Source organism: Mustelus asterias, chromosome 11 (genome assembly GCF_964213995.1).
Source record: "Mustelus asterias chromosome 11, sMusAst1.hap1.1, whole genome shotgun sequence".
Taxonomy (NCBI): Eukaryota; Metazoa; Chordata; class Chondrichthyes; order Carcharhiniformes; family Triakidae; genus Mustelus; species Mustelus asterias.
Genome location: NC_135811.1, coordinates 23,570,958 through 23,673,940, shown reverse-complemented (window position 1 = coordinate 23,673,940; position 102,983 = coordinate 23,570,958). Strand labels below are relative to the sequence as shown.

At 42.3% G+C, this 102,983-nt stretch overlaps 1 protein-coding gene across 1 annotated transcript; it reads left to right on the top strand.

The window, feature by feature from the left end:
• The first annotated feature begins 302 nt into the window (after positions 1 to 302).
• fhip2a (FHF complex subunit HOOK interacting protein 2) lies at positions 303 to 67,627 on the top strand. Its single transcript, XM_078223254.1, has 17 exons — positions 303 to 673; positions 22,298 to 22,376; positions 26,618 to 26,787; positions 31,484 to 31,588; positions 32,578 to 32,700; positions 39,066 to 39,401; positions 39,981 to 40,177; positions 45,363 to 45,477; positions 48,710 to 48,786; positions 49,237 to 49,426; positions 51,022 to 51,191; positions 53,244 to 53,387; positions 54,694 to 54,784; positions 56,692 to 56,835; positions 62,222 to 62,362; positions 62,551 to 62,654; positions 65,983 to 67,627. Exons 1-17 carry the CDS (start codon positions 629 to 631, stop codon positions 66,086 to 66,088), a joined length of 2,337 nt encoding a protein of 778 aa, XP_078079380.1. The 5' UTR covers positions 303 to 628; the 3' UTR covers positions 66,089 to 67,627.
• Positions 67,628 to 102,983: the final 35,356 nt, after the last annotated feature.

Below are 102,983 nucleotides of genomic sequence, written 5' to 3'. Positions count from 1 at the left end.
GACTATGTTCTTCAGTGCCCCTAGTGATGGGAAGACCACATTATTAATCAGGTCATGTGGACAATGTTTTTCGCTGATGTGGAGACCAAGTTGTGTGGACTATGTTTTTCAGTGCCCCCTAATGTTGGGAAGACCACATGACAAATCAGATTGTGTGGATTATGTTTTTCAGTGCCCCCCAATGATGGGAAGACCACATCACCCAATCAGGCTGTTCTTCACCGCCCCCTGGCGCTGGGAGGTCTACATTGTCAGTCAGTCAGACTGTGCTCTTGTGCGCCCTCTGACGCCGGGATAAGTGCACTATGAGTCAGTCAGTGAGCCGGCGCAGGCGGTGGCGCGCCCCCTGCTGCCAGGAGGTCCCGCGCTGCCGCTTGGACCAACAGTTAGTGTCGGCGGTGCCACGGTGTCGGTTGTGTGTGTTTGGGTGTTGACTGTCCCGCGTCCCTGTCCCGTTCTCTGTGTGTGTGTTCGCTCTCTCCTCCTCGCCGCCCCGTCATTGAATCGTGTGTGAGCCGGTGTGTGGGGTGGTTGGGCCGCATGAACAGCCAGGCTGGATCGAACCAGGAAGAAGCTTGAGGAATCCAGGGAGAAGATCCGCCGGGAGATCCGCGACTCCAAGGCCAAGATGTTCACCAAATTCACCAACATCCTGCAGCAGGCGGTGGAGGCGGTGAGTACCGAAATCCCCCTGCTCCCCGAGAGAGCGGGGGGGGGGGGGGGGAGACAGCAAAACCAGGTCGGAATGCGCACCTCAGCCGCCCCTCTGCCACCCACTTTACACCGGGGATCCCTCAGAGGCCTAGATTGTGCAACCAGATAAAGCTGGGAGGGTCTTTCTGAGGTACAGATTGTTTCAAATTGAATATTTGTTGATTTATAACCATTTTTGGGGAGGGGGAAACTTCTTCAGAGGGATGGGGTTATACAGGGGTTATTGATTTTATTTTGGGAGTTGTTGCCTCCCCCTGCATCCAGGTCTCCTCATCCAGCTTGTGTGACATTCCCCAGTTACTGTGTCCCGGGGCAAGTCAGTCGCAAGGACTGCGGCTGCTGCTGCTGTTGTTGTCCTGGAAGCAGCTGTCCTTCCTGAGGCTGGGTTTGTTTCTGCCAGCCTGCCCCCTCCTCCTCCTCCTCCTCCTTCTTTCATTGTGTGCAGGAGATGCTTTTGTTCGGGTCCTGGCAAAATCCAGCAAGCACAGGAGGAATGGCAATGATTTGGGTTATAAAACTTGTCCTCCCCCCCCCCCCCCCAACACGCTGCAGAATAATCCTCATCGGTCATTTTGGTTTGTTTCGACCTGTTTTGTGTACAGCTGATAGACCTGCAGAAGGGGAATAAACCACCAGTGGAGATTTATTTGAATGTAGCGTGCCACAGTTGAGAATTTGAGGCAGACATGGTCCAATAGATTAAATGCATTATCAGATCATCAGTGTCTTCTGGAAAGCCCATATATTTATACACAGCTTGCAATGTGTTATAGCACGGTAACACATTTTGGGAAGAAATTAAATGATGTGTCACAAGATTTGAAAGTAACGCACCATCGTCAAAGATTTTAACTGTTTTGGTCTTAACAGATTCAACTCATATTTTTCTTGCACATTGTCTGCTTTCCCCCTTTGTACAGTAAGAGTAATTCCCCCTTTGTGCCATATAAACTGCTCAGATTCATATGACTCAACAATAAATAGCACAGGAAGATAATGTTTGTAGATATTTGGAGTTTGTGGAAAACCGTTTTATTCAGATGTTTTATGTTTTGTAACAGTTGCAGTCTTACTCGATGGAAATATGATTTTTAAATTATAATGTTATTGGAATATTTGAATTGCAGTAGTTTCAAGTTTTATTTTGATCTATATGTTGCGATAACTATCACCTTTAACATAGAAAAACACTCCAGATGCTTCACAGAGGCATATTGGGGAAGATGGGGAAATGGAATTAGGAAGTATATATTAGGAGGGTTGACCAAAACTGTGGTCAAAGAGACGGAGGAAAGTGGAGAGGTGGAGGATTGATGGACAGATTTCTACACTTGGAATTAAGATGGTGAGTAGGACAAGGGGATGTGAGGAACCTGGAATTGAGGGAACTGAGTTTGAGAAAAGCACGGAGATTGGTCTGGAGGTTATTGAGTTGGGAACAGATAAGGTAATATCATATGGCATAATCACACCTTCAAGCGACTATGTTTAGCTGACATAAGCGATACACTTAACTGCAAGGGCATGTTTTTAAAGATTCATTTACAGGATGTGGGCATCACTGGTTCGGCCAGCATTTATTGCCCATCCCTAGTTACCCTTGGGATTGTGGTGCCGAGCTACCGTTTGAGCTGTTGCAGTCCCTTAGATATAGGTGCTGTCAGGGAGGGAGTTGCAGGATTTTGATCCAGTGACAGAGGAATATTTCCAAGCCTGGATGGTGAGTGATTTGGTGAGGGGAACCGCCAAGTGGTAGTGTTCCCAGGCATCAGCTACCCGCTGTCCTTCTAGATGGTGGTGGTCATGGGCCTGGAAGGTGCTGCCTAAAAAGCGTTGGTGAGTTCCTGCAGGGCATCCTGCAGATAATACACACTGCTGCTCCTGTGCATCGGCGGTGGAGGGATGTTTGTGGAAGGGCTACCAATCAAGCAAGCTACTTTGTCCAGCATGGTGTCGAGCTTTTTGAGCATTGTTGGAGCTGCACTAATCCAGACAAGTGGAGAGTATTCCAATAAGTTCCTAACCTGCGCCTTTAAGATGTGGTGGACAAGCTTTGAGGAAATCATAGAAATCATAGAAACCCTACAGTGCAGAAGGAGGCCATTCGGCCCATCGAGTCTGCACCGACCACAATCCCACCCAGGCCCCACCTCCACATATTTACCCGCTAATCCCACTAACCCAAGCATCACAGTACTCTAAGGGGCAATTTTTAACCTGGCCAATCAACCTAACCCGCACATCTTTGGACTGTGGGAGGAAACCGGAGCACCCGGAGGAAACCCACGCAGACACGAGGAGAATGTGCAAACTCCACACAGACAGTGACCCGAGCCGGGAATCGAACCCGGGACCCTGGAGCTGTGAAGCAGCAGTGCTAGCCACTGTGCTACCGTGCCGCCAGGAGTCAGGAGGTGAGCAGGATTTCTAGCCTCTGACCTGCTGTTGTAGCTACAGTATTTTAATGGCTAGCCCAGTTCAGTTTCAGGTCAATGGTAACCCTCAGGATGATGATAGTGAAGGATTCAATTGTGGTAATACCACTTGAATATCAAGGAGTGATGGTTAGATCCTGTCTTGTTGAAGATGGTTATTGTCTGGCACTTGCGTGAGGTAAATAAATTTTACAGGCAAGTGTTTCAGCTTTTGAACAACATGTGTTCAGAAACATCTAATTATTCTGTCCGTCTAAGCCAAACTGGGTACTCTGGGTAAAAGTCTATACCCCTTTGTCGTCAGAACTCTGTATTTTTCTGGACATTGTTGGCTATGTTATTCCTGTTGGTGTGTGCTTGTTTTCCAAACATATTTTCTGAACAGTAGCACAGTTTTTCTTTGGGAAACTGACATTCAGAAGTCATGATGGGATGTCCTACGAGACAAGTAAGTGAGCCACACTACTATGCCTAGTCACTGGTTTTCAAATTTTTCCGTGTAATCGACACTGTGGCATTAGCATCCTAAGCCCTCATTTCTAAAAGTTAGTATTAGCTGCCAAAAGAAAAACGTTGCTGTTGCTGCATTCAATATTTTCTTATGAAAATAAAGATTTTTATAGTGCTTTCTTACAACTATCGGATATTTAAAAGCACTTTACAGCCAATTAACTACTTTTGGAGTGTAGTGTGATGATCTAGGTCGAGACCAGTAACTTTTTTCTTAACTAGAATTTTGGATTTCTCCTTTTTATTTACTAAAATATTGATGCCACGGAATTCTACAGATTAAAATGGAACAATTTTTCCTATATAAGAGTGAAAAAAGCAAACCTCCTATACTCCTATATACTCCTATATTGGGAACCTCCTATACTCTCAACCCAGAATTAATATAAGTTAAACATGAGTTAAAAGGCAAATTGCAGTTGATTATAAACTGTAAATTACACGTTAAATTACAGGTACAACCAATACAGATCTTGCGAACTGGCTCAGTAGTTGAAGCAGCATCTAGGTCATGACTAAGTCCTTCAAAATTTTGTCTTCCTCACAGAAAATTTCAGCTCCCCTCCTCGGAGCTAGCCTGATCCCCAACTGACTGCAATATGCGACCAATCCGAGTTCCAGAGACCTGGTTTTCACCAAAGGTGGCACATGTTTGCAGATCCTCCTCAACTGGATCTGGATGGTGTTAGAACCACCAATGTTATCTAGTAACAGCTGCCGGAACGATATCTTCATTTATTCTTACCTTCTAGGTCTCTGAGCCTGCCAGTACTGCATCACTAGGATTTTTATCAGCTACTGAACTCAGATATCTCAATGTCTTTTTGCATGTCTTTCTACCAGGTTCAATCTCCCTAAAAGATTTGGTTTCCACAGTATCAGTCCAAGTTTCCTTAGAAACCAGGCAGGTCAGTTTATTAGTTTCTCTTTTCAGGAAGGTCAGTCTCAAAAAATATAAGCTTATGTTCATAAAAATAAAATTTCAATACCAGATAGGTGGTTTGGAAGTAATTATGACTGATCTCTCACACACCCTTAAAATTTCGCTTACACTTGAGTGGACAAGCCCTAACCTTTTCTGGTGAATTAGTCAGTAACAGTCGTGTAAACACAACAACATGCATTTGATGTATTTCAGCTCCTCGTCTCAATAATGAACTGTTCTAACAGCTCCTGGAGGAGAAAGGCAACTCAAACAATAACTTCCTGTCTTAGGTCGTTAACCGTGCATGTTTGCTCACGCACAGTTGCTTGTGGGTGGCACAGTGGTTAGCACTGCTGCCTCACAGCGCCAGGGACCTGGGTTTGATTCCCGGCAAGGGCCACTGTGCGGAATCTGCATGTTCTCCCCGTGTCTGCATGGGTTTCCCCCAGGTGCACCGGTTTCCTCCCACAGTCTGAAAAACGTGCAGGTTAGGTGCATTGGCCATGCTAAATTCTCCCTCCGTGTACCCGAACAGGCGCCAGAGTGTGGCGACTAGGGGATTTTCACAGTAACTTCATTGCAGTGTTAATGTAAGCCTACTTGTGACATTAATAAATAAACTGAACTTTAAACTTTTCTGATATGCTGGTTCATAATGGTGTGCACTGATACCTTCACCATTTCCCTACTGCAAAATCCAGACTATTTGGGAATTGCATCAGAGATGTAGAATTTCATACAAATGGCAGCAGAATTACATTCTGTGGTAATTCCCTGGTTTCTCAACTGTTTACCTCCTGCATTTTGTCACTGTTTTTCTAACCTTTAGTCAGGTTATTGTACACATTATTCAAGACTTTGAACTACTCTCATGAGTTGAAAACTTGTAGCCTGTCAGCTGATAAAAAATAACTATAGGCAGCTGAAATGTTATTCTAAGTTTCAAGTTGCAGTGTCCTTATCACAAATAGTGACACATTGTTTATATTGATGCATCTTCCTTTGAATTTTAATGGAAGGTGATAATTTGTGCTGGAGTATGGCTTTACTGATTTCAGCAGCTGAGTCTCATTTTGCCCTCGCTCAGCACATGCACCTTTGCCTGGTTCTGTCACCTTGCCCATGGAAACTGAGACCACTTGTGACAACCACAGCACCACTTCAACTGGGATCAGCTAACTTAGCACAAGTGAACAAACCTGGAGCTTGGTCCATATGACTCAGTCCCATATCAATGTAGTGCGTGTACTGATGGTGAATCCAATTAATTTGTTTTTAAATTAGTGAAAAAATACCTTGGCATGATCTCATTCCAAATGCTTGCCTGCAAGCCGACTTGCAGCACAGAGTACTTTGAGTCAAACTGCAAAATCCATTTTGCACTTGTATGAATATAATAACTCTGCTCATGTTGCATCTTGATTTAAAAATATTATTTGCATAGGGATACGATGCCAAATTGGAGATGGCAGTTTGAATGTTGTACTTTTGGATAGCCTTTAGGTTGTAAGATTGTTCATATAAGCTGCAGCTATCACAATGATATTTTAGCTGTCAACCAATCTGCTTCTGTCGATTTATATTGCAATGGATAAATGTTTCATTTCAGTAAATGTATTTTAAGTGAAACGGTTTCAAAAGTGCTGGACGTTAAATTGCTTCAGAAAAAGATAATTATTTTTGCTCAGAGATATTGAAGTAGCTGAGCTTCTTTTGTTTTGTTTTAACATTGACTCGTACTGCAGATGCACTCTCCAAGTCTTTATGATTATTCCTTGAGAAAACTGATTAGTGTGTAAAAGATGATGTCCTTTTAACCATTGACAACAGAAATTACAAGTGAAGAGGGCACTCAGTGGAACACATACCTCTGCCATGTTGTGTTAATTCAGCACTATGACAATTATGCAGCTCTTCCTTGAGGCTATTCTCTGCTTGGGTTGATGCTCTGTAACTGCAAAGCTGAGAAAAAACTTTTTATTGAGAGCTTCCACCTCATTGAAGCTTCAGACCAATCCACATCGAATAACCTACTCTGGAAACTGCTCACATTTTGACGGCCATGACAAATTCCACCACAACAGCTGAGACAATCCACAATATTATAAATAAAACATCACACAACATTTTTTTAAAAAGGGCAGTTCGCTCGATCTATCAATATTTTTGGATCCTTTAAAACAAAAATGCCTGGATCCAAATTTGCATCCATGCCAAAATAAGAACTTAAATCAGTTCTTCCTTGGGCCATCTGTGTACCAGGTTTCATTGGACTCTGACCATTATTTTAAGATATATTGTTTACAAGCAGATAAGCAATGGGCAAAAGCATTACTTCCACCCACCTTCAGCGTGGAGGTAATTATATTTATTTCCATATCTACAATGATAGGAAATTAATTTTGATGTTTTGTATACTTGGGAACACAGGAACAGGAATAGGCCAATCAGCCCATTCAATACAATCATGGCTGATCGGACACTTCAATGCCTTTTACCCCTCCCCACCCCCATAACCCTTTTTTTGTTATTATTAATCAGATCTATCAATTTCTACCTTAAACACACACTTCGAGCTACCGCAGCCCTCTGGGGTAGAGAATTCCAAAGATTCACAATCTTCTGTGAAGAAATTTCTTCTCAACACAGTTCTAAGTTCATCATCTTTATTTTGAAATTGTATCTCCTGATTCTAGACTTCCCAACTAAGGGAAACATCTTAACTGTATCTATTCCTGTCTATTCCTTTTGTGCTATCAGAAATATTGTTGTTTTCTTGAGTGAATGAAGGCCTAAGAATTTATCATAGCTTTCACGGCATTTTCAGCTGAGTGTTTAACATTACAATATAGTACAGTGTCAGCGTTAATAAGGAATTATTACCAATACCTGGCATGTTTTACCAGTCTAACATAACCTGTAAGTTCTGTGTCAGCAAGTTTTAACAGATCCCTCGTTAAAACGTGCCTTTTTGTACCACTCCTCAAGACCGCAGAGAGAAGGCCTGCTGATTCTATCAGGAGAGCTTGTGAATAATTCGTATTAGTTGGAGAAAGAAAATTAAGAGTCAGATCATGTATGATTGGAGAGAAAAAGGTTGACAGCACTAAATCGCGTTCTAAATATGGTGCTACAAGTCAAGACTTTGTGTTTTGATAGCTGCGTGACCCATATGACAGGAGTTTGAAACAAAAGCAGTTTCCTGTTGATTGTTAGTCAACCTGACTAAACAATGCTGACTGTGTTGCAAATTCATTCCCCCAATTTAGAAAATGTATTCTAGTGCAGATAGAGGCTGCTTCCCAATCTGTAATGTCAGATACACACTGTAATGTTTATGACTGCACTTAATGCTTTTTATGCCATTTCTGTTTACTAAATCCCATGTTCTAATTTAAGTGTACTTTAATCTTTCAAATATCAAGCCTGTTCTAAACAATGTGATGTGTTTAACAGGAAGAATAGAACAGCAAGGATCTAATTTTGATTGATGACAGATATGTGTAAGGTTGTGCAAATGCAATGCCGCAGGTAAAATGCAATGGCTAAAGATTTCAATCACTTCCTGCAATTGTAGTTAATTACAATTGGTTATTTATGGAAATTAACTAGTGTTCACTGGGATGAATCTTTAGTTGTGCATCATTCTTAATTAAAGATAGCTGATGGGGACTGGCTGAAGATTAGCAATGCAATTATAATGTTTTGTTAGTTATTACTGGATGTAAATGTTGTTTTGTCTGTTTTAGATTAAATGCACATCAGTGATAATGGCATTGCTTATTTCTTCTTTAGAATATTACATCTTGGATCTGCCATCTGCAAGTACTTTTAGTAAGCAATTGAATGATATGATTCATTTTCAGAAATAAAATATTGCAGCGATATAAAATTTCCATGAATAGGAAAAGTTTGAGTCCTTCGTACCATCAGACTCTTTTTACAGGTTAATTTAATATAGGGATATCAATATACCACTTGCATGCAGGGACAATTTCATTGGGCTAGCAATCAGACTGTGAGGTAAAGTGAGCTGTATTCTGACTGACGGCACTGTCAAAGGTCACTTATTGGAATCTTGTTTAAGGTAGCGATGAATGGGACAGGGTCCTTGTTTGTTGGGTTACTAACACTTCAGAATAATCCACAACAGCACAGAGTTAAACTACTGCAATTCAAATTAAGTAGAAGTAAAGAAGTTACAATGGTGAAAAAATAGCTTGGACAGTCAGTGAAAATCAACAGATGAATGAAGTGCAATTTTAGGATTAAACTTGCTCTCTGGCTAAATTTTTATTCCAAATGATGGATATTGAATGGTGTACTTTTAAAATAACATTGAATTTTGACATTTTAAATACTTTATGTGGGAGTTAAGGGAGTATGGTCAAAAATATGGTATTGCCAATACAACATCAACTGTCATTTATATAATAAGCACATTCAACATAAACCGTACAAAGGCACATCACATGGACATTACAAAATAAAATATGACACTGAGCCACAAAAGGTCATATTAGATAGATGACAAAAAAAATTGGTTAAAGAGGTAGGTTTTTAAAGAAGGAAAGATTTCTATTTATATATCGTCCATAATCCCAGGACAACCCAAAGTGCTTTACAGCCAGTGAAGTACTTTTGGGAAATTGCTGCCCATTTCCTACATTGTAATGTGGGAAATGGGCAGCAATTTGATAATGACCAGTTATGCTTTTTATGTTGATTGAGAGATAAATATTGGCCAGGGCACTGGGGATAACTCCTTTGCTCTTCAAAATAGTGCGATGGGATTTCTTGTATGCACCTAAGCAAGCAGATTGGGCCTTTCATCCGAAAGACAGTAGCTCTAACATTGCAGCACTCCCTCAGTGCTGCACTGAGTATCGGCCTTGATTTTTGTGCTCAAAGCCAGAAGGGGACTTAAACCCATAACTTTCTGACTCAGATTCAAGAGTGCTACCAACTGAAGCATGGGTGAAGCAGTGAGATTTAAGGAGGAAATTGGAGAGATTAGAGCCCAATTAGCTGAAGACACCTTCCACCAATGATGGAACAATTAAATCAGAGGTGCTCAAGAGGCCAGAATTAAAAGAGCACAAATATCTCCGAGGGTATAGGCTGGAGAAAATTACAGTGAAAAGGAAAGGTGTGACCCTGGAAGGATTTGAAAAAGAGGATGAGAATGTTAACATCAAGACATTGCTTGACCAGGAGCTAATTTAGGTCAATGAGCACAGGGATGATAGGGAATGGGCCTTGCTGCAATTTCAGTCACGGACAAAGAGTTTTAGATTTGGCCAAACTCACAGAAGGTAGAAATGGGAAGCTGGGCAGGACTGCCTCAGAATAATCAAGTCTAGCAATAATAAAGACACAGATGACGGTTTCAGCAGAAAACTAGCTGAGGCAGTGGTGGAGTTAGGTGATTTACGGAGATAGTTACAGAGATGGAAATAGCCGGTCTTAGTAATGGTTATCTTAGATCACGTGACATCAAGTTATGAACAGTTTTTTCAGTGTCAGACAGTAGAGGAATGGGGTTGGTGGCTCAGGAATAAAGTTTGTGGCAGGGACCATGTGGAAACTAAATGTTTTGGACTTTGTTACCGATGGGTAGCATGCAAATGAGAAATATGAGGGGATCAAGTATAGATCCTTCAACAACACAGGTAATAGTTCCAGAGCTAGAAGAGAAACTATTGCATCTGATTCTCTGGGTTAGCCAAAGATACTGTTAACCCTTTCTTAAAACAAAAGCAGCAACTGATTACCAAGAACCTAAATAGAAGTCAACATTATAAAATCAGCACTTCAAATTTGTTCAGTCAAACCTGCGTTCCCTACAGTCAAGATATCCACTGTGATTGAAAGAATATTGGAAACCATGACTGTTATCATTTCAGTTTGTAATTTCCATCTTTTTGTGGCCTGAAAACAATTGTAATCAATTTATGAAATATGTTTTAAATCTAAATAATAAGTCAGCGAATTGAAGGCATTCAACATGCATTATATTTGACAAGCATGTGGCTACATAAGGGAGGGCATTTTGTACAGACAATGAATTTCTGACCGGATGTGTCTGCAAATGGTTATTGTCCCTGTAAACTGCAGAATCCTTCATTTTTACCTATGTTAAAACTGCTCGTCAGCCACCACTGTAGGAAAAACAATTATCAGTAAAGGTTTAGCTCCAAGCAGCGAAACTGTAGGGTAGAACACTTTGAACATTCTCAAGGGCCCATTGGAGACATGCTTAAGTATGTCCCAACGACAGAAAGGACAAATTCAATCCAACCAATTACCACCTCAGCAGTCCATATTCGCAATCGTCAGCAAAATGATGGAGGTGCCGTAGACAGCATTATCGAGTAGCAATAACCTGCTCACAGATATTCAGTTTGGGTTCCACTTGAGCCATTCAGTTCCAGACTGCATTACAGCAGTGCTCCAAGCATGGTAAAGAGGTGAAGGTGAGAGTGACTCAGGATAGCATTTGACCAGGACCAGCATCAAGGAACCCTATCAAAATTGAAGTTAATGGGAATCATCAGGAGGTCACTTCTGTAGGGGGTGGGGGGGTGAATGCTCTGCAATGTTTGAAATCCCACAAAGAAAGATGATTGTTGTTGGATACTGTTGTAAAGTGAGAAAGTTGGGTAAATGTACCCTGACCAACCCTGACCATTTTGCAATAACCCTTTTTAACTCGGGTGCTGACACTGTGCGAAAGACAAAGGGGACAAGAGTCTGATGAGGATCTAACGCTACTTTATTGAACATCCTATCAAGGAAAAACAATATTCAATCTCTTTGCAGGATTCTTCAGGAAACTCTTAACAATCTCAAATCTACACTAGCTATCTACATCTAACACGCACTTCCGAGGATTCGCTTCACCTATCCGCACCCTATCACTATACTTGAACTATTTGTCTGAAAAGATTGGTAGTGCCTGTTCTATAAGGCTGGTTGTTCCTCGCTTTTTGAGCATTGGTGTTTCAGGGTCTGCTTATGACTACTTGGGCTTTCCCTCTCATCTAGGGCTGATTCTGGTCTTCGATTTTTCTCACCAAGGTGGTCCTCTGGATGTGGTCGGTCTGATGATGCTTGCACGAGGAACAAGGAGCTGGAGATGCTGTGCTGCTCAGCTGCCAGTCAAAGCTCCTCTCTGGAGACCGCCGTTGAAGAAAGTGCAAAAGGCAGAGAGAGCTAGGGCTCCAGGTTGCTGGCCTCAGGTTTTTCTCCAAGAATCTGTAGGGTGTGTCCAATCCTTGTCCCATTATGCCTTTGGCCTCCTACTGCACAGCATTCTTCTAACAAAGCAGGTTCACTGGAGGTGTAAACAATGGTCCATTCTAAAACAATGTGGCCGTTAGCACTTGGCCTTCTTCAGGCCTGTCTGGGTTTGACGGGAAGTTGATTGTTCCAAACATTTGCTGCATGAAAGCAGTCTGCTTCAGCTCTGCAGTTTGCAAATTGCAGAGTCTGGCTGGGTTTAAATTTGGCTTCCACATTTTTTATCCAAGTTCATGAAAAAATATCAATATTTCTGTAACAATCCCGGGGGATTAAGGGGTCATCTGACCAGAATGCCAATTATCTGAATCTAGGGCACGACTTCAGGAGTTCCAATGTCCGAGGCCCAATCATGTTCAACTATTTCATCACTGAGTTTTCTTTCATCATAAGATTAGAAGTGGATTTTTTGGTTGGTGATTGCAGAGTGTTCAGTATCATTCACAATGCCTCAGATACTGAATCAGCCCATGCCCACATACAGCAAGATCTTGGCAGCATCAAGGCTTGGGTTATAAGTGGTAAGTAGCATTTATGCTGCACAAGTCCTAGCAATTACTGTCACCACAAGAGAGTCTGACCGTCCCTCCTTGACATTAAACAGCATTGCCACTTGCAAATTCCTTATCATCAACATTCTTGAAGTCACCATTGACCAGAAACTTAACTGAACCAGCTAAAAGACTATTGTGGCTACAATAGCAGGTCAGAGACTGGATACTCTGTGGTCCTCAACTCAACTGACTCTTCAAAGTTTGGCCACCACTTACAAACCATAGATCAGGAGTATGATGGAATACGCTGCACTCACTTGGATGATATTAGTTTGAGCAATACTCAAGAAGCTCGACACCATCCAGGACAAAGCAACTCACTTGATCAGCATCTCATTCACTACTTTAAACATTCACCGTCCTCACCACTGGTGCACCATGTATGTGCCATGTACAAGAGGCACTGTAGCGGCTTTGACAACATCTCTCAAACCCACAACCTCTACTGCCTGCAAGGACAAGGAGAATGGATTAAGCATCATGAGAACAGCCGCCCTTTCAAGTTTCAAACTACTTGGAAATGTATTACCATTCATTCATCTTCATCGCATCAAAATATTAGCATTTTGGTCTATTGAAGATTTGTTGAGTGGTTTTTAAATTGACAGTGCTCTTTCAACTCTCAATGCCCTACTTTCTCGAGGGTCAGATGCAAGGTGCTAGTATGATACAGCTTTACCATGTCGACCTCGTAACCAGCTGCTGTAGTTGAGATTGTAAAATGTAAAGAACAGCTTGTATGTGAACTAACAAAACAGATTTTGCACAGATTGTAATGCACACATTTATTTATTAAAATTTAAGTATGCTATACCCTTAAAACATGCCACTGCAAAAATCGGAAATGTAGATTCAATACAGCCGCCCCCCAATATGCAGTCTTTTAATTATATCAAATATGCACAACTTTAACCTTTCATTGTGCAAACAAAATGTGTTCGAATGCAACTCTCAACACCTGTGGCAACATTGACAGGATGCCATTTACATAATATAGATTTCTTTTCAGAGTGCTATGTCAACACCTAGATTTATCTTTTTCATATTTTGTTTTCTCGTAATTATAGTTTATAATATGTCTACATGTTCAGTGCAATCTTTCATTGTAACATGCTGAATACAGCAATTAGTCTATGACTCGCCTGCCGCCTTCTAACATTCCTGGAATAGCATGAAATTCTTGGCCTATTGTCTGAATAAATCATTAGACGTAAACAGGGATTTGTAATATATTAAAAGTCTTTGTTAAGTTCATCAACTCGATCAATTTTTAAATATGCTGGGACATAAATTAATTGGGACTAATTATTGTCCTGCACATTGAAAGGTTAAAGTTATTAAAAGATTGTGTAATGGGGGAGGGGTGCTGTATTAGAATCTACATTATTGACTTTTGCAGTGGCATGTTTTAAAGGTATAGCATACCTTAAATTTTAATTAATAAACCTGCTTTGATTCTTCTTGCAGGTGTACAATATACCAGAACTAGCTTAAGCCCATCAGTTGTGCCTTTTGTCAGTAAGAATCCAGATTTAATGTCTATTGTGATTATTCCTGCTGTGGCTGAGGTTCAAGGTACAAGTGGACAGAAATATTACAGTTTAAGTCTCTCCACTTTACCCACTCCTAAAAGTTTTTGCATTGTATAAATAAGAACTTTTGTTTTATATGATTTTGATTTATTATTGTCACGTGTTAGCATACAGTGAAAAGTATTGTTTCTTGCGCGCTATAAGACAAAGCATACCGTTCATAGTGAAGGAAACGAGAAAGTGCGGAATGTGGTGTTACAGTCATAGCTAGGGTCTAGAGAAAGATCAACTTAATGATTCAAAAGTCTTGATGACAGCAGGGAAGAAGCTGTTCTTGAATCAGTTAGTACGTGACCTCAGACTTTTGTATCTTTTTCCCAACGGAAGAAGGTGGAAGAGAGAATGTCCGGGGTGCGTGGGGTCCTTAATTATGCTGGCTGCTTTGCCGAGGCAGCGGGAAGTGTAGACAGAGTCAATGGATGGGAGGCTGGTTTGTGTGATGGATTGGGCTACATTCATGACCTTTTGTAGTTCCTTGCGCCCTTGGGCAGAGCAGGATCCATACCAAGCTGTGATACAACCAGAAAGAATGCTTTCTATGGTGCATCTGTAGAAGTTGGTGAGAGTGGTGTAGACAGCGTCAATGGATGGGAGGCTGGTTTGTGTGATGGATTGGGCTACATTCATGACCTTTTGTAGTTCCTTGCGCCTTGGGCAGAGCAGGATCCCATACCAAGCTGTGATACAAACAGAAAGAATGCTTTCTATGGTGCATCTGTAGAAGTTGGTGAGAGTGGTAGCTGACATGCCCAAATTTCTTCAGTCTTCTGAGAAAGTAGAGGCATTGGTGGGCTTTCTTAACTATAGTGTCAGCATGGGGGGGGGGGGGGAAGGAGGGAGGGGGGAAGGAGGAGGGGGGGGGAAGGAGGGGGGGGAAGGAGGGGGAGGGGGGGGGAAGGAGGGAGGGGGGGGGGAAGGAGGGGGGGGGGGAAGGAGGGGGAGGGGGGGGAAGGAGGGAGGGGGAGGGGGGGGGGGGGGAGAGGGGGGGGGGGGGAGAAGGGGGGGGGGAAGGAGGGAGGGGGGGGGAAGGAGGGAGGGGGGGGAAGGGGGAGGAGGGGGGAAGAGGGGGGGGAAGGAGGGGAGGGGGGAAGGAGGGGGAGGGGGGGAAGGAGGGGGAGGGGGAAGGAGGGGGAGGGGGGGGGAAGGAGGGGGAGGGGGGGAAGGAGGGGGAGGGGGGGAAGGAGGGGGGGGGGGGGGAAGGAGGGGGAGGGGGGGGAAGGAGGGGGGGGGGGGAAGGAGGGGGGGGGGGGAGGGAGGGGGGAGGGGGGGAAGGAGGGAGGGGGGGGGGAAGGAGGGGGGGGGAAGGGGGAAGGAGGGGGGAGGGAAGGGGGGGAAGGAGGGGGGGGGGGGAAGGAGGGGGGGGGAAGGGGGGAGGGGGGGGGGGAAGGAGGGGGGGGGGGGGAAGGATGGGGGGGGGGAAGGGGGAGGGGGGGGGAAGGAGGGGGGGGAAGGGGGGGGGGAAGGAGGGGAGGGGAGGGGGAGGGGAGGGGGGGGAGGAGGGGGAGGGGGGGGAAGGAGGGGAGGGAGGGGGAGGGGAGGGGGGGGGAAGGAGGGGGAGGGGGGGGGAGAGGGGGGAGGGGGGAGGGGGAGGGGGGGGAAGGAGGGGGGGGGGGGGGGGGGAAGGAGGGGGAGGGGGGGGGGGAAGGGAGGGGGAGGGAGGGGGGGGGGAAGGAGGGGGAGGGGGGGGGGGGAGGAGGGGGAGGGGGGGGAGGGGGAGGGGGGGGAGGAGGGGAGGGGGGGGGGGGGAGAAGGAGGGGGGGGGGGGGGGGAAGGAGGAGGAACAGGACAGAGTGTTGATGATCTGGACACCTAAAAACTTGGAGCTCTCGACCCATTTCTGCTTCGTCCCATTGATGGAGACGGGCATGTTCTCTACGCTTCCTGAAATTGATGACTATCTCCTTCATTTTGTTGACATTGAGGGAGAGATTATTGTTGCCGCACCCGTTCACCAGATTCTCTATCTCATTCCTGTATTCTGTCTCGTCATTGTTTGAGATCTGTCCCACTACGGTGGTGTCGTCAACAAACTTAAAAATCGAATTGGAGGGGAATTTGGCCACACAGTCATAGGTGTATAAGGAGCTGAGAACACAACTTTGTGGGGCACCGGTGTTGAGGATGATCATGGAGGAGGTGTTGTTGCCTATCCTCGCTAATTGTGGTCTGTGAGTTAGGAAGTTCAGGATCCAGGTGCAGAGGGAGGAGCCGAGATCCAGGCCATGGAGTTTGGAGATGAGTTTTGCTGGAATAATGGCGTTGAAGGCTGAGCTGTAGTTAATAAATAGGAGTCTGACATAGGTGTTCTTGTTATCTAGGTGTTTCAGGGTTGAGTGCAAGGCCAGGGAGATGGTGTCTGCTGTGGACCTGTTGTGGCGGTAGGCAAACTGTAGTGGATCTAGGTAGCCCGGGAGGCTGGAATTGATCTGTACCATGACTAGCCTTTTGAAGCATTCATAATGATGGATGTCAGAGCCACCGGACGATAGTCACTGAGGCACGCTGCTTGGTTTTTCTTGAGTACCGGGATGATGGTCGTCGTCTTAAAGCAGATAGGGACCGCAGATTGTTGTAAAGAGAGGTTGAAGATGTCTGCGAATACTCCCCGCAAGTTGATCTGCGCAGAATCTTAAGTGCTCATCCGGGTACCCCATCTGGGCAGTCGCGTTCCGTGAGTTGACCTTCGAGAAAACTGCTCTGAAATCTGCAATGGTGACCCAGATACAGGTTCATCCAGGGCTTCTAGGGTGAAGGGCATGCTCTCGCTGCCTCTTGCTCAAAACGGGCATAGAATACATTAAGCTCATCAGGGAGGGGTGAGTTGGATCCGGCGATTTTACATGCCTTCATCTTATAGCCTTTTATGTCATCGAGTCATAGAGGTTTACAGCATGGAAACGGGCCCTTCGGCCCAACTTGTCCATGCCGCCCTTTTTTTTTTAAAACCCCTAAGCTAATCCCAATTTCCTACATTTGGCCCATATCCCTCTATGCCCATCGTACCCATGTAACTATCTAAATGCTTTTTAAAAGACAAAATTGTACCCGCCTCCACAACTACCTCTGGCAGCTTGTTCCAGACGCTCACCACCCTGTGTGTGAAAAAATTGCCCCTCTGGGCGCTTTTGTATCTCTCCCTCTCACCTTAAACCTATGCCCTCTAGTTTTAGACTCCCCTACCTTTGGGAAAAGATATTGACTATCTAGCTGATCTATGCCCCTCAGTATTTTATAGACCTCTATAAGGTCACCCCTCAGCCTCCTATGCTCCAGAGAAAAAAGTCCCAGTCTATCGGACTCTTGCATACCTTGCACCGTCGGTGGGCGTCTGTGTAGCTAGCCAGGGACTCTTGCTTGGTCCGGTACTGTCTTTCGGCTTCTCTGATGGATCTCCTTAGATCGTATCTGGCTTTCTTGTATAGGTCAGCGTCGTCTGACTTGAACACCTCAGACCTGGACTTCAGCAACCAGTGGATATCCCTATTCACCCATGGTTTCCGGTTGGAAAACACGGGGATTTGCTTCTTTGGCACACAGTCTTCTACACACTTATTAATGAAGTCAGTTACTGTAGTAGCACACTTGTTCAGGCTGGTCGCAGAGTTTTTAAATACTGACCAGTCCACTACTCCAAGCAGTCCCGTAGGAGATTATCCGACACCTCAGACCAACATTGCATGACTTTTTCTTTGATGGATTCTCCCACGGCTTTTACTTGTAAACCGGGAGCAGGAGCACAGCCTTGTGGTTTAATTTGTCATAATGTGGGCGGACGATAGAGCGATAGGCATGTTTGATATTTGTGTAGCAGTCTAGGATGTTTGGGCCTCTGGTGGAACAGGAGACATGTTGATGGTAACTTGGTAGTACGCTCTTGAACTTGGCCTGATTGAAATCTCCGGCCACGATGAACAAGGCCTCGAGATGTTTCGTCTCAAGGCTATTCGTAGTTGTGTATATTTCGTCCAGCGCGATCTTCACATCCACATGGGGTGGGGATGTAAACTGCCGTCAGGATAATGGAGATGAACTCCCGTGGAAGGTAGTAGGGGCGGTGAAAAAATCATTTTGCTGGAGATGGGGGCTTTTATAATCAATGGAAGAAAGATATCACAACTGAGAAATTTGCCTCTCTGTACTTTGGGTACCATTGTTTGAACCAAGCACAGCCAATATCGCGTTTAAATTCATTCTTCACCTTAAGATGATTTGATAAGTATCCCTATGTCACCACTGTGACACTCTATTTCCTCACCAGTCATCTTGTATAGTCTCTTACTAAATTTGTCAATTATGTAGTGTTAAGTCTTCCCAAAATCAGTTCAATTAAGACCTTAATCTCCTGTTTGCTAAGTTTCTTCCCAGCATTGTGTGGAGTTTGCACATTCTCCTCGTGTCTGCGTGGGTTTCCTCCGGGTGCTCCAGTTTCTTCCCACAGTCCAAAGATGTGTGGGTCAGGTTGATTGGCCATGCTAAAATTGCCCCTTAGTGTCCTGAGATGCGTAGGTTCGAGGGATTAGTGGGTAAAATATGTAGGGATATGGGAGTAGGGCCTGGGTGGGATTGTGGTCGGTGCAGACTCGATGGGCCGAACGGCCTCTTTCTGTACTGTAGGGTTTCTATGATTCTATGATTGTGGAAAAGATTCAAGACCCAATTTATTATAATAAAACAGGTAGTGATGTTTATAAAAATAAGTTAATTTTAGCCTTCCTGTGATTCTTTTTACCTTTTTTCGAATCAGCTGTAACACTTTTAAAAATGCTTTCTAGTTCTTTTCCCTTCCTGCCACAACAGCAGTGACTCATTATGAAATGTTGGATTTGTATAAAGCAGAACCAATTGTTGAATTGAAACTGTTTGATTACAAACTTCAGCGCTTAAACTTTGAAAATGTCTTCACTTAACCTTCAACCTGGAGAACCTCATGATCAGTTCCCAGTCCATCCTGATTTAATCTCAGTCAGGGTGATGGTAAGAATGTTACAACTAGCTTAGCATTCCTGGGTGAAAAATCAACCATTGTTTTTGCTCCTGATGGCTGTACAATTCCTCCTGCTAGAAAGTATGGCCTGTAGCAAAGTCACATGGCTGTGACACTCCCTGTGGTTGAATAGCCACAATCTAGACGCTTGTATGAAAAAGTGACTACTTGGGGAAGATATTAAAATATTCTCATTGCTTGGCCCTGAACCAAAACAAATGGTTAGCCACTTTCAGGAGCCTGTGGACCTGTACTGATGCATGCGAGCATGTTCAGGAGAGGAAAAAGGGAGAAAGTTAGCTAATGCCTTAATGCATAAAACTGTCAGAGGAGTGATGGCAGTCATTTTTACCAAAGTACAATGTTAAGGGAGCCATTATTTCCTGTTTCGAAATAAATGATAGGGTGCTACTTTTGCACATATTAATATCATATGCAAATCATGGGAATCACTGTCTCACGTATGTGAGTAAAACACATTAAATGAGGAAAGATAGTCTCAGGCCCTCTTGAAAAATCGCTGTTTTTGAAGATACATGTACTTTGAAGTGCAACTAGTGCTACCCTCCTGCAGGTACCATTTTGCAAGTTGGTGAGTTTAGTGATCCTGACCACTAAAACTATTGGGACAGTGAAAATATAACCTATGTTTGAAAAGGACATACATTTTTAATTGTGTAAAGTTATATTCAGTTTAGAATCATAGAACCCTACAGTGCAGAAGGAGGGGGCCCATCGAGTCTGCACCGACCACAATCCCCCCCCCCCCTCCCCCACCCCCACCCCCACCCCCACCCCCAGGCCCTATCCCCATAACCCCATGCATTTATTCTAGCTGGTCCCCCTGACACTACGAGGCAATTTAGTGTGGCCAATCCACCTAACCCGCATATCTTTGGACCTAGAGCACCCGGAGGAAACCCAAGGAGAACGTGAAAACTCCACACAAGACAGTGACCCAACCCAGGAATCGAACCCGGGCCCCTGGTGCTGTGAGGCAGCAGTGCTAACCACTGTACTACCGTGCCGCCCAAGTTTAATGCCTGATACCTTTGCGGTTGTCCCTGTATTTTTGCTTGCTTGCCAGTGATATCTAAGCATGCTGTGAACAGACTTGCACAATCTAATTGGTATGGTTGTTTTCAAACATTACTTTTTAATTTGAGTAATCCAAAGTAAGTGTGCCAATCTGTAGCTTAAGGCTGCTACTCACTCGGTTGTATATGTTGCTGCACACAGAGGACAGGTCTTATAAATAGGAAATTGTGAAACACAAAGTCAGGGTTCAGTCATTTAAAAAAAAAAGTTCTGGTACCTAAACACATCCCCATTTTTAAAGCAGTCTTCTAATTGGAAATAGGGGCCAGATGTAATTGCGTCTGAACTCCTTAAGTGGTAATGTTAAGGGAGGGTGTAATGACTGAAAATGAGTGATGAACAAGGAGTGTATTGGATGTAAATGTGCAGAGTGCAAATGCAACAATGTACAATGGAAGGAAATTGTGAAACCTACATACCAACATGGAATATTTTTGGCATAGAAGATTTTTAGCACAGAAGCTGACCATTTGGCCCATTGTGTCTGTGCTGGCTGAAAAAAAGTTATATCCTGGCCTGAGGTCACAGCCAGGAAGATAACTGGATTCAAGGACAAATGTACCTATGAACTGATGGAAGCCACTAAGGATAATTTCCTGATGTTTAGCTGTGGGCAGAATTTCTAATCACCATTGTCTTAATGGTGGCTAGGCAGTTACATCCTGTTATAACAACATTTGGGTCAGTAAAAAGGCTAAAAATAGGTGCCATAGGCATATTTGTGAAATTGACCCCTTGTTCCCAGATGACGATTGCTGAAGGTTAGCAGTGAAAATTTCTTAAATAAAGCATTTCTGAAGTTGAGAAATATTATTCCAAATAGTCTTTATATTACTGTTTGCATGTGTGCAGTAGGCTGAAGTCACTGACAGTTGCATTTATGACATTCTTACTCCATAATGTTGGGATATTTCCATTCATTGATACAATGGCATCCACAAATAAATTAGTGCCAGAGTTTTCTTAAGTAAAGATTGCTGACCTTTTCACACTTTTATGACAAAGAACAATGCTATCTGGCGCATTATGCCTGCACCGGCTCTTGAAACAGTGATCCACATAATCCATTCCTCTGCCATTACCCATGCCTTGAAAACAAAATCCAATATTTATCTAGTTCCCTTTAAAACTTATTATTGATTCTGCTTCCAGGTTGTTTCCGAGAAGGCATTTGAAGTCCTAACAACCCAATGTCCAAGATAATATCTCTTAAGCTCTCCTGTTCTTTGGTATTGATTCCTCTTGTTAGAAACGTGCTAATTGGTGGAAGTTCAGCTTATCAGTGTATTTCAGAATTTTTTGAACACTATCCGGTTTTCTTTTAACCTTCTCTGACCTACTGGAAAAAACTCCAGTTTTTTTTCAATCTTCCGTCTCTGGTAATTTTAGTGAATATCCTCTGTGTTCTTTTCATAATTTCATTAAAAAAAGTGCCTCAGTGGTCTGAATTTTGCAATTCGATATGACTTGGTGTTCTCTATGGGGGTTCTGGAAACTGCATGAACAGGTCAAGCAATGGCGTATCGCTTTAACCAGACATATTGAAGAATCATCGCACGGTCACTAGGAAGGTAGAAAGCAAAATAAAGAGAGGGATAGAAATATGGGATGAAGAGAATAATAGTAGGGGGGCACAGTGATTAAGCACTGCTGCCTATCAGGGCCAGGGACCTGGGTTCGATTCCTGGCTTGGCTCACTGTGCGGAGCCTGCACGTTTTCCCTGTGTCTGCGTGGGTTTCGTCTGGGTGCTCCGGTTTCCTTCCACAATCCGAAAGATGTGTTGGTTAGGTGCATTTAGCCGTGCTAAATTCTCCCTCCGTGGACCCAAACAGGTGCCGGAGTGTGGCGACTAGGGGTTTTTCACAGTAACTTCATTGCAGTGTTAATGTAAGCATATTTGTGACACTAATAAATAAATTTAAAACTTATAAGGGATAGAAAGAAAAAGTTGTTTTTAACTCAGCTTTAATATTATAAGCCAGAGACCTGGCTTTTGGTATTATAATGTCACTGTCACCGCTAAATATTGTATAAATTTCTTCAAAAAGAATATTATTCTAAAGCTATGATAGATGATTCAGAAATGAGGCTGTCATTTAGTGAAATACTTGGAGTATTGCTCAAAGCTTTGCATCTCAATAGGTCTAACCTGCTGTTGTTATTTCCATTTTGTATTTTATAGTTGGCACCTTCCCTTCCACTGCAAGAAGACTTTGTATTTCATTGGAAGGCCATTACCCATTATTACATCGACACATCAGGTAAGGGTCTTTACATTATATTTGTTTAATTGGTTTGTTTTATCCTATGACAGCAAAATGTTGATGTATTGCAGTGCAAAAAAAAACTCCTAGCTAGATTCCCAACAGAATCAATAATTAATGAGGAAAATTAGTGGAGGCATGAAGTTCCATGGCCTTGCCGCAGAAATTTCCTGTTCAGTTTCTATTTTTAGTTTTGATCCAAAGTATTATTGAAGTACTCCTACTCTATCCACACAATGTTGAAGGGAATCTGTGATTGATTACTGCAGCAGCTAATTTCACAGGCAGCAAGTGCTCAACTCACAGGAGCTATTTAAAAGCCGAATTTGAATTCCGATGATAGTGAGTAAGAGTGTGTCGAGTCTTTAAGATCTCAACAGTTGTCAAGCAGCCAGGTCCACTTTCCCCAACAGCACTTTGGCCAATCTCTGATTTTAACCAGTGCTGGTTGAACAGTGTTATTGGATTAGTGATCCAGCGGTTCAGACGCCTATTCTGGGGGCCTGGGTTCAAATCCCCCCACAGAGGCAGGTGGAATTTAAATTCAGTTAACAAATCTGGAATAGAAAATTAGTCAGAGTAATGGTGACCATGACAACTATAAGAACATAAGAACTAGGAGCAGGAATAGGCCAACTGGCCCCTTGAGCCTGCTCTGCCATTCAATAAGATCATGGCTGACCTTTCCGTGGACTCGACTCCACTTACCCGCCGCCCACCATTACCCTTAATTCCTTTACTGTTCAAAAATGTATCTATCTTTGCCTTAAAAACATTCAATGAGGTAGCCTGAACTGCTTCATTGAGCAGGGAATTCCGCAGATTCACAACCCTTTGGGTGAAGAAGTTCCTCCTCAACTCAGTCTGCTCCCCCTTATTTTGAGGCCATGCCCTCTAGTTCTAGTTTCACCCGCCAGTGGAAACAACTTCCCTGCTTCTATCTTATCTATTCATTTCATAATCTTATATGTTTTTATAAGATCTCCCCTCATTCTTCTGAATTCCAATGAGTATAGCCCCAGTCTACTCAGTCTCTCCTCATAAGCCAACCCCCTCAACTCCGGAATCAATCGAGTGAATCTCCTCTGCACCCCTTCCAGTGCCAGTATATCCTTTCTCGAGTAAGGAGACCAAAATTGTACACAACTATCGTTGATTGCTATTAAAAAAAAACCTTATCTTGTTTACTAATATTCTTGAGAGAAGGAAATCTGTCATTCTTACCTGGTCTGGCCTACATGTGACTTGACCCACAGCAATCTGGTTAACTCTCTCTGAAATGGCCGAGGAAACTACTCAGTTCACGGGTAATTAGGGATGGGCAACAAATACAGGCCTTCCCAGCAATGACCACATCCCATGAAAGCATAAAAAGACAGTGAGCAGAGCAGGTTACTTGCTGACTGCAGGAGCAGCTAATGCAACAACCAGCTGGAAATTTCCTGTAGCATTTGTTCACTGAAGAGAGGCACAACAAAGGTAATTGAAATTCAAGTGCCGGAACAAGGGTGGCACGGTGGCACTGTGGTGAGCACTGCTGTCTCACAGCTCCAGGGACCCGGGTTCGATTCCCAGCTTGGGTCACTGTCTGTGTGGAGTTTGCACATTCTCCTCGTGTCTGCGTGAGTTTCCTCCAGGTGCTCCTCCCACAGTCCAAAGATGTGCAGGTTAGGTAAATTGGCCATGCTAAATTGCTCCTTAGTGTCTTGGGATGCATAGGTTAGAGGGTTAGCGGGGTAAATAGGTGGGATTACGGAGATAGGGCCTGGGTGGGATTGTTGTCGGTGCAGACATGATGGGCCGAATGGCCTCCTTCTGCACTGCAGGGTTTTTATGATTTCTATGAACTGACCAACACCTTGTGGAGAGGAGGCAGGTAGATTTCTTCAACTGTCCATAATTTTTACAATTTTAATCTTGCAACATGATTTTTTTTGTCATGCCAAGTCACTTGATGTAACTAACATTGTGTTCGGGTTAGCGTATTGTAACCAAAGTTTTAGCTTTTTCTTGGCTCCATTTCCATCTAGGAATTAGTTAAAATGCTGGTTAGGCCACAGCTGGAGTACCTTGTGCGGTTCTGGTCACCACATTATAAGAAGGAAGGGATTGCACTAGAGAATGTGCAGAGAAAATTCACCAGGATGTTGCCTGGGCTGGAGTGTTTCAGGTATGAAGAGAGATTGGATAGGCTGGGGTTTTTTCCCTTGGAGCAGAGAAGGCTGAAGGGGACCTGATTGAGGCGTCGAAAATCACGAGGGGAATAGCTAGGGTGGATAGTAAGGAACTTTTCCCCTTAGTAAAGGAATCAATAACCAGGTGCTTAGATTTAAAGTAAGGGGCAGGAGATTTAGAGGGAATTTGAGGAAAATGTTTTTCACCCAGAGAGTGGTGGGAATCTGGAACTCACTGCCTGTAAGGGTGGGAGAGGCAGGAACCCTCAACATTTAAGAAGTATTTAGATGAGCATTTGAAATGCCATAGCATACAAGGCTATGGGCCAAGTGCTGGAAAATGGGATTAGAATGAATAGTTGCTTGATGGCCGGCATGGATATGATGGGCTGCAGGGCTTCTTTCCGTGCTGTAGGACTTTATAACTAAATTCACCTCCTTGGCTGCAGAGTTGTTACCAACTGCTCTTACTCAGCTTTTAAACTTGTCACAGGGGTGCAAATGTCAAATGGGATAAATGGGATTTAAATGCGCCTTTAATTTATTAAATTTATTGCTTTAATTTTCTAATATGCCTTAGTTCAATTCTTTAGAGGTCCATCCTGACTAGTTTTCGAAATTGTTGGTGCTATTATTAAAGTTTATTTATTAGTCACAAGTAGGCTTACATTAACACTGCAATGAAGTTACTGTCAAAATTATGGGGAGACGGGTAAAATTATGGGCATAATGGTAATGTCATGGACCAGTAGTACAGAGGCCCAGCCAGGTCAATAACAAATCTCAACTACCATCGATTGTCATTAAAAACCCAGTTGGTTCACTAATGTCCTTTTAAGAAGAACATCTTCCATCCCTACTTGCATGTGCCTCCAGATTCACAGCAATGTGGTTGACTCTTCATTGTCCTCGGAAATAGCCTAGTAAGCCACTCCATTCAAGGGCAATTTGGAATGGGCAACAACACCCAGGTCCCATGAAAGAATATAAAAAAAATAAAAATCTAATTGTGAATTACAAAGCATTTTTGGCAATGATTTCCATTTGTTCACTGTGCTGCACTTTATACCTGGAAGTGCCCCAATATATATTTGCACTCGCCATCATGTTTTTCATGTCCTGTCCTTGGGTTTTGCCCGTGGGACTGTTGATCAAAACTATTTTTTATCTTTGCATCTTTTAGAAGTTAAATGCATGTTAAGTTGTGTGGTTGTGATTTGGAACTGTAACATTATTTCAGGTTCTGCCAAATGTTTGTTTTAATTTGGCAATTAATGTTTTAGGTGCCTGCTGCTACAAGTATCACTGGATGATTATACTTGTACTCACCATGTGTGAGAATCTAGCAAGTCAACATTTTTAAGTTCAAAGTGTCATTTTGTCCTTAAAACTAAATTTATAAAATGGCCAAATGTGACAAAATTTAATAGGTTTTACTAAATATCTTTCCCTAAGCTTGGTATTCAGAGTTAATGCAATTTTGATGCATCATTTTTTCCAGCATCAAATAATTTACACTTTGTCCCCCTTTTCTTATTTTCAGTACTATCTTGGCATAGTCGCCAGATAAACGGAGGAGGAGAATTGGATCAGTTGTTCCAGAATCCTCATTCTTTGAGTGTAGTTTGTCCTCTTGTACCAAGGGTTGTTTTTCTTTGCCATTGTGCGTAGCTCTCATTTTGAACATGTGGGCATTTGTTTAATTTTTGCTATATATAATTTTATTTGATAAGTATTTCCAATTATTAATTCATAAGAGAATGTGGATCTCATATGGAGCCATGGTTCATGCATGACACAAGAGGTAGGAGGTGATCACTGGGCTCGAGTGTCTAATAGTGACTTCAACAAGTCACTATTATTTCTGTGACTTTCCCCTATTCTCACTTCCTATCCCCTGTTGGATATAAGATTGAAGAAGTCTATATCAAAGGACGCCAAGCATTATTAAAGCTTAATTTCTCTTGTTTGAATGTGTTTGCTATTTGATTAGATGTTCATCTTGAAAAATAATCATGGGAACATGTGAACTGGAAAACATGAGCTGTTATGTTTTTTTCACAGATGATAAAGCTCCAGTAACAGATACAAGCATCCCATCACACCTGGATCAGATGCTGGATATTTTGGTTCAGGAGGAACATGAAAGGGAATCTGGGGAGACAGGGCCATGCATGGAGTACTTACTGCATCACAAGATTTTGGAGACTCTGTACACATTGGGAAAAGCTGATGTATGTTTTCAACATTGATGCCGTATTGTTCCTTTTTTTTCAATCATGCTGAATGATATGGCAGTTTTCAAAAACTTTTGGAAGACCATTGATCAAACAACTGCGTAACAACTAAAAGTGAAAATGTAGATTATGAGTAGACCTTCCCAATATCTGCGCTTCTCTTATAAATGTAACTTAAATTTCACTCAGGACGCTGTAAAGACAGATTAGTCATAGTAGTTTGTTACATAAGTTACTTTCTAAACAATTCAACATTTAATTTGCTGTTTTATTTGTCCAAGATAACACCTAAATTAAAATAGATGAGCACTTTCAGAAGCTTATGGTATCTAACCACCAGAATTGAACGCGCATTTTGGTGTTAAAAACACCCACTAAGAGGGAGGAAGTATTTGGGTGGTAACCAAGCTGGATTCCTGTTGTGGTGTAAAATATTCCATGATACTATTCTTTAAAAGGACATAGACAAGTTGGTGGAATGGGCAGATGAAGTTCAATGTGAAGAAGTGTGATGTGTTGCATTTTGGTAAGAATATAATGGGGAGACAATATAAAATAAGAGAAAAAATTCTAAAAGGGGTGCAGGAGCAGAGGGACCTGGATGTATATGTCCATAGATTAATGAAGATGGCAGGACAGATGGAGAGAGCAGAATGCCTTAACAAGCTTCAAGGCCGCGAACTGCTTAAATGCAGTCAATCCTGTAATCAAACGTTGGCAGCCAATTTGAGCATAGCAAAATTCCAAGAACATGAAATAAATGACATGTTTATTAGTTTTTAGAGACTCTGATTTGAGGGATATCTGTTGACCAGGATGCCAAAACTCCCTTGCTCTTCTACGAATACCACAGGTTTAAAGCAGCAGGTGTAGATGTATCTGTATTCAAATCTATTTAAAATCTATTTAAAATACTTTTGAGTTCATGTCTGATATTTCTTTCAACATAGTATTCATGCTGGCAGTTTTGAAAATAAATTATATCCGCAGCATAAATAAAAATATATTGACATTATGAAACAAATAAAATTTGCAAAACAACATCAGATTCCTAATGGGGAGCATTGTGAAAATAAGATGCGCAAGTATCATAAAACCAAACTCATACCAGTGATCGAAAGAACTGAAAAACAGAGCCCTTGTTTCCTTTAGTTAAAGTACATGTATTCTACACAGGAAGTCTTTGCTTAACATCATGAATGGGTTCCTGGAAAATGTAATATTATGGAGTGCATCATTTCCCATAGCTTCAATGTTATAAACAGGGATTACGGTCCTGGGGGAAAGCTTTTGGAATATACATTTCTACGTAAACATATACATTACAATTATGAAGTTAAGAAAAATAGAAAATATCAACAATAAATTTATCCTACTGTGAGAAAACAAAGTTTGGGCACTCACCAAGTTGCAAAGCTTTGTTTCATTTAGGGGAATGGATGAGTACAGATAGAGTTGGGTTTTACTAGAGGTGAGTAGGGGTTTTTTGAGGGCTATTAGTAGGACTCTTTCTTTGAAAGGTTCTTTGCACTGGGGCTTTTAAAGATTTTTTCCACTGACAACTGCACTTAGATGTTTTCTTTTCTCTGTGGAGCTCTCTATAGCTGCTTTGTTAATACTTCAGTTCACTTTGAACTATGTTCCCTGTCAGGGTCTTCATCAAGATGGCTATTGCCTCTGCAAGCTTTTTCAAGGCATTGATTTTGAGTTACTTGCATTGGCTGGCTGTTCCTGCTCAGCCCTCCTCCTCCTCCTCTGCAGCCCTCAGTTGTTCCATTTCTTTAATCAATACCTCTATGGGAGACAAGTAACTCTGAAACGTCCTTGGTGTTTAGCTCATCCAATCTGATTTGCATCCCGCCTTGTTGACAGCTTACTGTTGTAATTTAGCGGTAGAAAGCACTTCATTGTCACTGGCTTTTAATTGGTTCATCATGAATGAATTTAATGGGAAAGATTAATGAATAATGCCACAACAATTCAAGACAACCAAGATAGTATTGGGCAATAACTGCTGTTTTGCCCAGTTCACCTGATCACAATGTTGATATACAAATGGCCCCTGCACCCACTCTACCCATTTATAGAAAGCAATGGAGTGTTTACCCAATAGTCTTTAAAGAGACCATTGGACACCATTGCAACATGGGGTCTAGCACAAATAAAAGTCTTGGCTGCTCCTAGTCTGTCTGAGGCTTGGACCCACTCCCAAGATTGCCTGCTCCCCACTTCATCCGAGATGCAGCTCTTGGAAGCTCAACATGGGAGTAATGCAGGAATGTCCAGATGTATGAGTTCAGATGTACAAGTAATGTTAATGCATACAGTAGCAACGCAGTGGAAATGCAGGATATTGGAGAGCAATGTTAACATAAAACAACACTTTATGGGTTGACGTTAAGTGAGGATTTCTTTCTACTCAATTAGATTGTAAGGATTGATGAAATGACTGATCAATAAAATGACTAGTATGTAACCTTCAGATTAGTTACTTTATTAATGAGCGCAAACTATGAATCTAAAATAAAAACAATGGGTGCAATCCTCCCATTTGCACTCTTAAGTGGTCCCGCTGGCATTAGCAGCACCTGTCAGGTGGGATTCAGCCACCTTAACTAATTAAATATATGTAAGCCACAAAATATGCCCTTCAGCCTGGCCTTTTAGAGATCAGATGGCATTTGTAAATTGCGCCCTGATCTCAGTGCTGACAGCCCCCCTCCTCCATAATGGACATGGTGACACCCGCTGGCAAGGGGAGCACTCCCAACCACTCAGCACAGAAGTGCATTCCCCCTCCCCATCCAACCCTCAACAACTTAAAGAATGGGTCACCATGCACCCCCATACAGAGGTCTCAACACCACCCACGAGAGAGACACTCCCAGATGCCCCCCCAGGACCCCTAGTGCCAACCTTGTACTGCCCACTGGCACCCTAGCAGTGACACTTTGACCTAGTGCCTTGTACTCTGAGGGGGTTGGGGGCAAGGAGATAAGCGGTGTGCCCATGGGACCTCTGCCACTGCCAGGCTGCTGAGAGAGGGTTCCCCCAAGGGACTGGGGGGAGGGGGGGGATGGGGGCTTGGGTGGCCTTGGACTGGGGAAAGGGCTTGACCTTAGGACTTTGCCCCAGGATAGTGGTTGAATGGCTGCTCTTGACCTAGTTGCCCTGGGAAAGATGATGTTCAGTTTCAGGACGGTAAATTCAGACACCACTCTGGGACAAGATATTCATTATGGCCTATGTCCTCTAAAACCTTTGAAGTTTCCTGGTCACTTTGACATCCATGCCCCTAGGACACCTGGAAACCTTCAAAATCACTGCAGCACTCCATTCCACAATAGGGATTGGCCCAGGTGTTAAAAGCCCTCTTTAAAGTGTTCTTATAGAAATGACCGGTCAGAATTTCCTGGGAGATCCCCATGCTTTCTCTCATAGCCAACAACTGCTGTTAAACTCCTTTGAAGTGCTTTGCCGTTCAGTTTCACTGGGGGGAGGGAGGAGAGTACCCCTGAAAGGTTAACATCTGATGGCTGCATTCTTTGAAGTAGTTTGATTGACAGGCATGGGTTATTTACCCAGGAGCAAAGAGCCGTGTTTGTTTTTCTTTCTCTTCACAGTTAAATGTATCTTGAGCGCTTTGTAAACACTGTGGTTAGAAAAGAGGAAATTACACTTCATAAAATATTCAACTTGTCAGTAAAAGTCTCAGTGGTTTATAAGCATTGCCATGAGGTTGGATACATTGGATTCAGCAGTCAGTCAGGATTCTTGCCAGGGGCTAGCCGGCTCGGTGAACCCTGGTCAATGTTCAAGTGATGCTGCTAAAAATGTTGTATGTGCAAATGGCCTTTAAATTTCTTGTATCTGTTCATCGTTATTGCAAATTATTACTTTGTATGTTTGAATTTATGATAATATGACTAATTTAAACAGCACTGAAATGTTATTTTTACTGAGGAATGATTTTAATTTAGCCCTCAAAGTTGTTTTGTTTAATAAATGTAATATATTTTCTCCCCAAGCTATTTAATTTTCACATATACATGAGCTGGACCAGTAATCCAGAAAGCCAGGTCAAATCCCACCATAGCATATGGTGAAATTTGAATTTAATAAAAATCTGAAATGAAACGCCTAATGATGACCATGAAATCGTTGTCAATTGTCGTAAAAACCCATCTGGTTCCCCAATGTCCTTTTAGGGTCAGAAATCTGCTGTCCTACATGTAACTCCAGACCCACAGACTCTTAAATGCCCTCTGAAATGGCCCAGCAAGCAACTTAGTTCAGGGGCAATTAGGGGTGGGCAATAAATGCTGGCCCTGCCAACAACATTCACAGTCCACGAATGAATTAAAAAAATACATGCAGAATTCCAAAACTATGACTGTCAGAGAAGTCCTGAGGTTAATGAGCAGAAAGAACTAGGCTGATGTTGAGTTTTTTTCAAGAAAATGTTGGCTCAGTATTGTAAAACCATAATTATGCCATTGTCCCAAGTTTTGATGAAACAAAATCAGTGTCATTCCAGTGAACCATGTGTGTATTGTGCACCATAACCAATGTGTGTATTATATACCGTAACCAAGCAGGTGCTTATATTAAGAAATTTGAATCATTTGTTGAATTTTATTTTCTTAACCTGAGTTTAATTTTCCGTTGTTATTTTCTTCTGTGTGGTTTGTAGTGCCCACCAGGAATGAAGCAACAGGTCCTGATTTTCTATACAAAATTACTAGGAAGGATCAAACAACCTCTGCTGCCACACATAAATGTCCATAGACCCGTCCAGGTATGATCTCGCTGCAGCATCTAAAAGTGACAGGTGCAGACATTCTGCCACAGTGATGTGCTAAATATTTTTGGAATTGTACAAATGCGTGCTTTCTGTGTTGTAAACAGGTGAACTAGCAGCAGGTCTAGTTTGAGTGCAGAATATTATAAAATAAAACTTAAGGAACATTTGGCAGTTACTCCAGAACTGAAAACATGATTCTTCAAACTCCCTTATCTTGCAAAGGAGTTGCCCTTGTTGCCCTTAGCTTGGTGGGTCATTGCTTTGTCCAGTGTAGAGCTAAGCCATACAAATAAGGAAGGCCCAAGCTTGGACTTAATCTATGAAGAGCTAGGTGTTCAGTATCTGTCTAGCAATTGTATGAATTTAGTAATAGTGTTCCAGACTAGGCAGGAAAAATGGATCCTTTTTGCAATGCAGTGACCCATTCTGCAAGGTATATTTTTGAAGATGTCAGTTGCGTACTGGTCCAAAGTCTATTGTGGAATCCCCAGCAATCTAAACTTGCATGTGAAGAATATCTCCTTGGGAGGAGTACCAGAAAATGGGCAGCAGTCCACCTGGGCCTACTAAACAGTGTTAGTCTTGGCTATCACACTTATGCATGGGGACTGGTTCCTTCATCAATGCACCCAAGGCTGCTGGCACTTGAGTTGTATATCAGCATGAATTATTGGATTAAAGATTGGGCTATTGTGGAAAAAGGAGAAAAATACAGAAACAAAAGCCCATTTTCTATTACCCTGGCATAAACCAATGTTATGATAAATGAGTTAACTAGTGGCATTTTCAGTTTGGCAAACTGCTATGTTTTATACCATACTGACTGAAATTGGCTAAGAATATTTCAGAGATTGAGCCTAGGTTCTTCCTCGTCCATATGAATCAGTACCTGCTCATTTAGTGCAAATGTACAAAATATTTTTTATTTGAAACAAAGGTTTTTTTTAAGATTCCACTTTCCTGCTACATATTTCTTTTTACAGAAATTAATTCGACTCTGTGGTGAAGTTCTTGCTGCCCCAACAGAAAATGAGGAAATACAATTTCTCTGCATAGTCTGTGCAAAATTGAAACAAGATCCCTATTTGGTCAACTTTTTTCTAGAGGTTTGTATACCATGTTATAACCGTTTTCATAAACCTGTGAAACTTCTGTCTAGTTCTTGGGTGTTCCTTTTGTTACTTTTTGTGTTTCTTGAGTTTTGAATAACTGATGTGATGGCATTATTGACCAGAAAAAGACTTAAATGGAAAAATTGTGCCTGATGCCTCCTCCGTTTCTCATTAGGTTATATATTTTAATACGTATGTGAGGAAGTTGCTATTAACTATTAAAACCATCTTACTCCACCTTTCCTATTAAATATGCAGCTAGATTGTTGTTGGTTTTTTTGGGCCATCGTTTTAAATAGGATATAGTACTATATTGATGTAACAGAATTCAACCAATTTTGGTTATTTATTGGCTAACATGAAAATTATTGTTCATGAAAATCCAATTGGTTCACTGATACCTTTCCAATAGAAGAAGAATCTGCTATCCCTACCTAGTTTGTCCTACATGATCTATACCATATGCTGCACTCCTAATGCTTTCTGAAGTAGCCAAGCAAGCCAGGGAAATATAAAAACAACTCAGCAAATGATGTGTGCCATGCCTCTAACTATAATGTTTATTCAAGCTTGTCAAATTAGACAGTATACGTTAGATATAAAAGTATATGGTTGTTTAAAAACTATTTAATTTTTATTTATGACAGACGTTGAGTACTGGCCAAGCCACAGCATGATCACAACAGTAAGAGAATGCTATCTAACATTACTGCGAGAGGACTTCCTTACTGACAGAACACATCTTTGTTCTGGAAGCTGTGCTTCTTTCTGTTATGGAAAGTTTAATGTAGCTCTACATTGGCGCGCAGATTTTCTCCCTGTGTACCTTTTCTTATTATTGATATGTGTCAGTTCTGTAATTCTTTTTACTAATCAGCTTTCCAATGAACTTTATAACACTTGTCTAAAGTGATGATGCCCTTTTGAGGTCCTTGTATCCAGCACTGTTAAACATCGGTTACTTTTCACCCAGCATATTCTATCCCTGTCGGATAGCAGCTGAGATTGCGGAACCAATAGCATTTGCATGTCCTCCAATCCCAGGGTTTTTCAAAAGTATTTCCCGCACAGCAGGTACTTGGTTATAAAATATCACCAGTTTGAACATTCCCAAACATTGATTAGCTATTTCAAAATATTATGTTCCAAAGCTACGTTATGTTCAACTTTCACATAGTTACAGCACACTCAGTGTCAACACAAAGCATAAGCAAAATTCCCATCTATTTCTGCAGTTAACCTGATTCACTTCTTCCATCCTGGTTTCCTGCATTCGCCCTAATTTATCATCCAATAAGGTTTAAGATAGTTATTGATAAATCCAATAGGGAATTTAGGAGAAACTTAGAAACCCAAAGAGCGGTTAGACTGTGGAACTCGTTACCACAGGAAGTAGTTGAAGAATTTAAGGGAAATCACATAAACTACTGCCTAATAGATAGATGAGGTACTCATAGAGTCATAGAATCCTACAGTGCAGAAGGAGCCTGCACCGACCACAATCCCACCTAGGCCCTATCCCCATAACCCCATGCATTTACCCAAGCTAATCCCTCTCAGACTAAGGGGCAATTTACCATGGCCAATCCACCTAACCCGCTCATCTTTGGGCTGTGGGAGGAAACCAGAGCACCCGGAGGAAAGACATGCAGAGAATGTGTAAACTCCACACAGGCAGTGACCCAAGAGATGGGAATCGAACCCGGGTCCCTGGCGCTGTGAGACAGCAGTGCTAACCATTGTTCCCTGACCTTGCGTCACACTGCATTAGGATAGAATGGAAATAAATCATTGTGGAAGTGGGAAAAGAAAGTGAAGTTGTGAGGGATGAAGGTGTTTGACAAAGCATTCACCTAACCTGTTTTTTTTTTGTTCCCAATGTGGAGACAAAACCATAGGTGGCATATTAAGTATACAATCAGAGTGGGTGAAGTGCAGGTAAATTATTGTCCTGTGTAAGATTGGATTCTTAAGTTCATAATTGATGGCAAACTAATGCATATCTATGTAAAAATCTACTTCTCAACAACCCACATTGTAGTATTACTGTACAAATTGATTGTTGTGCAGAGGTTTTCTTGGTTGTAGGTAGAACTCCAGAGAGATGATAGGACATAAAGGTTTTTGCACCCAGTTGGTACTAATTTATATTTACATTTGATCAAACTTGCCTAAAAATCAGAGCAGTATTATTGTTTGCTGAGGAGGAAACCATGCAGATTAGATTTTATTTTTCAGAATAGAACAACATAGTTTTCCAAATACTTATTGTGTAAAATGTTTATTTTAAATTGGCCTGAAACCGAAAAGATTCTTCTTTGCAATGCCCAACTTGGTATCTGAAAATTTCATGCTTTAAACAAATTAAACATTGTGGTTTTTCCGATGACAGCTTGTGCTTAATGAACCTTTCATCCATTTATATAATCCGTGCTCTTCAGAGAGTTTTCAAACCACTGAAATCAAATTTGCAGAATTTATCGTGATTGCATTTAGAATTGGTTTCTATTTTATACATATGACATGTTACACTACAAGATCAATGTTGAGTGCAAAGTATTAGTTTCACGCGGGTGTGAATTCCCCATCGTATCTTCTGCTGATACCCACCATGTCAAATCAGGAAACCCGCTGGAGGTCCGCTTGAAATTGATTTTTCATCCCTCTAATGGGATGCAGATTAAGGCCCCACTGGAATCTTCCACCCATGCTCAATTCTCCACCACATCAGCGGGAATTCACATCGGTCCAAAGCACGTCTGGAACAAGTTGCATGCAGATGTTGGAATTCAGTTAAACAATGCCTGTGGCTGCCTCTAGAGTTCAGGATGGAGGCCACCAGCAACCCTGGATCCTGAAACACCACAGCAGTGGGTCAGGGGAGCATCTACAGGCTGATCTTTCAGATTTGTCATTGAGGAGATCCAACTTACAGTGACAGAATGTTCCTGGAGATCCATCTTTATTTGCAGGATGTACATCTTCTTCCTTCAATGGTGGATCAGTGATGCTGCCGCCTTTTCAATATGGCGCCTGGATACGATGGTGGATTATGTGTCATCAGGGCTTGCCTTGCCATGGAATATGGCCACTTGCTTAATTAGATCAAGTCAGGGCCAGAAGCTGTGGCATAGTTTCCTGCTGGTCTCTGCACTGGGGAACACCCACGTCCCTGCCCTGCCACAGGACTTCGTCCCCAGATGGGAGAATTCCACCCATAGTTTAAGTAAAACCAAAGTCACTTGCTGCAAAATGTCATGACTTTGTTTTGGGTCATAGTTTGATCCCATCTCTGATAGATGAGCTTGTATTGATTCTTCAGTACTTATTTATAACAGAACTAATATTTACTAATCCTGAAATTTACTCAACAAAATCTGTCAATCAACTGTTAAAATCAGTGAAGAATATATGTCTTTTTAAAGAATTGCTTTAAAAAATTATTTCACTATACTCTGTTCGCAAGATGTTTTGCATATAAGAGCCTTTCAAAATTAAAATATACTAAATAGTGAGGGTGATTCTCCCAGCCCGCTGCAGGCCGGGAGACTCCAGCGGAGGCCATTTCGCGGGCTCCTCATGGGGTGCCACGGCCTCCACAAGTCTCTGGCAGCCAGATTTCTGGCACTGTCAGCTCCGCGCCAGAAATCGCCGCAGAGCTGCATAATTTTGTAGATGCTGCTTTGAATATATTTTAAATTTCATTAGCGGGCCTGAGGCTGAAATCTCCAGGCCCGCCAGCATCTTCCCGCTCCCGACCAGGAGTGTTTCACTCCAGCGGGTTTACAATTGCTCCCATTAGAGGGATTATCGCTAGCTCCCTGTTGATAGCGGGGAGCTAGTGGCCCGACCTAACTGGGGTGAGGGGTGGGGAGCAATCGAGGGCCCCCAGAGGGTTGGGGGTAAGGAGGGGTGCCCCCTGGGCATTGCCACTTTGGCAGCGCCAGCCTGGCCCCCAGCAGTGCCCAAGGCCATGTGACACTGCTCACGGGGCATCAGGGAGTACCAAGGGGTGGGGCCTATTGGGGATGGAGAACGGTGGGGGGATCCCACTGCCACTCTTTATAGGGATTGTGGGCAGAGGGAGGGAGGTCAGTGATCGAGGTGGACATCGGCGGAGGGGAGGTGGGGTAGCAGGCTGTCAACTTGCCCGGGGGCTAGTCAACCTGCAATGTGGGGAAGGGGGGGTGGGGGGGTGTAAAGGCTAGCCTGGACATGTTCACGATGCCAGGTTCATCTGTTTAAACACCTGTTTAATTTTAGGATCGGGAATGTTGAAATAATTTACTTATCTAACCTAAAATGGAAGATGTGGAGACCTTTGTAGAATAATATGTCATGGTTCTAAACCTAACTGAAACTGAATTTCAAATCACAACTGGATTTGTGCTAACCAGTGTTTATTCAGCACTATATTTTGACTTTTTTGGTAAAATAATGAGATTTTTCCAACATCATTCTATTCTAAAACCAAATTGTTCTGTGAGCAAGTATCATGACCTGGACTCCAACAGAATACACATGAGCAGTCAGGTTACAATAACTGCATGACTTCCTCATCAGTATGTATGTGGACTATGGTTAGGCACAGTAAAAGAGCACAATTAACAGTTTTACTCACACGATAATTTAATTTCAGAAGGATAAACCTCCAACAGTTCCCACTGTTTAGCTGATTCGTTAACATTCCTGAATAATTTTGCTTTTGCCCAGATCGAAGCAAATACACTTTTGTGTCCTGCACCCCTATCCATCTTTAGCTGCTTCATCAAAGGTCTTCCCTCCAACAGAAGTGGGGATATTTGCTGAGGATTACACAATGTTTGGCGCCATTTGCAACTCCTCAGATAATGAAGCAGTCCTTGTTTGTAGTAGGACCGGGACAATATTCAGGCTTGGCTGCTAAGTGGCAAGTAACATTTGTGCCACACAAGTGCCAGGCAATAACCATCTCCGACAGTAGAGAATCTAACCATCCTACCTTGACATTCAATGGCATTACTATTGCTGAATCCCCCACTATCCACATCTTGAAGGGCGGGGGGGTACCATTGGTCAGAAACTTAACAAAGGGCGGCACGGTAGCACAGTGGTTAGCACTGTTGCTTCACAGCTCCAGGGTCCCGGGTTCGATTCCAGGCTCAGGTCACTGTCTGTGTGGAGTTTGCACATTCTCTTCGTGTCTGCGTGGGTTTCCTCCGGGTGCTCCGGTTTCCTCCCACAGTCCAAAGATGTGCGGGTTAGGTTGATTGGCCAGGTTACAAAATTGCCCCTTAGAGTCCTGGGATGCGTAGGTTAGAGGGATTAGCGGGTAAAATATGTGGGGGTAGGGCCTGGGTGGGATTGTGGTCGGTGCAGACTCGATGGGCCGAATGGCCTCCTTCTGCACTGTAGGGTTTCTATGAAAAAAAAAAATCAGCCAAACAAATACCATGGCAACAAGCGGAAGTCAGGGGCTGGGAATTCTGCAGTGAGTAACTCACTCTGACTCCCCAAAGCCTGTCCACTATCTGCAAGGCTCAAGTCAGGATGTGGTGAAATACTCTGCCCTTGTCTCGGAGTGTGAAGCTCTGATAACACTCAAGAAACTTGATACCATCCAGGGCAAAGCAACTTGAGTAATGCCCCATCCGCCACTTTAAATATTCCTTCCCTCTACCACTGGCACATATTGGCAACAGTGAGGACCATCTACAAGATGTTTTGTGACAGCTTGCCGGCAGCTTCCAAACTTGCAACCTCTATCACCTTGAAGGCTGTGCAACCGATGCATAGGAACACCACACCTGCAAGTCCACATCCAAGTCACACACCATCCTGACTTGAAATTATATTGCCATTCCTTCACTATCACTGAGTCAAAATCCTGAAATTCCCTAACAGCAATGTGGATATATCTATAACCACATGGACTGCAGGGGTTCAGAAAGCAGCTGACAATCAACTTAAGGGGAATTAGGAATGGACAGTGAACACTGGGCTTGCCAGTGACACACATTTTTTAAAAACCCAAAGAAATAAATCTTAACAGTTAATTGTAAATTATAATGGAAGAGTTAAGTGAAATGGTAAAGTTTTGAAGCAAGGTAACAGGTATTATTGATGAAAATAGACCAGCATACTCAAAAAGCTTTCTACATCTTCTCCTTTTAATGTGGCTGTAGGTAAGTTGATGGAAACTATAATTTCAGGCTGAGAGTGGTTCCATTAATCTTCATCCTTCTTAAGAGCTTGCTCGAACAGATCAGTGTTTTGTGCGTATATTATTAATTCAACGAACCAGAACCTTAATTACTCTCCTGGGCAGCTTAGATTTTTCTTTAGCTTTACACTATAAACCAAATGTTTTCCTTTTCTAGAACAAATCTCCGAGAGTTACAGGAGGCGCCAGCTCACAGAAAACAGAAGTAGATGTTCCAGACAAAACAGTTGTGTCTGAAGACTTATCATCAGAAACTGAACAAGCCCAACCTTCTGAAACAAACACAAGTCCAGGACTTTGCAATGCTACCTGTAGAGCTGTGATCAGCCCATTAGACAGCAGTAGCGAGTCATCTCATCACAGAACTGATCTATCTGCATCATTAGATACCATGACTCTTTCCCCACAAGCAGTCACTGCAAAGTCCTCTGATCTCTGTCAAAACCAAGATTACAACCTGGTGAATTCATTAATAAACCTCAGTAAAAGTCCGGTAGGTGTACTTGTAAATGTGCATGCAGACCACTTTCATTTGATGCTGCAATTGTATAATTTATTGACTCGTTCAGGATCAGATTTTTATGGTGGTACTTTTGGAACAAATTGAGACACATATCTAAATACAGTATACGAAACAGCAGCACCCGTCTTGGTATTCTAATGAGAAAAATGAACAATTAATTTACGATCAGGTGGAAGACAGTTTTAGTTTAGAAAAATAACAATAGTTATTTTCATATTTACTTCCTTAAACATTCAAGTTTAATGTTTTATAAACATGTTAATTTGCATTCACCTGTTTTCAAAAATCTACTAAAATCCACTTAGAAGGCTGACGCTGGAAGGAACCTTTTACTTAACCTTGTAACTAGTGTAGTTTTTGCTGCATTCTTGAAAGCATGCAATAAAAATATTTGATGCAAATGTGGAAAGTGTTCAGAACAGTTTGATGTAAGGTTTGGTTTACTTTAGAGATGCATGAATGACCCATTTCAGAAAATGAACTGAATTATGCTATGAACTTGTATTCTCTTTATCTGTAGAACCAACCAGTTTTCTGTCTGTATTTCAGGATGGTCGAATTGTTGTTAAAGCATCTGAAGGTCTAATGCTGCTGGTTAGTTTACCAGAGCCAGCAGCTGCAAAGTGCCTGACTGACAACACTTCTCTATGCCAATTGCTTACAGAAAGACTGGGCACGCTTTATAGAGCGCTCCCACAGTCGATAGATCCTATGGATATCGAATCTTTGGAGTCAGTTAACTGGGGGTAAGTAAAAAATTATTATATCTTGAATGTTTTTTTTAAGGGACATATTTACAAAGAAGCTTGTATTGGTGAGTGCAAGCAGTACTGAACAAATATATTCAGACAGTTTGCAATAATTATCCTTAAAAGTAGGTTTGTCTGCTAAATGGAAATGTGGCTATGTTTCTTTAACTATTTAAAATCTGCTACAATTATAGGGAGGCTATGCGCGAGACAAGAAGTGACCCTCGTTCTCTCACTGTATTGTACTTGTGAATCAAATAGTGGTATATGGCAATTTGATTACACTAGAGAGGGTACTGATGTCCTCCAGTAATTAAAATTATGAAATATTTGGGGCCGGTAGGCTGCTGGTGAGGAAAGAAGCATTAATTTCCATTAATCAAATTTTGACATGGTTTCTCTGTAAATATAATTTTTAAAACGTTTCCTTACCTTCGAGCTAAATGTATGATTGAAGTAAAACTAAATGTGATCAAATGGGTTTTTAAAAAATATATGTTGAATGTTGTTTCACACTTAAAGATTAGCAATTGCAATTCTGGCTACAGTACAAGGTATTAATACCCAGCCAATGCTGCATCCACTCAGTGAGAAGGACATGTTATTTTGAACCGTTGTCCCATATCTCCTGCTAATCACTTGTAGCCAAAAGCATGTTTATATGACAAGATCATTGCCATTAGAGGGCAGTTTTTACCTTGTGCTGCTAAAGTTGTAGTTTACTGAACAATGCTTAGAATCTGACTGGAGAGAAGCAGTGCAGTAGGTAGTATCAAATTGCATGGAGTATCAGTCATGTTGTAACAAGCTGGCACAGACAGAATTTGTCTGTTTCAGTATTGTCCATGATCGAAATCTTTTAATGTGTGAGGTGAGTATGTTTTCTTAGCCTCAGAGTGGTTTATCTCAGTTTAAATGTTTCCAGGAGCAAGCTTTTGTGAAGTTAAAAATAAAGATTATTAGTACATACGTGCCATCTCTCACACAGAAAGGTTGGATACCGATGTAGAAAAAACAATATAATTACAATCTAAAATTATTACAGTTTTTGTAACAGGCCTGTTTTTACATTAATTTATGCTCCAGCTGGAGTGGCAATCTTGTAAATGCAGAGGATTCTCAGTAAGATGCGAGGCTGCTTGTAGTTGAACTGTCGGGGGGGTGGATAAGTTGGGGAAAAGAGTCCGTCTCCCACTTTCAGGGTATGCCACTTGGATGGCATCTATCCTCGACTGCTCAGGGAGACGAGAGATGAAATTGCTGGGCCTCTGACGGAAATATTTGTCACTTCTTTGGACACGAGTGAGGTCCCTGAGGATTGGAGGATAGCGAATGTGGTCCCGTTGTTTAAGAAGGGTAGCAGGGATAACCCAGGAAATTATAGGCCGGTGAGCTTGACATCCGTGGTAGGGAAGTTGTTGGAGAGGATTCTTAGAGACAGGATGTATGTGCATTTAGAACGGAACAATCTCATTAGTGACAGACAGCATGGTTTTGTAAGAGGGAGGTCGTGCCTTACAAATTTGGTGGAGTTTTTTGAGGAAACAACAAAAAAGGTTGATGAAGGAAGGGCCGTGGATGTTGCCTATGGATTTCAGTAAGGCATTTGACAAAGTCCCACATGGCAGGTTGGTTAAGAAGGTTAAGGCTCATGGGATACAAGGAGAAGTGGCTAGATGGGTGGAGAACTGGCTTGGCCATAGGAGACAGAGGGTAGTGGTCGAAGGGTCTTTTTCCGGCTGGAGGTCTGTGACCAGTGGTGTTCCGCAGGGCTCTGTACTGGGACCTCTGCTATTTGTGATATATATAAATGATTTGGAAGAAGGTGTAACTGGTGTAATCAGCAAGTTTGCAGATGACACGAAGATGGCTGGACTTGCGGATAGCGAAGAGCATTGTCGGGCAATACAGCAGGATATAGATAGGCTGGAAAATTGGGCGGAGAGGTGGCAGATGGAGTTTAATCCGGATAAATGCGAAGTGATGCATTTTGGAAGAAATAATGTAGGGAGGAGTTATACAATAAATGGCAGAGTCATCAGGAGTATAGAAACACAGAGGGACCTAGGTGTGCAAGTCCACAAATCCTTGAAGGTGGCAACACAGGTGGAGAAGGTGGTGAAGAAGGCATATGGTATGCTTGCCTTTATAGGACGGGGTATAGAGTATAAAAGCTGGAGTCTGATGATGCAGCTGTATAGAACGCTGGTTAGGCCACATTTGGAGTACTGCGTCCAGTTCTGGTCGCCGCACTACCAGAAGGACGTGGAGGCGTTAGAGAGAGTGCAGAGAAGGTTTACCAGGATGTTGCCTGGTATGGAGGGTCTTAGCTATGAGGAGAGATTGGGTAAACTGGGGTTGTTCTCCCTGGAAAGACAGAGAATGAGGGGAGATCTAATAGAGGTGTACAAGATTATGAAGGGGATAGATAGGGTGAACGGTGGGAAGCTTTTTCCCAGATCAGAAGTGACGTTCACGAGGGGTCACGGGCTCAAGGTGAGAAGGGCGAAGTATAACTCAGATATTAGAGGGATGTTTTTGACACAGAGGATGGTGGGGGCCTGGAATGCGCTGCCAAGTAGGTTGGTGGAGGCAGGCACGCTGACATCGTTTAAGACTTACCTGGATAGTCACATGAGCAGCCTGGGAATGGAGGGATACAAACGATTGGTCTAGTTGGACCAAGGAGCGGCACAGGCTTGGAGGGCCAAAGGGCCTGTTTCCTGTGCTGTACTGTTCTTTGTTCTTTAGCTGTATATTATCTTGGCTGCATAGATGTCTTGTTGCTGGTTTGATGGCTTAGATGGTGCTTCTGATGGTATCTATGTCAGAAAAGCTTCTTGTTGTCATATTTTAAAAGCAGGTGACGAGTATGGCTGTCTTACCATGTGACTTGTTACAAGTGCAAAGTTCTTTTCCAATAAGTTGCTGTGTTAGGTCAGTAAACATTCCATTTTGTGGCTTTTTGACCCTGCGAGTTTCAGACAGCCAAAGTATGTGTATTTGGGATGAGGAGCCATCACAATACAATGAAACATCTATGAGATCTGTGTCGTATTCGTCTAATACCCATTGATTTTTGATGTCTCTATTGCCCATAGGGAAGCAGAAGGACAAGCCAGGTGTTATGTTATAGTCTTTTCTGTTGACAGTGCATCCTTAACAAAAGGATATGTCAATTTTGCAAGTCGCTGTGATTGTCCATATTTTAATTAGATATTTGTTTTGAGTTTCGGGGCTGTCTGGAGATGAATACTGCCAAGTCAAATGAGTCATCATACACAGCTTTCGGAGACTACTTTTGAAAATATAGCTTTAAAGTTTGTATTTTCTTTTTGTCTGTACTGGGATGACAAAGTGCTTAGGAATACCTTCAATCACTTCAGTTATAAGAGTTGTTTGTTTTCTGTCAATACTGCTGACTGGAACCTCCTAAACACTTGAATTTAAACTTCAAGAAGAGTAGCTGTATGGATATGTGTAACCAACAAGTGTAGAGTTATCACCGAGGTAGCTGAATTGCAACTTGAGCCTGGCACTGCAATGGTAGACTTCCCAAATAGGTCAAATACTATAACTACTGACCACTGATTGTAGTATTGTAGTAACAGTGTAAATGCAGCTAAGGTGTCAACCCTTTATGTTAAGGAATAGTTAAAATTGACATGGGATTTAATGTTAAGGTATACGCTCAATATTTTTCACAGACTCAATTTTATTTAAAATTAACTGAAATTAATTAATGTGTACAATTATTTCAGTTTCAATTTTCCATTTTATTTCAACGATTTACTGCTGCAATAGACATTATGGTGTGTAATACCCTGCATGGCACTTAATAGGAAGCAGTCTTTGAAATGTTGGATTGGCTATGAATAATCTCAGTTCATTTTCCTTGCCCAGCTGCTCAGAGCCTCTGATTCTCCATTTTATCTCAAACCTTGTGCTACAACATGACGTTAGGCGAATTAATGTCAGAAGGTGAAATTTTAGAAAACAATAACAAAATGTCTGGAATAGCATGTGTCCTTTTAATATCTACTGAAATTCTATAGTAGGAAATATATAGTTTTTCTCTAATGTGCGTTTGTGATCGAAGTGTTATTCTACCTCACATTTTGCCTGAAGACTGACACTTGGTGGAAGGTTGTCCATGTTGAGATGCCCTTTGACAGGCAGTTCCTGTTTCAACTCGTAGTATGAACTAAAAATGAAACTATTCACTGAATAGTTTGCCATTTCAAAAAAAGCATCAGACTGTGCCTTGTGGTGAATGTGGAGCATGTGGAGTTAAAATTCTTTTGAGCTGGAAACTTGGGGCACATTTCCTGATTAGTCATTTATATATTTAATGAGGTGCAAGGTGCACTTTCCTCCACTTGTACCTTGATTTTTTTTGTCATTAATCTGGTTTTGGCTGTGAATTCTGGACTACCGTTCAGTGCCTCATTGAATTTGTCCTTCTGTATGATGGATCATGAATTGCTAAGCTTCTCTTCTACTCCTTTATTAATCAAAAACAGCTGCGCTGTCAGCTTTTGTATTTTAATCAGGTGTAACTGGTTTTCTCCAAGCAATTAACTTTTTGCGATGGTCTTACTGTGCTAGTAAAGGGGCAGCATGGTGGCACAGTGGTTAGCACTGCTGCCTCACAGCGCCAGGGACCCGGGTTCGATTCCCAGCTTGGGTCACTGTCCATGTGGAGTTTGCACATTCTCCCCATGTCTGCGTGGGTTTCCTCCAGGGTGCTCCAGTTTTTTCCCACAATCCAGAGATGTGTTTGGTCAGGTTGATTGACCCTGATAGATTGCCCTCTTAGTGTCAGGGGACTAGCAGGGTAAATACGTGGGGTTGCAGGGATAGGGTCTGGATGAGATTGTTATCGGTGCAGGCTGGATGGGCCAAATGGTCTCCTTCTGCATTGTAGGGGTTCCATGAAATTCAACCTCTTGTGAACCCCTCAAATGCTCAGCTTTATTTCTCTTGCTTTTGCTATACGTGTTGGCATTGGGTCGAGGGTTACACAACAAATACAATCAGAATGGCACATTGTCTAACTTGGCGTATTCACTGATTATAATGTAGCAAGGCGCTATCCTTTAAAAGTTAAGTTCTGTTAAATATCTTGACATTGCACACAGATTTTACAAATTAATTCTTGTTTTTACTTTCTGTATTACAGTTTAGATTCTTATAGCCATAAAGAAGATGCCACAGCTTTTCCAGGAAAGCGTGCCCTCATCTCTTTCCTATCTTGGCTGGATTACTGTGACCAGCTAATTAAGGAAGCCCACAAGGTCTGAACAACAGAATGAAAAGTGAATTGATCTTTGAAAAGCTAATGTCTTGTTTTATTATATTTTGTAACGCGTTCTGTGATTGGAGCTTGTCTCGAACATTCACTAAATTTTAACCGGGTTCCCTCCTGAGGTAAAAAGCTCACAAATGCATCTTTAACTGATCCTTACTCCAGCTGTTTAGAATAACTTACCAGTTGGGATACCAGAAACAAAAGATGTGCGGGTTAGGTGCATTGGCCATGCTAAATTGCCCCTTAGTGTCCCGGGATGCTGAGATTGGAGGGATTAGCAGGGTAAATATGTGGGGTTACGGGGATAGGGTGGGATTGTTGTCGGTGCAGACTCGATGGGCCGAATGGCCTCTTTCTGCTCTCTATTAAAAGCATGAGGGATCTCTAAACTCCAGCAGTTATAAACTAACTGGAAATTAATTTGATGGGCTGACTGGCTATTTTTTAATCCAGATTCAATCTTCAGTTTTTTAAAATGCTATACAAAGCAAAATAGTCAGCTTAAGGGTATCCTAGGCTCTAACACAATGAAGGAATTCTGATAACATGTTTATCATAGGTAAGCACTTTTATATTCAAGGTTGTATGCTTAATTGATATTTATCTGCTTCATTAAACATTTGATGAGATGTCTTATTTTTGTTTTGACTTAACAAAATAAGCTAATATGAAGATAATTGACAGAGTTAAATAACCCAATTTAATGTAGCTATAACCAGGAAAAAGAGCAAACTAAATTAATGACAAAAGAAGGAAGTATGGAATTTGATGAACAGATATTAAGAATTAGAAAAAGGGCAAAATAGTAAATAGCAAAAAGTATTGAGTACAGAACACCAGTTCCAGTGCTTCTCTTCTGCTGCTCCAGCCAATGATTTGGCCGTAAGTGGTCAAGATACCTATTAACAATAAAAGAACACACTGAACTACGTGGTATGGTGCTCTTGCCCTTCTAAAACAGTGCATTATTAGATTTAACGGTAGTACCATAGGAGATCCACATGTAGCAAGTCAAATAATGGAAACTCTTCTAAAACAGTGAAAATAAAAGGTTATGTATCGACAGGGGTGGCACAGTGGTTAGCAGTGCTGCCTCACAGCCTGGGACCCAGGTTCAATTCCCAGCTTGGGTCACTGTGCAGAGTATGCACATTCTCCCTGTGTCTGCATGGGTTTCCTCCGGGTGCTCCAATTTCCTCCCACAGTCCCAAAGACGTGCTGGTGCATTGGCCAAGCTAAATTCTCCCACCGTGTACCCAAACAGGCGCCGGAGTATGGCGACTAGGGGATTTTCACAGTAACTTCATTGCAGTGTTAATGTAAGCCTACTTGTGACACTAATAAATAAACTTTAAACATAACATGAAGGAGCCTTCATACATTTAAGTTCTGAATAACAAATTAATTTCTTTGAGGATGTGTGTTTGATTGATAAAGTGAATGGTGGAACTCATAATATAGCTTGAAATGTCAAAAAGGATTTTGAACAAGTTCCACATATAAGTATTCGAATTAACCTAAAAACTACGATGATACTTGGGATTAAATACAACTTTTTATCAATTGAATATTAGATGGAGGGGGGGGGAAATGATTCTGGCCTACGCTCAGATGTGTGTTGTTCCTGATCGAAACGAATAGCCCAGATATAAAAACAAACTACAAATGTTCAGATATATTCACACTAAAATAGCAGTAGAAAACTAATCCCACAACTAAATGTTGGATAATGAATTTAGATTGTGCAGCTAAATGGTAAAGTTTAATGCTAATAAACATGAAGTATACTGTTCATCGTGAATATGCACAGAATAGAATTAAATCATCGCAGGAAGATTTTTTTAAAAATTGGGAGAAATTGCTGTTTTTGAGAGAATTAGCTGCTCACAAGCCTTGAACAAAAGGTCTAGAGTAAGGAATACCATCTGGCAATCACTATGGTTTGGATCTTGCATTCCTTGACAATTTCATTCTTGTGTAAGCTATAGGGCTCCTTTGAGTCCAGCAACAGAATGTCATCAAACTGGCTAAGCAGCCAGTCGTATTGAAGAATTCTCACAGACAGCAAACCAGGAAGTAAAAACCACTGTATCCTTCAACTGTTTAAATAATTTGACAGAGCGTGAAATAACGATTGGGACATACGTGTGAGATTAAGGTAGAAGTTGGAATATGATGAACAAACTTTAAGAAAATATATTTTTATTATTCTAGAAATCTATGAAATTTCTCTTAACATCATAAAGAAATTTGACATTCCAGAAATAAAAAAATAAGCTTTTCAGAACCAGAGTGGTTGTTCAGTACTAATTATGAATTTAGCTTGCCATCCAGAACTTATCCCTACTCAACAAGGCATACCTTTTTCAGGGGTATTGACAGTGAGACTAGTAGTGTAAAAATGGAAGTTCCATCCACTGAACTTAACAGTGCACCCTGTGGGGGAACAGGGAATCCTCACAGCGACTTCTTCATTTCCACTTTTAACCATGTTTGTGCAGACACCTGAAAGCTGCCAGTTTCACAGTTGTAAGGACAGCAGTTCAGTGCCATTAAAACCACAAAATCCAGGCCAATTTCCAATATTGTAATAATGTGGCAAAGTAATTAACAAAGCTAATAAATTGCTGAGATATATAGAACCGTGGAGTACAGGTCCTCAGGGGTTAAGACTTGACAGTGCACTTGTACCGCAATATGTTTACTTTTGGCTGCTAGGAAACAAAAATGTTTATATGTATTCAGGAGAGTATAGAGGAAAGTAAGAAAATTGTAAAGATTAGCTATGCAGACAGGTTTAAAAATAACTAGATTTCTGCAGTCGAGAAAGTACATTCCTTATATTTTTTGCATAATGTTCATAAAGTAAACCAAAATGTTAAACCAAAAGGGTAGGGCCAGAAAGCATTAATTTAGTGAAAACAGATATATATTAGAAATTACACCAACACTCTGAGATTGATAAATGTTTGAAGTAAAATGCGAGGCAGAATGCTGAGGCAACTACAGAGCAATTCAAGATGCAGTTGAATGGTTCAATGGCAGAGTTTAGATATGAGAGAATTAGCTTCAATGAGCCAAAATTACTTTGTTTTTCTTGTGTTAATGTTCCGAGGTTAAAATGTTATGAATTTTGTAATTTAATTAGAGTTTTTTATAATGCAAGGAGTAGATAAACACCAGCTATATAATTATTTCTACTGTTCTTCATTTTACAGCTCACTGCAGTTGCCTTGGCGAGAGCAATTCGAGAGAGTTTCTTTGTTCCAGTTATGGAACCGCAATTGCTTCAGACGTAAGTTATTTTAACTTTCTGTTGTCGTATCACTGCTTTGTTCCATCTGTTGTAAAGCAGTGCACAAGAGCTTTTAATGCATCGATAATCTTTAAACCAGTTGACACTAAAGTTTATGAATGGGAACTTTGTAACAATTGTGATTTGTAATAATTGTGATAGACTGGCGCTGGGGAAGTTGGAGGACTGGTTTTTACCAATCCTGTCAAGTGAGTAGGTTGGATTCATGAGGGAAGATGTGGAAGGTTCTATGAATGGTTGGTGTGAAAGGCTGTCAGATGTTCTTTTGCTTATTTGTAGTTCAGTTCTCATTTTTTAAACTCACTCTGCTATGCATATACTTATTTGAAGAAGTTTAGAACCCTTATCTGAAGGTACACCCCACAATTCTTTTTGGTCTATAAAGATTCTATAATTAATTGCTTAAAATTGCTCTTTTTTTGTGTGTAGATCGGAGATTGGTATTCTGACCTCAATATCGTTACTAAATCGCATCATCCGTCAGATCATGTCGAATGCAATGCTACGAGAGTTAGTTTTCTTCCTCTTAGGAGAACAGAGACAACCTGAAACAGCCGGAGACAATAAGCATCAACTGCGATATCGACTTATCGAACATTGTGACCATCTTTCAGATGAGGTAAATATTGATGACTGCAAAATATGCTTTATTGCATTTAGCTGGTTTATAAATAATTATGTTCTCATATTGTCCAGAACCCTTCACTATCCCAGTAAAAGTTTTTTTTGTGAAAAACCATTGGACTATTTGGACAAGGGAATAGAATCTGTTATCTTACCACTTATTCCCGCTCCTACACTCCAGCTTAGTTAGAATGATGGGCAAAATAGTATCTGCACCTATACCACACACAAATTGAAAAAAATTAAGGGAGAAAATGTATGGCTACAATTTGTGTGCATCTCCACATCATAGCTACAATTCCCCTCACCCTACCTATCCTGAAAATAACAGATCTCATCAGGGGGAAAAAATAAAAAATAATGAATTTAGAAGTGATGGAAGGTCTACATGGCTCAATTGCATCTCAGCCAAACGGAGGAGATATTTCTTCATAAATGTATTGAGAAGTAATGATGGGTAAGCACTTATGGTGAATTGTCAATGGAAATACATTAAAACATCTATTTGAATAGAGTGATCCAGTTGTGAAATGTTAAACGACATGCATATATTTGTTTAATTCAAGTTGAAGCCTGAAATACTTAATTCATGAGTGTGACCTCTAAGCACTGGCTGTACAGCAGTAAATGGTGTATCTTGTAGTGAATTAAATATTTGAATTTGTGATATTAAATAGCTGCCACTAGGTGGGGTTAGTTTGCTTTGTGAACATCCTGTTGAATGCTAACAACAACAATTGCCTTTAACATAGTAAAATGTCCCAAGGCACTTCACAGAAGTATGAGGAACAAAATTTTACACCAAGCCACATTTGAACTTTATTAAAGCAGGTGGCCAAAAGAAGTAGGTTTTAACGAGCATTTTAAATGTAGAGAGAGAGGAAAGGGATTTTCAGAATTTAGGACCCAGGCAGCTGAATGCAGAGCCATCAAAAATGAAGCAGTTAAAATCAGGGATTCTCAAATGGCTAGCATTAGATAGCTCGAAAGCTGAGGAGGTCACAGAAATGGAGAGGGACAAGGCCGTGGGGAGTTCGGAAAACAGGGGTGAGAATTTTAAAATCAAGGCATTGTTGAGCTGGGAGCTGCTGTAGGTCAGCAACGGGGGTGGGGGAGAGAGAGAGAGCAGGACTTGGTGTAAGGGCACAGTCAACAGAATTTTAGATGACCTCAAGTTCACATATTGTTATTTCCCTTAAATCTTTAAGTGGGCACATGCTTTAACTGAAGTTAGAATGCCACTTAAGCAAGTGGCAATTAGGTGATCTTCTGGATTTGTTGAAAAGCACACCTCTAATTAAGAGACTGAGCTGGATCCATCCTTTAAACACACTGAAGATTGAGGGGGGGAAAGGCCGCACCAATGGAAACGCCGTCAAGGAATAGCTTATAAATATGCCTTGTCTCCAGATTTTGAGGATTCTGGTTTTGTTGTTCTACCTATATTTTGATGGCATTAAACTGTTTCAATTATATTATAAAATTTATCCTGTATTTAGAATTCTGCAATTTTTTAATAAAGCAATTTAGTGTTAGTAAAATTGCAAATAATGGAATGATTTAAGATGCATCGCATGCTACATTTTACAGATCAGTATAATGACACTGAGAATGTTTGAACATCTATTGCAAAAGCCAAATGAGCACATTATTTACAGCATGGTCCTGAGGAATTTGGAGGAACGGAACTACGTTGAGAATAAACCAGCTTGCCAAGAGGACAAGGATATAGTTGAAAATGGACAGATAGCAGGAGCAGTGTGAGTTTTTACTTAGTTTTGTTCTTTCTCACCAATATGTTCGCTCGTTATTATTTTAACATTAATATTTTTTTACCAGATGCATTGATGGCTGTTGCTGTTGTGTAAAAGGAAAGGGCAGCAGTTTATTTTTAAATTTTCCGAAGTAAGGAAGCATTTTACAAAGGAGTGTGTTTAATAAGTGTGCTTTTGAATATATCCTTCATTTCTACTTGTCAATTCCTGTCATGGCATGAATCTTCAGTATAAAAAAAAGTGCCTACTGCCAAATTATAACAATTTTAAAAATAGGTTCTTGGATCTTTTGGAAAATATATGTGGCTGCCTCACTGCAATTTCTAATTCCCAGTAGGAATTGCATTGGAATGCTGCAGGTAATTTGCACACAGCAGAATCCCATAAACAGCAATGTAATAAATGACCAGCTAATCTTGCTTTTGATTATGTTGTTTAAAAGACAGGCATTGGCCAGGACCCCAGGAGCATTCTCCTTACTCCTTTTAATAGGACTTGTTTACATCCACTCATGACGGCAGCTGATGCCTTGATTAAGTGTCTCATCTGAAAGATAATACTTGTTAATGGTTAACAAGAATCTAACTTCAAAGAAAATATTTGGAAACGTCTTTGCTTGGCACAGAAAGATACTAGCTAGTCAACAAATACAGAAATCTGACTACCTCACAAACTCCATATTGTTAGGGAACCCCAGTTTAAAAACCTAAGTGTTGCTAAGTACTCGGTGTACTAAATACTATTACAGGGTTTGCAATAATAAAGCTACTTCACTGTCAAGAAGACTACACCATCATTGATCCAATATAAATGAAACATTTTGAACTCTTAAATCACAATCTCTCCTACCTTTGCGTCAATGATTCTTTCCTGGAGTACAGTTTGACTCAATCAAGTGATCATTATTCATGTATGATGGTGAATAGTGAAAGATTATCCGTTACTTATTGGTTAAACTCACTCAGTCATTGGGGAAATTAATGCAATGATCCTTAAAATAAAATTTTAACACTCCTCTCTTCACTGTCATTCATAATTTTCACCACTGTTTTTTGAATGTTTTATTTATGTTCTTCTTCCTGGCTCTTACCATTCATTTAAGAATTAGGTGCAAGTTTTAAACAGGTTTTATGAATCTGGATTTTCAGTAATTCATAACGTGAGAGACATTGAATATTAAAAAGGGGAAGCTGCAAATGCTGGAAATCTGAAATAAAAACAGAAATTGCAAATTAAAATTGACAGATCCTATCATGCATGTCATCTGATCAATTATGCGTGTTTATATACATCAGAGCAGGCAGGGAATAAAGTCACATGAGGTCAACAGAACTATAAGAAGTTATCTCCCCTATAGCACTTAATGGGTTTGCTATAGCCTGATGTGCCCAAAATTGCCAACCAAACGCAAATATCTATGAAAATTAACCAATATAACCAAGATATGTTGTTTTCCACTTTGTGCACAACTCAATGTAAAGGTTAGGGGGATTGTCGTGGGACTCTGTTGACTGAGTTGAGACTGTCTGAAGTTATTTTACACTAGACTGATACAGCTACCAGACAGAGACAGACTTTCTTTCCCTCGGTGGTAAATGACCAGTCATATATATCACTTAGTCTTTCAAGTATCCATGTTTTTACTACATTGACATCGCCATAGGACAGAAAAAAAACTCTTAAGCCAAAATGCTTCAATAGTGCATAATGCTCATCTTATGTGATGCTTGTAATAAAATAATTTATAAAATCAGATTACTTCCACTACTGTCACCCGTAGTCACATGCCTGTTAACAATATAATGTTCATGTACAATGTTCTCCTCAGAATTAACCCACATTTAAAAGGATACAATCTACACTGTTGGCTGGATATTTTCAGTTGAAGTGAATGAAGCAGGCAGATTTCACACATCCATTTTTGTACTTTGATGGAATTTTAAAGAGTGTTGAGGTTTTTTTGTCATGGAATGTACTCTATTCAGAGACTGCATATTTTCAAATAGTTTCTTACCTGTTCTGTATTGCTTGTTTCAGAGACTTGGAGGAAGATCCACTTTTTACTGATTTGTCACCTGATAACAGACTCCTGGGTTCCAATTGGCTGACTGCTTCCCCACCACCAACACCAGACCACACAAAATCTGATGGGAAAACAGAAGTTCATAAAATTGTAAATAGGTATGTTCAAAGATTAATTATGAGTTCTGTCTAAATGTAATACACAATATGCTTGTGGGGAAGAGCATTACTAGAGCAAGTACTATTAATTCGGGCGGCATGGGTGGCACAGTCATTAGTGCTGCTGCCTCTCAGCACCAAGGACCCAGGTTCAATTCCAGCCTGGGTCGCTGTTGGTGTGCAGTTTGCACTTTCTCCCCATGTCTGCATCGGTTTCCTCCAAATGCTCTGGTTTTCTCCCACAATCCAAAGATGTGCGGGTTCGGTGGATTGGCTATGCTAAATTGATCCTAATGTCAGGGGGACTAGCAGGGTAAATGTGTGGGGTTACAGGAATAGGGCCTGGGTGGGATTGTGGTCTGTACAGCCTCGATGGGCCAAATGGCCTCCTTCTGTACTGTAGGATTCTATGATTCTAGAGACAATCAATAAAAGATAGTTGCCAAGAAATCCAATATGGAATTGAGAAGGCACTTCTTCACCAAAGAGTGATAAGAATGTGGAACTGCTATCACAGGGAGTGGTTGAAGTGAACAGCATTGATGCGGTTAAGGGTAAAAGTGGAGCATAAACACTAGCATGGACTGATTGGGCTGAATGGCCTATTTCTGTGCTGTATATCCTATTTAAGACTGGAGTTGTAATTTTTTTAATATAACAATTTAATTGGATAGTTAATATGGAAAATCTCTATGTCCTTCAAGAATTTGAGCAAGTATGTACAGAACTGTTTATACTATTCCCATTAACAATATTACATTCCCAGTGGAGGGCTCAATCAAACAATTATGACTTGACTTTAAATTGTTAGTCAACACTAGTTCTGTTTACAAAGAAATAAAGCATTTGTATAGCTCCCTTCATGACCTCAGAATATTCTAAAACACTTATTTACTGTTGTAACACTCAGAAAGGCAGCAGCTGATTGCAGACAGCAAGATACCACATAAAACAATGAGTTTAGTGGCCAGATAAGCAATTTTAGTGATGTTTATGGATTAATATTGTCCAGGACACTTGAGAACTTGTATTGAACCCTTTAATTGGTGCCTTGGAATATTTTATGTCTATCTGAAGCTTATAGATGGTGCCCTGAAAATTTAAATTTCAAGCAATCTGATCAAATATCAAAGTATAATTTTGCCAAATATGATATGTATATTGTATCTATATTATGCTTTGGAGATGCATTGCAGTAGCATTAAAATATTAGATTTTGCCATGAATTATAGTTAACAGTAAAATGGTTTGATTGCATTATGTAAGGTAACTGACTTTTGTTTTCTAAATTCCTCTAATATTTTAGTTTCCTATGTCTTGTTCCTGATGAAGCAAAATCATCTTACTATGTAGAAGGCACAGGTTATGATACCTACCTCAGAGATGCACATAGGCAGGTAAGGCAAGTAAGAATATTATTCTGCAAAGGTGAAAGCTTAAAAATAGATGTACCTATGTCAAACGTTCAATCATAGTCAGTTCCTGGGGCCAGCTTCCATCTGTATGCTGACGACACCCAGTATTGCTTTTCTGCCTTTATCCTGTCAGTATCTGGGAGGCGATCCTTCTAGCCCACTGCGCTACACGAGCAGCATAGCGGGCTGGGAGACATCAGCAGGGGCTGTTTCGCAGGCCTCCCGCTTGGCATCATGGCCTTCGTGAGTCTCTGACACTAGGATTCCCAGCTTAATCTGCTCCACGCTGACTTGCAGTGCGGGGCTGATTTAAATATGGAAATTAATATTTGCATTTCATTAGCGGGCCAGGGACTGAAGCCTCCAGTCCCGCCGGTGCCTGCCCCCTGCTGGGAATGGTTCCCTTCCCCCCTCCCCCCCCCCTTCCACAAACCGGGAACATGCGGCCCGACTCCGCTGGAGGGAAGAAAGGCCATTGAGGACCCCCAGGAGGTTGGAGGCAAAAGGGGAAGTGCCCCTTGGGCAGTGCCAGCTTGGTCCCCTGGCACTGTCCAAGGGACAAACTGGCACTGCCCACTGGGCATTGGGCAGTGCCAAGGCGGTGGGGAATATTGGTGCGCAATCGAACAGTGGTGGGGGGAGTCCCACTGCAACTCTGCACTTGGAGTGACTGGGAGAGGGAGGGAGAAGGTGATCAGGGCTGGCCATCTGGGTGGGTGGGGGTGGGAAGTCGGGACTGTCCGGGTAGGAGATCAGGAGATCAGGGCTGGACGGATGGGAGATCAAGGCTGGCCTGTGGGGGAGAGACATGGGGACTGGGAGGCCAGTGATCAGGAGATGGGAGGATCAGAAGACCAGTGATGGGGGATTGCGGGGCTGGCCAACGATCAGGAAGCCAACAATGCAGGGACACTGCGCATGTGCCGATCTCTGCGCTGACAGGCGCATGCGCAGTGACCCCGCTTAGCGCTATGCTGCTGGCCTCTAGGGCGAGAATAGGCCGCACCCCCTTTCCAGAGTAAATCCCGCTGAGGCTCTCTGCAATGCTCAGAGTGTCAGAGATTCATTCTGGAAATCACGCTTTAAAAAAACGGTGGGATTTACTTCCATTTTCCCACAGGTTGGGGCCTTAGAATTTTCTTGGGAGAATCCTGGCCCTGATGTTTAGTTATGGATGAACTAGAACTTTCCGCAGCTTAACTTTATCACGACCAAGGCTGTTCTGTCTGGTCTCCACATTGAAATTTAAATCAGCATTTTACAGCATGGAGAGAGGCAGTTTGGTCCATAGTGTCTGTGTCGGCGCACTGAAAGGTGTCTGCACTGGAAATGCACTCAGATTCCATCCTGCTTTCTGGCTGCTTCCTTGGGCTGAACCTGATTGATGTTGTGGATGCAACATCTGGGAATCCAGGAATATGGGGAGCATGCGGGAAAGTGGAGTTGAAATCTAAAATTAGCCAGGATCATATTGAATGGCAGAATAAGCTCGACGAGCTGTACTATCTTTCCCTGTTCCTGTTTCTCATGTTTTTAAACCGACAAACTATTTTTATTTATATAATGAATGAAAATTGATTTATTCGTACGAAATGTTAATGCACAGCCAATAAATATGAATACAATAGCGATTTCCATCATAATGTGATTGCTTTGGCATGGTTTGTTTATCCTTTATAATTTTTCAATGACTAAGTCGCAAATTCAAAAATTCCTTTTGAATTCACCAAGTACTTTGAGCTTCAGAGTGATCTAATACCATGTGTAAGGTGCACTGATAGTGTAATTGCTTCCACTGACAGAAAAGGAGAGCCATCTGTTGGTCAAGTTGTTTTACATGCTTGCGTTCATTCATGCTTCATAAAACAAAATGCTTATTTTATTGACAGTTCCGGGATTGTTGTGGTAACTGTATGAGGTGGGACTGGCCAGCGATACCTAAACCTTTGGAGAAATGCAATCTGGAATCTCCTTTCTTTGAGGGGCATTTTCTGAAAGTTCTCTTTGATCGAATGGGCAGAATCCTTGATCAGGTACTGTGAAGATGTTGAAATTATTTTTAGGAGCGATGAAAAAGCAAGGCTATTTTTGGGTTGTTTGAGAAATGTATTTGATTTATTGTATTAGAAATGAAGATGACAGGCCATTACTACAATAGTTCTATCTTGCTGATAAAATTGGGCAAACTTATCCAGATAAGAAAAGCGGTCAGTAATTCCTTTATATATGAAGTTAAAATCAAAATTACAGTATGAAATTTTTATTACTATACAATTAAACAACTTGTGATATACTCAAAAAGTATAGTTTATGGATTTATATTGTCCCATGAGAGATCCAGTGGAATGGGCCCAAATTCTCTTGAGTTTAGAAGGATGAGAGGAGATTTCAAAAACAAAACTCTTGAATTGATTTGCAGTGCAGATGCTGAGAGGCTGTTTCCCTTGGCTGGGGAGTCTAGAATTAGGGTACATAGTCTTAGGGGTTGGCCTTTTTGTGCTGAGATTTATGTCTATAAAAATAAGTTACTTCTGTTGTGTTAAATAAAAGTGGGAATAAACAAAAGAAACGGGAGAAGGAGTAGACCCATAGGGTCCCATAAGCCTTCTGCACCATTCAGTAAGATCATGGATTTTCCACTTTGTTCCCAACTAGAGAAACTCCAGAGAATATAGACTCATTCTATTCAATCTCTGGAGGACAACACCCATCTTAGGAATCCATCTAATGAACCTTAGTTGCACCCCTCCCTTGTGTGTTTTGCGGCGGCAGAGGTGACCCGCCATTGGCCAGTGGTGGGATCTTCTGATTCCATCGCTATAAACAGAGATTCCAGTTGTTCGCACCCTCCACTACTGGAGAACCCGCAGCAGGGTGTATGCATCAGCGGGATAGTAAAATTCCACTGGCAAGAACAGCCGAAAAATTTTAGGTAAGGACATTGAAAGTTTGGCATACTCCATGTGGTCACACCAAAGATTTATATAATAGCAGCAAGATTTCCTTATATCCCAATCCCCTTGTAATAAATGCTAAAATACCAATTACCTTCCAAATTGTTTGAAAGAACAAAGAACAGTACAGCACAGGAAACAGGCCCTTCGGCCCTCCAAGCCTGTGCCGTTCCTTGGTCCAACTAGACCAATCGTTTGTATCCCTCCATTCCCAGGCTGCTCATGTGACTATCCAGGTAAGTCTTAAACGATGTCAGCGTGCCTGCCTCCACCACCCTACTTGGCAGCGCATTCCAGGCCCCCACCACCCTCTGTGTAAAAAACGTCCCTCTGATGTCTGAGTTATACTTCGCCCCTCTCAGCTTGAGCCCGTGACCCCTCGTGATCGTCACCTCCGACCTGGGAAAAAGCTTCCCACTGTTCACCCTATCTATACCCTTCATAATCTTGTATACCTCTATTAGATCTCCCCTCATTCTCCGTCTTTCCAAGGAGAACAACCCCAGTCTACCCAATCTCTCCTCATTTGCTGTATATGCATGTTAACATTCCATGATTCATATACAGTGTGTGATTCCCAATCTCTCAACTTTTAACCAATATTCTGTTTTTCTATTCTTCCAACCATTTCCCACATTATACTGCATTTGCCACCTTCTTGGCCACTTGCTTATCCTATCTATATCCATTTGTAGCCTCTTTGCTTCCTCCTCACAGATAACTTATCCCAACTACTGTTGTACAGTCAGACCTCACTGTACGTTGTGGTTGAGTTCCTGAAAATTGTGACAATAAGTGAAACAACTTTGTCTATTATGGATTCCCATTGGAATCAACGTTAAAGCCAGAGTTAGGTTCCTTCGGACATTTCTTGACAGAAAACACAATGGACAAGTTGAAATACTTTACGGGACATGTGTAGCACAGCGCATTCCTAGCTGGAATAATTTGCAAAATAAAATAGATCACTGAATATAACTAAATACTATATACATTGAAATTAGATACTGAAATATTAAATCACCCAAACAAGCCCTGAGTAGCACAGCTTCTGTGTCTCACTCAGTGCTGAAACTCAACTCAACTTTTTTTGCTTACTTTCCTTTCCAACTCCCCTCTCTCCCTTTTGCATTCCATCTCTCTCTTGTTTCCCACTCAATGTCCCTCTCTTTCCTTCATCACTTTCTTTCTCTCACCTTTCCCATTTTCTCTCTCATTTCCCACTTTCTTTCATCTCCCACTTTCTCTCCCTCCTCCCTCCCCCTCTGCCCTCCCTCCTTCCTCCCCCTCTGCCCTCCCTCCTTCCTCCCCCTCTGCCCTCCCTCCTTCCTCCCCCTCTGCCCTCCCTCCTTCCTCCCCCTCTGCCCTCCCTCCTTCCTCCCCCTCTGCCCTCCCTCCTTCCTCCCCCTCTGCCCTCCCTCCTTCCTCCCCCTCTGCCCTCCCTCCTTCCTCCCCCTCTGCCCTCCCTCCTTCCTCCCCCTCTGCCCTCCCTCCTTCCTCCCCCTCTGCCCTCCCTCCTTCCTCCCCCTCTGCCCTCCCTCCTTCCTCCCCCTCTGCCCTCCCTCCTTCCTCCCCCTCTGCCCTCCCTCCTTCCTCCCCCTCTGCCCTCCCTCCTTCCTCCCCCTCTGCCCTCCCTCCTTCCTCCCCCTCTGCCCTCCCTCCTTCCTCCCCCTCTGCCCTCCCTCCTTCCTCCCCCTCTGCCCTCCCTCCTTCCTCCCCCTCTGCCCTCCCTCCTTCCTCCCCCTCTGCCCTCCCTCCTTCCTCCCCCTCTGCCCTCCCTCCTTCCTCCCCCTCTGCCCTCCCTCCTTCCTCCCCCTCTGCCCTCCCTCCTTCCTCCCCCTCTGCCCTCCCTCCTTCCTCCCCCTCTGCCCTCCCTCCTTCCTCCCCCTCTGCCCTCCCTCCTTCCTCCCCCTCTGCCCTCCCTCCTTCCTCCCCCTCTGCCCTCCCTCCTTCCTCCCCCTCTGCCCTCCCTCCTTCCTCCCCCTCTGCCCTCCCTCCTTCCTCCCCCTCTGCCCTCCCTCCTTCCTCCCCCTCTGCCCTCCCTCCTTCCTCCCCCTCTGCCCTCCCTCCTTCCTCCCCCTCTGCCCTCCCTCCTTCCTCCCCCTCTGCCCTCCCTCCTTCCTCCCCCTCTGCCCTCCCTCCTTCCTCCCCCTCTGCCCTCCCTCCTTCCTCCCCCTCTGCCCTCCCTCCTTCCTCCCCCTCTGCCCTCCCTCCTTCCTCCCCCTCTGCCCTCCCACCTTCCTCCCCCTCTGCCCTCCCTCCTTCCTCCCCCTCTGCCCTCCCTCCTTCCTCCCCCTCTGCCCTCCCTCCTTCCTCCCCCTCTGCCCTCCCTCCTTCCTCCCCCTCTGCCCTCCCTCCTTCCTCCCCCTCTGCCCTCCCTCCTTCCTCCCCCTCTGCCCTCCCTCCTTCCTCCCCCTCTGCCCTCCCTCCTTCCTCCCCCTCTGCCCTCCCTCCTTCCTCCCCCTCTGCCCTCCCTCCTTCCTCCCCCTCTGCCCTCCCTCCTTCCTCCCCCTCTGCCCTCCCTCCTTCCTCCCCCTCTGCCCTCCCTCCTTCCTCCCCCTCTGCCCTCCCTCCTTCCTCCCCCTCTGCCCTCCCTCCTTCCTCCCCCTCTGCCCTCCCTCCTTCCTCCCCCTCTGCCCTCCCTCCTTCCTCCCCCTCTGCCCTCCCTCCTTCCTCCCCCTCTGCCCTCCCTCCTTCCTCCCCCTCTGCCCTCCCTCCTTCCTCCCCCTCTGCCCTCCCTCCTTCCTCCCCCTCTGCCCTCCCTCCTTCCTCCCCCTCTGCCCTCCCTCCTTCCTCCCCCTCTGCCCTCCCTCCCTCGTTGCTCACAGTCCAGTAGTCGGCCGCTTCCTGTCCCTGTCCTGCATTGCTGCTCCTGGGATCACGGGGGTCTCTCTCTCTCTCTCTTCCCAGAATCTGGGACTCTGATGACTGCTGTGGCAACTCCAGCATCAGAACAGTGGTGACTGACCCAACATTCACTGCATGGTGGGGGAAGGGGTGTGGGCCACAGTGCAGACAACATAAATTCAAATTTGGTAATATAAACCAAAAATGGTAATATAAATCAAAAATCAAACAACATAAATTCAAATATGGTAATATAAATCAAAAAACATGGTTGTGTGAAAGGGACATCATGTTTAATGAATTTATTGGGGTTCTTTGAAGGAGTCACATGTGCTGTGGATAAAAGAGAACCAGTGGGTGTACTGCCACTTCAAGGATTATTGCGTAAAATAAAAGTTAATGGTGTATTGGCATAAATTGAAGGTTGGATAGCTCACAGGAAACAGTTGGCATAAATGGATCTTTTTTTGGTTGGCATGATGTGATGACTGGTGTGCCACTGAGAGCAGTGCGGTCTTACCTTTCTGCAGTTTATATAAATGATTTGGATGAAGGGGCTGAAGGTGTAGTTGCTAAATTTGCTGGTGACACAAAGATAGCTAAGGAAGTAGATCGTGAAGGGGACGTAAGGAGGCTGCAAATAGACGCAGGTTATGTGAGTGGGCAAAAATCTGGCAAATGGAGCATAATGTGGACAAATGTGAAATTGTCCATTTTGGCAGGACAAATAAAAAAGCTTATCTAAATGGGGAGATTTTGCAGGTGCAGAAGGATTGGATGTCCTAGTGCATGAATCACAAAAGGGTTAGTATACTGGTATGGCAGTAATTAGGAAAGCAAATAGAATGTTATCATTTATTGTGAGGGGAATTGATTACAAAAGTAGCAAGGTTATGCTTCGGTTGTACGGGGATTGGCGTGCCCACATCTGGAGTATTGTGTACAGTATTGGCCTCCTTACTTAAGGAAACATGTAAATACATTTGAAAGTTTACTAGACTAATACCAGGAATGGGTGGGTTGTTTTATGAAGAAAGGTTGGGAGGGTTAAATTTGTATCCACTAGAGTTTAGAAGATTAAGAGGCAACTTGATTGAAACCTTTAAGATCCTGAGGGGTTATTGACAAGGTGGATGTGGAGATAATGTTTCTTCTTGTCAAAGAATCTAGAACTAGGGGTCACTGCTTAAAAATAAGGGATTGCTAATTTGAAATAGAGATGTGGTGATTTTTTTTCTCCTCTGAGGGTTGCAAGTCTTTGGAACTCTCTACTCAAACGACAGTGGAAGCAGATTCTTAATTAACCAAGTGCGTGAAAGGTTATTGGGGATAGGCAGGAAAGTGGAGTGAGCTTGCAGTCAGATCAGGCATGATCTTATTGAATTAGGCAGGAGGCTCGAGGGGCTGAGTGGCCTACTCCTGCTCCTAATTCATGTGTTTGTACGTATGTAATGGATAATGTGATTTATCTTGTACAGGGTTTTTTAGTTAGTAAGGAAGCCATAACCAATGCATGTTCTTTCTGTTGCCACCTTGTATCTGAGAACCTGCAGGCTACTTGAAATTATATGTCTCTTGTTACTAATTATTTTGAACTCTTTTTTTTCTCTTTTTCCAGCCATATGATGTGAACTTGCAAGTGACATCTGTTTTGTCAAAGTTATCTTTATTTCCCCATCCACACCTACATGAATACTTGCTGGATCCTTACATTAACCTGGCTCCTAACTGCAGGTCTTTGTTTTCTGTTATTGTAAGGGTAAGTGCATAACAACACACTTGGGTCCTTTATATTGTTAGATGTGAAAATTATGCATATTTATTACAAATCAAATTTATTTTAATTTCTAATGAAGGTTAGCTTTTGCTGTTAATGTAAAATGACTTTTAAATGAACTGTGGAAGCCTTAAGGATATTACACTAAATTCCTGCTAATGAATTTCTAGGTGGTTGGAGATTTAATGTTGAGGATACAACGTATCCCAGACTTCACACCAAAGCTTTTGCTAGTCCGAAAACGTCTGCTGGGTTTTGAGCCAGATGGACCAATGTAAGTTCCAATTAATCACTTTTTCTGATTCCTCTTTCATAATATTGATATTGTTCATCTATACTGTGAGTGAGAATCTGGCAGATGCCTAAATCTGAGTTTGGGAGGAGCAAAAGAATCCCTTAAATGGCATTTCCTTTCTCATCTCTACCACCTTCCTGGGGTCATTCCATCCTCAGAAAGCATATAACCTGTAGGTTCTGCTGTTTGAAAAAACATATATAAAAATGTTATTGATGCCTGCACAGACTTTACTGCACAGGAGGACATATAAGCCTATGGTGCAAGAGCTGGTTCTTCAACTGTGGGTATCAACTCTAATCCGATTTCCTTGCTATTTCTTGGGATCCTTTTATATTCTTTTCTTTAACACTTAACCAATCCCTTTTAAATGATGTTCTAGTCAATAGGCCTTTGTAATAAAGCATTTCATGCCCGAATGTTCCTCTGTAAAAATAGTTTTTCATGGTCACCTTCATTATTCCATGCTAATCCCCACTTTTATGTTTCCTTGTTACCCATTCACCACAAGTTTACATTACCCTCTTGAGACCTTTTATGATTTTGACAGTCTCGGATAGATATCCAATCATCTTTGTTTCAATAAAAAAGCTCAATTTTTAAAATCTGGTCACATTTTATATCCAATTGTTTCTAAACCCAGTCGCAGTTGTTGCATAGGCAGACATTTTGTGTTTTCCCACAATTACCTAATCAATTTGCTATACCTCCTAATTGAGCATCACTCTTCTTGTGCTTTAGTTCAAATCATTTAAATACATGGAAAAGAAATGATTCCTCAGCACAGATCTCCGGGGCACACCACTGCACACATCCTACCAATCTGAAAAGCATTAATTATACCCCAGTCATCCCTCTCTTCCTGTTAATGCCATATACTTAAATTTCACAAGTTTCTTATGTGACAATTTATCAAACACTTTCTGAAAAACCACACATATAACATCCATCATTTTCCCTTACCTCCAGTTTCCTGAAAGGATTCATTAAAGTGAGTGGAATGTCATCTTTTTACCAATCCATGTTGATTGTCCTTAATTATCTCTTGTCTTCTAAATATTCACGAATCTCATCCTATACTATGGAATATAAAATGAATCCATAAACTGGCCTGTAATGTCCCGATTTATTTCTTTCTAATCTTTAATCCAGGTGTAGCTTTGCCCACACTCCAGTCCTTTCAAGCAATTTGTATTTCCAGGCAGTTTTGAAAATTTTTATTTTGCTCTCCACCTGCCTCAGGATTCAGTGTACCATCTGTGTTTGATTAACTGTTTGCAGTAGTTTTCTTTTGCGCAAGTCTCTCTGCAAATGGACCTTCCAGGTTCTCTTTAGAAACACCTACAATCTCGCTTTCACAGCTTCCTTAAAGCAGAGGCCTTCCCTTCACTGCTACTAAGTCCCTCATGTTTTAATTGGTCCTCTCCCTTTTTGACGATTACTTCTGAATGTAGTTATTTTTTTTAATGTTTTGGTGTTCCCTTTTACATTGACTGCCATATTCACTCTACCTTATAGCTAGCTTTTATAAGCCTCATTTTTGCTGAAATTCCTTTGTCTTTTCTATGCTGTTGAACTGTCTAATCTTCCTCTATCCATCTGGATCAGTGTGGAACACAGGTAGCTTTCAAAAATTGTTCTAATGACATGGTTAAACCTGGATATGGACCTGTAGCAGATATCTCCCTGAGTGCAACTGTTTCTTGAATGGTCTGTGCACCTTCCTTTTATGTAGATTGTCTCCTAATGCCTCACTATTGATATACTTGTGTGGGACTATGATCCAGGAGGGTAACAATGAAACTAACTTGTGAGCTGGGCTAAATTCAGTGCCTTGCAAGTGTACTCCTTTAATATTTTTGAATGCAGATCAGAGTAACACTTGGTGAAGCAAAATGTGGTTTAATTGCAAGCTAACTTATTCTAGAGTAGATTGAGCACTGAGAAGAATGGCCATTAATGGAAGTTGCTTGATGCAACATGTTTGAGTGCCTGTTTGCAGAGGTCTGGCTTCTTATACGTAAACAATGTGGGAAGGCAGTACGACCGTAGAGTTGACTTCTCTATTCTCACAAAAGTGTTCCAGTTACTGCACTGCTTTCATGGTCTGCGTTAAAGCTAAAGTCATTTCTTCACTCCGACCTAGAAGATGTTCCTCATCTTGCTATTCTCACAGAAGTGTTCCAGTACAAAGGCAAATGAGAAATAACCAGTTCGTAATTTGATTCTGATTGGAAAAGTTTTAGATTGTTAGTGTGAATTTTGTGGGTGCCTTTTGCTTCATGTCGCTGTTTGGTCCTAGACTGAGAAATCATAATCAGGCAGATTTAACCATGTCATGGATGGAGTTCCTGAATCATCAGAAGCTGTCTTTTTGTCAATTAGCAATTCGATTGTGTATTTTTTTGAAAATTCAAAGGAAATGTAAATATAGGACCAAAAGAGAAAATGCTGGAAAATCTCAGCAGGTCTGGCTGCATCTGTAAGGAGAGAAAAAAGCTGACATTTCGAGTCCAGGTGACCCTTTGTCAAAGCTGAGGGTCATCTGGACTCGAAACGGCAGCTCTTTTCTCTCCTTACAGATGCTGCCAGACCTGCTGAGATTTTCCAGCATTTCCTCTTTTGGTTTCAGATTCCAGCATCCGCAGTAATTTGCTTTTATCCAATGTATATATAAGGGTGACTTGGCACAGTGGTTAGCACTGCTGCCTCACAGCGCCAGGGAACCTGGTTCAATTCCGGCCTCAGGTGACTGTCTGTGTGGAGTTTGCACTTTCTCTCCGTGTCTGCATGGGTATCCTCTGGGTGCTTCGGTTTCCTCCCACAGTCCAAAGATGTGTGGGTTAAATTGCCCCTTTGTGACAGGGGGATTAAAGGCTAAATACGTGGGGTTATGGGCATAGGGTTGGATTGTTGTCGTTGCAGGCTTGATGGGCCGAATGGACTCCTCCTGTACTGTAGGGATTCTGTGATAATTTGAGCACCCTTGCAACCTACCCAAACTATTTGTCTTAATCTCATCTCAGTTTACTTGGTTATGATATAGAAATAAAATCTATTTTTTAACCATTTCTTATCCATTGTTGGTGGTTTGCTGTTGTTGATAATAGAATAACAATTTTCTTGATTAAATGCAATGTATTCAACTTAATTAATTGGTATATATATTTTATTAAATTTAGTTTCTTTTTTCAAATGTTGGAAACTTGAATTTTGTAAGTTGAATTGGATGTTGAATATCAGCCGAGCAAGTATACTTACTGAAGAGGTCTTAGCTCATTCATTTCACCTTTTCTTCCCCACACAGCATTGACCATATGACCTTGCTGGAAGGTGTAATTGTGTTGGAAGAGTTCTGTAAGGAATTAGCAGCAATAGCTTTTGTTAAATTCCATGCTTCTACCACGCCCTAATTGTTGGCTGGATTCCACACACAAGCATCCCATCAGCACTTCAGTTTTACAAGCCAGCTTCCATGGAAACGTTTGGAACAACAAGGTCAGCTGTGACTGCTAACTGGAGTGTGCTGCACGTCAGTGTCTTGGACATGGATAGAAAAAAGGGAAATACATGCAAAAATGGGGCAACTGATGCAGTTGTCTGTAAAGGTGGGAGAAGATGTCAAGAAGAAGACTAATACTTTAATTGACATTAATATTGGAAGGGTGTTTTTCAAATAACAGCGGACAGTCTCAAAATGTTGTGTACGTTGTATTTTACAGAGAGAAGTAGTAGTTTTCCTACTTCTGGTCCCTTTTAAAATCATGATCTTTACTGTTATTAAAAATTGTTCTCAACACTTGAGAATGGATTGGGCAAAGGTCAATATCAGAAATGTTAATCAGTATTTTATCAAATCAGAGAATTATTTAAGTACCAAAAGCTGGGGTGCTGATCTGAAGTTGTTGTATGTTTCCGTGCCTTTGAAATGGGCAGCGTTAAGTGTTATGTCATGTTAATCTTTAGTCACTCTGTTTTCTTACCCTCCCCAACACCTCCAAACAGTTCAGAGCCTTCCACATGGGCAATGGCTTTGGTGACTGTTTCCGAGCCTTCATATTCATAGCAGGGAATCGCCTCCATATTTGGATGCAAGTCTAAGCTTAAGTATTGTATACTTGCACAAAAAAGCAATGTTTGGTTTGTGGTTAATGCTCCATTTTAAGTGTTCACTCTTAACAAGTACTTAGTGTTCAGCAAAGCTGTAATACTACAAATTTTACAATCTGACATTACGACCGCAACTCAGTGTTAATGAACCCTTTAAAGCAGCCATCACCAACATTTTTTTTATGAAACTAGAAAATACAGAACTATAGATATTTATAACGCACTATAACCTGCATACTTACAAAAAGTTAGATTGTTCAGTATATTTCGCATTGGATGCCTAAAATGACATGGGGTTGTTGTGCAATGATTTAATGATTAAATCTTTTCAAATGCTTCATAACTAATGTTTGTTACAAATTATGTATTACAAATTAAGTTCTGTATTTACACTTTTGCTAAAATATTACTAGTGGTGCATTTTTTCTATTTTCATTTCAATTATAAGATGATAACATTAAACAACAAGCGCTCTTTTTATAGTTAGCAGCATTGGAGCTTTATTGAACATGGAGTACTAGTTTATAGTAGGTGCTTGAAGTGTCGGTTTATGTTTCTGTAAATAAGTCTTATTTGTAATGTATTTGGTGCGTTACAAACCAAATATTTTGAGAGTTCATCAGATTTAATGTCAGAGTCTTCCTTTCTTTGTTCATAAGAGTGCGACACTTTTTTGCGTGCAATACAAAAGCTGCATTACCTTAAGATGCAGCTTATATGCAACACTTCTGTCGTATATAAGAAAGTCTTATATATTGATCTGTGCTTGCTTCTTCTGTCACCATTGTATATGGTAAATGGGTGAATAATCTGCCTAATTTACATTAAAAATGCATTGAGAATTTTCCTGTTGAAGGCATTTTTTTAAGCATCCTTAAACTTTGAAATGGTTGACACATCATCCTCCTTCAACATCTCTCCATTCTCATCCAGCTGCGTGGGACTGGATTCACCTGGTTCCATTTTGTAGACTTAGTATCACATAATGGTCTCTCTTGCTACTCCCGCCCCATTACCTCTGATGTGCCCCAAGCCTCCTCTGTGTTTTCTGCCAGCCAGCCAGCCAATTTTCTATGCATGTAATTTTTTTCCTGCCCCCTACCTTGAGGTTTTCCGCAATAACCTTTGACGTGGCACCTTATTCACTGTCTTCTGGAAATCCAAGTACAGTACATCCACAGGTTCCCCTTTTCCCACAGCAAAGAACACTAATAAATTGGTTAAACACGATTTCCCTTTTATGAACCCTTGCTGACTCTTCCCAATTGCTTGAGTTTTTCTAGGTGTCCATCTATATCCTTAATGATCAGTTCTAGCACCTTCCCCACCACAGACATCAAACTAGCTGTGACATCATCCAAAAGCACGGTATTAGTATTCACATGTACCCAATTCTATCTCACCATCACCTCCCTCGACTCCTCCACTGTTACTAAATTATCAGACTGCTTATCTAACACCCAGTTTTGGATTAGCAGAAACTTCCTCCAGTTACATATAGAGCCATTGTCTTCAATCCATGCTGCAAACTCTGTTCCCTAACTACTGACTCCATCCCCCCCCCGACAACAGTCTGAGACTTCAGCCAAACTGTGTGCAACCTTATTGTGATATTTGACCTCAACATTATCTTTAACCATATACCTGCCTCATAACAAAGACTACCTGTTTCACCTCTGCAACATCACTTGATTTCGCCCCTGCCTCAACTCACATGCTGCAAAATCCTCATTCATGCCTTTGTTATCACTTGATTTAACCATTGTAATGTCTGCTTGACCTTCCATATTCTACCCACCCCAAACTTGAGGTCATCCAAAGCTGTTGCCTGTGTCCTTATTTACATAAGTCCCATTCACTTATCACTGACCAACATTGGTCCTGGTCAAATAACACCTTGATTTAAAATTTCTCATCCGTGTTTTTAAATCCCTCCATAGATTCACCACTCCCTGTCTCTAATCTTCTCCAGCCCCACAAACCTCCAAGATAGAATCATAGAATCACACAGTACAGAAGGAGGCCATTCAGCCCATTGAGTCTACACCGACAACAATCCCACCCAGGCCCTATCCCCGTAACTCAGTGCATTTACCCTAGCTAATCCCCCAACATTAAGGGGCAATTTAGCATAGCCAATCCACCTAACCCGCACATCTTTGAACTGTGGTAGGAAACCGGAGCACCCGGAGGAAACCCACGCAGACACGGGGAGAACGTGCAAATTCCACACAGACAGTGACCCAAGCTGGGAATCGAACCCGGGTCCTTGGTGCTGAGAGGCAGCAGTGCTAACCACTGTGCCACCGTGCACTCTGTGTTCAGCTAATTCTGGCCTCTTGAGCATCCTCAGTTTTAATTGCTCAATGGCTTCACTTTCAGCTGCCTGTGCACTAAGCTCTAGTGTTCCCTCCCAAGCTCTCTACTTCTCCTTCAAGACACCTTTTAAAACCTACCTCTTTGGCCAAGCTTTTGGCCATCTCCCCATATATTACCTTATATGGTATGGTGTCTAATTTTGCTTTATAACATTCCTGTGAAATGCCTCTGGACACTAAAGGCATTATAGTAAGTTGTTATACAAAGTAGTATTATAGTGTCATGCAGCTCTAATCCTTTTTCAGGAAAATCATTACTTAGTTAAGGAATTGCATGAGACTGCATCTTTGACAGTTGTCCTTCATTTTGGTTAAATCTTCGTTATGTGGTGGTGGTCATTATAGATACATTGCAATTTCTGTTGGCTATGAAAATGATGGAAACTCTTCATTTTCATGTTTTACTGTTTATTTGCACATAAATCCCCAGGAATTAGTTGCTTAACCAGTCTTTCAATCTAAGTTGATGACTTGAGCTTCTGTGATATTTAATATTTTGTGACCCTTAAGAATTTATCTTGTTCTCAACTTTCAGCTGCGTGTGAAGGTGGAATTTACTGGGGAATGTCTCCTTTAAAATTAAATTTGGTATTTTCTTGTATTATCTCCTGTAGATTTTGCGCCATTTTTCTTCCTACCCCAGAAATTTCAAAGCTTTTGTTCAAACAATTATGAACAAAGAATATTCGGCTCTAAATTTTGGTGTATAGTTTATGATAATTCATGACGGCCTCCTTAATAAAGCGACCTATAACCATTCTATTATTTTTTTTGCGTTAAATTCATGGCAAGATTATGTAAATGCTCAAATTTTGATCATCCGAAACTTTAGCAGAAAAACAAGTTTTGGTTTTTAGGCTGTAAGACTGACTTTCTTAAGTTGAGATGGCAATGAATCCATCAACAATGTTTTATCATTACGCTTTTAAACTATTGGCAAATTTAATTTCCAACCTTTCTACAAGTTACAGTTGATACAGAATTTTAGTGTGCACATACTGGAGAGAACATTCCACCAATGTAATTGTAATGTGATTGAATTGTCCATGCAAACTATTCTGTTATTAACTGCAGGTTCACTGTGGGGAAAGTGTTATTGATGCCCTGCTGCTATTTATGACACACACAAAGTAGGCTGTACAACCTTTGCTTTTGACATGGCGTTAAGCCCAAACAACCTTTCTCCAATGAATCGATAAGTAATGATGGAAAAGGTTGCTGAAGAAACTTGTCATGTTGTTCTCGTCCTTTGAATTAAAGTATGCGTCATACACTTAGAGAGGGTTGTGTTTGTCTTCTGGCTACAACAGAAGTAGTCTTTTTTATGATGTTTTGTCCCTTTGGGCTTTCCTGTGATTATGCTGTTAAAAGGTCAGCAGAATGGTGATTTGCTTTGACTTGAACATCCTGCGAGGAAGACTCTCTGCAAAGTCCTGAAGGGTTGACAAGTAGTCCAGTATGTGAAGATGCCTTTGTTCAAATACTGAAGAAGATCCTTCCATTCTCAACATTCTGTAGACATGAGACAAGTGCTTTATAGTACAATTCGAAGGAGAAAGCAGAGTTGCCAAAATGCACTTGCCAAAATTGGAATTATCTATAATTGCTGGCCCTAAAAATATCAGTAAAGGAATGTAGATTACTTGCCAAAATGTTATGCATGTTTTTTTCAAAAAATGTTTATCATAATGCTCATGCCTAAACTTGAAGATTTCTTATTGGTCGAGTGATAGCAGTGGAGAATCTTATCCTGTGTTTCAAAATGGCCATTTTCTAGATTTCCGTTCATGTTCTGTAGTTAACTATCCAATATCTATCTGTAAATTAGCATAAGCTGAGAGATGCAAGTGCCCTCAGCTCTCAAACTAGATGCTGTTTACTCATACACGCTCCTTTTTTGGGGGAATCCACTAAAATGTTCTGTGATGATGGATTATCTTTTTATACTTTCCAAAATATAAATCCAGACAAAAAGTCAATAAAAGTCAACTTTTGTCGTTTATTTGGTATTCTGCTCCATGAAAAACTCTCAACTTTGATTAGGTCATCTCTTAACCTTCTCTGCTCCAAGGAGATTTGCCCTAACTTTTCTAATCTCTCTTCATAGCTGAAGTCCCTCATCCATGGAAACATCCTGGTAACGCTCCCCTATACCCTTTTTAAAGCCTTTGCATCTTTCCTGAAGTGTGGTGTCCAGAATTATCCAGAATATGCCAGCTGGGGCAAACCAGCTTTTTCTTATAAAGTTCTAACATGATTTCTTTGCTTTTACATTCCATTTCTCTATTTATACAGTCAAGTAACCAAATGATTTTTAACCACCTTATCGACTTGCCCACCACCTTGAAAGATTTGCGTATGTGCATACCAAACTTCCTATGCCCATCTACATCTTTGTCAAAATCATGCTGTTCATTGTGTACTACTGCCTTTCCATTTTAATCATCTTCTGCACCAAACTCCACCTGCCATGTTTCTACCTACTTCATCTCTCTCTGACTTTCTGCAGCATATTGCAATCCTCATCACGACTCCTTCACCGATTTTTGTATTACCTGTACACATTGAGGAAATGCACACAGAAATGTTTTTGTCTATTAGAAGGGCATGGACATATTGTTCTCACATTTTCAATAAAAGCAAGTAAATATATTACCACAAACTCTCAAGCTTTAAGTATGACAAACAATGCCTGTATGGATTTCCCATTTGTGAGGCCAGATTGCAAGCAGCCAGGCTAATCTGCTGTTGTATTTTTTCTGTGCTGGAGCTGGGCAAAAATATATTAATTACTGATTCAGCCATCAATCAGCGTGTAAGGTGGACTGCTGAAGTAAAATTGGATTCAGCTCCTCTCGGTTTGTTTCGCAGTCTACATTGTTTTAGTCCAGGCGGACATTATCCTTTCCAAAATAAAGACAGGAAGTACTTTGGAACTAGATTCAAGTTAAGGCCATCTGGACTGAACCAAAGTCTACTTGGTTTCTGGAGAGCTTCTCTGTAAATGATTTCCCCCCACTCTATGGTAATTGGAAACTGAAGGAGCGGTAAACTAGGGGGGTTTCATGCAAGATTATTATGAGCCCATTGGGAGAGATTGTGAGCTAATGCTGATGAAACTTAGAGGGCCAGAGTGAAAACAAGAGCAAGACTGGAGAAAGATGTGCATGGTAAAACTATTATCATAAGTACATGTCCATGTAATGTGTCATTAGAAGATGTACAAGTAAAAGTGGTCTCATGCAAAATTAAATTTTAGTTTTTTTTAGAGCACGCTGTTTCACGGGATGAAAATTTGTGCATGAAAATGTGAAATTGGGCAGCTAAAAATATTGTATACTGCCTGTTACTGGTGGGCGTTTGGTGAGGTTACCAAGTGTTGAAGAGAGGCGGAGTGGAAGATCTTTAAAGTGACGATTCTGTGAGCTGAAACTGAAACAAAAGACATTCTGGTGGCACTGCTGAATTTGGCATCCTTCTGGTCCATTGCTGCCAGACAATTTCTTGGACATATTAGAAACATAGCTGGTATGAAGTTAACTATTTTAATTATCTGTTATTTCTGAACCGCTGCCTTATCTAATAACTCAACAACAACAGGTTAAATATATCATTAGATAAAGCAGCGGTTGTAACTGAATTCTTTGGGAGTGATGGGATTTTAAGTGTTAAAAATTAAAAGTGAAGGTTAGAAAATGTAGAGAATATTAGCAATAAAAAGGGAAATTCTGGAAATACTCAGCAGGGCTGGTGTCATCCGTGGAGAGAGAAATGGAGTTAACATTTCAGGTCATAGCTATTCATCAGAACTGAGATATTTGCATCAGATTATTTTGATGAGGTAATTTCTCAAAATAAAAACCTTGAGAGAATTTGTAAATTTTGGTTAAGTCGTGGAGAGGCAAAGTTAAAGTTAAATCTGCCCAGCAACTTTGTTTCTGTTCATTCATGGGATATGGACGTCGCTGGCTGGCCAGCATTTATTGCCCATCCCTAGTTGCCCTTGGAGGGCAGTTGAGAGTCAAACCACTTTGAGGACACTGGACTATTTGGGTTGTAATTCTGTAAAATTCTTCCAATAAAGGAGTGCTGCTGAAACTAACCATTGTGAATTTTCATGAATGCATGATGTACTTTTTGTAAGAGGCACTTTTTCTGGATGGTATTCCAGACAGTTCTGTTGGTGTTTTCTGAAAAAGTCTACTAAAGTTGAATCCTAAAATGTTTTAATCCTCAAAATTGCAGTAACTTTTGATGCAACTCAACAGAAAGGAAGGCTAATTTGCAAAGTACAAGATCAAATGCTGTGAATGATTCAGGTCCCAAACTCGATAGTATGACGATGACTGAACAGCAGCAGCCTAAAGATTATTGTAGTAATCTCACTGAGGCCAGTCTTCCGTCACCAGCACCCTGTATTTATATCGTGAATAAAGCACACTTCTGAGGCAACAGTACACAGGTCAACCCAGGAGTCCTTTGACTGCCAACCCGAGTAGACAGCTGATGCTAAACTCCCACTGCTCCTTTCCTATTGGGTGAGCCTCCACTTGCTTAATAGGGGAGTTTGTACACCACAAGGCCCACAGGAAGATCTAATGACCATTCCCCATGGCCGTCATAAGATCCCTTCTCCCTCAAGTCTGTTTCTTCCCCAGCACCGTGGGAGGGCCTTTTACGCCGCTTGCCGCTCGGCCTCTGGTCAGTTGATGGTGAAACTGGATACGAGGGTGTGAACTAAATTGGAAATCTTTGCTTTCCAAGGGAGCGCCTTAATGATACTGATGCAGGTTCTTCCTGGGACCCTGCGTCAGTTGGAGCGGCAGTCTCTTCTACTTTCATCTCGGAATCCAGGTACTCGTCACCCAGAGGGACAGGCGTAGGGTTTGCTTTTGGCTCGATGTTGGCATTAGTCATCTCCATGGCTGCTAATGAGGCATGCACTGGCAGGGGCTCCCTACTCCTGAGATGGTCCAGGTGCCTCTAGAACTAGAATCATAGAAGCCCTACAGTGCAGAAAGAGGCCATTTGGCCCATTGAGTCTGCACCGACCACAATCCCACCCAGGCCCCAGCCCCATATCCCTACATATTTACCTGCTAATCCCTCTAACCTACGCATCTCAGGACTCTAAGGGGCAATTTTTAGCATAGCCAATCAACCTAACCCGCACATCTTTGGACTGTGGGAGGAAACCGGAGCACCCGGAGGAAATTTGGAGTATTGTGTACAGTTTTGGTCACCTAGTTACAGGAAGGATGTAAATAAGGTTGCAAGAGTGCAGAGAAGGTTCACAAGGATGTTGCCGGGACTTGAGAAGCTGAGTTACAGAGAGAGATTGAATAGGTTGGGACTTTATTCCCTGGAGCGTAGAAGATTGAGGGGAGATTTGATAGAGGTGTATGAGATTTTGATGGGTATAGATAGAGTGAATGCAAGCAGGCTTTTTCAGCTGAGGCTAGGGGAGAAAAGAACCAGAGGGCATGGGTTAAGGGTGAAAGGAGAAAAGTTTAAAGGGAATATTAGGGGGGGCTTCTTCACGCAGAGAGTGGTATGAGTGTGGAATGAGCTGCTGGATAAAGTGGTAACATTTATGAAAAACTTGGACGGGTTCATGGATGAGAGGGGTGTGGAGGGATATGGTCCAAGTGCAGGTCAGTGGGACTAGGCAAAAAATGGTTCGGCACAGACAAGAGGGGCCAAAAGGCCCGTTTCTGAGCTGTAATTTTCTATGGTTCTATGGAAACCCATGCAGGCACGAGGAGAATGTGCAAACTCCACACAGCCAGTGACCCAAGCCGGGAATCGAACCCAGGTCTCTGGAGCTGTGAAGCAGCAGTGCTAACCACTGTGCTACCATGCCGCCCGTGCCTCCTCACTTTGCCCTGCACTTTTACTTCATAAGACCTGGCCCTGTTTTTTTCCTTTATGATCCTAGAAACCCAATTGAGACCATCTCCAAAGTTCCTCATGTGCACCGGGTCACCGGATTTGTACATTCTTTCTGAACTTGCAGAATCATGGTTCTTCTTCTGGTTCTCTTGTTGGGACTCCACCCTTCCTGCCAGGTTTGGAAACATTAGGCTTAATCTTGTCCGAAGTCCATCCCATTAACGATTCTGCTGGGGCAATTCCTGTCATTGTGTGAGGAGTAGTCCCATTGTCAAATAAAATTCTTGCCAGTTTTGTCTCTATGGATACTGTGGGTTGTTTCTTCATGCCAAGCTTAAAAGTCTGCACCATCTGTTCAGCCAACCCATTCAATGAAGATGTGACTAGGGCGGTTGATGGAGGAGAACCGGTGGATGCAGTGTTTTTGGATTTCCAAAAGGCGTTTGATAAGGTGCCCCATAAAAGGCTGCTGAAGAAGATTAGGGCACACAGAGTTGGGGGTAGTGTGTTAAAGTGGATTGGGGACTGGCTATCCGACAGGAAGCAAAGAGTCGGAATAAATGGGTGTTTTTCCGGTTGGAGGAAGGTAACTAGTGACGTGCCGCAGGGATCGGTACTCGGGCCGCAACTATTTACCATTTATATAGATGATCTGGAGGAGGGGACGGAGTGTAGGGTAACGAAGTTTGCAGACGACACAAAGATAAGTGGAAAAGTGAATCGTGTGGAGGACGGAGAAGATCTGCAGAGAGATTTGGACAGGCTGAGTGAGTGGGCGAGGATATGGCAAATGGAGTATAACGTTGATAAATGCGAGGTTATACACTTTGGAGGAAATAATAACAAATGGGATTACTATCTCAATGGAAACAAATTAAAACATGCTACCGTGCAAAGGGACCTGGGGGTCCTTGTGCATGAGACGCAAAAGCCCAGTCTGCAGGTACAACAGGTGATCAAGAAGGCAAATGGGATGTTGGCCTATATCGCGAGGGGGATAGAATATAAAAGCAGGGATGTCTTGATGCACCTGTACAGGGCATTGGTGAGGCCGCAGCTGGAATACTGTGTGCAGTATTGGTCCCCTTATATGAGGAAGGATATATTGGCATTGGAGGGAGTGCAGAGAAGGTTCACCAGGTTGATACCGGAGATGAGGGGTTTGGATTATGAGGAGAGGCTGAGGAGATTGGGTTTGTACTCGTTGGAGTTTAGAAGGATGAGGGGGGATCTTATGGAGACTTATAAGATAATGCGGGGGCTGGATAGGGTGGAGGCAGAGAGATTCTTTCCACTTAGTAAGGAAGTTAAAACTAGAGGACACAGCCTCAAAATAAAGGGGGGTCGGTTTAAGACAGAGTTGAGGAGGAACTTCTTCTCCCAGAGGGTGGTGAATCTCTGGAATTCTCTGCCCACTGAGGTGGTGGAGGCTACCTCGCTGAATATGTTTAAAGCGCGGATGGATGGATTCCTGATCGGTAAGGGAATTAAGGGTTATGGGGATCAGGCGGGTAAGTGGTACTGATCCACGTCAGATCAGCCATGATCTTATTGAATGGCGGGGCAGGCTCGAGGGGCTAGATGGCCTACTCCTGCTCCTATTTCTTATGTTCTTATGTTCTTAATGACAAGTGATGGGGTGCTGTTAATGTGTTTGATTCCATTGGAAAGCATGAAGTTATGAAACTTAGTGCTAGTGATGGCAGTAGCATTGTCAGAGACCAGGTATCCTATGCGTGCAGAAACTTTGTTGCAGTTTCTCAGTCGTGGCATGGGAGATGGTGCTCAAGTGATGAATCTCCAACCATTTGGAGTGCACATCCACCATAATTAAAAACAGATAAAAGGCCCAGCAAAGTCCAAGTACGCTCAAGGCCTACCAGGCCATTCCCATGGATGTAGATAGGCTGGGGGTGGGGGTTTGATGGGGGGGGGGGGCTGGGTGAGGAGTAGTAGTTTTTGATTCACCTGGCTTAAAACACACTGTCTGATCAAGTTAGTCATGTGTGCTCCTAATTGAGATTTTTGAAATCTCAAGGTGGCCATGGTGTAATTCCATAAGTATCGGACGTCGCCCTGAACGAGGGACAACTCCTCAGGACGATCAGAGGATGATACCATTTTAATTTAGACAGGACTGGGTCCTTTTGCATCCAAGCCTTGATTTACCTTGCAGACACCGGCAAGGTGTCCAAAAAATTCAGGGTCATCACGACCTCTTCCACAGCTGGTAATGAAGCTGGGCTTGTCGGTAACAGCAGACTAAGTGCATCAGCATTAGCTATCCAGGTCCCAGGGTGGTGCTCCAGGAAGTATTCATAAGTCACCAGTAACAAGGCTCATTGCTGTATCTGACTGGAGGCAATAGGGGATATTGCCTTGCCTTCTTTAAGAAGTACCAAAAAGGATTTATGATTAGTTACAATGATGAAGCATAGGCGTATTGATGGAATCTTTTAATGCTGAAGACAAGAGCCAACCCATCTTTCTTGATTTTTGGAATACCTTCCTTCAGCATTCGAAAGGGTCCTGGTTGCAGATGCAATAGTCTTCCAGCTTTCCAGCAGTGTGCCACTACTGCCACAAGCTCATAAGGGGAGGCATCACATGTCAAGATAAGATCCTTTTTGGGGTTGAAATGGGCCAATAAATTAGAGGACAAGAGCTGCTGCTTAACGCTGTTGAAAGCCTCCATCTGCGGCGCCCTCTCACACCCCTCCCCCAAAACTATCTCTGATGTTTCTGTAGTAGGGCATGCAAGGGGCCAATAAGGAAGCCACATTAAACTTCCTGTGATAATTCACTAACTCCAGGAAGGATTTCAATTCCGTGGTATTCCTTGGAGTTGGCACCTCCTTAATAGCCCTTATTTTGTCCTCCATGAGATGAAGACCCTTGCCATGCACCCGATAGCCTAAATAGGTCACAGCACTTGCTTGGAAGACACATTATTCCCTCTTCAGGTGTATCCCAACCTCCGGGAAACACAGTTTTGCTAAGGTTTGCTAAGTATTCGCGTTCTGAAGTTCCTGTGACCAGGGCATCATCTATGTACATCGCTACCTGAGGTAACCCTTGAAATATATTATCCATGAGCCGTTGGAAAATGGTGCATACAGCCGAGACCCCGAATGGCAGGTGAGTGTACTCTGACAGGCCTTTGTGCATGTTAATTGTTGCATACTTCCAGGAAAGCTCAGTTAATTCAAGTTGGAGATATGCGTGGCTCAGGTCCAAATTAGAGAATGTTTGGCCGTCTGTTAACTTGGCGTACAGGTCTTCTATTCAGGGCACGGAATCTCTGTCAGGTTCAGAAACCCAATTGACGGTCAGCTTATAGTCTCCACAAAGTTGAACTGACTTATCCGGCTTAAGGACAAGAACAACTGGTGCAGCTCACTCCGCAAATTATACAGGTCTTATTCTGCCCAGTTTTTCCAGGTATTCCAGTTCTGACTCTATCTTTTCCAATAGGTAGTGTGGAACTAGCCTCACTCGAAAGTACTTAGGTGTAGCATTGGGTTGACATACATTTTAGCTTTGGCTCCCTTTATTCTTCCCAGTCCTTCCTGGAAAGCTTTAGGGTATTTATTGATGACTTCAAACAGCCCCCCTTCACCCAGCCTGAAGATCTCCAGCAAGTTCAGCCTGATGTGCTGGAGCCAATATCTCCCCATCAGGCTTGGACTTTGCCTCATACAATGATGAGTGAAAGTTGAGCCGACTGCTGCCTATGAGTCACTAAGGTTGCCATGGTGCCTGTTACCTGCAATGGTTCCTCCATATAGGTAACTGGCCTGGCCTTTGTGTCTTTTTAGCTCAGGAGCTAAATACCTGTCCAAAGGTGATCATAGGTCTGCTCCCCGGTAACGGAGACCGCTGCCCCCATAGCCACTTCAATTTTACCGAGTGGCCACTTACTAACAACACCACCATTATGGGGGCAACCTTCATTTGGAGATGTGGTTTAGTCGCATTGTCCATGTTCCTGGTAGTGGACAAACCTGCAACTTCTGGTCTGGCACCAACCTTGACCCTTTTCGAGACCGCACAGGTTTTAACTATCCCTAGATTTTTGCCTTGGTTGTGGTCTTTTGCAACATTTGCATAGTCCATCATCTGGCATCTACAACCTTTTGAAATACGCTCCCTAGGAGTCTGAAGGCTGCCCCTACCTTTCCTTGACTGCTTGCTAATGTGACTTGTGCTCCATTGATGTAAGGGATTCTCTGATATTTTACTGACACAATCGCTCTCAGCTGGGGATGGACATTGCATGAGGCCCCTCTCCCTAATCGGAGACACTGCTTTCTGAAATCCCCTGTAGTTCCTGAGCTCCTGTCTCTTCATTCTCCAATGATAGAGCTATCTCGATGATCTACTTTAGATTCAAATTGGCCCGAACTCTCAGTGCTCTGCCAATTTTCATAACTTAGTTAGAGATTCAGTGACAGATTCCCCAGGAGTTTACTGGAGTATTATAGAAGGCTTTGGGTCAGAGTAGCCTTTGACCAAGTCGACCAATTCATTACAGGTTTGTGAGTCAGGGACATCCGGGTAGGACAGGCTTTGTATTGCACTGAATGCCAAGACCCCACATGCCATCAACAGGTCTACTTTCTGCTTCTCATCCCCCTCAATATTGTTAGCTCGGTAAGTAATCACGCATGCCCTCTCTGTATTGGGCCCAGTCTTCGAGACTTGCAATATAGGCTTTAACTTTGCTAAAAACAAGTATTTTGCTTACCGGAGAATTAGGTCTTGATAATGAAGTTTGTCCAAAGGGAAGAAAAGAAATTGTTTCACTCCTCATCGTCAAATGTAATAATCTCATCGAGGTCAGTTGTCTGTCACCAACACCCTCTATTTACATAGTGTATAAAGCAGCACCTCTACAGCTACAGTACACAGGTCAAGCCCAGGGGTCCTTTGACTGCCAGCCTGAGTAGGGATAGCTAATTTTAAACTCCCGCTACTCCTCCTTTATTGAGTGAACCTCCACTCGTACTCCACGAGGCCCATGGGGAGATCTATTGATGATACCCCGTGACCGCCATAACAATTATCGTCTGTAATGAACAATTGATCTGATCTTAAAAACTGAAAGGTTCATTTGTCGCAATATCATTTGTTTCCCTACTATTATCTTTGCATTTCCTGCTGCAATAGATTGTTAAATAATTGTTTTGCTTACTATACTGAAAATTATATTTTATCTCCGTTATGTTTACAATAAATAATCATTTGCTTGACTACTAGAATGAACAGTGCACTTTGTGTGCATGTGAATATTCCTAACTCATTAAGTTGTGAATGTTGGCATTTCAGCAATTTGTTAATTGGTAAGAAACAACTTTTCAACTACTCAGGCCTATTTTGAACTTTTGAGATGATAATTCTAAGTTTTTTTAAGTTTAAGTTTTTAAGTTTAGTTTATTAGGGTCACAAGTAGGCTTACATGAATGCTACAATGAAGTTACTGTGGGCGGCACGGTAGCACAGTGGTTAGCACTGCTGCTTCACAGCTCCAGAGACCTGGGTTCGATTCCTGGCTTGGGTCACTGTCTGTGTGGAGTTTGCACATTCTCCTCGTGTCTGCGTGGGTTTCCTCCGGGTGCTCCGGTTTCCTCCCACAGTCCAAAGATGTGTGGGTTAGGTTGATTGGCCATGCTAAAATTGCCCTTAGTGTCCTGAGATGCATAGGTTAGAGGGATTAGTGGGTAAAATATGTAGGGGTATGGGAGTAGGGCCTGGGTGGGATTGTGGTCGGTGCAGACTCGATGGGCCGAATGGCCTCTTTCTGTGCTGTAGGGTTTCTATGATTCTATGAAAATCTCTTAGTCGCCACACTCTGGCACCTGTTCGGGTACACTGAGGGAGAATTTAGCATGGCCAATGCAACTAAACTGCACATCTTTCGGACTGTGGCAGGAAACCGGAGCACCCGGAGGAAACCCACGCAGACACAGGGAGAATGTGCAGACTCTGCACAGGCAGTGACCCAAGCTGGGAATGGAACCAGGGTCCCTGGTGCTGTGAGGCAGCAATGCTAACCACTGTGCCACTGTGCTGCCCACATATACTTGATAATACGTATCAATTTAAATGAAGTTTACAAAGTCATCTGACAAATCTATAACCGCCAAATTTATTTTGAATGTATACATGTTTGAAGTTTTCATTCTGAAATGTTCACTAGATGGCAGTAAAAACTGTTTGCAATTCTGTTAGTCTCCTGTGGTGCATACGATTATGTTCATTGTGTATTTTTATACACTGTAGATGTGTTTTAAAAAAAATATTAAACCCTGGAAACCACAATCCCACTTCGCTATCCATAAAAGATAGATTTATTTTTTTTTAAATCAGTTGGAACACTGAGCATGTAGTAACCACATAGAAACTAGAAGCAAGAGTAGGCTTTTTGGCCCTTCAAACCTCCTCTGCCATTCATTTTGATCATGGCTGATCATCAAATTCATTATCCTGATCATCAAATTCAATATCCTGATCCCCCCCCTTCCCACCATATCCCTTGATCCCTTTAGTCCCAAGAGCTACATCTAATTTCTTCTTGAAATCACACAACATTTTGGCCTCAACTACATTCTGTAGTACTGAATACCACACATTCACCATCCTCTGGATGAAGAAATTTCTCCCCATCTCAGTTCTAAAACTTTACCCTTTATCCTCAAACTGTGACCTCTAGTTTTGGACTCCCCCACCATTGGGAACATTCTTTCTGAATCTATCCTGTCTAACACTGTTATTTTATATGTTTCTTTGAGAACCCCTCTCACTCTTCCAAACTCCAGTGAATATAATCCTAACTGACTTAGTCTCTCCTCGTATGACAAACCATGGTGTAGTTGCTCTTATAAAGTACTCTGCTTGCAGCATAAAAAAGACATAACTGCAAATGTTGGAAATGTGTTGCCTGTGAGCAAGCAAATAAGTAAAGGTGTTTCAGGTATAGTCACTTTGTCATTCACAAAGGACCTACAACCAAAGTTTAAAGTCTTTTCCCGACATCACAGCAATGGTAACAATCCAAAAGGTACTTTGTTGGCTGTAGGGCACTTGGAATGTCCTGAAGTTACAGCAGGTGTTATATACATGCATGTTCTTTCCTTAAAATTAAGGGAAAGTTCGGGTTAACCCTAACCCTATCTCATATGCTATTCTTGTAACTTGAGAGGAGCACAAGCACCGCATCAACAACTCGGGCTGAATGGCCTGTTTCTACACTGTAAACATTATGTAATAACTCCACTACGAAAGCAGGTAGGAAAATGGAGAAACAGAGACTTCCCAGTTTATGACCCAAGAAGGAAGTAAGTTCCTGCACAGACCTCTTGCCCTGTGTTCTTCTGTCCTGACCCACCCCTTCCGATTCACTCTTGCGTTATCTGCTACTTCACCACTAGGCACCAGAGCAGATCATTTCACCCAACACAGTCGGGCAGTGTCAGTGAGGACATGATTCACAGAACATGAGAGAATCAGAGGAATGGGAAGTAAGCGAGGAATTGTCCCATTTCCAGTAAAGACCAGAGTGAGTCGACGGCATCAGATTCGTGAGTACTTGCCTGAAAAGATCCTGGAGGGCGGGATTTTCTGGCCGCACTTGCCCCAAGACCAGAAAGTCCTGCCCGAGGTCAAAGGACCTTTGTATGGTCTGTGTCCCATGGTGGGTGGGACAGGAAAATTCTGGTGTTAAAGTCTCCATAGTCTCTTAAAAAAAAAAGTCTGTACTTAGTATGGGCAGTACTTGAGTACAAAATGCTGGTGCATGTAATGTAACTCTTAACATCAATTCTGTTCACGTTATGAATTATCCACTTGCATACACTCCCAACATTGGCCTGGGTACAGGCTGATGAAATTATGTACGCATATGGTAAGCAGACGTCAATAAGATTGGAATTCGCAACACATGAAAAATGTGGAGAAGACATCCTCCCTCACAACTTATTGCTGTGAACTTAAAATGGAACTTCCTGGAAGATGACTCATTCTAATGAAAACAGTGTAACTTTCAGAAATTAGTTACTTCTTGACTGGATACCTAAGAATGTGTGCATGTAAATAATAAGCTTCTGGTAAAAAGTGACTAAAAGTGGCCTCTCGCATCCTCTTGGCAGATTGACACACGTTTCATCCAGGCTTGAAATGTTGGCTCTATTCTCTCTTCACTGATACTGTCAGCCTGCTGAGATTTTCCAGCATTTCCTGTTTTTGTTTCAGATTCCAGCATCCGCAGTAGTTTGTTTTTATCACTGCAGCAAACACCTGGGAAACTTGGTGTTGCCTCTCAAATCCTACTGGTGTGATGCTGCCTCCTGAGAAACCCCAGCCATCAGCAGACCTGGCCTGGATCTGGAATGGCACGAGTCAGTGGGATGGCTGGTTTAATGAAGCTGAGGCAGCAGCATGTGTCATAGTCACCATGGCGTGGAAGTCACTATGCAGCTTGCTCATTCCTCCTGCTGCCAACAGTGCTGCAGTTTGGGCTTTCACGGAGACAGAGGCCCCAACTGGTTTAGGCTATTTCTTTGAGAACAAGTTCCAGTGGAGTGCCATCTGTCTCTGCAAAGACGAAACTTCCATGATGTTGCAACAATGATGTGGGTGGCACTGTTAGCACTGCTGCCTCACAGCACCAGGGACCCGGGTCTGATTCCCGGCTGGGGTCACTGTCTGTGCGGAATCTGCACGTTCTCCCCGTGTCTGCGTGGGTTTCCTTTGCGTGCTCCGGTTTCCTCTCTCAGTCCAAAAGACATGCTGGTTAGGTGCATTGGCCATGCTAAATTCTCCCTCCGTGTACCCGAACAGGCGCCGGAGTGTGGCGACTAGGGGATTTTCACAGTAACTTAATTGCAGTGTTAATGTAAGCCTACTTGAGACATTAATAAATAAACTTTATCTTTAACTTTATCGCCTTTCACTGCAACATAAGATAGAGTTAAGATAGAATGCTGCCCGGCTGCATACCACCACAATTATGCATGTGTATATTTTGTATTACAGTACTGCTTAAACGTAATGAACTAGTTCTGAAATCCCGATATTTGATTTATAAATAATGCAGCAATTTCAGTTGATAGTATGTCACCATCAGTCACAAAGATTAATTTTAAATGCTGTTTTTAATATTATGCTTCAAGTTCCTTGAAAGCACAAATGGCTGCGATACTAAAGGTACTTTAAAATTCCAAATGAGTAAAGAACTTAATGGTATCTGTCTGTCGCTGCAAGTTGAATGTCTTATAATCAGAGACTTGAACCTTTTAATGTTTTTCTCAGTGGAATAGAGCCATAAATTGATACTGCAGCCTGTGGTTCCTGTAGCACACATGGTTGATTGACAGCTGAGCCTTCCTCTGCTAAAATATGCAATTACTGTTAATTGCTTTTGGCATCTGTGCTGTTTGTTGGATGTTAATATAATTGGAGTTCCAAAAGCACACTTACACACAATTTATGTAATCAATGGTGTGTTGCTAATAAAATGTGTGTTAAATTCAAGATTAAACTAAAATATTTAGCTTTTTAACCTTTTGGTCCCTCAATTGCCTTCACCTCAAGTAAATAATGGACAACATTATTCGTTCAGCAAAAATAGGTCAGGTTGTCTGCTTCACAGGTGGTGCTTACAAAGAGACATACAGACCAATGGTATTTGTGTGAATTCACAGTGCATATATTTTGTAGCATTGAAGGGGTTAAAATCATTGAACGCAGTAGAATTCCCCTGTGAATTAAATACAGGACAGTTCCGAGGGCAGCTGCTGTGCAGATGTTTCAGTGCAGTTCCCACACTTACAGATGGGCAGCACAAACAAGCTGACCAAGGGACAAGACGGTCAGAGCTCTGATAACCACAAGATGGTAGCCATAACAGCAGGTGTGAATATTTGGATGATGTAGCTATGTAGGCGTGTTTGATTAGTAATTAATCATTATAATTAGACAAGCATATAGAGGTTTTAACTGGTTAACTATATTCACCTGTCACAAAGGAAGGAATCAGAACTATTTGGATAGCAATGACTGCAGAACAAATGTGTACTTGTGACTGGTATGTGCCAATCACTTGTAAGATAAGCAAAGGTATAATTGTGCATGCCTTGTATCACTCAACAAGTCTGTACACCACGTTGTGGAAGGCAGATTTTTTCACTATAGCTTGAATAAAAGGTTGATTTAAAACTCCAAAAGCTTTGTCTGGTCTATCGAGGGTACAAAGTACACTGCCACCCGGTTGGAGCGACATTCCATTATGGGATGAATTTCCAAATACTGTAGGACGAAGTCTGCTCTGACTTGGGCAGACAAGCAGCAGAAACTGCATTTATGCTAAATTTGCAGGATTTCAAAGTCTCACCTGCCAAAGTTACAGAACGTTCAGGAGAACTCTTGCTGAAATTTACCCCCCACCATTCCAGCCCCTTGGAAGATATGTGGCTAACTTCCCAACTAATAAGTTGTTTGAGTTCTTGGGCTAGCTATAACTGGATAAAATACAGACAACAGCTGAACGAATAAATTGGCCTCTAAATTCTGGTTTTCAACAGCCTTCCAAGCCTTCAATATGATGGGCAGTAAACACGCATATATTTCATAGAATCATAGAATCCTACAGTGCAGAAGGAGGCCATTCGGCCCATCGAGTCTGCACTGACAACAATCCTACCCAGGCCCTATCCCCACAACCCCATGCATTTACCCCAGCTAGTCTCCCTGACACTAAGGAGCAATTTAGCATGGCCAATCCACTTTTGGACTGTGGGAGGAAACCGGAGCACCCGGAGGAAACTCACGCAGACACATGAAGAATGTGCAAACTGCACACAGACATTGACCCAAGCTGTGAATCGAACCTGGGTTCCTGACGCTGTGAGGCAGCAATGCTAAACACTGTGCCACCATGATGCCCTGGACAGAGATGCCATATTGGTGAAGAAAGTAATTAGATATACAGGGCCTATGTCCAAAACAGGTAAACGGCCCTTCACATATGCACGTAAGGGGCCTATAGTCTATTTGAAGACTTCATTGCAAATTTGATTTGCTCTGTGGTCTTGAAAATAATGGTAAGTATTTTTTTTAAATGTACTTCCTGCATGTTGAGTACGGCAATCACAGCTTCCTCCTGTCAGTTGTTCAGGTCACATTGGATCCGTTGAGGTACCTTTTAGGCCTCCCCATTCAGGCATGGGGAATGTTCTGGATTACTACACTGTCATCACGTGGAAAGAAAATGCTATTTTGTAGTTAGAAAAGTGATCTCTTGATTAATATGTCAACAACATTTGGAGTGAAGAGGAGCAATGTAGAAATCTGAAGGAAATATGCTGCATACTTCAGAATGTATAATTATTTGAAAATTAGTGCCTGATTGAATAAATAAATTAACATTTAAACACTCAAAACTGGTTCCACGATTCTTGTTTCAAATAGAATGTGTGTAAAAATGCTCTGTCGCTCAAATTTGCGATCTTACTATCTGCCAATAATTGGAGTAATAATTCAAGCAGTTATTGGGATAGGCACATGGAGCACACCAGAATGATAGGGAGTGGGATAGCTTGATCTTGGTTTCAGACAAAGCTCGGCACAACATCGAGGGCCGAAGGGCCTGTACTGTTCTATGTTCTATGGAGTGAGCTGTTATGTTTCATTATCTCCAGCAGTCGTCTTAATGAATTGATCTATAAAAACAATTATTTTATCCAAAAAAATTATATTTGTAGAATAAAGGTTTAACATCAGGAGCACCTGATAGTGATGTAACTGTAATGATGCAATGTCACAGGGCTAAGAGATTGAGCTGGGGGAACGCAGAAATGCAATCTCATGCAGAGTACTGAGATGTATATAGATCTGTAAATAAACAAAAATGTTTTTTATGAATAAGAGTTTCTGTTAGCATTCTTGGGGGAACAGGCAGACAGACCCTAAAGAAATCCTATCTAGACCCTGAACCCAAGATGAAACATGGCAGCAGACAGGGCATAAAGACCCAGAGGAACTCCCAGGAGAAGACTGCAGACCTACTAATTATAGGAAAAAAGACAAAAGAAAGGATTGTGACTCAGCTGAGGCTGGATCATCGTGTGTGCTGCAGATGCAAGCAGGCGCGCAGACCCAGAGTCTAGCCAGCCGCAAGTACGGACCACAATCTACAAGCCAAACAACTGAAGCAACAACTGATCCAGAGTTTAGAGTAAGCATGGAATCCACGTTGCCACTCCCAGAACCATTCCGGAGCATTGACTGCTCACAACACTGGGATAATTAGTGGAAGGGATCCTTCGGATGTAAAACAGCTTCAGGTTTGCATAAGAACGAACAAAAGGATGAGGTTGGTACTTTATGCAGTCAAGGGTATCGCAGACAAACAACATGATAGAGAGACAGAGAATCATTGAGGCTTCAAGTTCATGATGAAGTCCTCCAGGCATTCAATGCATATTTCAATGCTTGAAAAATGTGATCATTCAAAAAGAGGAAGGAAAACTGGGTGAGTCTCTTAATCCAAGGAGGAAATGATAACAGGGAAACTCACAGCTCCTGCTCCACTGACAAGAATTCCATCCATTTCTTTTCCGTAAGTCAGTGTTGAGAAATCCAATTCACACAGGTAGGTTGTGGGAACATTAAGAGTACAGCTATAGCACCATCAGAAATTGGTGGATATTCCTGTCCCGCAAGCAACTAAAATGTGTCCAGAGACATCTCTGCAAACTTCAGTTTCAGTGTATGATCCATCCTGAACTCTGAGAATTCCTCTTGTTCTGTATTTGACTATTCAGAAGAAAATGAACTAAATGGATCACATACCCAGTACCATACTCGTGGTGGGGAAGTAGCATTCAAACTTCTCTTGTAGTGTGTCAAGATGTGTGGAGGTGAGATTGGGTATGGTTTTGCCAGCAGGATTTACCGATGCCAGCTTGAACCTCAATTGACCCACTTGCCAGTTTTTCCTGCCAAAGGGCCAGTTTCAATCTGAAGCCTTGAAGTTTATTTGTGGCAGTCCAAATGTTCTCTCTTTTCCCCTGCATTTTAACATTCAAATGTCTGAATATATCTGAAGTATATGCAAGCTTAGCACACAAAAATCATCACATCTCAAAACTTTGTGTGGCAATTCATGCAGAGCTGAAAACATTTGCAGCGCATTATGAAGCTCAAGTATGGGAGACAACCTTTCCCGAGAAAACTATCATACTTCTATGTGCACGAGTAAACCCTGATACTCGGCTCCCATCTCTTCACACAAAGTAGTCAGCAAGTGCAATTTCAAAGGACCTAACTTCACATCATTCATAATTTTCACTGCTTGGTCTTAACACTGCAGTTAACTCAGACAGCATTGTTTTGGCAACAAGGCCAGTGCATGATGCTGACCTGAATGTCAGGATTCTGTTCTTGCACCTTACTCGTGGATCCTTTGACTTTTCCCGTCATGGAAGTTGCTCCGTCAATGCAGATTGCACTTAATCCAATTCAGATTGTTGTCCTCTGGCTAATCAATTGTGGTCATGATGTGGAGATGCCGGCATTGGACTGGGGTAAACACAGTAAGAAGTCTAACAACACCAGGTTAAAGTCCAACAGGTTTATTTGGTAGCAAATAATAATATTTGCTACCAAATAAACCTGTTGGACTTTAACCTGGTGTTGTGAGACTTCTTACTGTAATCAATTGTGACGCAGAAGATTTCATCTCTGGTTGCACGACAACCAGACAATTCTTTGCAAAAGAAGGAATTCTCTTTGATAGAAACCCCGCCAACATACCTGACATTGGCTAACAGCTGGCAGTGTCCACTGATATCTGTGGAGTCAGCAATCTGCAGGGAAAAGTTTCCATTCATTTCTAATTTCACTTGAAGAACCTATTCAGTATCAACTGACATTTCGTCAATAAGCCAATTGGTGGTATTATCCGAAAGGGGAACTTTGTCGATTTGTTTTGGCAGCATCAGCTCTCAACATAACTTTTTCAATACTTTTGCATGCTGGTAGAATTAGGGCAATGGTTTGCACCTTCTTTGATTTCACGGTGAGCTCAGCCACGAGGTAGCTTGCCTCCTGTGTATTATCTGAAACCTGCACACACTCTACCATATGTTTGTTTTTCTTTATGTTTTGGTTCTCTCAGGCACTGGAAGTCCTGTATATCCTTGCTGGAGAGTGAACTGTATCTTGCACTGAAATGACATTTCAACTTACTTGGTACCATTGCAGCATTTGAGAACGTCTCCCTTGAAAACTAGCATTCTGGACAGAGCAAGAAGCATCACCAGTTCATTACAATCCAAAGGACAAGTAGCTGTCCCTGTACCGGGGAGGGAAACTTACAAAAAAATGGCAGAGTGTTGTTTCCATTGCAGAGTCGTACGCATGGAGGAAATAGCAAGAAGTTATTTCTTGTCGCCTGGATTTGGTGTGGAAATTGAAGAGAAAGCTAGAACAGTTTCTTCTTGTGTGAAGGTAAGAAACCTGTCATCCTTCGCACCGCTGCATCAATGGGAATGACCTGAAGAACCTCCAGACCATCTGACTCATTCATAGTGACTGACTTATTGACTATGGTTCACATTGAACTTGTTTGGGGATGCTCAAAGATATCCAAAGATATGCAGGTTAGATGGATTGGTCATGCAAAATCACCCCTTAGTGTCCAGCCATGTGTAGGTTAGGTGGATTAGCTATTATAAATGTGTGGGGTAAAGGGATAGGGCTAGGAGGGGGGTCCTGGGTAAGATGTTCTTTTGGAGACTTGGTGCAGACTCAATGCATGGCCTCCTTCTGCACTGTAGGGATTCTATGATTCTATGGTTCAATTTAAGTGCAGAGGAAATGTTATGTATTTGTATTAATTCCTACTGGCTCACTGCATTAACTGATTTCAGATGGTCCGTGGGTCTGTCTCTTCTGGTATGTGCAGTGTGCGTCTCATCTGATTTTCAGTAGAAAATGTCTATGAACCAACACAACTCCCCCCCCACCCCCCCCCCCACCCCCCCACCCCCCCCCCCCCCCCCCACTCCCGGCCTCCCGACCACCCCCTCCATCCCCCCCTCCGCCGCCCCAACACAATATTTCTAAAGTTCAATACAGCTGAAAATTGTTTACATGGACAATACTCAGGACTGCTTCCTTCCAAGGGGAGTAAATTCCTTTAAGACACTGGCCCTGATTTTACCAGCACGCCCGCTCTGATTTCGGGGCGGGCGAGGATCACAGAACGGCATTCTCCTTTGGCCTCGGGTGCGATTTTACAAACCTCAGGCGGGCGTGCCGGTAAAACTCTGGCCTCTCGCTCTGCTGTATAAATGTGTGCACCGGAAATGATGTAATAGGCCTAGTGCAGGAAACAGAGAGAGAAGCAGCAGCCATGGAAGAGATCACACACCATTAATAAAACTCCATTGGTTTTTAACCAAAGTCTGTCCTGCATATCACGTCTCCAATACACAACAGCAGCATTGTTTGGGTAACAGGAAAACCCTAAACTAACCCCATCTGGACGCCGAACTCAAGATGAAACGACATCCTTCCCATATATCTTATTGACAGCTGAACGCAATGTGAACGGTCGAAACAGACCCCCTTTCACATGTGCTTTCAGAAATATTAACTAACCCATGCCTGTAATTTAGGAAAGCTTTAAAGTTTTAACCAGACTTTGTGAGTGTGTTAAAGGAATTGACGCCCCTTGGAAAGAAACAGTCCTGAGTATTGTTAGTGTAAACAATATTTGGCTGTGTTGCGGGGGCGGAGGGTGGGGGGGGGTGGGGGGGTGGGGGGCGCGGTGGTTGTGTTGGTTCATAGACATTACATACTGAAATCCAGATGAGGTACACACTGCACATACCAGAAGAGACTGGTCCACTGATCATCTACAATCGGTGTTGCGGCTTCACCTTTGGCTCACGTCAAGGGTCCAGGTTTGAACAACTGAGGGCTGGTAGCAGCCACAAAATATTGTTTTTCAAATTAGCTTTGTCATGGCTCACTGAAGTAGGCTTCCTCACTAATGCCTGGCACCGATCCACAACCTCAGAGTTAAAATAAAATTGTGAGAACTGCATATAAATGAAACATGAACCACAAACTGACAATGAGAAGTGAGGTATCAGTCAAGCTGTGGCCATTTAAAAAGCTTTTGGTTTATTCCAGTATTCAATGTCATTCAGGCTCATTTTCCTTCATTAGACACACCACCAGTGTGTTTCATGGTAAACGGTGGTGATAAGTTTTATTTTAACAATCAGATCTGTTTTTAGGGTCTGTGTCAATTGATAGCCTGCTGTAAGTGAGGTTGTGATGCAGAGGTATTCTCAAGGTGGCACAGTGGTTAGCACTGCTGCCTCACCACGCCAGGGAGCTGGGTTCGAGTCCAGCCTTGGGTTTCCATGTGGAGTTTGCACATTCTCCCCGTGTTTGCGTGCGTTTCCTCCAGGTGCTGCAGTTTCCCTCTCACAGTCCATGGATGTGCAGGTTAGGTGGATTGGCCATGCTAAATTGACCTTTAGTGTCCCAGGATGTGTAAGTTAGGTGGATTAGCCATGGGAAATGCACAGGATTACGGGGATAGAGCAGAGAGGATGGCCTGGGTGGGGTGCTCTTCCAGTGCAGACTCGATGGGATGAATGGCCTCTTTCTGTACTGTAGAGATTCTATAGTTCTATGGATAGTTTGCAACCCCTGTAGAGTCCTTTCGAAGGCTTCAAGGAGTCGGCCATTGGTTCCTCATCCTCACTGTGCAGATAACTTAAATTTAATGCCAATTTCCAAAGGTTGTAGCATCCACTCTCAAGTATTTGATTAACAGCAGTACAGCGTCCCTTCACCCCGACCCTGGCCCCATTCAGAATGTGAGGAGCCGGAAACTGCCAAGGCCCCAGAGGCTCATGGTCATCAAAATAATGTTTTTTTCAAAGTTTAAGAAAGTGCAAATGAATCAATGGCTCCTGGAAAAATGTAATTTTAAATTTATGGAAACAGGTACAAATAGGCAGCATGGTGGCACAGTGGTTAGCACTGCTGCCTCACAGCACCAGGGACCCGGGTTCGATTCCCGGCTTGGGTCACTGTCAGTGTAGTGTTTGCACGTTCTCCCTGTGTTTGCATGGGTTTCCTCCGGGTGCTCCAGTTTCCTCCCACAGTCCAAAGATGTGCAAGTTAGGTGAATTGGCCATGCTAAATTCTCCCTGTGTGCTAGCAAGCATGGCAGGATACTGAACCGGGGTCCCCAGAACCTTAGCTGAACTTCTGGATTAATAGTCTAGTGATAATACTATTAGGTCATCGCTTGGTTCGTTAGCAAAGGATAAGAGCAGAAATAATAGTTTGTTTGGCAGATAACACCTTTGGTAGCATTCTGTCAGTTCCAGTGACAGTCTACCAACCATGGAAATGGTCTAAAAACTTGAGCTTAACCAAGGCAGGATGAATATTAAGTATAACATGCATGTGTGCTTGTTGAAGCTATCTCCATGTCTTGGCAGAATTGTTCCTCAGTACTAGCGACAAGTTTCACATTAAATAGATAAAACAAAAATTGTGTAACTAATTGCAATACAGTAAAATTACTTTCATTGTATCACAGGATTTCCATGGAATTTTTGTAACATGGGAACGGGAGGCTCAGAAGTAAAAAGGTAGGGACAGAGGACTGGAGTGTCCCACTGTTTGGCTGATAGAGATGGAGAAAGGTTTTCTCACAATTCGAAATAACTCTTTGTTAAAGTTTAAAAGTTTATTTATACCAAGCCGAGGGTCGAACCCGGGTCCCTGGCGCTGTGAGGCAGCAGTGCTAACCACTGTGCCACCATGCTGCCTATTTGTACCTGTTTCCATAAATTTAAAATTAAATTTTTCCCGGAGCCATTGATTCATTTGCACTTTCTTAAACTTTGAAAAAACATTATTTTGATTCACATTGAAAGATCAAAGACACTTTCAACAAATTTAGCCACAGTAGATATTCAGTCTAATGTGATACTGCGTCTCCATGTATACCACATTTCAACTGATTTTTGGAACACTTTAAACAATATTTTCTATCACTTGGTTATGGATGGTGAACGAGCTCTGACATTACTTTCTGTTTAATCCCCAATGCCAAAGCATGAAGTTTGTAGATTAGTTTTATTTCATGTTAATTCCATCTGCATGGCTTTCATGTAACTGATGCATAGACATTTTGTAACTTCTGACGAAGCTTTTGAGGGTGAAGTTGAATGAGGATGGTTTGAAATGACCTGATTCTGTTTTATATCCAGCATTAATATTTAAAGAAATCGATTTGGAAGAAGTTACAATGTGTGGATTTTAAATTCTAATCTACAAAGGACACTCAAAAGATTAATCACTGCTGCTGCAGAAGGAAAACATTTCATGTATGAATGTTTTGATGTGACATGAACTGTAATGTAGTGTGATATTAATGTTCATTTTTGGGATTAGTATTTGGGGATTAATATTGTAATAGCACTGAACTAAAGCTTGTATGAAATAGGATTTTCTTTTCAACTCAGTATATGACAAATAAGTGCATCTGGTTGATGAATGCTAAAATAAGTACAGTTGACCATTAGTGTAATAGCATTTATGTAAAAAGGTTTTTGTTTCTACATGCTGCTACAGGATTTATTGAATAGCATCAAGGCACATGATTTGCTCCATGTACTGTCTAGACTTTCCCTAATTAAAGCTGTCTGCTGTACCTTCCTGAAAGTTGGCAGCATAGAAAATAGGAGTGAAAGTAGACCATTCGGTCCTTCAAACCTGTTCCACTATTCATTATGATCATGGCTGATTAGATCCTGAGATCAGGAACAAAGTGTCAGCAAATTGGGTTTTCTGCTTAAAATGAGCACAGTGAGCTTTTGAAATTTGCAACAATGGGAAAGCTTAAATGTATCGGTCAGTTTGTACCAGCGTGACGTGCCTGAAATTGATCAAACCGATGTATAAACAACATCATTGAGCTTTAAGCCCAAGTTAAATTGAGCATAAATAGAGTTTCTGCGAGTTGCAATAACATGCTGGAAACTGGCCAAAACACCCACAAAACTGACCACACCTCCAGATGGAAATAATGAGCATGGCAAGTTTCCACCAATTGCTGACTATTCAGGGAGGCTCTTCAAATTATGCTTGGGTTGTTTTTAGGCGGATTATTGGGCACATTTTGAAATAATTAATTCACTAAGAAATTGTTTACTCCATACCAGTGTAATTAAATGGAATAAATGTGAATGTCATTTTCAGTGATTTAGTGATCTGGAGGGCAATCTTGAGCCCGCGTTCGCCTTCAGCGGGAATGATAGCGGCGGCTCAAGATTTCGCCAGTGAGCTTCGCAACTTCTGATATTTGCTGCCCTTCACCAGCGACATCATTAGGTTCATGCCCACAACGGGCGTGAACCTGATCTCAATACATTTAAATATATTACCATATTATTAAATACCCCCCCCCTCGCCATTTACTGAGTCCGAAACATATTTTCAAACCTCGCTGACGTGACATCTCCAGTTCTGATCATGGGGCGGGGGTGAGGTGAGTGGAGGGGAGGTCCTGAGACCTCCATGGTGGGGCAGGGGGAGGTTACTTTTCGGTTTAATCAGAGCATCCTTCAAATATGGTGCCCCGATCTCAGTGCAGCTGGGCTTTGCTGGCGTGCCCTGCACCTCTACATGATGGTGTGAAACACACCGACCTGTCTTTAGTGACAGAGTGTGGTGAGATCTGGAGAGAAAACTGGCTTCTTTCTCTTGAGAGAGACACAAGGTTGTCAAGGGTGGGCCGCACAGTGGTTAGCCTCACAGCGCCAAGGACCCGGTTAGCCTCAGTGCCTCACAGCGCCAGGACCCAGCCTCGATTCCCGGATTGGGGTCACTGTCTGTGAGGAGACTGCACGTTCTCCCCGTGTCTGCCTGGGTTTCCTCCAGGTGCTCCAATTTAACCCCACAGTCTGAAAGACGTGCTGGTTAGGTGCATTGGCCATGCTAAATTCTCCCTCAGTATACCCGAACAGGCGCTGGAGTGTGGCAACTAGGGGATTTTCACAGTAACTTCATTGCAGTGTTAATGTAAGCCTACTTGTGACAATAATAAATAAACTTAAACTTTTAACATTTTTCTCACCGGAAACAAGACTCTGCTATTTTTTGGTAAGGTTTTGCCCTCTTCTTTCATGCCTTTATGTTTGTGACAAACACATTTTAGCTGTTTTAATAAAACTGCACCAGGTTACCACTCTTAAACACATATATATACTTATATAAACTTATATTTTTAATGCAAGGAAAATAAATCCTGCTCTAAAATTGCTGCTCAATTGCCCTAGTTCATGAGAACTTTTGCATTTGTGATCATGGAAATGAGTTTGGACAGAAATTTCAACTGCAACTTCACTTCAACAATCCAGTACCATTTCAAGTGGATTTTTCACTCTGGTTTTGATTGTACCTAAAATGGAAACTCCAACCCTTGTGTGAGCAGGTAAGCATGGTATTGTGCACTATTTTTGTAAATGCATACTGCATTCCACATAATAATTAGAAAAATTGAAGTTTTTTTAAAAATTGGTAATAGATCATTTCAAACTGAGTATCATTCATAATTTCAAAAAAATACATCTTTCACTACCTCAACACTCCCAAAATGCTTCACAGCTGATAAGAATACTTTCGAAGTGTGGTCACTGTCCTAATGAAAGGAAAAACAGCAGCAAGTTTGCACAAATCAAGATCAATTCTGTTCTAACTCGATTTTCATGTTTGCTGATGACATCACCCATAGTGGGTCGGATCTCAAACAATGATGAGACGAAGTAAAGAGATAGAGAATCTGGTGAATTGGTGCAACAACAATAATCTCTCCCTCAATGCCAACAAAACAAAGGAGATAGTCATTGACTTCAGGAAACGTAGTGGAGGACATGCCCCTGTCTACATCAATGGGGATGGATTGGAAATGGCCAAAAGCTTCAAGTTTCTAGGTGTTCAGATCATCAACAACTTGTTCTGGTCCCTCCACAGTGACACTATAGTTAAGAAAGCCCACCAACGCCATCTACTTTTTCAGGAGCTTATGGAAATTCAGCATGTCCGCTACGGCTCTCACCAATTTTTACAGATGCACCATAGAGAGCATCTTTTCTGAATGTATCACAGCTTGGTATGGCTCCTGTTCTATCCAAGACCGCAAAAATCTACAAACGGTTGTGAATGTAGTCCAGGACATCACGCAAACCAGCCTCCCATCCATTGACTCCGTCTACCCTTCCTGCTGCCTCGGAAAAGCAGCCAGCATAATCAAGGACTCCATGCGCCCTGGACATTCTCTCTTCCACCTCCTTCCGTTGGGAATAAGATACAAAAGTCTGAGATCACATACCAAGCGACTCAAGAACAGTTTCTTCCAGGCTGCCTCCAGGCTTTTGAATGGACCTACCATATATTAAGCTGATTTTTCTCTGCACCCTAGCTATGACTGTAACACTATAGGCTGATCCCTCTTCTGGTTGGAGTTAAATCTGGCACAAAGGAAAGATGGTTATGGTGATTGGAGGTCAATCATCTCAGCTCCAGGACATCACTGCAGGAGTTCTTTAGGGTAGTCTCCTTGGCCCAACCATCGTCAGCTCATACATCAATGACTTTTCTTCCTTCTTAAGGTCAGAAGTGAGTTGTTTGCTGATGACTACACAACGTTCAGTATCATTCACAACTCCTCAGAAACTCAAGTAGTCCATGTCCAAATGCAGCAAGACCTGGACAATATCCAGGTTTGGGCTGACAAGTGGCAAATAACATTCACACCACACAAGTGCCCAGCAGTGACCATCTCCAACAAGAAAGAATCTAACCATCGCCCCTTGACATTCAATGGCATTGCCATCACTGAATTCCCCACTATCAACATCCTGGGGGTTACCATTGACCAAAAACTGAACTGGAGTAGCCATATAAATATTGTGGCTACAAGTGCAAGCCAATGGCTAGGAATCCTGTGGCGAGTAACTCACCACAGTACAAGGCACAAGTCAGCAGTGTAATGGAATATTCTCCACTTGCCTGGAACAGTGCAGCTTCAGCAACACTCAAAAAGCTTGACAGCACCCAAGACAAAGCAACCCGCATGATTGCTACCCCTTCCACAAACATTCAATCCCTCCATCACCAATGAACAGGGCAGCCGGATGTACCATCTACAAGATGGTACATACGGTTCATTTCTGCCACCAAAAGCATGGAGAAGAATATGCCAAAGCGTATTGGTGCCAGAATGCAGCCCTGCTTTACCCCATTGCCCATCTTGAAGACCTCCAATGATGCTTCATTGTGAAGAACTAAAACTGTGCATTGTGGAAAGAGGAAATGGTGTCCAGGAGTCAAGGCAAGCAGCCTATTTGCTGCAGCAGTTTAAAGTTTATTTCTTGACTCTACTTATTTTTACCACTCCAACATCAGCCCTCCCCCTCTCCTCTCCCCGCCACCCTGTGAAAGAGCAATGAGGCAATCTGTTAATGATGCTCGTGAGGCATTTCCAAGTGACAGTATGTGCAATAAACACATGTGCAGCTCTTCTTAAATGGTTAGGTAGCTGGAGCTTATCATGTGTGGAATCATGAATGAACTCGCAATGAACAAGCAGACACGCTTCCTGTTACAGGTTCATAATAACAATGGTACAGAATCATAGGCTATTCAATCACGAAAGACATCTGTACACTTGCTGAATGTGTACAAGACAGAGATGCATTGAACCCTGAAAAACATTAAAAATGAAATAGAAACTTTAAATTAAAATGAATAAGAATGTCACTAATTCGTGCATCCAAGGGGAGACGTGATCACCAAAAGATACACATGATAAAGAAAATGAATTTGAGAAGGAGGTTATCAAAAGTGGCTATGGCAATGCCCTAGATTCTCGTGTCATTTTAAGAGCTTCTACTTGAGAAGTCTGCAATGCATTAAATTGACATCTGCATTCCTCTGGGCTTACATATTCCTGGCTGTAGTAAAACTGTGCAATTGTTTAGTGAGACTGGAATTAGTCCTCTGATGCGCATACACCTGCCGTTACACACATAAGGAACTGACTGGTCTATGGTAACTGATTCCCCACAGCAGACACAATATGAATATTTGTAATGAGGCATGTCTCTGCTCTGAACAAAAAGACTTGGAAGGGAATATTTTAAATTCATAGACTGGCACTTACAATGTGTAACAAATCTCAGTAGTAAAATGAGCCCTGAATCTTTGACAAAATTCTGTGGCGCTGCGTTGTTTATTTAATTCTCAGAACTGATTTAATTTGGAGCAGATGCCTAAGGGATGGGTAATATAGTATAAACACACCTGCTATGGTTTTTGGACTGGTGAGCATTTATGCTCCTGGAGCCACTGTTGTGGCATTAATGCGACACATTGCCTTAACACTCCATAAACCAGCGGTTGTGCCTTAAGTGTGATCGGTGGTCCGAGTGGCACAGAATTGAGAATATGACTGAGAGCTCAGGGGAAGTACAGAAAATTAAAATGTCAAACTGGAGCTGTAAAATTGTGTATTACAGGAGCTAATCTGCAATACTGAGACTTATACTGTCCTTGGCTGAGGATATTTAAAGATGACATTGAATGCTACAAGATTAATGCTGCAAATATCCTCCTTCTCCTTGTCAGTGACATAAAGACCACTTATTGCAATGTCATTAGGTGTAGCATAGCTGTGGCGAGTATTTAGATATCACCACTAGAGTGGGTGTCACATTAAATTGAAAACCAATGTTTGGTCCATATAACACGAAATAAAATATAAAACTTCATTCTTTTGCCCTTGCTAAACAATGACTTTCTGCTGCTCCAGAAAGATGGCTGCTTCCATTCATATGACTACAGGATTGGATCTTTGTTCTGGGAGCTACCAGCAGGAGTTACAAAAATAATGGAATTCCTCACTCAGCCTGTGGAATCTGTCACCTCATTGTACAGATCCCTTGTAATCAACAAAAGCAAAGGAAGCGCAGAATAGCTGGCTCTCCAACCTGAACTATCACAAAAGAGAGGGAAATTTGTTATGACCGCAGAACTGTTAACAGACTCATCTCACACCTGGGACTGTCCAGGTCTCAAAGGGCTGGACTGCTTACTCCTGCTTCTAATTTTTGTGTTTCTATTTCAAAAGGGGACCAATGGAATTGTGGCCAGAAGCACAGAAACTGATTGTAAAGCTGAAATTAACCATTAATGGGCTGTGTCACGTGACCAAGCCCCTGGACATTTGGATGGTTTTAGCATTATAGATTTGGCCTTACAGAAAGACTGCTGTTTTAATATCAATTGGAAAGGACTCCAGTCTCCTGGCTGAGCAAATAATTAGTTATCATCTCTCAGCTCCATAGACCCTGCTTGATTAAAAAATCTAATCAATACCTGCCAAGTGGTCTAAGCACAGAAAATCCAATATGTTGGGGTGCCATTCGTGTTAACGATTTTCATGTGGTTGTCTCCAGCCAGAAACCATCATACCTGAGCTCAGCCGTTGAGGAAACTGCATCTGGATTTAGAGTGGACGGATTCTAGAAATCAGGTGAACCAATATTCATTTCTGTGGTCTTGTACTATCGCTATCCATAGTGGTAAAACTCATTTTTCTAAACCAGCCCCACCCACCACCACCCCTTTATTGTGTGTGTGTGTATGTGTATGGGGGGGGAGGGGGGGAACAGTTGGAATGGGAAGTTGCAAATACTCCTCCCCCAGGTTTTGAATGTGAAATAAACTGACCTTCTAAATTAATCATAATGCGTGTTTTCTGTCAGTTAATAATAGATTGGATCACACAAACCGAGGGTTTAAGAAAATCCACCAGAGCACATTTTGAAAAGAATTCAAAACACCTTCTGCTCACAGTTGGTGAGAGAAAAACAGAAAGTTTGCCTGTCTCTCTGCTGTCTGTAACATTCATTTCTCATGTCTTTGCAATAACTATATTTTTGAAAAGTATGGTCTCCATTTATTTTTAAATACATTTTCTTCCAAAGTCAGTTACATCTGTCTGGGTAGAAAACAGGACTGGTGTAATTGGTCTCAGTTTAAAAATAATCTCTTTCCAGACACTGGCTTGCCCATTTGCTTTTCTTTTCCTCTCAAATTATTTTTCTGTGTCAAATTCTGTCTTTGGCATGAGACATCAAGAGAATCAGACTATGTGAGACCAGATGCAGAGTGCTTTGTTTCTCAATCATAGGATCTAACGTTTATTGGTGGTGTTGAGCTGCTGCCCTGAATACGGCTGCTTGGTTTCATAGAATCATAGAGTCTCTACAGTGCAGAAGGAGGCCATTCAGCCCATCGAGTTTGCACCAACTCTCCACTGGAGCATCCCACCCAGATCCTATCCTAGTAACCCCACGTATTTACCCCCTCATCCCCTCTAGCCTACATATATTGGGACACTAAGGGGCAATTTAGCATGTCCAATCCATCTAACCGACACATCTTTGGGCTGTGGGAGGAAACCAGAGCACCCAGAGGAAATCCACGCAGACACAGGGAGAACATGCAAACTCCATACAGTCAGTCATGCAAGGCTGGAATCGAACCTGGATCTCTGGCGCTGTGAGGTAACAATGTTAACCACTCTGCCAGGGGCAGCACAGTGGTTAGCACTGCTGCCTTACAGCGCCAGGGACCCAGGTTCAAGTCCTGACTTAGGTCACTGTCTGTATGGAGTCTGTACGTTCTCCCCGTGTCTGCGTGGGTTTCCTCTGGGTGCTGCGGTTTCCTCCCACAGTCTGAAAGATGTGTTGGTTAGATTGATTGGCCATGCTAAATTCTCCCTCAGTCTTCCCAAACAGGTGCTGGAGTGTGGCGACTACTTTCTTGCTTGATCATTTTAGAGTGCTTTAATTTTTTTTTACTTGCTTGCTCCAAAATTCAAATTCCATTTGAATCCAATTCAAGATCCCCAAACACATTGATATGGGTCTGGTGTCACACAGGTGTCAGGTCTGTTTGCCCTACGGGATGTTGACTGAATGAAATGGGTTTTTACAACAATCTGGTACTTTCATGGTCACCGTTACTAATTCCAATTCCAATTCTCTTCCTGCATCTAATGGTGCACTGAGGCAGACTTTCATCTGTTTCCATAGCTAGTTATTCCTGGAACGGGTTGCTAGTCTGTCACCAGAGGCTTATAGCTTGAAGAGGGCCATTCCTTATCAAGCATGGCTGACCAGAGTCTCTTCCACTCTTACCATCTGCCATTGGCGTGTTGGAAGAAATTTGCAGGCAGACACTCAGCCTGTTTCTGCCACTTTATAAACGCATCTACCTTGACTGTCAAGTTTTGAGTGGGATTCAAATCCAGAGCTTCTGGCTCAGAGACAGGAATGCTACCCACTGCACCACAAGACATACACATATTGATAGCAGCTTTTAGTTCCAGATTTATTTAATTTATGTAAGTATTGCTGAAAAACGACATTTAGTTGAAGCTTTTTGTCTTGTACACATCAGAATAGTCACAAAAATACCAATGTTAGGGGAGACAACAACTTTATACTGCATGAGAAGAGAGTGCTGATTGGTTGGCAAGTGAACTCTGATTGGTTGAGGTATTGCCATAGAGAAAGTACCAATTAATGGTGACTGACAGTTTAGCTATCACCCTGACTTGGAAATCTATCACCAATCCTTCACTGTCGCTGGGTCAAAATCCTGGAACTCCCTCCCAAACAGCACTGTGGGTGTACCTACACCACATGGACTGCAGCGGTTCAAGAAGGCAGCTCACCACCACATTCTCAAGGGTAATTAGGGATGGACAATAAATGCTGACCTAGCCAGCGATGCCCAAATCCCGTAAAAATTAATTTAAAAGTTGTTCTATCTCAATTTTATAAGCACTGCACTGTTTAGTTTCTTCTCTCAATTTCTTCTACTTTGTGAAGCTCTTATTCTCCTGATTCAATTCTTCACTGGACTTGTTATTATATTCTATTTTGATTGTACATGGATATCAGCGTACTCTCCATTTTCTTCAATAATTTCTCCTTCATTTTGTAAATTTGGGAACTTTCTTCTTTTTTCTCCAGGTTTGCTGTCAGCCTTCAAAAGGTTAGTCATGGCCGCATCTACTCCGGTCTCCCAGATTGCTTGGATCCACTACAGTTCGCCTATCGCTGCAATAGGTCCACAGCAGATGCCATCTCCCTGGCCCTACACTCAACCCTGGAACACGTGGATAACAAGGACACTTACGTCAGACTCCTATTCATTGACTACAGCTCAGCCGTCAACACCATTATCCCAACAAAACTCATCTCCAAACTCCGCGGCCTACGGCTCGGCTCCTCCCTCTGCAACTGGATCCTAGACTTCCTAATCTGCAGATCGCAATCAGTAAGGATACAAAAACCTCCTCCACGATTATCCTCAACACTGGTGCCCCCCAAGGCTGTGTCCTCAGCCCCTTGCTATACTCTTTATACACTTATCCGCTCCAACTTCATTTTCAGGTTTGCTGATGACACCACCATAGTGGGTCAGATCTCAATCAATGATGAGACGGAGTACAGGAAACAGAGAATCTGATTAAATGGTGCGACAACAATAATCTGTCACTGAATGTCATTAAAACAAAAGGTCAGCGACTTCAGGAAGCATAGTGGAGGACATGCCCCTGTCTACATCAATGGTGATGAAGTGGAAATGGACAAAAAGTCTGAGGTCATGTACCAACCAACTCGAGAACAGCTCTTCCCTGCTGCCATCAGACTTTTAGAATCATAGAAATCATAGAAACCCAACAGTACAGAAAGAGACCATTCGGCCCATCGCGTCTGCACCTACCACAATCCCACCCAGGCCCTACCCC

Coding starts and splice junctions, on each gene's coding strand:
- fhip2a (XM_078223254.1), top strand. CDS start 629: ATGTTCACCAAATTCACCAACATCCTGCAGCAGGCGGTGGAGGCG. Junction 45,478..48,709: donor TAATTAAGGAAGCCCACAAG/GTCTGAACAACA, acceptor TTCATTTTACAG/CTCACTGCAGTTGCCTTGGC. Junction 62,363..62,550: donor TGTTTTCTGTTATTGTAAGG/GTAAGTGCATAA, acceptor ATGAATTTCTAG/GTGGTTGGAGATTTAATGTT.